Source organism: Eubalaena glacialis, chromosome 14, assembly GCF_028564815.1.
Source record: "Eubalaena glacialis isolate mEubGla1 chromosome 14, mEubGla1.1.hap2.+ XY, whole genome shotgun sequence".
In the NCBI taxonomy this organism is placed as follows: domain Eukaryota; kingdom Metazoa; phylum Chordata; class Mammalia; order Artiodactyla; family Balaenidae; genus Eubalaena; species Eubalaena glacialis.
In genome coordinates this window covers 8,362,504-8,506,391 of record NC_083729.1, presented here as the reverse complement: position 1 = coordinate 8,506,391, position 143,888 = coordinate 8,362,504, and the positions used below count along the sequence as shown (strand labels likewise).

General features: G+C 49.2%; 2 protein-coding genes and 1 pseudogene across 2 annotated transcripts; 2 read left to right on the top strand and 1 right to left on the bottom strand.

The window, feature by feature from the left end:
- The first annotated feature begins 24,869 nt into the window (after positions 1–24,869).
- On the top strand, positions 24,870–33,427 carry NTSR2 (neurotensin receptor 2). Its single transcript, XM_061210856.1, is given in 5 exon segments — positions 24,870–25,493; positions 30,165–30,414; positions 32,032–32,122; positions 33,108–33,282; positions 33,284–33,427. Coding segments are annotated over 5 exon segments (1,284 nt in total).
- Positions 25,640–26,917, top strand: LOC133074685 (cyclin-dependent kinase 8-like; annotated as a pseudogene).
- An 11,029-nt stretch (positions 33,428–44,456) lies between the features above and the next one.
- Positions 44,457–111,610, bottom strand: GREB1 (growth regulating estrogen receptor binding 1). The gene is made up of 32 exons (XM_061210768.1): positions 111,454–111,610; positions 106,619–106,738; positions 104,024–104,200; positions 98,474–98,656; positions 96,032–96,175; positions 94,539–94,667; positions 90,714–90,827; positions 90,092–90,235; positions 87,327–87,512; positions 84,365–84,715; positions 83,156–83,284; positions 82,317–82,445; positions 81,481–81,678; positions 80,576–80,756; positions 78,650–78,845; positions 77,061–77,197; positions 71,253–71,592; positions 69,857–69,972; positions 68,359–68,558; positions 66,792–66,881; positions 63,360–63,982; positions 60,459–60,561; positions 58,028–58,186; positions 56,538–56,680; positions 54,153–54,314; positions 51,847–52,051; positions 50,775–50,949; positions 48,933–49,151; positions 47,795–47,930; positions 46,387–46,587; positions 45,822–45,960; positions 44,457–44,671 (listed from the first exon to the last, which is right to left on the bottom strand). Exons 1-32 carry the CDS (start codon positions 111,608–111,610, stop codon positions 44,508–44,510), a joined length of 5,850 nt encoding a protein of 1,949 aa, XP_061066751.1. The 3' UTR covers positions 44,457–44,507.
- Between the last annotated feature and the right edge of the window lie 32,278 nt (positions 111,611–143,888).

Sequence of the window (143,888 nt, the reverse complement as noted above, 5' to 3'; positions counted from 1 at the left end):
AGGCTTTATTTTTTAGTTGTTTTGTTTTGCTTTTGGTCAGATTTGTTCACTGATGCGTCCCAAGTTTCTAGCACAGTTCTTGGCATATAACAGGCTCTCAATAATTATTCTTGAGTGATGGAATTGAATTAATTATAGTCTCATGACTGCCTTGGACCTTGGTTTTAAGATGCTTATTTGATGGGCAGCAAAATCAAACAAATAAACCATATGATGTCACAGATGATGGCCTGTCATGGAGATTCACAGATGGTGAGAACATGATTGGAGAGTGGTACACAGAGCACTTCAACTGTAATAATCTTTTTTTATTTTTTAAAGGAGTAGTAGGGATACAGATGTTCATTATATTATTCTCCATAACTTTTATTTGTATGAAAGATTTCATATTTTTTTTAAAATAACAGATATTCAGCAAGTTAGCCGTAACTACTACGTGCTCAGTCCTACGCTAGGTATTGGGCTGGGGAGCAGGTGGGGAGCACAAGGAACGCTGGTCCTGCCCTCCGAGAGCTTGATACGTACAGTGAGACAACACAGTAACTTCCAGAACATACGAGGAAGACAGTCCAGGATGCATGGGCAGACAAGTGGTACTGACACTCAGTGGCACAGAAGTTCAGAGGGCACAGAGACGGCTGTGGTCGGAGGGCCCAGGGGACCTTCACAAAGACCGGAAGCTGAGGTCAGCTCTGATGAGCCATGGGAAGGAGAAGACCTCGTGGAGAGCAGGAGGTGCCGCGGTGCACTCTCGCAGGAAGCTCGTGCGACAGTAACAGAGCATCTGACCCTAGAAACATCTGTCAACCTCACCAGAACTTTTGCATCCGTTCACGGGGTCGCTTGTTCTAGACAACCCACAGAGTCTTTTCTGTTTTGAGGATTCTATAATTCTGTGTGCCAAAATGACCAATTCACTCAATGCTAGGCACTGAGCGGGCAGAAATTTTTTAAGTGTATAGCCCTTGCCTCAAAGACTTCACAGTCTAATATGGGAGTCCGACATTAGTTGCCTTAACAACCTTGAGAAGAAGATACAATGAAGGTGCGGAAACTGAGGCTCAGAGACACGCCAAGGACAAAATACAAACCCGGCCTCCAGGAGCTCCCACTGCAGGGCTGGGTGCCCAGGTAAACAGGAAGCACCATTCTCGGTGACCTCTCCCACCCTGACACGCCTCTGAGCCAGCCAGAGGGCTCTTGTTATGATCCCACGGGCCTGGGATGGAGTCTGCGAGTCTGCACTTCTGATTAGCGCCCAGGTGATGCTGAGGCTGCCGCTGGTCTGAGGACCGACACAGGCCTCTCGGACTGCTGACCAGACCATTCAGCAGAGTGCCTGGACCACAGTTAGATCAGCCTAGAATCTCTAGATCAGTGCTTCCCAAACCTGTCAGCACATCAGAGTCACGTGGGCAACTTGTTAACGCCAACAATTTGATTCCATAGGGATGGCATTTGGAATTCCGTAGTCTTTTTTTTTAAAAAAAAAAAAAAGTTGCTCAGGGATTCTGGTGCGTAGTCTTTTCCAAAAACGACTGTCCCAACTCACCTTCCCAAGACCCCAAGGACCAGCTCTCCCTGCCTCTTCAATGTCTCTGACTCTCTAGCTCCACCTGCCGGATCCATGCCGTCTGTCACAATGACCTCAAAGCTTCCTTCCATTCACAGCTGGACTCGAGCCCGAGAAAGCCTCGGGGGTATGATCTGTATAAGGAAGCCTGGCCCGTGACCCAAAAGAAGATGTCTCCCCCACTTTAGCTGGTCTCGATGCCTTAAATTTCTCAGGCTGCAATATAATCCCAAGGTCTCAGGGCCAGGATCCTATTTACCTCTGTATCGTGGAGCTTACCCAAGGGTACAGAAGATAGACCTAGTAAGTGGGCAGTAAAATTTAAATGAAAACTTTGAACTAAACACTGCTCTTTCTTCTATTTTTATCAAAGGAAAACATCTGGAGAAGAGCAATTTAAATGAGTTTCCTCCTGTGGTTTTCCTCTGGGACACAAAGTGGACAACACCAGAGCCCTGGGTGTCTCGGAGGAAAGGAGAGGAGGGGATATGGGAGAAGGAAAGGCGATGGGGGCCTCTGCAGGGCACTGGCTGTTTGCTAAGCACTTTACAAACACTATGACTCGGGATCTCAACCTGCTTGCTCGTCAGAATCAACTGGAAAATTCACTAACAGTCCTTCTTCCAGGCCCACTCTAACCCGCTGAATCGAAATCTCTAGCGGGAGAACCCAGGACCTTCTCAAAGCTCCCAGGTCATTCTGGTATTTAGGAAGCATGCATTACATCGTTTAACCCTCACAGCAACCCATTTTACAGATGAAGCCACTCTAGCGCAGAGGGACGTTCTGAAGTCACATGGTCAGTAAGCGCCAGAGCCAAAGCAAGGAGAAGGAAGTGGGACCAACCTTTCTGGCGGCATTTTCACAGGAAGCCGAAACATTCAAAATCGTGGCAGGAGTAATAGGCTATGATTTTTTACTTTGAATATGTCGGTGTTTCCTTAGGATACATGGTGAGTCAATGTTCCCAGTTAAGGCATGTTCACCATGTAGACTTTACCCTGCATGCCCCCAAGTGAGTCATTCTCAGTGTTAAAAACCCAGGGACGTGGACAGCCTGGCAGCCACCAGAATCCACAAAAAATAAGCCTGGCAAAGAAAATACTTTTCTTTTTCATAGAATAGTTAGGTTGGCAGATCAGGAGAATATCATACATGCACGCGCGCGCGCACACACACACACACACACACACACACAAGGGTATTAAAGGTCTGACCAAGGCATTTGATAAAATCTTTCATGATGCCCCTAAGAGATAGGTTGGATAATTTGGGTTAGGTAATATAGTAATAAGTACAGCTAGTTAAACTAACATTCCTGAGGAACGTGGAAAGGAAAGCAAGTAAGTCAGATTTCCAGATGTAACAAAATCAGTACATTGGATAACAATTAAAGCACCAAAGGACTCTGACAGGTCTAAATCCGATGAAATGACGTTTAAGACAGATATACTAAGACTCAAGAAGTCAGTTGTGTAACTAGTAGATAGGGAAGGCTTAGCCATCAGCAGTTAACTCTGAATGCTTTGATCTTAGAAAACAGGAAGAGATATATAAGATCTAGAACAAGGAGACGGGGGCCATTGTACATTGCCCTGGTCAGATAAAACTTTAAGAAGGACACTAGCAAACTAGAGTCTTCCCAAAGAGTCCAAGTGGGTGTCGACAGAATCAGAAATCATGTCTCACAAGAAAGAGTCAGTGGAAGGAACTGAGCATATCTAGGCTGGAGAAGAAAAGACGAAGCAGGGTCGTGAACGCTGTCTACATACCTTGGAAAAAAGACATAGTCACTAAAAATATATATATATAATATAAATAATATATAAAAATATTATACATCATATATTTATCATAAAATTTATTATTTATTTTTTTATTTATCATAAAATGTATTATATTTATTAAGATATAATATATATAATAAATAAATATATTATTTATATATAATATAAATAATATATAAAATATTATACATCATATATTTATATTTAATATATACATATGTTTATATATTTATTATACTTAAACCTATATATTTAATGCACAAATACATCTTAAATATATTTATAATTAACTAAATATAGATATATTTAGTTAAATATATTTTTATTTATCTTTGTTAAATATATTTATTTTATTAATACAGCTGACCCTTGAACAATGCAGGGCTTAGGGGCACTGACCCCCGTGCAGTCGAAAACTCGCATAGAACTTTGCAGGTGGCCTTCTGCATCTGCGGTTCTGCATCGGCAGATTCAGCCAACCAAGGATCGCATTGTAGTATATATTTATTGAAAAAACCCTCACATAAGTGGACCCGCAGAGTTCAAACCTGTCTTGTTCAAGGGTTAACTATATATGGTTAATAATAAGATTCATTTTATTAAATATACATACAAGACTGATTCTGGGTAGCACAGGAGGGTCCGGCTGGAGGCAAGGGTTAACCTTACAAACAGGTGAACGTTGTTTCCTAAATGCTGGCCTGTAGTTAAGCCGCTCCACCTCCCACTTCCATTCGCGGAGCTGCTTCTCTCCCCCAGATCCTGTCAGGTGCCAGGAAACCAGAGAAACGCAGCAGAGTTTCAAGAAGTTCACCATCCAGTAGGGAAACAAGGCTGCAGAACTAATTGATACAATGAAGTCAGCTCTAGACTGATGGATACGACGTGCAACCAGCGCCAGAGGAAGGGGGAGTTCATTTGCTCTCCAAGAGTAGACAAGAAGTTTCACTAACAAAGTGACCCAAGAATTGGGTTTTGAAGGACAAGTAAGAGCTCGCTGGACAAAGAGGTAGGGAGGGAACTTCGCGAACAGGGGGCAAAGGCATGGAGGGGGTGGATTTGGGGAAAACTTGAGAGCTCAGCGTGACTAGAATTGTGTTTTCATGCCTGGATCACCAGGGGAGCTTCTAAGAAAACAGAGACACGGGGAGCTAAACCCCACAGATTCTGATTCTGTATTATTTGGAAACCCCGTGAGTCTGATGTCCAGGGCTGGGAGTGATGACAGGAGTCCCATGAGGCCAGCTGTGAGTTTAAGACTAGGTTAGGTGCCGGCCAGCAAGGCCCCTCCCTTCCCATCTAACATTTGAGAAGCCCATATACCAAGAAGTGTTCTTTCATCCAAAAAGTCTCCCAGGGCGGGACCCACGGAGAACAGTATCTCTCCTGCTAACCCACCTCCACCGCCGCGTCACCCCAGGAAGAGGCATCGAGCACCAGGGTCAGTTGAAAAATGACCGTCATTCAAGTGAGACGGTCCCTGCTGGAGAGTCAAATCTCTAACCCTAAGCAACAGGGCTGAGCAGAGACATGAAGCTGGGAGACTGGCTCCGTGAAAGTTAGAGCTCATTCCTGCGAAAGCTTCCAGAGAAAAATAGAAAGGCAGCATTTCCGGTAGAGAGAGCAGATCTTTGGAAGCAGACATAATGGTTTCACCGCTAGTTGTGAGACCTCAGCCCAGGTAAGTAATCTCTCTAAGCACCTCTGTGTATAAACTGAGGCTAATAATCCACTCACATGGTACTTAGGAAGACTGATATGACAAAAAGAAAAATGCTTCATCGGTGCCTGGCATACAGAAAGCACTCAGTAAACAGCAACAACAATAATGAACCTGGACATTTATCATTTTGAAAGCACTTTAAATTATCCATAAATTGCAAATAACTCATACGTTTGCAAAAATACTATTCTACCAGGTGGCCGCTCAGTGTTCAGCCTGTAAGACTTACTGTTCTTTCTCTTTCCATCTGGTGACCTCTTACCTGTCTGGCATTTCTAATTGGACAAAACCTAGAAACTTGAGCCCATCTTGCTTCACCTTTAAACGTGAAGTGTCTGCCAAATGTCTATTAATAAACTAAGTTTCTGCCTGGGTCAAATCAGGGGAAGTCACTGGCTAGCCCAAGTCCCCATTTCCTTTATCTTGAACTCCTTTGAAGTTCAAATCACCTTAGATAAAAATAATTCACTCAAGAATTTCAACAAAACTCTCTAATTGCTGGCCAAAATGTTTTGTATATTGATTCAGTTTTCATTTGTCCCGCACTTGTATGGAGCAGAGGGGACATGGTCCCTTCCCAGGTATGCCCTGTCCTGGGTCCCAGTGTCACAGCGCCCTCTAGAGGGCATTTGTGGGCCAGGACACCGAACCACAGCAGTTAGATGCTCCCTACGAAGGGCTGCACTTTTACCGAGTAAAGGAGGAACGTGCAGGGCCTGACGGATGTAACAGGACATGGAAACAGGGTCCCCCAGCCATGGCTCCACAGAAGGGCTCAGCGCACCCATCTGAAGTCCAGAGACTGTCACTCCATTTTGCTCCCCAAAGAATTCCAGGCTGTGAGTCCAAGATGGTCCACTTGGATGGACCACAGGAGGTTACCTCCCCCTCCAGGGGGTTCCGACTATGCTGCACGGAGCCCCGGGTGACAGTGAAGAGAGCAAGGGCGGGGACAAGGAGGTGGCTGATGTGGGCGCTTGAGAAGGGAGGGCACCAAACTCGCCATCTTGGCATTTCACAAGTTGCCCCATTTTTACTTCATTTACAGGGACGGGTCTGCAGATATGTTCATTGATAGCAAGGGTTCCATATCGGGGAATGCAAGCGCTGAAGATCGTGGTCAGGCCCAACTCCCCGGGCCACAGCTGGCACACAGGGCCCGTCTGGAGCGCAGAGTGCAGAAAGAGCACCCCTTTGGGTGAACAGATTTCAAAAAGGTGCCCCTTCCTCCCGACTGTCACAGCCACCCTCAGTCCCAGAGCCCAGCAGGCTTGGTGAGCGGAGCGCAGGTTGGCTTTCCGCCCCCGGTTGCCCTTGAGCCAGCACTCTGTGCGGACCGCAAACTCCAGGACCCTACGTGGCAGCCCTGCCGCACCCTCGTCCTACAAAGGCACCTGATGAGGCTTGAGGAATAGTGAGCTTAGCTCTGCAGAGTGGGCACTCCTCTGCCTGCAGCTGCACAGACAGAGTCTCCTGTGATCTGCAGACAGCCCTATGGGGGCGGAGGCACAGCTCCAAAGTGACAGCAGGCCTGCTCAAAGCCACACTGTGAGCTTAGAACCTAGACCTCCAGATGATTCAAATTCTTTGTGTTCCTCTCCCACTGAGAGAGACTCTCATTCTCTTCATCCTGGTGACAATAAACTCTTCAAAAGTTCAGAGGCGCCCCTCTTGCCCCCACTTGCTGTCCCTGCTGAAGGAGATGTCACATTCTTCAGCCCCTCCCCCCAGACAACAGACCAACCAACCAGGAGTGTCACGTTCCCATAACGTCCTGCTTTCCTGTCAATCCTGATAAATTCAAAAGACATTAGGTATTCCAAACTTTTGCTTATTGTTTGCTTATATCCTTTAACAAATCCAGAAAGGATCTAAGCAGCTTAGGGAAAAAACTCAAGTAATCAAACTGTTTAAGACTACGATCAAAAGCCACGCAATGGAGCAGGAATTAGAATTAGGGGAGGAAGTGGAGAGAATTATTCCTGAAATCTAGTCTCAGAGCAATCCTGCAATTGGGCACTTAGCAAAGCTCAGCCCCCAGGGCAGCCAGGGCAGAGGGGGAAGAAGAGAAACAGGGCTCTTGTCTGACAGAAGGACTCATGTCGATTCATCACCGTCAGACCGCATCCCAACCATACACCCTGCAAGGAGTGGATTTATGGCATCTCACACAGGACAGATAACAACAGAAGCTAGCGTCCGACCCACCGGAGCCTCAGGAGCAGGCATCTTCTAGATCACTCGCATGGGATGGGTATGATCTTTCTGGTGAGCACACGCTCTGCTCACAGCGCCCAGGTGGTGGCCATCCACCCCAGTCCTGTGCCTTTAAACCAGGCCAGCTCACGCCCCCCAAAACACACCACACAACCTCTGTCCAGCAGCCAATATCCACGAACTTCAGGCATTCCAGAACACCTCACCTGGGCGAGACCCTCCGGTACCACCCTTTCCTAAGAGCCGTCTCCTTTCCCAGAGTCTTTCCTTCCTGACATTCTGGTCTTTGCCTCCCATTTCACCCTTGGGCCTAACTACAGAGCCACCTCTGAGATTTCTTTTTTTTCTTTTTTTTTGGCTGTGCCGCGTGGCTCGCAGGGATCTTCGTTCCCCGACCAGGGATCGAACCCCCGCCCCCTGCAGTGGAAGCGCAGAGTCTGAACGGCTGGACCACCAGGGAAGTCCCTACAGAGCCATCTCTAAATTGCTTCTAGAGCCCACCTACTCTCTGGTTCCCCCTCTCCAAGTGCATCCCATCCACCCAGGGCAGGGCTGTGGATGACCACACAGTAAGTGCTAGGAGTGGGATCCGGGAGCCTCAGGACGTAAATGAAGACCAGACCAGGCAAACGCTCGCCATCGAGTGATAAAGATCTGGGGGCTCTCACTTTGTCATCTCATCCATTCACCTGTTCCTTCAACAAATGCCAAGCACTTGCTGTGTGCCAGGGACCAGTCTTGGAACAACTACAATGAAAGACCGTGTGTGCCAAGCTCCAAAAAGAGGATGGGGGTTGAGGATGGAGGCACCACTTGCAGCTGGGATTTCCAGGCAAAGGCTGCACTTGGACAAGGCCTTGAAGGATCAGTGGACGACTGACGGTGGCAACCCCTCCCCCGGGTTCTCTACTGATGGAGTACTCAACTGTCACCTCCTCAGGGAGACTGCCCTGACCTCTCCATCTAAAAGCTCATCATCCTCCCATCTTATGCTCCCTACTTTATTTTATAACCCCACTCTCCATCTGGCATATAGTTTACTTTTTATTTGCTCATTCTTTTCTCCTCCACCTAGAATGTAAGCTCTAGCGGGGCAGGGATATTCGGCCCTTTTATCTACTGCTTCATCTCCAGTGCCTAGAAAGATGTCTGCCACCTAATAGAAACTTAATGAGTATTTATTACTAGAATGAATAAAGGAATAAAGAGACAGTCATCATTTATTACTTTTGTTTGGAGGAACACGGGTGATTAGTGACATAGAATTGTCAACTCTTTATCTTAAGAAAGAAGGAAGGAAGGAAGGAAGGTGTCATCTACTATAATAATCATCTCATAAAGGAAAGATACTTTAACCTCCCCAAAGTGGGACATGCATTCTCTCAGGATAAATAGTAGTCTTTCCCAAGAAAAGGTCACATCAACACATACGTCACACAACATTGTCCTAGTCTGTATTTCCACTGTGAATCACTGAAGCCTTTGGCACCATCAGCCGTTCATCCCCAACACCTCCCAACCCTCCAGCTCTGGGTCACAGTGCTGCTTCCTTGAAAGAAAGACAAGATGGCCACGTGCCCCTGGCTGGCCCATGCTCCCCAGACGTGCCTGCTCACGTGGGGATCATTCTTGATGCTGAAAAAGGGTAGGGTTCCAGCTCCGGAAGCCAGCTCAGATCCAGGGCCACCCCCTGGATCAGAGAGAACCAGCATGACACCAGCCTGTGGTTCACGAACTTTACAGTTCACGTTGAATTTTCAGTGAAGTTATACTTTTTCCACAGCTCCTTCGACTGCATTTTTCATGCAGCTGCTAAGAGAAAAATCAAATAAGGCTCTACAAACCTCACCCCATTTACCTTCACAGTAAGCTAGCCAAGGCGGTTTATCAGCCCCGTTGTAAAGATGAACAGCCCAAGGATCAGAGAGGCTAAGAGCAAGTTGGCAGAGGTGGGAAAAGGGGAGGCACTGCAGGTGCAGGGGCGGCCCCGCCTCCACCTCCTCTCCTCTGAGGAGTCCGGGGGGTGAGGGTCAGGGGCCAGGAAGTGCGCACCTGCAGCTCTCCAAATCAAAAGCTGCTCCAGGCCTCTTTTCTCTCTTTCTCCCTTCTCAGCCCCCCTTCCCAGCCCTCAGGTTCAGCTCCAGGCCCACCTGCCACAAAAAGCCAACTTCCTGAGCTGCCTGACTCCAAGGGTTTCCATCTCTGAAGCTGGCCGTCCTCAGGCTCCAGACCTCACCGTTCAAAGCATAACTAGCCAGCTTTCTGCCACATAATCTGACATTTTAAAATACGAGAACACAAAATTAGACGTGTTGCGTGTTACATGATAGACATCATCTCACGTAGTTCTTGGCTCGCTGGCTATCGTTTCAATTCGAGAGCATGTGCCCTTCTTCTCCAGCCCCACAGGGCCTAGAGCAGGCAGAGCGGATACCCACGAGTTCCACTGCATCTCTAGGGAGCCCCACAGTTTGCGAAGTGCTTCAACTCACATAGCTCATCTGAGCCTCCCAGCACCAGGCAGAGAAACTGAGCCTCTCAGAGAAATGACCTTGTCCAAGGTCAGATAACTAGTCATTTGGAAAGCTGGGCCCTCAGCCCTGGTTCTGAGACCCTGGGTCCACAGCTCTAGGGCACCTCGGCATTTTGCTTCTCAATAGCACGTATACATGTGCAACAAAACTTATTGTTGGCAAAGAGTGGAGCCCTCATCATGTTCATACTTTTAATGTAAATGCATTCAATTAATTATACTTTTGGCAAAATAGAGAGGGGGAAAACAAAAAATAATATGTTCAACCGTGCATGGCAATTTCTCTTGCTGTTTTCCAGAGAGGAATGGGATAGAAGATGCAGATCTGCTGTTTCCTCACTGTCTCACTTCCCAGGAGGATCTTAGGGGGCGAACATCGCACATCACGTGAGTATAGCGTTCCAGGAGAGAGGTCACCTGGTGACAAAAAGGCCAATCATGCAAGGCTTAAGAGAGGCAATGGAAGTCTGCTTTAAGGCTGCGGGAAACAGGGCCTGTGTTGGACTTAATAAGAACCAGCACTCGTTATGTGCATACTAAGTGCTTTATGGCTTTTAACTCATTGAGTTCTCACAAAATCCTTTTTGCACACAAGGAAAGGCGTCTAAGAAAGGTCAGTCACCAGCTAGCAAGCCGGAGAGCTGGGCGTTGAGCCCCAACAGAGAAGCTATTTAATCTATTCCCTTAGTTTTTCTGCTAACATGGCAAGGCATGGTGTCTGCACGGGCCAGCATCGGCAGGGAACTGGACCACACACAATTTCTGCCCCTTGCACTAACGCTAGATCCTAGTCTTTGCATGAAACACAGCGCTACCGCACAAAGCCCTCCACCTGCTCTAGCCCTGACCGGAGGGGTGGGGGACGACTAGGACCCCTAAGTGGCAGTGAGAAAAGACCTTTGGGAACAAGATGTGGGTGAGGGGATGGCCCCAAAGCCAGGCACAGGTGTGGACTTACAGGTGTGGGCCAAGTAGAGTGATGACCCCATTCCAGAGCCAAAGGCTACAAGTAATTACATCAAGACAATATATGTAAATCCGACTGACCCAGGCAAAGGCAGCCGTGTTAGGAGGTGTGGCGATGCCAAGATGGAGACACCTCGCTTCCCTTGGAGCTCACCGCTCAATGGGAGAGAAGAGGCTGTAAATAAGTATGAGAACAGAACAGGCGGGGGTGGGGAGGGGTGCCAGCTGGCGTCCGAGTTTAAAGGCAGGGTCCCCTGCACTCCAATTCCATAAAGGGAGACAAAATCAGTTTCCATCAGAAACATACAGAACATGAAGCCGAGAAAACTGACGTGTTACTTAACACGAGGGAGGGGGCCCTCAACCTTAAACGCTAACTGAAACGTTACAGAGGTAGTGGCATGTGAACCGGGCCTTAAAGGAAGAGTAGGATTGGGATCATTTGAGAAGGAAGGAACAGCATCTCTCTCTGGGCAAGATGCAGAATGTATTCCAACAACAGTTTGCTGCTGGGAATTCCCTGGTGGTCCAGGGGTTAGGACTCCACGCTTTCACTGCCCGAGGGCCTGGGTTCAATCCCTGGCCGGGGAGCAAAATCCTGCAAACCACGCGGCACAGCCAAATAAATAAAGCAGTTTGACGCAAGGAGTTAAATCGCAAACAAAACGTAATGGCGAGGAATTCAAATTGGACCCAGTAATCACTGATTTTGCTGCATTGAGCTTCCGTGTTCATCCTAAGTTTCTGACCCTAGTTAAAGTTCCATCTGCCTCATGGTTGTGTTAGGAGGCCGTGGTGGTTCTCCTGTGTGTAGTGGCAGGGTACCGCCTCCAGGGGGCGCTCCAGGCCTCCCTGTGACTTCACTTGGAGGGGATCAGGTGGGCCCAGGTCACTGAGAGAAGGAGCAAAGAAGCCGAAAGCTCTGCTTCCCGGAGAGGGAGGGCGTGTGGGGACGGCTTCCTAGTTTTTCTCTCTCCGCCTCCCCATCCACACATACCCAGGGGGCTGGTGGTTTCAGGCTGATCCCAGACAGTAGCCTCTTGGGAGCCTCCCTGGACCAGGTGGGCAGACAGGTGTTTCAAGTCGGCTGGGGGTCTAGGGAGAGGCGGACCCTTTCCCTGAGTCTGTCTTTCCATGCCCTCACCACAGTCAGGAGTGCAGGCCCCAGAGGTCCCTGAAGAAAGGAGTCCAGGAGGGTATTATCTGGCTTCTCTCCAGGCTTCCGGTCAGCTTTGCCAAAGGAATTTAGGTAGCAAACATGTGCTCTGAGCAGTTGAGGCCCAAATTCCAGCCCCTGCCCAAGTCTCAGAGGCTGGAGGTGGCAGGATGGGTCTGGGGTCCTGACGGCCACCTCCTTGGAGACCCAGCTAACACGACTGGCTCAGCGCCTCTGAAGAAAGGCACTCGCTGTGCAGCACAAGGTCACGGTAGGAGAAACAGAGCCGAGAGCAGGAAGGTGAGGCCAGCTTTTGAGAGGCCTTGAATGCTGAGTCAAAATGTCTGGACAAAGACTCCCTCAGAATTCTCTGTATTAATGGACACAGGGGTCTGGATTTGTGCATTTCCTCCTTACAGCGCCAAGACCCATGGTCCAAATGTGAATGATTTGATTTCTCTTCACTGTGATATTTACAGCCCAACCTGTAACAAGCTATCTTTTTTTTGGGTTTAGGTGCTATTATGAATAATAGCTACCATTTACCCAATACCTGTGATTATTATATTATTAGGTATTGTAAGCCCCATTTTACAGATGAGAAAACTAAGGCTCCAGTTAATCAAAACTTGTAAGTGGCAAAACTAGCCCAAGTGGCAAAACTAGCGCCCGAGCCCCATGGCTCCCGCCTCCCCCACCCCCAGATTCACGCTGGGTCCCACATATTTGGCCCGTAACTGTGTGCTTTCTTTCACAGGCTGGGTGCCTGACCAAGATGAATGTCACCATGCACTCCCCAGCTAAGGAGAAATAAAATCCCAAATGGCCTGAGGAACAAAACCTTCAGACTTAGCTTTAGGGGAACGCCCGGTACTCGCAAAGCCCAGCCTTCACTCAGGCTGAACCCTTGGCTTAGAAGACTCCACCCACCGTGTGCTCTGTTTATTGAAATCCTACCCTTCGCCAAGGCCTCGTTCCAGTGTCAGCTTCTCAAAGACGCCTGCCTTCTCCAGCCCTGCCAGTAGGAATTCCTCCTGATCTGTCCCCATGAACTTGGCAGCTGGCTCGGTGCAGACCCACCCACTCACATTCCGCCTGGACCTCTGCGGGTAGAGACTAGGTCTCACCCATCTCTGTGCCCCATGGGGCTCTGCACACACTCAGGGCCTGGAGATCAAGCTCATAGTCTCTGGGAAGGGTTGCGGCCAATGTTCAGGTAGCTGGTGCCAACTTAACAGGTGCCTCCCAGGGCTCAGCTGCCAGCTGCCCTTTCCCAGCCCCAGGAATGAAGGTGCCCCATGGTGGCTGAGCCACTTTTACCCTTCCCACAAGCAGCCAGCCCAGCCCGGGCTCCTGGCCACAGCAGCTGTGGCTCCCGCCTCTCCCATCCTGCTTGGCCGGCTCTCTTGCAGCCACCTCCTAAGCTTTCCTGCATGGCAGTCTGTCCATCTGGGCATCTGCCTCAATTTCTTGCTTTGTGTTCCAGTTCTGCTTTGCTGAAGCCCGACTCTGGACCTGGCCCTCCTTTGTCCTCCCAGGGCTGGACCCAGCCCCCAGCAGTGGAAGGAGGCCAGCGCTCTCACTGGAGCCCAGTTAGGCTCCCAAGAGCCCCGCCCTGCAGCCACCCTTCAGCACAGCAGGTCAGAATCTCCCAGACGTGGGCATCAGCCCGAGCCAAGCCCAAGTTCCCAGGCCCATTTAGACCCCGCACCCAGGGGTGGACACCCCGCAGGAGCCAGCGGAGTCCAGCAACCCGCCCGCCCTTCACCCGCTCCTGCCATGGATGCCTGCCTCTCCCAGGGAGGACAGTCACAGGCGCCATGCAGCGGGGGATCCAGGCCACAGTGGTACAGCCAAGGGGCCTTTGAGGATTTTAGAATCAAGCACACAGGGCGGTGTAAGGGTTGAAATAAAAAGGGACTAGAGGCTTTGAAATCCTTGCTGTGGCTTAACTATAATGAGCCTTCAGGGAAAAGAAGCACGACCTCCGTTTACAAAGTTCCCAGACTACCTCCCGAGGGGTGGGATGACTGGCATTTTACTATCTTATTTACACTTTGCTGTAGATTCTAAATCGTCTGTAATAAACATACTTTTATAACCAGGAAAAATAACTGATAATCCAAAGACATAAGCAGAAAGCAGATATCGTCAGAGCTTCCTCGGATCACAGCGGCCGTAGGGTACCAGGGATGACAGACAGGCTGGGCTGCCATCCTGTCTCCGTCTTCCACCGGCCCCCAAGCTGCGGTGGGCAAGTCCCAACTTCAAAGCCTCAGTGTGCTCGGCTGTCAAATGGGAATGACAGTGTCGGCCTGGGCTGCACAAGAGAGATACCCACGATAATAAAACTTGCATCCCAGAGCCGGGGAGACTCGGTCCCAGAGTGGGCCTGGGAGAGGTTTCTGAGAGCGCTCCCCACGCGGGAGAAGTAGGGGCGCTTCTCAGACAGCACGGGGCTGCTCTGTCCAAGAGAGATATTCCAGGAATGGAAATGAGACACAGCCATCTTAATCCCCAACTAACCACAAAACCGTCCCTTTAGCCAGAGTGTGGGTGCCATTGATCTGCACAGCGCTGCTGGGGGAGGTCCCATTCCTGTCCTCAGCCTGCAGAGGGAGGCTCGTTGACCAGTCTCCTCTGCAAGCATCTGTCCACCCAGGAAACACCGGCCCAAAGGGCCAAGCGGCAAATGGTGGGAGCAGAATCCAGATGCTCTTCCTCTCTCGGCCCCCCGCCCCCGGCCCCCCGCATTTTGACCCGAGCACCAACAGCAAGGTCCCTCGCCCCTGCAGGGAAAGGAGCCGCCCTGCGGGGGGAACGTGCCCGAAGTGCAAGCGACAGGTGCTTTGGGGAGCCAGCAGCCAGGAGGCTCCTCTGCCCCGCACACGCCATGCCCTCACCCTCTTCCAGTGGGGAGCAGACAGCCCCAGGCTCTCTGCCTGCAGGGCGTGTGGAACCTTCCAGCACAGGCCCAGCCTCTGCAGCTGAGGAACATCACAGGTGTCCTAGATGCCATTCGGGGTGGGAGATTAACACATTGTCTTCACTGCAGCCAAACCTCCGGCCTTTGGAAGAAAGGACAAGGCCTGACTCTAGCCCAGGCTCCATCCTCGGTCCCCACTTCCACTTGGGGTTATCTGAACACCCTCTGCTCTTGCTTTGGGGCTTTAAATGAAAATAACTACCTTTGAACAAAGCCTCGGCATCTAGGATGAGATCCAGAAAAGGCAGGATGGTGCAGCCACTGGCTTTGGAGTCCAGTGGCACTCACAGCACACACGTCACACTCTCTGAGACAACCATGCTTAAATGACTGTGTCGGTCCAGTAACTTCAACACTCAGGGCCTCCCTCCTCTCCCGCATGCAGACACAGAAGACAACAAGACGTCCCAGCACTGTGCCTGGCGAGCGGGAGCCCTCAAATAACTGCCCGTCTTGAGGCTCAAAGCAATCACTATTTCTCTCCATCCAAGGCAAAGAAAAAAGCCTTCACTTCTTGATGAAGTTCTAAACCCTCTTCTATAAATGCAGCCTCCATAGCAGGGGCCCGTGGGCAGCAGCTGGTCCTGTCACTCATTTGAAGAAGTAGGAATGCACAAATCCTCAATGAGACCCGCAGGTCCCATCAGCGCTCCTCAGCTGGGGGAGGAGGGGGTGTGGTTTGCGAGTGGCGACGCCCTGGCCCTTACCCATGACCAAGGTGAGTCCGGGCGGCTCTTGCCCTGTGAGGGCTCCCAGGTGGAGTCGCAGGCACGGTCCTGTTCCTCCATGGCCGGGCCCGAGGGATGCCAGCTGCCTCCTCACCCAGTGCCCGGAGAGCAGTGTCTGCAGCGGCTAATTTCAGGAGCTGGGAGGCTGGGCTGGCGACACCGAGCCCAGAGCAGGCGGCTTCTCTTTACACCCAGGAGCCTGGCCAAGTCACAAGGCTGAGGAAAAGAGCAGGGTGCTGAATTGCAATTCCTCTCCCACCTGGGACTGGCTAACAAAACAACACCGGGACACCTCCCGTTCCCTGAAGGATGCAGAGATTTCCCACAGATGCCAGTTTCTCTAGACTTTTTGAGAAGGACACCCGGTGAGGGGGCGTGACCCCTGCTGGCCGGCGACTGGCCATTCTCTCCTCACCAGCTCTGAGGAATCAGGAGTAAGACTCAGAGATTGACTAACTTCCCCAAGGTCACAGCAACAGAGGACAGAACTGGGATCCAAACCCACGAGTGCCGCCTCCAGAGGGGATTTGAGGGGAGGAGGGGATTTAAGGGAGGGACCACCTCACGTGCTGCGTGCAGGGAACCTTGCAAAGAAAGCTGTGCAGATCGTTTCCTCACTTTCTTCCCTACCAGCGCGCCCCACAAAAGCTACGGGGAATCCTTTCTCTCCGTGCCTGGGCACCCCTCGGGGAGTCAGGAAGGCTGGGGTCCGTGGCCCCCCTTCCCCAGTGGGCCACCACCGTCACCTCCACCACGCTCAGCAGCAGCATCACGACCGTTCGCTGGAGTTGAACGCTCCCCACACACCAGGACGCTGCTTTCTGGTACGTATTTTGCATCTAAGGTTATGGAAGTCAAATAAGGAGCGTGAAGAGCTGGTCTTGGGTCACAAAGCGGGAAGTGACAAAGCAGGGTCAGCCTGATCCCACACGCGGTGCTTGAAATGTGGTTCTCATCCTGCCGGGAGTCATGGGTTTGTGCTGATGGGGTTGGGCTCCGAGGAGCGCAGGGCGGGAGGGAAGGTGTTTCTGGGTGGGGGGTGGGGGCGGGGGTGGGGGAGGGGAGGGGAGGGGAGAGGAGGGGGAGGGGAGGGGGAGGGGAGGGGAGGGGGAGGGGAGGGGGGAGGGGGAGGGGGGAGGGGAGGGGAGGGGGAGGGGAGGGGGAGGGGAGGGGGAGGGGAGGGGAGGGGGAGGGGAGGGGGAGGGGAGGGGAGGGGGAGGGGAGGGGAGGGGAGGGGAGGGGGAGGGGGAGGGGAGGGGAGGGGAGGGGAGGGGGAGGGGAGGGGAGGGGGAAGGGAGGGGAGGGGGAGGGGAGGGAGGGGAGGGGAGGGGAGGGGAGGGGAGGGGGAGGGGAGGGGGAGGGGGAGGGGAGGGGAGGGGAGGGGAGGGGGAGGGGGAGGGGAGGGGAGGGGAGGGGAGGGGGAGGGGAGGGGAGGGGGAGGGGAGGGGAGGGGGAGGGGAGGGAAGGGGGAGGGGAGGGGAGGGGAGGGGGAGGGGAGGGAAGGGGGAGGGGAGGGGAGGGGAGGGGAGAGGGAGGGGAGGGGGAGGGGGAGGGGAGGGGGAGGGGAGGGGAGGGGGAGGGGAGGGGGAGGGGAGGGGAGGGGGAGGGGAGGGGAGGGGAGGGGAGGGGGAGGGGAGGGGAGGGGAGGGGAGGGGGAGGGGAGGGGAGGGGGAGGGGAGGGGAGGGGAGGGGAGGGGGAGGGGAGGGGAGGGGAGGGGGAGGGGAGGGGAGGGGAGGGGAGGGGGAGGGGAGGGGAGGGGAGGGGAGGGGAGGGGGAGGGGGAGGGGAGGGGGAAGGGAGGGAAGGGGGAGGGGAGGGAGGGGAGGGGAGGGGAGGGGAGGGGAGGGGAGGGGAGGGGGAGGGGGGAGGGTTCCAGGGCACGCTGCAGGCATGCATGCAGAGGCTCCGATCCAGTTTGACAGGGACTGAGGGAGACAACTTCCCTGACTCCTAGCACAGAGGGACCCCTCGCCCCGCTTGTCTCCCAGAGCTGCTGTCCCTACAGCCTGTGACGCTAAGACCAACCACCTCCTGAAGTCTCTCAACTCTGCTCTGTGGGCCGAGAAGCACCTTTTCTGGTCCTCCACCTCCTCCCCAGCCAGGCCTTCTCCCATTCCACTCGCTTCACTCTTCTTCCTCCTTCCCTCCGGAGGAGACCCTGACCAGGAATCCATCCAGAGCTGTGCTGAGAGCGGCGTGGGCGAATACATGAAAGGTGCCTGGCGTGTCCTATCTAACACGATGGGTATAATGACCTCCCTTTATAGGCTGGGGCCGGTGGCTGCCCTGGCGCTGCATCTAGTAAGGAGCAGGGAGGTCCTCAGCCCCCGGCTTCCGCATTCCCAGGTCACCACGGTCCTGGCCACATTGTACCGCTGGCCTTCCTCCCACTGGGGAAGAGCAGAAAAGGTAGGGAGACCCCCCACCAGCCCAGCCCTGGAATGGCTCCCACATGTCCTCAACGGAAGGGAGAAGATAACACTTTAAGACATCTATACTGAGCTGGGTCCCCACCACTCCTACTAGTTTTAATTCATCCTGTCAGGGTATTTTGAGAACCTCATGACCGACGAGGGATAAGACTGTAATTATACCTGGTCACGGTGAACATTTAGCCTAGATGCACAGAGCCACACAGGAGCAGTCACTCTGCACACAGCACACCGGTGTCACTGCATCCATCCTGAGGCGCTATCACGTGGAGCCTCAGGATGAACAAGGCGGGAGAGGCGTGGTCCTCGGGGCTCTGGGCCCAGGCGGGTGTCTCAACCCGGCTGGCAGGGAGGTCAGGCTGATGCGTGTCCTGCTGCTACGTCAGGCCGCTGACAGCCAACACTGGCTTGGCTGGCGCGCCTAGAGGTGGGGACGTGAGTGTTGACGTGGCTCCCGGAAGCTCCATGTGATGACTGAGCCTCATCATCTGAGTCGCACAGACCCGGGCCCTGGGGCTGACTCGGCCCCTGGAAGCTGTTCTGACTCAGGCCTTTAAGAACCTTTGTTTCCTTATCCGGGAAACACAGGGATAAAAATAGTCTCTCCATCATAGGGCTGTTGTGGGGATACTGAGGCCAGGCACCGAGAGCCCTTGACACAATGCCTGGAGCGTATCAGACCCTCAAAAAGCCGTAACAACTATTAATCCTCACGGTAACTTTGAGGTGGATATTAATAGCTCCATTTTACAGGCAAAGAAGTGGAGGCTCTGTTTTATTTTGTACTTCTGTTGGCCACACTCTCCAACTTGTCCTCCACTGGAGCTTCTGAGGACTCCCTCGCTGCCCCAAGGGACCACGGCCAGGACCATGCTGGATTGCCCCTGAAACACTGCCCCTGCATGCTCCTGGCTGCAGGAATCCACAGGGCACTCCTTTCTCCCAGACTGCCAGGCCCAGGGTCTGGGAGTCTCCTGCGAGGCCCCACAAGAGCACCTTGGATGTTCCCATTTCTAAACCTTAGCTCATGCTATGACCCCTTCCTGGAATGCCTTTCCAAAAGTGTCCACTTTCTAGGCCCAGGTCAAACTGAATTCTTCCTCCATGGAGCCTTCCCTGATCTCTCCACTCCATAAGGACGTTTCCATGCTCTGACCTTCGAGATAAAGGATGCAAGGTTGGGACTGACATTTCTGAGCATCTTCCATGAGCCAAGTGCTTTTCTCACACATATCATCTCGAAGTCCCAAGGTTAGGTGTTGTCATTTCCCAGATGAAACAGACTCAGAGGGGCTCACCTGGCCAGGAAGAGGTGGGGCTCAGAATCCTCACCATACACTCCCCTTATCTGACACTTAGCGTGTGCTGGGGCAGGTGAGTTACCTGTGAGTTTATGTCTCATTATCTCAACCACTGTAGGCACAGGGTCCAGGCCTTACTCATCTTTAGCTCCAATAGTACCTCACACAGTAGGGTGACACAGCATGTGAAAAAGTCACATCCTCTTTTTTAAAATTAATAAACAATTTTTTAGAGCGGTTTAGGTTCACAGCAAAATTGAGCTGAAAATACAGTTTCCATATAGTCCCTGTTCCACACATGTACAACCTTCCCCACTATCAAAATCCCACACCAGGGGGGTACATTTTTTACAATCAGTGAACCTGTACTGACAGATCATTATCACTCAAAGTCCATAAGTTACATTAAGGTTCACTCCTGGTATTTCACATTCTATGGTTTTGACAAATGTCTAATGACATGTATCCACCACTGGAATCATACAGAGGAGTTTCACTGCCATGAATGTCCTCTGTCCTCAGCCTGTCATCTCTCCCTCCCTCCATGTCTTTTCATGACATGAGAGCTCTTTTTTTTTAGTGCTGCATAATATTCCAGCGTCTGGATGTACCACAGTTTATCCACTCACCTACTGAAGGTCATCTTGGTTGCTTCTAAGTTTTGCAACTATAAATAAAGCTTCTATAAACATTTCTGTGAGGGTTTTTGTGTGGACACAAATTTTCAGCTCCTTTGGATAAATGCCAAGGAGCACAATTTCTGGCTTGTATGGTAGGAGGATGTTTAGTTTTGTAAGAAACCACCAAACTGTCTTCCAAAGTGGCTGTAGCATTTTGCATTTCCCACCAGCAATGAATGAGCATTCCTGTTGCTCCACATCCTCACCAGCATTTGGTGTTGTCAGTGTCCCAGATTTTGGCCTTTCTAATAGGTGTCTGATGGTAGCTCATGTTTGTTTTCACTTGCATTTCCCTGATGACACATGATGTGGAGCAACTTTTTATGTTTACTTGCCATCTGTATATCTTCTTTGGTGAGGTGTCTGTTGAGGTCTTTGGCGCATTTTTAATCTAACTGAGCGTTAAGAATTCTGTGTATATTTTGGATAACAGTCTCTTTATTCAATTTATTTTATTTTTGGCTGTGTTGGGTCTTCATTGCTGTGCGCAGGCTTTCTCTAGTTGCGGTGAGTGGGGGCTGCTCTTTGTTTCAGCGTGCGGGCTTCTCATTGCGGTGGCTTCTCTTGTTGCGGAGCACGGGCTCTCTAGGTGCGTGGGCTTCAGTAGTGTGGCTCGCAGGCTCTAGAGTGCAGGCTCAGTAGTTGTGGTGCACAGGCTCAGTAGTTGCGGCTCTCCGGCTTTAGAGCGCAGGCTCAGTAGTTGTGGCACACAGGCTTAGTTGCTCCGCGGCACGTGGGATCTTCCCAGACCAGGGCTCGAACCTGTGTCCCCTGCATTGGCAGGCGGATTCTTAACCACTGTGCCACCAGGGAAGCCTCGGATAACAGTCTTTTATCATGCACATACACTAGATTGGTCAAGGTCGTAGCTGAGAACAGATGGGAGACTGGAGCTGGGTCAAGGCCTGACAAGGGAGCTGTTTACAAGGATATGGGGAGGGGTGAAGAAGACTGTCAGGGGGTGGCGGCGGGACCTAGGCCAGCCAGGGGAGGGGCTGAGGCCAGGCTTGGGTTGAGGGGAAAGGAGGGGAATCAGTGACCTGAGGTGTATGAGGCAGGATATCGGCCTCCAAAGTGTCCAGGTCCTAATCTCCCGAACCTGCGGATATGTCACACTACACAGGATATGTTACATCTTCTGCCTCCCTCTCTCTCTCTCTGTCTCTGTCTCTCTGTATCTCTCTGTCTCTCTGTGTCGCTCTCTCTCTCGTAGACACACACACACACACACACAATGACTCTCTGTTGTTCTCATGAAAGTAAACTCTGTTCCTCTGAGTCAGAAAACCCCACCATGACTCACTCCTGGAGTGAGGGAAACAGGGAATTAACTGTCTTTTTTTCACGGTTGAAGCAGCAAGTAATCTCTCCGGGTTGTCTGCCGGCATCAGTAACCATCAGGTCGTCTGTCGGCTGATCAGGGATCGGAAACTGTCTTAGTCTGCTCAAGCTACAGAACAGCGTACCATAGGCTGGGAGGCTTAAACAGCAGAAATTTATTTTCTCACAGTACTGGAGGCTGCAAGTCCAAGATTCAGGCGCCAACAGATTTGGCTCCTGGTGCGAGCTCTCTTCCTGGCTTGCAGAATATCTCCTCCTCCTGTGTCCTCATGTGGCAGAAAGACAGAAAGAGACAGAGAGAGAGGGAGGGAGGCAGCTCTCTGATGTCTCCTCTTATACGGACACTAATCACCCTTATGACCTCGTTTAACCCTAATTGCTTCCTCACTCCACATACAGTCACTAAGGCTTCAACAATTAGGGAGGGGGGGACACAGTTCAATCCATAGCAGAGGCCCCCGGGATGGGATCCGACAAGCAACAGGCAAGAAAGTCAGGAACCTGAGCACACAAAGCAAGCAGAAAACCCCGATTCCTGGCCTCAGAGACCCCCTTGCCTGGCCAGGAAGCCTTGTCAATACTTGACACTACTGCCCGGACAGCCCAAGGCAGAACAACATTCCACCTCTGGCATCCCTGGACTCAGGACTGCTGCCCTTCCATAACTGCCCACCCCTGGCAGCGCCCTCCAGCTCTGAGTGGTTCTGAATTATTTGCTGCACAATTAGAGACGGAGGAATTTAGCCTGGTCTGTGGCTAAACAGGAAAGCCAAGATTTTGATTCTTTTTTTTTTTTAAGTCAGCAGGCAGCTTTCTTTTATTTATTTTTATTTTTTATTTATTTATTTTTGGCTGTGTTGGGTCTTTGTTGCTGCACGCAGGCTTTCTCTGGTTGCGGCGAGCGGGGGCTGCTCTTGGTTGCGGTGCGCGGGCTTCTCATTGTGGTGGCTTCTCTTGTTGTGGATCACGGGCTCTAGGCGCGCAGGCTTCAGTAGTTGTAGCTCACGGGCTCAGTAGTTGTGGCTCTCGGGCTCAGTAGTTGTGGCTCACGGGCTCTAGAGCGCAGGCTCAATAGTTGTGGCACACAGGCTTAGTTGCTCCGCAGCATGTGGGATCTTCCCAGATCAGGGCTCGAACCCGTGTGCCCTGCATTGGCAGGCAGATTCTTAACCATTGCGCCATCAGGGGAGCCCCAAGATTTTGATTCTAACATAGACAGTGGGGGATATCAAGGATCAGAGTCTTCCAATACAGGCTGAAACCAATCTTGACACAAGTGATGTCTGTATTCAGAGGCAAAAGTAAGTTCTCGTGGGTACTGGAGAAGCAAGCGCTAGTCTCAGAGCATCTATGCACAGATACACTCTCTAGGAAGAGTTTCAGGTTAGCAGGACCATGCATGAGATTTACAACCAGAGGGCACATCCGTCATTCTCCTCTGTCCCCCTGGGTGAAGACAGAAACTCCAAGCCCTCTGCACACATCTGTAAGGGGAACCCACTGGGTGCGTCATTGGTGCTGAATCTTCCTCCTCGCTCATTAACTGCATTTCACCGTCCTCCTCTGACCTGGCTGGAGAGGCCCAACCACAAAAGGTATGAAGGAAATTCTCCTCTTTCTACATGACACAGGATGCTTGCCTAGAACTGTCCTTAAAAGGCAACAATACCTCTTCATGTCTTTGATGGTGTGTCCTGGAAAATGGACTCACCCCCAATAGCACCACAAATGAAAAACCAGAGACTGCCCCCTTTTTCTTGGAGCTTCTATACCTCAAAAGAGTTAAGAGTTTAACTCCTTGAAGTGACAGCCTGGGAACTCCAGCCCTGAAGACTCCTATCTGCTCTGTGCTCTAAACCAAAGAAATAAGAAAAACAGATCATAGTATTTTTCATTCCTCCTTTTCAGAGAGTAAACTAGGCTAAGAGAGACAGGTGGCCTGTCCAAGACACACAACCAGTGAACAGCGGAGATGAGACTTGGACCCACCTCTTCCGACTCCACCTCGGGGTCTCTCCACTCTTCCAGTCTAGACCTTGGGAGACTAAGTCCTTGGAGAATTCGTCCAAAGGGAAGCAGGAACTTGCCCTTTCCCAGGTCCTACAGGCCTGATTGAGCTATGTGAAACCCAGTAAAAAGTTAAAAATTTATTAATATTGGTTATTTGCTTTAAAGAAAATTTGTCTAAAACTCATATGTATGGAATCCTTGTGATGGACTGAATTGTGTCCACTCAAAACATATATGTTGGGACTTCCCTGGTGGCACAGTGGATAAGACTCGTGCTCCCAATGCAGGGGCCTGGGTTTGATCCCTGTTCAGGGAACTAGATCCCACATGCATGCCGTAACTAAGAGTTCTCATGCCGCAACTAAGGAGCCGCATGCTGCAATTAAGGAGCTGGTGAGCTGCAACTAAGGAGCCGTGGAGCTGCAACTAAGGAGCCCGCCTGCCACAACTAAGACCAAATAAATAAATATTTTAAAAATTTAAAATATATATATATATATGTTGAAGCCCTAGCCCCCAAAGTGACTGTAAGGTTATATATCCAAATGGAAGAATTAAATATCACTGGGCCATAACAACTTTGCTGAAGACAAAAAATCAGGAGACCTCGTTCTGGCCCTAAATGCCCGGGGATCTAAGGGTGAGATAAGAAAGCCTCCACAAGGGCCTTTCAGTTCTAAAGTGCTGGTGTTCTAGAAGGGCTTAGGAAAGAGGCCAATGGAAGGTTTTGAAACACGCTAAACACACTTCTTTTCCCTGGCACTGCTCCATGAGAATGACATTCTTGAAGGACCGGGGAAGTGTGATATCATGAGGAGGCATCTGACAGTGACAAAGGAGTCCTTGAGGTTATTAGTGTGGCACTGAAACAGCCTTTAACAAGAAGATGAAAGAGTGCTTTAGCAAGAAGAATGACAGCTGCAAAATGCTGAACTGCGGGCAAGTTCTTGATCAGTTGTCCTTGGGACTATACACACAGACAGTAGCACAGCACAGGGGCACGCAGTGCATGTGGGATGCCTACTTATGCTGCAGTGCAGAGTTTCACACAGATTCACCCACTTCATCTTCACAGAGATTCTGCAGTGTAGATAATATTTTTTAAATGCAGAAATGGGTTGAGAGAGGGTTAAAAAATAACCTGCCCAAGGTCACACAGCTAGTACGTGAAGGCGTCTGGCCCAACGCATGTCTCTCAGGTCCCAAAAGGAGCCCACCGTCCACCCAGCACGTGTTTCCCTGCGTGGAACTGAACTGAGAAACGTGAGCGCGGCTAACGGGCCTACCCTCGCGGTCCTGCGCTGGCGCAGGGGCGCCCTTCGCGGGGCGTGTCCTCCCGTTCTGGAGGTTCCCAGAGAGGAGGCGGCGCTGGCTCACGGGGCAGCTCGCCCAGTCTCCGGGCAGGGAGAGGGAGAGAGTGCGGCCGCGGGAGCGGGATGGAGACCAGCAGCCCGCGGCCCCCGGGGCCCAGCTCCGGCCCCGCGCCGGGCCTGGACGCCCGGCTGGGCGTGGACACGCGCCTCTGGGCCAAGGTGCTCTTCAGCGCGCTCTACTCGCTCATCTTCGCGCTGGGCACGGCGGGCAATGCGCTGTCCGTGCGCGTGGTGCTGAAGGCGCGGGCCGGGCCCCCCGGGCGCCTGCGCTGCCACGTGCTCAGCCTGGCGCTCTCCGCCCTGCTGCTGCTGCTGGTCGGCGTGCCCATGGAGCTCTACAACTTTGTGTGGTTCCACTACCCCTGGGTCTTCGGCGACCTGGGCTGCCGCGCCTACTATTTCGTGCGCGAGCTGTGCGCCTGCGCCATGGTGCTCAGCGTGGCCAGCCTGAGCGCCGAGCGCTGCCTGGCCGTCTGCCAGCCGCTGCGCGCCCGAAGCCTGTTGACGCCGCGCAGGACCCGACGCCTGCTGTCCCTCGTCTGGGCCGCCTCGCTCGGCCTGGCCCTGCCCATGGCAATCGTCATGGGGCAGAAGCACGAGCTGGAGACGGCCGGCGGGCAGCCGGAGCCCGCCTCGCGCGTGTGCACCGTGCTGGTGAGCCGCAGCTCGCTGCAGGTCTTCATCCAGGTAAGCGGGAGGGGCGACCCTACAGCCTGGGTTTTCATCTCTCATACTGGAGACCAGTCAAAAAGTTGGGTCTCATTGCCCCATTTTACAAAGGACTTGTGGAGAGACTTGGCTAAAGTGAAACACTAAGAGAAGTCCAAACAAGAATGCAGTATTGCCATTTGCAGCAACATGGCTGGACCTAGAGATTATCACACTAAATGAAGTAAGTCAGAGAAAGACAAATATTATATGGTATCGCTTATATGTGGAATCTAAAACATAATACAAATGAATATATATGCAAAACAGAAACAGACTCTCAGACATAGAAAACAAATTTATGGTTACCAAAGGGGAAAGGGAGGGGAGAGGGATAAATTAGGAGTATGCAATTAACAGATAAAAACTACTATATATAAAACAGGTAAGCAACAAGGATTTGCTGTATAGCACAGGGAACTATATTCAACATCTTGTAATAACCTATATGGAAAATAAAAAAATATATGTATGTATGTATAACTGAATCACTTTGCTGTATACCTCAAACTAACAAACACAGTATTGTAAATCAACTATACCTCAATAAAAAAAATAATAAAGAGAAGTCCACATTTGAATTCAAAATTAACTCTGAAGTCTTCCCACTCTTGCAGGAGTGGTGAGCAAATGTGACGGGGTATAAGAATTACCCTGAGAGCAGGTAAAAATATAGATTTCAGGACCCACCCTAGGCTTCTGCTTTTTTATTATCACCAAAACTAGTCATCTTTAGCCCCATGACAAGAACATGAAAGAACAACTAGTTTATTGGCACATTGTGCAGATATAAAAAGAGGCCTGAACATTCAACATTAATGAAGGGTTTCAAAACAAATACACATATCCACTGCAGCCTTACTGAGAATATGGAAAAATGTAAAGTTAAACCCAATAAGAAAACATTCCACTTGCTTTCAAAGTGGCTTACTATGGTCCCTATAAGGAGAATTACTCAAGGCTGGCTAGGCAGGATCCCTAATTTTAAAAAAATCCACTTCCTATATCAGACATTTTTGCAAGTTGTCAAATTCCTTACCCCAGTCTGGACCTGATGATAAAGGAGATCAAAACAACAAACACCAAAACCCACCAACAGTAACCATACTAATGGAACTGGTCCTGCAGGGAATCAAGGCAGCCGTCAGAATAAGGGAGCCCACTGACAACAGTGGGAGTGGCTCCTCCTAGCGCTGCATCAGGCGGACTAATTGTGACCTCAGACCTCAGCGGTCTGCCCACATGCTGCCTGCCCCAGCCCTGGCCCAAGCACATCCCGGCCACAGGGCAGCACGGGGCAGCACTCACCTACCGCCCAGCAGCCCAGCTGCCTCCGGATTGTGAGCTGCAGGGAATCGCTCAGCAGAACAGCCAGTGCACTGCTGCTCCTGCCTGAGGCCTGACCGCCTGGCTCCCGCTGCACACCGCTGTGGCCCCGCCAATGGACTAACAACCCCAGGCTCAAAAGACCTGGTTGTCAAGTTCCACCACGCAGTTCACAGACTGGGGTAGTGGCTTCCAGGCTGTACTTATTTTGGAGTTAGGCCTGAGAGAGGAAAAAGTGTCAAGCAATGTTTGTGCTGCAGATATGCTACTTTCAACGTTTACTTTACTGGTACGGACCAACCAATGTGATGAAAGCCATGAAGTGTTCGCGGGCCAAGCTTTTGACATTATATGTAGTGAATTCTTTCAGTGTACCAGTGTTGTTTGACAAATGGTATATGTCAAAAATGTTTCACTTGAGATGTACAGTCTGTGTTAACACAACGAAATAACCAGACTCAAATTATTTTGGCCCACCTTTCTTTTTAGTGTCTTATCAGTGAGTTGATTCATTATCCACATGAATCAATGCTTTTTTTTTTTTAACATCTTTATTGGAGTATAATTGCTTTACAATGGTGTGTTAGTTTCTGCTCTATTACAAAGTGAATCAGTTATACATATACATATGTTCCCATATCTCTTCCCTCTTGCATCTCCCTTCCTCCCACCCTCCCTATCCCACCCCTCTAGGTGGTCACAAAGCACCGAGCTGATCTCCCGGTGCTATGCGGCTGCTTCCCACTAGCTATCTATTTTACATTTGGTAGTTGACCAAGGAAACTGCTCAGAGTTTTTGAAAGTAGAAAAAGCTGCAAGGGCATACCTTGTTTTATTGCTCTTAGCTTTATTGTGTTTTTTACAAATTGAAGGGTTGTGGCAACCCTGAGTTGAGCAAGTCTATCAGCGCCATTCTTCCAGCAGCGTTTGCTCATTTCATGTCTGTGTCCTATTTTGGTAGTTCTCGCAATATTTCAAATAAAGATTATGACAGCAATAAAGATTATGACACACTGAAGGCTCAGGTGATGGTTAGCAATTTTTAGCAATAGTGTTTTTACATTAATGTATGTACACTGGTTTTTTTAGACATAATGCTATTCCACACTTAATAGACTACAGTATAGGGTAAACATAACTTTTATATGCACTAGGAAACAAACAAATTCGTGTGACTTGAATTTATTGCAATATTCACTTTATTGCAGTGGTCTGGAACCAAACCCGCAGTATCTCCAGGTATGCCTTGATAGTTCTTCTAGAAAGATCTCAAAGGTCCCAAAGATTAATTACTAACTTATGAATATATGTTTTACCTTCAATTTCTGTCTTGACTGGTACTAAAGTTACAGTTTGAGAGTAAGTATATTGTCAATAAAAACCTGTTTGGTTCCACAACAAACTTAAAATGATTGTCATGTACAGTGTTTTATTTTTCTCTAGGTGTTGCTGACTTGTGAGCACGCATTAAGATGAAAAAAGCCTGAATGATAACTCCTTAAAAAGGTGCAGCACCCAGTTGAGACATTCTGTGATGATTTTTTTTTTTTTCTTTTTTGTCCTGGCCGCACACTTGCGGGATCTTAGTTCCCTGATCGGGATGGAACCCATGCCCCCTGCGGTGGAAGCACAGAGTCCTAACCACTGGACTGCCAGGGAAGTCCCCATTTTTTTTTGCACTGATTTTAAAGTGCTATTAAAATGTTTCATTTTTTTTCAATGTTTGCGAAGGGAAAGAACTGAGGAGGAGAAAACCCTATAACACATGTATTTTGAATTTGAAAAATTAAACCTTTAAAACACAAGGTATATAAACTTGTTTTTCATAAATCAAAAAACATCAAATAATAACACAAGACCTATAATGTAAAGCAGCTGCTCCCTTCCTGCTCCTCCATGCTCCGACTTCTAGTCTCTGATCTGGAGGCAACCACCATCCACTCTTACGTAACTCCCGCTACACTTTGCCTACATTTTCCAAAGAATACGCCTGCTTTATCTGTCAGCCTTAAATGTATCCACTGACTTCTACCTGTAGAAAATGAATACGTCATTCTTTTACATTCCCATCCCTGCCCTCCACACCCCACATTCACACACACTTCCTCTCACCGTCCTTTCAGTATAATTATGTCATGGTATCTGGTTAGATTCATGGTCAATATTTATTTTATTGTGACTATGTAAAATTCTTCACTGATGAGCCAGGTTGTGTATGTTTGGTTTTTGTCCTTTCCAGTATTACAATATTATCTCCAGTATTTGTTTTCCTTGCAGTTAATAATGAATAGCCTTTTTTCCCTCTCATTTGCTTAGTTTCCTATCTATTTCTAACTCATTTTTCCTTCTCTACCAGAAGTATAAATACCATATCAATATGTTCAGACCCATGAGGTAATCTACCAGCTTCATCTTGTATTCTTCAGTCATCCCTGGAGCCCTATCTTCTGCTCCAGCCTCACTGGGTGCACAGCTGGCACCTTGCCAATGCCACCCCATCTCTCTGCTCCTCTGTGGGACACTGATTTGGGGATCCCAGGTCTCCCTCTGTATTTGTTCATAACCTTATTTTGATGGAACATATGCTCTTGTAACCTCCTGCGACCTGAGAGAAAGTTCGTAGAAGGTAAAAAAATTTTTAAGAATTTGCATGTCTGAAAATGTTTCATTTTATCCTTGCGTTTCTCATAATATGGCTGGGCAGAAAGTTATAAGATGGAAATCATTTTCCTCACAGATTGTGAAGCATCACTATTATTTTCTAGCTTCTTCCACTGTTGCTTTCAGTGAGTCTAATGCCATTCTGGTCCCCCATCCTTTGTATGTGCCGTTTCATCCCTTTGGAAGCTTTCAAGACTTTCTCTTTATCTCCAGGTGCTAAAATTCATAAGAACATGCCTTGACGTGGATTTATTTTCATTCATTGTTCTGAGTAGCCAAGCGCTTTTCAGTCTAGAAGCTCATATTCCTCCATTTTGGGAAATCTTTCTTAAACGTGGTTTTGGTTGTGTGTCTTTTTGTTGCTGTTATAATTTCCTCCCCTCTGTTTTCTCTATTCTTTTTCTTTCTAGAATGGCTATTATTTAGATGGTGAGCGTCCTAAACGTCCCAAATTTTCTTATCTTTTCTCTTCTATTTTCATTGCTCTCTCCTTACTTTGAGAATTTTCTCGACTTCCTCTTGTAAACCTGCTGTCACCACGCCCCTGCCACCCCCCCTCTCCTGCTGCTACAGATTCCTGGGCCCTTGGGCCCGGCCTGATGACCAGAGAGTATCACTGAGCCTTGGTGATACCTCCATAACCTTTGGAATTACCTTTTCCAGGTGAATGTGCTGGTGTCCTTTGTGCTCCCCTTGGCATTAACTGCTTTCCTCAGCGGGGTCACCGTGAGCCACCTGGAGGCCCTGTGCTCCCAGAGGCCATCCCCTTCTGCCCCCGGCAGCTCTGCCCCCAGCCACCTGAAGCTAATGAGCGAGGAGAGGAGGACACTGGCCCTGGGAGGCCAGGCCACCCTGGTGAGACACAAGGACTCCTGCCGGACCCGTGGCCTCCGGCGCAGCATCCAAGTTCTCAGTTAAGTGCCCGGTAACACCGCCCAGAGAGGGAGGGCCAGATCCAGGGCTGCCTCCACCAATACCTGGCCACGTGACCTTGAGCAAGTTACTGCCTCCCTCTAGCCCTCATTTTTCTCTTTGCCCTGGGGAGTTATATAGTCACCAATAGGCTTCTGTAAGGTGCAGCAGTAGAATTAAAGGAAAGAATGGGAATTGTGCACGTGAACCCCCCATCTGCTCTAGGGAGTGGTGCACAGAGACAAGTAGATGCCTGGCTGCTTTTCAGGGTGTCTGGCCATACAGACGGACGCGAGGAGCAAACGTAGTTAAGGACCCACAGACCAGCAACAGTGGACTCAGACCAGCTGGGTCTCCAAATCCAGTTCTCCACTAACTCTCTACTGTTCCTAATGTGACATCAATCAGTGTGTTTGCTTTTCTAAGTATCTGGGCAAACTTGGCTTTGTAAGGGCAACTTTAAAGGCACAGGAAAACAGAGGTCTTTCCAAGCACCTGCTGTGATCCAGGAACTCACAACGGTCTGGGAGGATGGAGTAAGGGAGAGGGTCTCCTCTGTCATCAATGCCACGGTCTTGTGGGCAGGACCAAAATATAAGAGCCAAGGGCAATGTGATGTGACAAGTAACAAGGGCAGCACATGAAGGGCCTGGATTTCCTTCCACAGACAACGGGCCGTCATGGAAAGAGCTGGTGTCCAGAACTGCTCTTGAGATATATGTGCTCAACAGTCTTAGAGGACAGGCTATCCAAGTTTGAGAAGTTTGCTTCTTAAACTTCTGTGTGCACAAGAATGATGTGAACAGTTGTAAGACGCAGACCACTGGCCCCCAACCCAGAGACTCTGATTCAGCCGGTCTGGGATGTGCCTGAGATTTTGTTTCTAACAAGTTCCCAGCTGAGGTGGACACTGCTGGTCCAGGGGCCACAGTGGAGTAGAGAGAGAATGGGTTTGCCACTCAGGGCAGGAGTAGAAGAAAGGAAGGGAAGAGGGAGAAGGTTGGGGCCACTGGGGCCACTTAGGAGACTGCTGTCAGAGTCCAGTGGAGGGAAGATACGGGCCCCTTAGGGTGGGCACAGGGGAAGTGAGGAGGAAGGAATGGAGAGGGAGATGCTAGGGAGAAGCTTTTTAATAGATTGGATCTTGGGGGTAATGGAAAAAGAAGAAGACTCTGTGGCTTATGACGTGAGTACCAGATGGATGGTGGTGCCATCAATCAATCAGAAAAAGGGATAGAAGAGGGAGAGGCCTTATAAGGCAGAAGGACATTTGAGTTCTGTTGTCCACGCAGTCAGACAACCAAGTGGGAACATCTAGCCCTGAGTTGGGAGTATTTTCTAGTGGCCAGGAGCTTATAGATATTGTAGCAGTTTCTAGAAGCATGTCAGTGGACAGGTCAGGATTAAAGTGGACATTCACTCAGAGGACAGGGTAACACCAGGTTTGGGGACAGATCCAGGTAAGGGTGTGTCAGATAACCTCAAAGTCCCCTTCCAACCCCTAGACTCCAGGAGCAAGTTCAAGGGAAATGCTCTCGTCACCTTGGGCAGCTTCCTCCCCAGAGATGGCGTAACTGTTATGTGTCTCCTGTCTGTCTGTCTCTCCCCGGTCCTGCAGGAGCCATCCTGGCTGTGTATGTCGTCTGCTGGATGCCGTACCATGCCCGCAGGCTCATGTACTGCTACGTCCCTGACAACGGGTGGACCGAGTGAGTGAGGGGAGGAGCCCCAGCACACAGCGAGGGGCCGCCGGGCGGGGCCAGGGCTGCCTCTGCTCTCCGGAGGGACCCCCAGTTGCTGGGTTCCCCAGAACTCTGGCCTCCATTCTATCTGGTCCTGCCCAGTCTGTTATCCCAAAGGCTCCCAGCTCAGGGTGGGGAACAGAGCATTATCCAGAAACCTCTCTGAACTGGTCAGGCCATGTGAGTGGTAGTTAGGGTTATGGGCATCCTGACTTCAGGACGGAGAGCGGCCTACAGGTAGGGAGCGGGGAAAAGGCCATGTTCTCACAAGGAGAGAGGGAAGAAGCCTCAGAGCTGTGATTCCATGAGCTAACAGAGGCCCCTTAGAGACCAGACCATGCACACCCTTTTTACGACACGACTGGAGAAAAGCAAAGCAGAGAATCCCTTATCTTCCTTTTGGAAATCACTATGCCTCGATCATAAGGGAAAGTCAAACATCTGAGAGGAGAGAGATCCCACGTGGCCTCCAAGGAGATAGCTGTGTCAACAGATGGCTCCTTCTCGAGAGCCGCTAGTGTCCCCCCCGACCCCCACGTGCACACACATGCACACACACAGCCGCTCCCACGGCGACAAGGGGCGCAGCTTCTCAGAAGGACTTTCTCCTCTTAGCGAAGCCACATCTCCTTGACCACACCCAGCAGCACGAGGCTCCCAGTGTCTCAGCGGGCTGGCCAGTGGCCCCCGTCCACCAGCAGGTGTGCCCTTCACTGTGCAGGTGACCAGGCCGGGCAGCCAGGCACAGGGACTCAAAGGCTGGGCGGAGCAGGTCAGCCAAGGGCAGCTGGTGTGATGGAACGTCTCCTGAATTCACACTGAGCTTCCCGATAGCAGGAAGCAGGCCTTCCTCACCCAGCCGTGTGGAAGGGGAGACACTCCCAGCAGGAAGGGGAGGATGCCACGGGCAGGCGGCAGGCCCTCTAACCTGCCTTCCGGGTTTCTCTTCCAGCAAGCTCTACGATTTCTATCACTACTTCTACCTGGTGACAAACACGCTTTTCTACGTCAGCTCGGCGGTGACCCCTGTGCTGTACAATGCTGTGTCGTCCTCCTTCAGAAAACTCTTCCTGGAAGCCCTCAGCTCCCTGTGTCGAGAGCACCAGCCCATGGAGCCATTCCCCCCGGGGGCCCCGGAGCCCCGCCCTAGTGGACACGGCATCCGGCTCTGGGGCTCCCCCAGCAACCCTGGCCTGGACGAAATCGAAGAATGAGCAGAGTAACACTGGCTGCACCGCCATCTCGCATTCAGATGAGCAATTCCAGCACTAATAACGCAAGCCCTGCAGTCAGGCGGACCTGCAGGGACCCCCAGCTCTGCCACTTACCAGCTGCGTACCTGCAGGCAAGTCACTTACACCTCTTAGCCTCAGTCTCCTCATCTGTATGATGGAGATGAACAGTACCCATCTTTCCTGTTGTCTGAAGATTAAACGCTTAGCACAGTGCCTGGTGCATAATAAAGAATATATTTTCGCTGGCATTATTTTTGTTGCTATTGTTATTACTATTATTATTATTGTTATTGCTGTTTTTCTGCTCTCCTGAATTTCCGCAAGTGACAAATCAACAGTGCCCAGAGCTGACTGCCTTGTTAGATCACATGAGCTGTCGTAAAATCGTCCAGTCGCTCCAAGTAAGGGAGCAGCCGTTCACCCCAGCAGGAGCGTTCTGTGGGCTCTAGAGAGCCTGGGGTCACCAGCTGCCCTCTCTGGCCTCGGGCCTGTGTGTCTGCCTGACGTGAGGCAGCCGGTGCAGCCGTGGGACGACGGCAGGGCTGCCTGCTCTGGAGAACAGCCCCACAGACGTGCTCTGGCCAGCAGTGTTCGGAAAGGTTGCATTTCCATTCTTTTTGTCAGAGCAGGCTCCCTCCATTTCCCCGCAGGCCGCAGCCCCTCTCCTGCCTGCACAGGGCCAAGTCCTGCTTGACGTGGCCAGCCTTGCTCCCGAAGGCTTGTGAGGCCCGAGCCCAGAGAGAAAGGGTGGTTTTCCTGTCTGTTGCCATTGAAGCCACAGATCTGCAAAGGGGCAGGAAGAGAAAAGTGAAGCGCAGAGCAGCAGGACCAAGAAAAGGTTTCAGGACTTCCCTGGTGGCGCAGTGGTTAAGGATCCGCCCGCCAACGCAGGGGACGCGGGTTCGAGCCCTGGTCCGGGAAGATCCCACACGCCGCGGAGCAACTAAGCGCATGCGCCACAACTACTGAGCCTGCGCTCTAGAGCCCGCGAGCCGCAACTACTGAAGCCCGTGAGCCACAACTACTGAAGCCCACGAGCCACAACTACTGAAGCCCGCGCGCCTAGAGCCCGTGCTCCACAACGAGAAGCCGCTGCAATGAGAAGCCCGTGCACCGCAATGAAGAGCAGCCCCCGCTCGCCGCAACTAGAGAAAGCCCGCGTGCAGCAACGAAAACCCAACGCAGCCAAAAATAAATAAATAAATAAAATTTAAAAAGAAAAAAAGGTTCTCTCTGATTAACTGTGCTGACGTTTCCCTGAACTCCGCCCATCACTCGCCCTGGTCCCCAGTCCTGGAACCAGCACCTGTGCACACACACCACGGGTACATATGTCTGTCACACAGACACATCCCCCACACATCACGCGCACACACATACACGCACACATATCACGCCACACACCTCACGCACGCTACACGCACACACGCCTGGGTGAGTACCCTGTTGGAGATGAGAAGCTAGAGCAGGCAAAGGAAGACAGGAAAGGTGGCCAGGAGGAAGGCCCAGCCCGGGCACACGGCCTGGGGTGCTGTGCGGTGGCCACTGCATGACTGGGAGGTGACCGTTCCGGCCCCCAGCCCCCAAGCCCTTGAGAAAAGGCTGGAGGCGATGACAACACACTTCAGAGAGAGCCTACACAGAGCCCACCACCCTCCTTGTCAGGGAGAGGAAGGGCCACCTGGAAAGAAGGAGCCACACGGTGCTGGTCTTGGGAACCTCTCGTCAGGCGGCTCCGAGGGTCGGGCGTGAGATCGCCCGGTGGATGGAAGAGGACGGACTCCAGACCGACACGTGGGGGGTGGGCGCCCCCTCTCTGCCCCATGTGCCTGGGCTCCACCGCACTGGCTGAGGATCCCTGTGGGCTGACCTTAAAGGCCCATCTCTGGAGCTCCTTAGTGAAGGCGAGGGAGGGCACCCTCCTTCATTCTAGCGAAAGCTCACAGAGCACCGTGAAGTAGGAAAGAGCAAGAAGCAGCTCAAAATACAAACTTTGGTGCAGCTCCATTAGGGGGTACAGAAGCAATTGAATCAGCGGGGTCCAGTCGGCCCAGGACTCGGGCCCCGGCCTGGGGCAGACCTGGTTTGGGGCCTGCCCTCATCACTTGGATGAGCCCACCCTGGGCAAAGGAATTTCCCTGAGCCTGTTTTTTCATCTATAAAACTGGTGGAGCAAAAGCCCTTAAATCCAGTTTTTAAAAATAATTTAGATCAGCAAAAACTGACTTGGATTTGAAGCAATGTACAGCCCTTAGTTATCCTTCTTCATAGAAGTATGTGTACATTTTGCTGCAGAAACGTGAATGTGTTTGATTATGGGATGCTCCAAGTTCCTGCGTGTCAGCTCGGGCTGCCATCACCAAACAACACAGACTGGGGGGCTTAAACAACAGACGTTTATTTTCTCCCAGCTTTGGAGGCTGCAAAGATCAAGGTGCTGACAAGTTTATATTTCATTCTGAGGCTTCTCCTGGCTAGTGGGCAGTGGCCATCTTGCTGTGTGTCCACATGACCTTTGTGCATGTGTCGGGGGAGAGAGAGAGCCCTCAGGCGTCTCTTCTTACAAGGACATTAATCCTGTTGGATCAGGGCCCCATCCTTATGACCTCATTATGATGAACTTACTTCATCAGTAATTAACCAGAATTACTTCCTTAGAGGCCCCATGTCCAGATACAGCCAAGGTGGGGGTTATGCCTTCAACATATGAATTTTGAGGGATGCCAACATTAAGTCCATAACACCCTGTTAGGGTTGCTGTGGTAAGTGGTATATGAACCATGTTACTTTTCAAAAAGTCAAATACTCTGAATTGCAAAATATTGATACATCTGATCCCAAGGGTTTCAGATCAGAGATTATGCATATATAGTACCTAATAATCAATGTGTAATGATGAAATGAGAAAGAATGAAAAGTTCCTATCACAGTGCCTGGCATACAGTAAATGCCCAATAAATACTAGTTGTCACTATTGTCATTGTCATCACTCTAGACCTCAAACTGGGTAAAACCTGGTAACTGGGTAAACCCTTACAGGAGGCCCTGTGAATAGCAAAGAACAGCAGGACCAAAATTTAAAGAAAAACATATCGAGAAAACAATTTAAGAAAACATGAACGATACATAAGGAGTGACTTTACATGTTATCCAAAGATCTCATGCAAATCATTAAGGAAAACACCAAGACCTCAAAGGCCAAGAAACAAACCAGAGGAAATACGTTCAGCCTCAAAAGTTCCTAAAGAAACAACGATCAAAACAATAGTGATGCAACATTTTATGGCAAATACATTAATTTCAAAATGTCAATGACAAGAGCCCATATTGCCACCAGAAACCAGGTGTGACCGATGTGCTCAGACAGTGGAGGGAGAGAAAATCAGAGTGCCCTCCTAGAAAGGAAACAGACGAGAAATTTTGGAAGCTAGAGAAATGTTCAAAAACTTAGAGCCTATGTTTCACCTGCTGGAATTTTCCTTTAAGGCAGCTTGCCAAGGAAGAAAAGCCTCTCTGTGGGCACACAGGTGTGTTGTCATGCTCTTCATGGGGCATTTACCAGCAGGCTCTGGACCAAGCAGGTTAATCACTCATGATGCCTGCCCCTTACATCCTGCCTGGAAACACTGTTACTACTTTTGTCATTTTACATGTGGGGAAATGGAAGCAAAGAGAGGTTAAGACAAGTCTTGTCCCATTACTTGGAAACTCAGACTCAGGAGCCAGGTACGCCCCGCTGCATCACACTGCTTCCCAAGAGTCTGATGACAAAAGACGATAAGAAACTAAAGGCTCAGCCTTAAGGAATCGAATGATTCATGATCATCTATTCAAACAAATCCTATGTGTTAGGCCACCATAAACAAATAATAAGACGTACTTAGCAGTATAAACATATTGTGGTTTTACTGTTAACTAAACAGGGAAACAGAATGCAAAATTATAGTATGCACAAGTCATTCCGATTCAGAGAAAAGGTCTAGAATGAGGTACTTAGAAGATGGTGAGTTTGCTATGGAGGCATGAGTGACCTAAGAATAAGGGTGGTTTCTGCCACCTTCATCCCAGGATCTGAGTTTAGTGCCTGGCACGCAGCAGACACTCAGAAATGTCTGGTGGAAAAAGGACTATGAAACCTATTTTTTTTTTTTCCTAATTTGTTGGCATAATGTTGTTTGTATAATATCTAAATAACAAATTTCAAATAGAAATCAAATTCCCCTTGCTGGGGCTTCCCTGGTGGCGCAGTGGTTGAGAATCTGCCTGCTAATGCAGGGGACACGGGTTCGAGCCCTGGTCTGGGAAGATCCCACATGCCGCGGAGCAACTAGGCCCGTGAGCCACAACTAGTGAGCCTGCGCGTCTGGAGCCTGTGCTCCGCAACAAGAGAGGCCGCGATAGTGAGAGGCCCGTGCACCGCGATGAAGAGTGGCCCCCGCTTGTCACAACTAGAGAAAGCCCTCGCACAGAAACGAAGACCCAACACAGCCAAAAATAAATAAATTAAAAAAAAAAAAAAATTCCCCTTGCTGGGGCCCCAGGTAGAAGCACTGGGCATTGACTAAAGCACCTGCAGTCCAGGCTCAGACAGGCCTGGAGATGGATCCTGCCTCTGTCACTTGTCAGCAAATTCCTTCACCTGCTTGGGCCTCCTGCCCACATCTGTGAAACAGACATGATAACAACTATCCTCTGGATGTGAAGAATTAAATGACATCAAACATATGAAAAAATGCTTGGAAAAGTGTGTATGTAGCACTTAAAGAGCTCAATGGGTAGTAGCCGTTATTAATATAAAGGGAAGCTCTTGGCTCCTGAATGCAGCCTATCTTTACAATTCTGTATTTTTTTAAATTTATTTATTTAATTTATTTATTTTTGGCTGCGTTGGGTCTTCGTTGCTGCACGCGGGCTTTCTCTAGTTGCGGTGAGGAGGGGCTACTCTTCGTTGCGGTGCGTGGGCTTCTCACTGCGGTGGCTTCTCTTGTTGTGGAGCGTGGGCTCTAGGCGCGTGGACTTCAGTAGTTGCAGCACGGAGGCTCAGTAGTTGTGGCTCGTGGGCTCTAGAGCGCAGGCTCAGTAGTTGTGGCGCATGGGCTTAGTTGCTCCGCGGCATGTGGGATCTTCCCAGACAAGGGATTGAACCCGTGTCCCCTGCATTGGCGGGCGGATTCTTAACCACCGCGCCCCCAACCAGGGAAGTCCTACAATTCTGTGTTTTAAAAAAATAAGCTATATCTATTTGTGTGGTTGTTTGGTCTACTTGTTTGCCTGCTTGGCCAAGATCAAGAGACCCCAAAAGTGTTCCTTTCCTAAGTCTTAGTCTTATAGCCACGACTACCTCATACCAGGATCCTAGGAAGCCTTTGTCAAAGTTTGCCAAACTTTGAAAGATGAAGTATGCATTGCCCACCTGTGTTGATTTCCTAGGGCTTGCATGTAACAAAGTGCCACAAGGTAGTGGGCTTAAAACAACAGAAATTTATCCTCTCACAGTTCTGGAAGCTACAAGCTCAAAATCAAGGTGTCAGCCGGCTATGCCCTCCTAAGGCTCTAGTGAAGAATCCTTCCTTGTCTCCCAGCTTCTGTTGGTTCCCAGCAATCCCTGGAATTCTTTAGTTTGTAGGTCGATCACTTCAGTCTCTGTCTCCACGGCCCCATGGCGTTCTCCCTCTGTTTCTCTTTATTGTCTTCTTATAAAGACACCAGTCACACTGGATTAGGGCCCCACTTCACTCCAGTATGACCTCATCTCAACTAATTACATCACAACAACCCTATTTCCAATTAAACTCACATTCTGAACGACTGGGGGTTACAACTTCAATATATCTTTTTGGGGGACACAATTCAACTCACAACACCACCCAAAGCCCACCCTTCTTGGTAGGGTGGATTGCCACCCCTAGGAAACACCCTTTCATAGAGCAAAAGATCCTAAGAGAGAAAAATTGGTGCTCGCCCGAGTTTTAGAAGAAAGGCAAAAGGAAACTGGGACAGTCTATTCGGTGAATGACAAATGCAGTCTTAGAACTTCTGTTTCTTCTCTAGACCTGAAGGGCTTGAAAACTCTGCACTGGCCTTCCCAACTGTTTTGCTAATTAAAATGCTAATTCCTTCTGAGCTGGAAGTCTGCCTAAGCAAGTAGACTGAAAAAGAAACAGCAGCCGTAGACACTGGACTTGCCCTTGGTTTATGGTTTTCCCTTAAAGAAGAGCTGTCTGCAGAATCTGAAGCCAGACGTGGGAAGTTTCATGCAAACTTCTTTATTGAAAGTGGTTTCTAAACCTTAATGCTGGGATTGCCTAGACTCTGGATGGCACATAATGTGGTGCATTTGGTACATGCTTGAATCCAGCACCACATTCAACGGGCAACCCAGTGAGAAAATTCTGGATCAGTATTTTTTATTGCACACAGAGTCTTAGGAGCCAACAGTGCCTTCTAATATACAGCATTTGGGGGAAGTAAATAACTCAAGATAGCACGCAGCTGTGATGTTAGTGAAACTATCCTTACACCTGCAGGCATGAATCTAGATTTGTTCTGTCACTTGAGAGGTGTGTGATCTCAGACAAGTCACTTAGCCTCTCTGAGCCCTAGTTTCTTATTCTGTAAAATGATACCAATGATATCTACTTCAAGTGTGATTGTGATGACTAAATGAAATAATGGACAATTAGCCATCTAGTAAAATGTCTAACCATAGTAGATGCTCAAGAAAAGTTTGCTACTCACTGTTGCTGATTTCATAGCTAACAGTCTCCAGGGAGCTGGGTGACTTGGCAAAGGAGCCAAGGCATGAACCCAAGTCTCCCGATTTCAGATTCCGTGCCCTCTGCACTGCCACATCCTGCGTCAAGAACTCAGACATCCATATAAATGTTGCTCTTGTAGCATGATTTCTCCTCCTTTACTGCAAGAGTCGTAAATTGCTGAAAGTTTTCAGGAAAAAAAGAATCAGTTTTTTGGTGTGTACTTACTATTCTTATCTGGTTTTGGGGTGACTTATATCTGGCCTTTCAGAAGTACAGGATTCCGCATTTCCCAATGTTCTGGGAGAGTTTTTATCTTATGGCGGTAAAATACACATACAATTGGCCATTAGTGACGTTTAGCACATTCACTATGTTATGCAACCCTCACTGCTATCTAGCTCCAGTCCATTTTCTGGAATTTTTATTACACAAGAATTCTCTCCTCTTTGAAGGTGAATTACTTTAGACCAAACATATTACTACTGTGTCAACCAACTCTCAATTCTGTGGGTCTTCTTTGTCTGCTTCTGCGACAGACATACTAGTCTCCATTTATGATTACACAGTTTACCCATCTTCTCGTGTTTCTCACAGTTCTTCATATTTCATAGCGATGTTGGCATGTCTACAACATGTCGGGACAGTCTCACCCCTCTGGGTAGAACTTTGAATTTTAACTTAAAATATCTTGTTGCCTATTTTTTTTTTTTTTTTTTTTAAACCTGGCTTAATAAAAGACAGGTAGTTTTTATTTATTTATTTATTTATTTATTTATTTATTTATTTTTGGCTGTGTTGGGTCTTCGTTGCTGTGCGAGGGCTTTCTCCAGTTGTGGCGAGCGGGGGCCACTCTTCATCGCGGTGCGCGGGCCTCTCACTATCGCAGCCTCTCCCGTTGCGGAGAACAGGCTCCAGACGCGCAGGCTCAGTAGTTGTGGCTCACGGGCCCAGTTGCTCCGCGGCATGTGGGATCCTCCCAGACCAGGGCTCGAACCCGTGTCCCCTGCATTGGCAGGCAGATTCTCAACCACTGCGCCACCAGGGAAGCCCCCACCTATTTAATTTTTAAACATGGAGTCCTAGTCTGATTAGCTTTCTTGACCCAATCTGAGAGCCTCAATCTGTTGTTAGGTGACTTTAATTCATTTATAATTATTTTGATTATTGATAGGTTTGGATGTGTTTCCTATTTACCAAGGTTTCTTGCTGTTTATCCCCTCCCCAGCCTGCTCTTACCTCATACACTGATTTTGTCAGTGCTACCTTTCCCTTTAATGTTTTAGATATTGGACATCCTGTTTTTTCCTTCTAGCAGCTTCTCTAAAAGTTTTTAACACATATATTTAAATATTCCTTTTCCATTAACATGTTAATCACTTCTGCCCCATTAAACCAGGAAGTTTTGCTCAATTTCACTCATTTTATCAGTTCCTCCATCACTGACCACTCCCACCCCCAGCTCCCATGTTGGGATCAGCTAAGATAGAAGAGATTCATTCGTTCATTCAATGGGCATCTCACGGTCCCTACAGTTTGCTGGGCATAATCAAGGCTCTGGGAACAGAGCAGTGGAAATGTCTCATAAAATTCCTGCTTTTGTGGGGAAAGACCAAAAAAACGAAAGACAACGAAACAAACTGTGTTCTGTTAGTAGGTACTCTCAATCAGGGATGACCTCATTGAGGAGGTGGCCTTTGAGTAATAAGGACCCAGTGGAAGTGAGGGAGGGACCCAAGCGGATGTGAGGGGGAGGAGCGCTCCGGGCAGAGGCGGATGCTGGCCTGGCAGTGGCCAAGGTGGTCCAGGAGGGCCAGGCAGCTGACATGCAGTAAGCAAAGGGATAAGTTAAGGGTCAGCAGAGATCAGGAACATCCCTTTGTACTGCCTTCTTAGAGACTTTCTCAACTGCACCTTCAGCTGTCTCTTTCACTCTTGAGCTGGTCTATTTCATCCACCTATTGAGGTTTGAATTTCCAAGATCTGTACCTGATCTTTTTTTGTTCTGGATGCAATATATTCTTTTTCCCTGAATTTAATTACACTTGGTTGATGGGATTCCGTCTGCTGTATCGACTCTTCATGGAGCTTATCACCTCTCCCTCTATAACATTTCCTGTATTTTTGTTATGAGTTTTAGTTGTGTGTTTATTTCCGTACTAGGGAGCTCCTGTTTGCTATTTACTGCCTCAAGTGACTGTGGGGACAGGACACTGCGGTGGCGACAGGGTGCCGACAGCTTGTCTTCACAGAGGCCTGGGGACCCGCCCCCTGCTTGGGGCTCCACACTCCGGGCCTGAGCCTCAACCAATCCGCTGCTCAGCCCAGGTTGGTTGGGGGGTGGGGAGCGCGGCAGGGAGGGCTGGGAGGGACCAAAGAGCCTGGCTGCTCCAGGCGACTTCCCCTGTGAACGACCCTGCCAAACGCCCAGGCCCGTTGCCTGCTTCTTTAGTCACTCGGAAGCTCAGGGCGCCCCTGAAAGCATCCTCCTGTGTGGCAGGCTTCTCTGCATGCTTTGGGCCACTGTTTCTTCCATTTCTGTCTGTCTTTTCTCTTTCAGGGATTCCTCCACATCTTAATATACCCTTATTTTTATGGATTTGTTCTTCTTTCCTTTCCAAAACTGTCCTTCTGTCATTCATTGAGATTTTAAGCAGGTATTAGCCCCCCAGGACCACTGGCCACACTACTTCCTCCCAAAACAATGCAACTCATTCCCAGCAAAGAAACAATACATGCATCACAAATTCTATTTATAAGGCTGGAGCAAATACGAATACTTGTTTGGTTTTCTTTCCCAAGTTTAAATTAACCAATAAAACGGGGAAAGCAGCCCAGAAGCCGCCAGAAGCCACCATTTATAAAAGACAAGTAGAACTAAAGAAGGTAAGTTTTTATTCCAAGATAGGAATAATGACATATACAAAGTGATCATTTAGAAACACTGATCTAAATCTCTTATACTCATGGGCTTTTTTTCTTAGGGAAGAAAAGATTGACATTAACTCTTTGGCATCATCTCTGAAAAGAATTTCTTCTCGGATTGCTATCCATTAGAGTGCTTTAAATGTCTAAGATGGATGGATGAGAGTGCATTCTGCTGATTCATTTCTGACGACCTTTAAACTCTTCCTTTGGTTACGGGCCACTCCATAAGCAGTGTGGTGGGGAGATGGACCCCCGAGTCTGCCTCTGCTTCTCTCCGGCTGTGTGATCTTGGTGAGATGCTCTCTCTACATCTCAACTGTCTCATCTTTGAAATGGGAAGAATAATTCCACACACATGGGCTGCTGGAAGGGTTAAGCAAGATCGTAACTGTGAAAGCACCTGGCCCAAGGCCCAGCCTCTAGGGGGCCCTCTAACACGCTGGTTTAAAAATCATCCCAGCACAAGCGAGAGTGTGGGCGCATCACAGAACATCGCTGCTGCCTTGTCTGTCCCCCGTCCTCTCCCGTCAGGGACCAAACATTCGTAAGAGAAGACAAGCGATTCAAGGAACTAAAAACTGAGCTTCAATAAATTAGAGTCAGAAGTCTAGTTCTTATCAACTATTTTCTACATCGCTTTAGTTGTTCTCATTGTTTGTTTCAAGTAAGCCGTTTGGTCCTCTTTCCTTTGTAAGGCAAACTCTATTTCTCAAGGTCAATCTCTGTAACCCTAATTTCCTTCCTGAAACCCCTGTAGTTTTTAAAAGTTTCTTTTCACTTTTGCCCTTTCTAAGAGGTAGGGTATTTACCCTATACTATTTTAATAGAATCGTATCTGCTCTGAAGTGAAACTATTTGTTTTACTTTATTAAAGTTGATGCCTTTGGGCTAGCTTCTAAAAGAGTAAACTTACATAATTCTTATGAAGTGAACCTACTTCATTTTTTCTTGTCTCCAGCCTTTACAGTTAAAAGGTTCTTTTGGAATATTGCTCTGTAGTAGGTTATAGAGAAACCTACAGAGCCAACACCATATCCATCATCTGAAATGCTGGCACCTGTACAAGATAAGCCAAGGGGGATCCTTCAGAGCTAAGAGAAAAGTCAAGTCTGTCCATGGAAGCATACGGATGATGTGACAGCAGGCAAAACTTTGTTCTTCACATGATGGACTTCGGCACAGGCCAGGGCAATGGGGTCTGCGCCGGAACCTAGGGGCCTTTGGTTTGAGTTCCTGCTCACCGCCCACTCATCCCCGTCGGTCTCAGTAAGTCTCGGTCCATCTCTGGGCCTCGGTTCCCTGGCACCTACCATGAGGGGGTGGCCAACAGACACCTCTGGGCCCCGTCCCAGTCCAGACACTCCGTGGTTCCTATTCTTCCTTTAGCCTCAGCAGCCTGAGGTTCTGAAGGCCCCACCCTCAGATGTGTCTCCCTCAGATGTGTCGTCCGGTCAGAAAGAAGAGGGGTCGGTCCTCCTTGGCATTGGCGGTCTGGAATTCATCTCGCAGCCGGAACTGCCACTCATCTTCCAGCTCCAGGCGGACAACCGTCTGGCGGAGTGAGCTGCGGTCCTGACAGATCACACACAAGGTGGCACCTGTGTGGACAACAGCAGAGGTATGTGAAGAAAACAGGGGAGTTTCTCCAAAGGAAAGGTACCGCCTGGCTGCTCTTTGCAAGAACAAAATACGCTGCTGCTTGGAAGGGAAGGACCGGATGTCCGCGTGAGCTCTTGTTTCCTTGGGGATGCTTCTTAATCTTAGCAAGACAATGAGATTGTGATTTGGCAGGTCTGGCAGATGAGACAACATGGAACCAAGAAACACTGGCAAAGAAGTGAGCAGAGGGGGAGAAGGAGACAGACTCGCAGGATCACAAACCAACATCCTCGGCTCCAGCCCCTCCGGGGAAGCGCCCCACCCTGCCCCTCCAGCCCAACCCTCCCTCTCCACCCATCCCAGCCGGCCACCCGCCCAGGCTCCACGCACCTCCTGACTCTTCCTCTGCTGGGGCAACGTGGATCCTCCCGCCTCTCGACGCCTAGCGTTCATCAGTAATCATGGGTGTTCGTTCTCGCTACCTACCTCCCTACCTACACGTCCTATCCTCCTATTAGACGAAATGTTTCCCAAGAGCAGAGAATGTTGTGGAAACCTCTGACTATTTCCCCAAAGCTTATGCAACATTGGTGCTCACTAAACACCTGGTAGAGAGGAAGGTCAGAGTCAAGGCCAACCAAGGAAAAGTGAAGCTCGATTAGGGATCCCAGCTGGATTGGAAAGAATGTGTTTAAGTCATACAGAATGAACGTTTCTCACTCGCAACCACTCTAGCACGAAAACACCTACAGAGGGAGAAAGATTAGAAGAAAAGTAAAGATGCATGTGGCACCCCAAGACAAGGAAGAAGAACTCATCCACCAAGAAGGAAAAATGTCTGAGGGGATCTGCATGCTTAGGCTAAGAGCCTGGCTTGAAAAGCAACAGAAAAGTTGAAAATATCTGCTAGTCACCGAAAAGAAAGGGACTGTGTCTTGTCTCTACGCAAACAGGTAGAGGGGGAAAGAGCTGCCCTGGGATCCCATCCCAGCCTTCTTGTGCTTTCCTGGATGGTCGGGGAAATCACGCGCCCTGAGCCTCAGTTTACCCATTGGCAAGAAGGACTAGGGCCAGAGGTCACCTCCGCAGAGGTGCCAGGTGACGACAACCATTCAAGTCAAGGTCCATGGTAAGAGTACGGGAAGTTACCTTTCAGAAAATGAAACTTTTTCAAAAAGCCAGCTCCCACAAAAGAGTCACAGAGGTACAGCAGGAGTCCACTAAACAGGAAGTCGGAGCAGCTGATGTTTAAAGAGTGGGGCCTGGAGCTCACATAACACACAGAGATCTGAAAAGAAAGGAACCCAAGAGAAAACGTCATTTTCCATGAAATACTCCACGACATTGTGTTAGGGCTTTGCATCTAGCAAATACTAACTGCCAGGTCAAGCTCAGACTTGGAGGAACAGAAACAATATTTAATGTTATTTCCAAACCTATATCCTAAAACTCCAAGACTTATCCAGATTTATCTATTCATTAATTCATTTGAGAATCAGAAATGTTTAGCATCAGAAGTGGGTTTGATTCTTAACTTCTTATATCGGGGCCAAACCACTTCAGTCCTCTCAGCCTTTATCTTATCAGCTGTAAAGTGGGGTCATACCGGAGCCGAAGTAGTGGAGTGGTTCTAATTCCAAGTCCTGGGTTCTGGCGCACGTGTTTAGGAATTTCCCAGATTTATGGACTCGACAGCGCCCCCTCTGACAGTTACCTGAGACCCCAGGTTAAGGTAGCAGTCGACGGACAGCACGGGGTGGCTGTGATTCTTCAGGGACAGGGGGAAGAAGCGGTGGCTGTGGTGCTGCAGGAACTTCTCCAGCAGGAGCTGCGCGGGGGCCGCGAGGAATGTGTGCTTGCTGTCGGGGGCGCAGATGTACTGGGCCGGCACGATGGCCATGGGGCTGTCAGACACCTGTGCGGGGAAGGGCGGGTGTCAGCCACTCCCAGCCACCCTGAGCAGGGACCTGGGGTGGGTGGCCCTGTCGTGGAAGGCTGTGCCGTGGAGCAGCGATGTGAGAACACATAACTTCCACGGTGAAGTTCTCCATTAAGAAAAATTAGGTTTAACCGAAGTGGGACGTGTGAAAACTGATCACGTGATCGATCAGAATCGTAGACAATGACCATTCCACGCCGAAAATTGGCTGTCTGGTCTAGAAAAAAATAAGGGAATCCATGGACCTTGGGAACGTTCCCCCAAATCCAGGGATGCAAACCTCTGGGAATGGCCAATCTCCCCTTGACCCCCAGACCCTATCTGCCTCCTGTCCAGCCACGTGGCCCCTGCTCTCCACAGCCCGGCCATCTGGGCCCGCCATCTCTCGTTCCATCACCAACAGACTTCCCATGCTACAGCCAGAGAGACTGTGGATGTAAATCATGCTAATCAAACCCTCTGCTGGACACCCTTCAATGGGTTCTTGTTACTCCTACAGAAAAGTCTAGAACCTTCCCACAGCGGATAAGGTCCTGCCTACTTCTCCAGCTCATCTCTGACACTCTGCCCCATGGGTCGGAGGGACCTTCAAGGCAGGGGTGTGCCAGCTCCGTATGGGTTCCTGGAAGACACAGATCTCCGAAGGCTTGCTGTGACTTCGCATCTGAAATGCCCAGGTCTGCCCGGCCAGGACCGACACAATCAGATCACGTCTCTGCCCATCTGGAGGCCGGCTCCGGGACAGACAGCACAGCCATCAAGCTAGCCCGTCAGTGCCATTCAGACAGTGTTTGGCAGGCACTGTCCCAGGGGCTCCGAGAAGAGCACGGCACCACACCTGCCCCCCAAGGGGCTCTGTCGGGCAGAAAAGCCGGACAAGTGAACAGCAAAGACGGTGACAGAGATGAGCTCAGGAAACCAATGGGGAGGGAGAGTGCGGGCAGGCAAGGGCGCACAGGAGGGCTGGTGGCGCCGGGGGGACACACAGGAAACCAGTTAGAGTCGGAGATCAGAAGGGAAACCTCACGGAGTCTTTCCCTTCCCAGGGCTCCCAGCCGGAAACCTTTCCTAATACTTCCCAGCAGTCAAGCACACCCCACTGACTCAAAGGCGCCCGGGTGGCCTCCCTGCCAGCTTTCCCACCACGGACAGCAGCCCCCTCTAGGCACACGGCCACACCCACCTTGGACGTGATGTGGAAGGACCTGTGCCCGCCCACTGCAATCTGCTTCTTCATCACACTGAAGCGGTTGAACCGGCAGAGCAGGAGGCCGGCGCTGTGCACCCGCAGGTTGAAGTCCACATCATCACACATGAACCTGCCCAGAACCAGAGGAGGGGGCGGGTCGGACTGGAGGCAGCTCACACACCCCCAGTCACGCCCCTACCAGACACGTGGAGTGTGCACCCCTGTATTGGGGGCTGGGAAGGCGGAGCAGGCTATTGGGGGCTGGGAAGGCGGAGCAGGCTCGCTCCTGCCCCAAAGACCTTCCTCTGGGAGGCACAGAAGGCAAACCGAGAAGGAATACAGGACAAGCTGTGATGCGCCTGCACCAGGAAAGCAGGGTGCACCCCAGGCTTACACTACAGAAGCACTGCCACTTGTGGACCAGGCACGACATGCCAGGCACCGTGAGGGGGACTTGACAAACACCACTTCATCTATTTGCTGAAAAGAAAACAACCGACCTCCCAAAGTAAAAATATTAGCCACTTTTTACAGCTGAAGAAAACAAGACTCAGAGATGGCAAGTCATCTGCCTAAACTGCAAAGCTGACAAGCGGCAGAACCCAAATTCCTAGCAGGTCGGTCTGGCTCCAAAATGGACACTCCTGCCTGGGCCCTCTCGGGGGTGTGCCCACTGCCTGGCACGTAGAGGGCTCAATAGACATTAGTGATTAGATTTTTCTCGTGATGTGAGCATTTCTGCATAGATCTGTAGAGAGTGACACAGGGAAATTACAGTTTCCTTCAGTGCTAACGCTCCTAAAAAGTGATGTGTTCAGAGAAGGAGCCAAAAAAGCAAGAGAAACAACACCCAGTAGCATTTAAGTCATTAAATAAGGTACCACGTGAATTGAGGAAGGAAGTTGAATGGTCTTAGGCAAATCTGCCCTAAAATTATACAACAAAAATACCAAAAAAACCCATGAGGGCTGAAAGCAAGGGACCAGGCCAAGGCTATGGGTGAAAAGGCTCTGGTTTCGTTGGCCCTGAAGGGCAAGGATGGAGCAGCCACCCGCCAGGAGTAAGGCTGCCCCTCACGGAGGGCCCTGGGACCGTGGGCTGAGCTGACAGCCAAGGTGGCGCAGGAGCTCACCGATTCTGGTTGTACTGCACGTTCTGGGTCAAGTCCACGTTCAGGATGATGAAGTCGTGCACGTGGCAGCGGGAGAAGGGCTCGCGCACCTCGCGGCTCCCAGGCTTGCTGGACCACTTGCGCATGCCGATCAGGGCGTAGTGAGTGATGTTGGGGGAAGCCTCAATGTGCTGCATGATGTGCTTCAAGGAAACATTTCTTTCCGACCAGGAAAATTCCCTGTTCGAAGGAAGGAGATGGACATCCCTCGGTTGGCATGCAGACAACAGCAAGGCCCTCTGGACCAGGCTGGCCAGGATGCTGCTTTCCCCTGAACATGCCGGGCGGGGTGGTGCAGAAGGAACCCATCACAACCACCAGGCACCGTGCTCAGCACTTCAGATTCACTGTCATTGATCCTCGCAGCAATCCTATGACATAGGCATATCATCCCCATTTTACAGATGAGGAAAAAGAGGCTCTGGATAACTTGCCCAGTGTCACGTGACAGAGCTTGGCTTGAACGGTGTTGTCTGTCTCCGGAGCCCACAATCTCTGCGTCTGCCAAACCACCTCGCGTTTCCAGTGTCAATTCCAAGTGAGGTGGGGGGAGGGAAGGAGGCAGCGTGTAAACACCTCCCACCCCACCCTGCCGGTGACTGAAGTCCGTGAAGACAGTGAGGGCCACCCGACGACCAGGGAGGGCTGCTGAAGGGAATAACCCCAGGGCTGGGAGCTGGGGTGACAAGAGCTCTGTCTGTGAGACCCAGGGAAGTGGCTCAACTTCTCTGCATCTCAGCTTCCTTTTCCCCAACTGAGGGGCTTCAACTAAACTCTCTAAGGCCCCAGCCAGCTCTGACATGCCAGGACTTGAACGGCTGCTACAGAATGAAATTCAGAAAGGCAGAGGGAAAAGCTCGGTTCTCTTCCTCATCGCTGCCCTAGCCGAGCTCTTGCCCTCGGAAGCGTGTCAGTGAGAATACTGAAAGCCCGGTGACTGCCGTCCTCATGCACGTGCAGCTCTATCAGACAGAAAACATTTTTTTCTAGAAGAGCAGTGGTGTTAATGGTAATTGCTACATTAGGACTCACTAACACAGAAGAGGTGGACCAACCTCAAAAGCTGCCTCTCAAAAAAACAAGCCAAAAAATCAAGTTGTTTCTCAAAAAAAAAAAAAAAAAAAAAAAAAAAAAAATCAAGCCAAAAATAAAGGCTAAGTTGAAACACTCATGGTAAAACCACACAGAAATATTTTACCAATGATGTTCAGATGCAGCTGTATCTCCTGAGCCTTTCCTACACTGTGTTACTCCATTGCCCACGACCGGGCACACAATTCATGGTTTAATTAATCCTTGTAACAAACTTTTAGCACAAGTTTAAGTGCCCCTTTGAAAGACGAGGAATCTAGAACCCAAAAAAGAGTCATTTCCCTAATGTCACACAGCAAATAAAAATAGAGCTTCACGTTAGGAGGAGGCTGGGGGGAGGGAGGAGGGACGGGAAGGTTCTGGGGTACCAGTGCTGGTCTGTTTCTTCATCAGGGAGTTTGTCAAGTGTGTGTGTTCTGTTTGTGAAAATACCTGGGTATGTATTATTCTTTCCTTTTCGCATATATTTGATGTTGAATATATATTGCATTATTTTCTGTATGTATTACACCTCAATAACATTTTTTAAATTAAGAACTCAAAGTAAAGCTTGGAACGTGAGCCCACCACACGCAGGGCTCTGTCCACTGCACACCACACCTTCCAGCACGAGGCGCCCTCTGGGGTCCTCGAAGGGCGGACGAGAATCCCCCACCGAGAAGAGAGCGCGTGCACTTGTCTTAGTGGTGGGGTGAGAGTGTGGGTTCTCACCTGCTTCTCTCCCCAGCACCGTCGACGTCCACCACGTTCCACATCACGCAGGAGTCATCAGAAATCACGATGAAAGGCCAGATGTCCTGCGGCTTGATCCCCAGCTCCTCCTGCCGGTTCCGTTCCAGCTCCAGGTTGTGGTAAGACAGCTCCTTGATCAGGAAATGGGCGGCGCCTGCAATGGGCAAACGACCCCGACTCAGGTCAGTCCCAGGCCGACGACCACCCAGGACAAAGCCGCAGTGAGGAGAGAACGTGATGAAAGCCCATCGAGGCCCCCACCCCGCCAGCTCCTGGGGGTCCTGATCTGCAGCCCTCATCCACCCACTATAGGCTGTTGACTTGGTAGAATTCTAGGGCAGAAAACACTCCTCTCCAGTTTGCACACACATCGATTTCTCCTTGCTTTTCTAACAGCTGAGAACATGAATAAATCAATAACCAAGCATCGAAGAAAAAAAGAATAGTCAAATCAAAATAGCTTTAAACGCCAAAAAGCTTAATGAGAAAGGTCTTTCATCTCTACGCGGACAAAAACTGTCTCTCGCCATCTGCCTGTACAAGGATGCGGTCAGTAGCCACGGCAGTCGCTGACCTTCAGCACACCCTGAAAGTTCAGGGTGGCGATCAGGAAGGAGGCAGTCTGTGCTCTGGGAAAAACTGGCAGAACAGGCCTTCAGAGAGTTAGATATTTTTCAGGAGGCAATTTTATGAGCCCAATTTCTTGCCTCGTCTCCTATCTAGAAAAGCACTAAAATCATTAACAGAGACATCTGCTCCCAGTGACCAGCAGCAGCCTTCTTGTGACCAGTAGCATCCCTCTGCCAACATGTGTGCTTGATTGCATGCATCTCCCTTCATCAAAATCCCATATACACTGACCTCCCCCCTTATCTCATTGGAGCAGTTCCTCAGAGCTATCTGAGAGGCCGTCTCCCATGCTCTAGTCCTCATTTTGCCCCAAATAAAACTTAACTCACAACTCTCCCATTGTGCGTCGACATCTAGAACATGCTCTCAAGTCTCCATTCACAGAAACTTTACAGAGTAGGGCACGTTTAAAAAGGCCTACCAACTCCAGCGCTGTTGAAGATACTCGGAAGCACCAGCATGATGTGGTTGGGCCAGTATTTCTTATAAATCGCCATTTCATACTCCTTGACAACTAGCACATGCAAATGGCTGGCACCATCCATCGCGTGGTACAGGTTAAAGAGCCCGTGTTCGTGACGGCCAGTTGTGGGAGTGAACGTCGGACTTTTTATGTATTCGTGACTCTGGAGAGTACGGGCATAAAGAAGCAAGTGTTTGTCAGCATGGCCACAATTATTCCCCTCCCTTTAAAATGTGACTTTGCAGCCTCTTCCATCAAAAGATGGCATCTATTTCCACACTCCTTGCATCTGGCTTAGCCTTGGGACTTGCTTTTATGGATAAAATGCAGTAAAAATGACAGCACGCCAGTTCCAAGCCTGGCCTCCAGAGGCCTGACACATTCTGCCTTCTCTCGGAACCCTCCCAGGAAGAAGCCCGGGCTCGCCTGCTGGAGAAGGAGAGGCCGCAGGGAACAGACATGGGCATCCCTAGCCCAGCCGGCCCCCCGCCAACCTGGTAACTAACCTCGGACACAAGTGAGAGCAAGCCACCCCAGGATAACCACCCAGCAGAACCGAGTCCAAACTGCTGGCCCACAGAATCAGAAGCTAAGTACATGCTTGTTCGGAAATGGTTTGTTAGGTGAGCAAAACTAACAGGCATATATCGATTACCCAAATTCATTAACCTCTCCTATTAGCACCCAACATCGTGCTCTGAGTACATGTTATTCCTGTATGACTTAAATCCCTCTATCATAGCCATACAGCCTAGCTACTCATACACTCAGGCTATGAATCTTTTATATAAATAACTGTGTTTTCTTTCACTCTTTTCTCAACAATAGGTTCCGCTGGCCAAGCTTCCAGCTAGGTCTTCCGTTCCTTCTCGATTCCTCAAAGTACTTGCTACAAAGCTGTGCATACAGCTGGTGCTCATAACCAGTTCTTTTTTTTTTTATAAAGTTATTTATTTATTTATTTATTTTTGGCTGTGTTGGGTCTTCGTTGCTGTGCACAGGCTTTCTCTAGTTGCGGTGAGTGGGGGCTGCTCTTCATTGCAGTGCGCGGGCTTCTCATTGCGGTGGCTCGTCTTGTTGCGGAGCACGGGCTCTAGGCGTGCGGGCTTCAGTAGTTGTGGCATGCGGGCGCAGTAGTTGTGGCATGCGGGCTCAGTAGTTGTGGCTCGCAGGCTCTAGAGCGCAGGCTCAGTAGTTGTGGCTCATGGGCTTAGTTGCTCTGCGGCATGTGGGATCTTCCCTGACCAGGGCTCAAACCTGTGTCCCCTGCATTGGCAGGCGGATTCTTAACTACTGCGCCACCAGGGAAGTCCCTCATAACCAGTTCTGATGGGAACCACCTGGAAAAGCTAGTGGAGTAACTGATAAAGGCTCAAGCACCTTATAGTAAAGGCCTCACTGCCACTTTACAAATGTTTTCATTCTTGATAATAGACTGCTGGGTCTGCAAGGCTGGGTTCAGCTCTGGGCATGCCTGGCCCTCTGGAGAAGGAACAGCAGAGCTGTACACAAGGTCCATGGGGCTAGGGCTGGGGAAGGGGCAGCAGGCTGACTCTGAGGTTGTCAGGCTGGAACTGACAAACCAAGCGCCCCTAAGAATGGCGGCCAGAGAGACGATGGATTATTAGGAACAATCTCCTCGGAAGAGAGAAGATTTCTCCTTTAGAGATATACGTTGAAATATTTACAAATGAAATGATGCAATGTCTGAGATTCGCTTCCAAGTAACACAGGAAGGCAGATGAAGAGAGATGGCTTGATGAAGCAAGACTGACCTTGAATGAATAACCGCTGAGGTTGGGTAATCAGCCCTGGGGGAGTCATTATACTATTCTGCCGTCTTAGCCTGTTTCAAATGTTCCACAAGAAACAGCATGAAAGAAAAGGTAGTGGAAGGGACGAACATTTACTGGCCCTTGTTATCTTCCAGGTACTGTGCTGGTGCCTGACGTTGGTTATTCCATACAATTCTCACCACAAGCTTTTGCAAGAGTTATTATTGCCCAAAGCTTACAGATGAGGAAACTGAGGCTGAGAGACATCAAGTGACAGTATGACGTCAAACGTGACTCAAATTTGACTCTGAGTGACCACAAAGCCCATGTGCTCCCCAGCCTCCTCCAAGTTCAGTCACCATGTTCGTCTCTCCCCGCCACACCCCACCCCATGTGCCCGACTCATCAAGAACTACAGTCTCTGGGTCTCCAGCTCAGCGGTCCCTTGCAGCCACTTTGATCTGACCCACGGGGACTCGAAGCCAGTACCTTGTCTGTGACGAGGGGCAGCCGCATGCTCTCCAGCTGGCCTCCGGGTTGGCTGAAGACAAAGTGGTGCTCCTTGGACTTGGGGATGATGAAGTGGAGCTGGATCTCCTCTCCTAGCATGGAGTAAGAGAAGGCAAAGGCGTGCAGGGTGGACTCATAGAGCTGAGGTGCGAGGGGGAAAGGACAGAGCTTGTCATCAGAGTCCGGCCTGACTTCCCAGAAGAACCCAGGCCCACCATGGCCATGACTACACAGAGGTCACTGCCACCTCTGCCCCAGGCTGACGCCAGGACACAGTGTGGACGCCCAGGTCTCACTAGGGGACAAACACACCTGAGGCCACACCCACTCGGCCAGCGGCTGCTCCCGTCCTGGTGCTGACCGTGCTTCACCCAGCAACGCCACCTCAGCCGCTCAGCCCTTCCCGACGCTGGATTCGACCCAGAGGTGCGCTGGGTTACCAACTAAAGCATTCACGTGCCAGATCACATTTTAAATTGTAACAAAGGTTATTTTCCCACCATAGGTAATATGTGTAACAGCATATTAATAAGACAGTAACTGCGAACTTGTGCGCTTCTATCTCACGCACCACGTCCAGGCCCCCTCCCATCCCCTTGGCGTTAAAATTAACAATCTATGAAGCAATTAACAACCCTATGTCCTCACCCCCACTTGGTGGACGTGGAAACTGACACCCACGGGTCTTGGGCTCACTCCGATCCCCAGTCTAGCCTCACCTCTAGTCACTTTGCCCAAGGAGCCCTCCCCTCACCCAGTCACCGTGCCCGCACTGCTCTCTGGTGCGACCTCCCAGCCCAGCTTTGCCCAGGTCATGCTTATGCCTCCTTCAGTTCTCAGCTCAGGCGTCCACAGAGGGGTCTTCCCTGACCCTCACCCTCCATCTGACAGCCCCTCCTGCAGACGTGCAGCTAGCCTGTGCTGTGCCCTCCCGGGAACCACGGGGGCCAGGGGAGGGCCGAAGCAGGCCGGGACACACCGGCTGTGAAGTCCTATTGTGGCTCTACTTTGAGAGCAGAGATGAGGGAGAAACAGATTCTGACTTGGGGAGGGAACACAGAGGGTCGTAACTGAGGAATCTCCTAAGACTTCCTCTCAGGGAGCCTTGAGCGATGAAGGAAGAACAGAACAAGCAGAGGCAGGGAAATGCCAGCAGGGGGCCAGCGTGTGCCCCTCAGTGCTCCTCACAGGGCCTGGTTTCACGTCCCCTGCAAGTGTGGCCCCCCCAGACCCGAGCCGCCTGCACACAGACCTGGCCCGCCGGCCAGAGCTCAAACCCGCCCTCCTCCTTCTCCCCCATGCTTCATTCATTCCTTCACTGCAGACCCTGAAGTGACCAGGGACTGAACCCTTTGAGTCTCTCCAGGTCTTTAAATTTCAAAATCAAGACAATGTTTTCACTTATATGTTTCTCTGCCTTGAAAGAAAAGCTTCACCTCCGAGGGAAAAAATGTTAGGAGAATTATTCTGCAGCAAATAGGATTTCTGATTATTTTAATCCTTTGAAAAACCGCTCATATGTATTTTCTAATTTCGTCTACAGTAAAATTACATCGTTTAAAAAAATCTGTGCTAAAAGAAGACAGGTGCTACTTCAGTGGAAGCTGAGCTCAAGGCCAAGCAGATTCGGGAAAATTAAAGCTACTGTCTGCTGTTTCCCTCTGTAAAGGGGACGGACAGAGCAAGCCAGTGCTCTTGCCACCTTTGGGCCTTTCTGGGGCATCCACTCATGTATACATGAGTATGTAAGTCGTACAGAGAAGTATAAATTAACTCATGCTGTAATAGCTATCAGTGTAGGTAAAACAATGTTGTTATTTTTTTGTTATTTCTTGGATGATTATTCATTTGGGTATAAATCCTGACAGCAGTGGAAGGCCTCCTACTGATAGGATAATAGTGAGAATAAGGGTTGTGATGATGGGTATTTTATTTCATGCGTGTGATAGTGATAATATGGTGGTGGCTCAACTGTAAATAAATCATTATGATATGCATATTGACTGGAATTGATTTGACTTAATGAGCTAGGTACAATTAATAAATGTATGTACTATGTAATACCAATGATTTAATGTAAATGCTTATAAGCATGGGGTAAATAAAGCACGATTATACATATTATATATTGTGTACAACAGGATGTATATGTACTTGTATACGTGAATATACATATAATGCACGAAGTACATAACAATTTATGGGGGAAAAGTATGTAAAAAAAAAAGTTTGCCGTACAGGTGTCTGACTGGCTCCCGTCAGCTCCGGCTGCCCCCTCCTCCTCTTTCCCCGTTTGGGTCTGAGATGAAAAGAAATACTAAGTGTAGAATGGGAGGTGCCGCTGGAGCGGGGGCTCCATCCTACCTGGTAGCGGGGGTGGAAGCCCATGTATTGGTGGCACTGTTCGCAGTGGTGGTACGTGTTGTATGCCGCGTACTTGGAGAGCCTCATCCGCGCCGTCTGGCGCCGCACGTAGAGGTCCTCCGGCTTCCGGTGTGTCCCTCTGTCTGCACGAAATCCCCAGCATTAAAGAACAGCAGGAGGCACAGCCCACGTTCTCTCCCCTGCCTACTCACAGGGAACCACGGTAACAGGACTTTGTGCGATCACCTCTCACCTGTCTGCCCCAAGGTGACTCAGCTGGTCAGAAAGGACAGAGTCTCAGTGGGATAAACTGAAGGCTACGTTCACATGGCATCTTACGCATGCACCTATGCATGGTTCATAGACATATTCAAGGATTCGCTACATGACAATGTAAATCGATCGCCAACATAATATGCAAATACTGTAAAGCACATGCATCACCTCCAGGTTTTCAAATGACTTAGCAAAATTAAGATTTTAACAGTCAACCTCCATTCGAGAAGGTCTGCTATGTGAAGAAACCTTCAGTAAAAGTGATCTGCTTGGGCTTCCCTGGTGGCGCAGTGGTTAAGAACCCGCCTGCCAATGCAGGGGACATAGGTTCGAGCCCTGGTCCGGGAGGATCCCACATGCCAGGGAGCAACTAAGCCCGCGTGCCATAACTACTGAGCCTGCACTCTTGAGCCCGTGAGCCACAATTACTGAAGCCCGTGTGCCACAACTACTGAAGCCTGCGTGCCTAGAGCCTGTGCTCCACAACAAGAGAAGCCACTGCAATGAAAAGCCCTCACACCACAACGAAGAGTAGCCCCCGCTCGCTGCAAGTAGAGAAAGCCAGCGCACAGCAACGGAAGACCCAACGCAGCCAATAAAATAAATAAATAAATAAATAAATTAAATCTTAAAAAAAAAAGTGATCTGCTCTGAGAACAACGAAGATAAAATGATTGGTTTGACAAGGAGACCGATGAGTATTTTCCTCTCACGCTGCATTCACCAAACTTCCCTAGTCAGTGCTTATAATCACACCGGCCACTCACGTCCGATGTTTGCTGCCAGTGACCCTGAAACCCAGCAGGGTCATAATACTGTGGAAGTTAGCGGACCCTGAAGAAGGAGCGAGAAAATGAGAGACCAAGGGCAGAAAGGGAAATAGGTGCATTTTGTTACAATCCAAATTCATAGAGAAACATACATGTCTTTTTCCTCTATTGACCAGAACCTTCAGAATACTCCGATCATGATAAACCACCAAGAGGGTCCTCACCGTTATTCAGCACCGACCGAGCCGTGAGTCTCCCCTCTTGAGGTCCATGAAGAGCCCTTCCTGTCAGGTGAGGTGGCGACCTCAGCTCTCCACCAGGCACTGTCGGTTCACTCACCACCACCAGATAAGTTCATCACTAACAAAATTCAGCTCATCCCTTTAAGAGGCTATTCCCACGTGCTCTGGAAGAAGGTGGCAGCAAGAGATTTAAAAATCTGACCTTCGTTCTTTATGCTCTGGTGGTGTGAACAGATCAGACTGGCATCCTCATACTTCGGGTCGTGAATAATGTAGTCAAAAGGCAACTTCTTGAACAGCTCCAGGTCCGGCCAGGGGTCACTGAGCTGGAGGTAATGCCAATCTGATTCTTCTCTGAGGTCTACAGGATCAGTAGAAACACAGATATATGACAAAACAGGAAGTGAGAAGGATTTATGTCAAATGTGCACAAGGATGATGGTAGGAGTGGAATTGATACTGAGTCTACAGGTTACCAGGGGAACTCCACTGGATCTCAAATACTCTGGCACCCGTCCCATTTTCAGGATTGTTCTAATTCAGCAAGAAGGTGCATTCAGATCTATCTCTATCCAGACAAACAGTCTTATGCTGTGTTTCCTATGGGATGGGGTTGCTCTTCTAACTTACACTGACTTCCACTCCTGGCAGTTTACCTACCCCTGGGCTGTGGGCTTCTCCCCAGCACCATCCCCCAAATATACCACACTGGTCCCCACCACTGGCAGAACTTAATGTAGTTCTCTCTCTTGCTCTTATATCTAAATGCTACCCAGCCAGTAAGGCCCAACTCCTATCACTTCACCTCTAGAAAGCCTCTTCTGAATGCTCAGGTACACTGGTCTCTCCCTTCTGAATGCCACCACTACTCATGGCCCAATCCACATTTTCACATTTGCAGTGTATCGCCCTACATTATAATTGGTGTAGTCTACAGTGCTCACTAAATGCTTGTTGGCTAAAAGGTAAAAAAATCTAGTTGGTCCAACTCAAACTTATGTAACATATTGATTTTACATCAATTGATCAACATCATTTTACATCATATTGATTTTACATATTTGATATGACATATATATAGTATAGACGATACTGATATGTATCTATATATCTATATCAATGTATCCTACTATATATATATATATGGGCAGAGTATATGTCCATAAGAAACAGAAAAAATAAGGAAAGAAGAGGGAGAGGAACATTTATTCTGTATTTAATAGGTGTTCAGTGCTTCATATGTGTAACATCCGTTAATCTTCACAACATCCTGTAAAACAGGAATTACACACATTTTGCCAAGGAGAAACCCAAGGCAATAAGAGAGTATTTAAGAAAATGAGGCTTTGAAGTTTAACAAACTGGATTCAAATCCTATCTTTATCATTGGTATAGCCAACAAAATGAGGAGACAGAAATGCAGCAGACCTGTTGACTTTCATTTGTAAAATGGTTTCAAACTGTGGGGAAACGGTGGAAAGCTCAGAGTTTCGATGAACAGCCTCTTTCCCTTCTCCTTCAAAGGAAAGACCAAGGACTGGATGGGTTTCCTTGGTTCTAAATTTTCTCCAAGTCAAAACTCAAACACAGCAAGAGCATCTAAAAAAGCTCTGTGTATCCAAATGACAGGATTTCCTTCTTTGTCAAGGCTGAATACATTGCCAGTATATACTCCATCGTTATCCACTCAACTGCTGATGGACGTCTGTCCATTAATGGACAACATATGGTTGTTTCTGTATCTTGGCTGTTGTGAATAATGCTGCTGAACATGGTAACTATGTGAGGTGATGAATACGTGCATTAGCGTGATTGCGGTGATTACTTCACAATGTATACGTGTATCAAATCATCCAGCTGTACAGCTTAAACGTACATAATACAAGTGCTGTTACAAGCTTACTGGGGCCCCTTCTCTACAACACACGACTCCTTAACACAAATCTTCGTTCCCAAAGCAATGGATTCCTTTACCAGACCAAGTTTCTGAGCCACTGGAGGGGCATTGGAAGAGGAAATGGAGGAGGTATTCTACAATAAGCATGAAACAGCTGTTCAAAGAGTCTTACCTTAATCAGGGTAAATTCTGTTCTGTGAATGAGAAGAAAAGGCTATTCCCCTGCATAGCATATGTTTCCATTTTGCCCCAAGATGTTGACCTATGTGCTCAGCAGCCTGAGAGGGAAACCCTCCCCTGATGGACAACCCCGCTTTCTAGAAGGCAGCAATGAAATCTAGTTTGGTTCCAGCTCTGCCACCTCCCAGCTGGACCCCTGAACATGTTATTCCGGAACCGAATAAGAGTATCCATCTCTTGGTGTGGCATAGGAAACGAAATGTGGTGATTTACGTAAACCATCTAGCACAGTGGTTGACGTTTGGAAGGTGCGCAGTAAACAGCAGGTATTTTTAGTATCATAATTTTATCTCCCACCAAGGCCTCCCAGGCACTATTCTAGGACCGAGCGAAATGGCTACAAGGGCAAAGATAAAAGCAGCCCTACAAGGCCCTTGGGAGGAGTCCGATCATTAATCTGAGAATTCCATCTTCAAAGTAAAAGATACAGCGGAGGTCACTTGAGAAACCGACTAAAGATGATTCCACGCCCCAGCGTCCTCAGCAGATAACTCACTGATATTGATCTCTTCTTCATCGTAAACATCCACTTCCGTCAGCCGAATGAGCATTCTGGACAAAATGCTGAGGAATTGCAGGTAGGCGCCTGTCTTCCCGATCTGTAGAGACAGCAAAACAGGAGCCAGCCTCAGTACGCCCTGCCTACGTGCAGGCACTGACTGAGCACCTGACACGCCTCCACTCCTCCACCTCTTTCAACCACCTCACCTAATTGAAAGGAGGGCTGGGCGGATGCAAAGACATTTGAGGGAAAATGTGGCCTGAAGAAGCATGGCAGGCAGACAGATGAACTCCGGTGGGCAGGAGACCCACCTGCTTAGAAATCATTGCAAATGTCTTTCCAGATTTTAACTGGCCACGTTGTTTAAGCTGTTAGAAGTAGGACTCCATCAGGAGCTGAACAAAGGTTGCTTCAAAAAAAAAATGAACTGACATTTCAATAATGTCTTAAAAGAGTCTTGCGTAATTGCAAATTGCTATCTTATATTAACTGATATAGCTGTAGTAAGACAACAAAATTCACTGTGCGGGACATAAAAAGGCTGGCATCACACTTCTCTCCTCCTAAGGCCAGGAGAAGAAACAAAATGATTTTTCTCTTCTTCCTTCTCTTTCTTCTTGTTTTAGACAGTCCCCTGCCCCCTCAAGCCCAGCACCAGGCCAGTATACTATTGGTCTTAGTTCACTGAGGTCACAACTGGTTACATGGGTACCTGTGGGCTATCCTCGCCTCCCTCCACCCTGGTGCGCTACGAATGTGCTCTCCAAGTTCTTAGCTCAACGCCGGGCTCACAGCAAGTATTCGACAAATGCTGATGAATGGAAATAACTAACTTTTTATTTTTATTTTTTTGGCGGTGCCGCACGGCATGTGGGATCTTAGCTCCCCGACCAGGGACGGAACCCACACCCCCAGCAGTGGAAGCGCAGAGTCTTAACCACTGGACTGCTAGGGAAGTCCCGGAAATAACTGACCCGTTTAAAAAGAAAATATGAAACACAACTGGGGGAGCTTTAGAGAAAATATATGCAATACACATAACTGACAAAGGATTAAAATTTATAATCTAAAGAACAAAGCGAAAGAATAAAAGTCAAATGGACTAAAGGAAAAATAAGAGAAACAAAACCAGAAAGTCACTGTAAAAGAAGTACCAGTGGGGGCTTCCCTGGTGGCGCAGTGGTTGAGAATCTGCCTGCCAATGCAGGGGACACAGGTTCGAGCCCTGGTCTGGGAGGATCCCACAAGCCGCGGAGCAACTAGACCCGTGAGCCACAACTACTGAGCCTGCGCGTCTGGAGCCTGTGCTCCGCAACAAGAGAGGCCGCGACAGTGAGAGGCCCGCGCACCGCGATGAAGAGTGGCCCCCGCTCGCCGCAACTAGAGAAAGCCCTCGCACAGAAACAAAGACCCAACACAGCCAAAAAAAATAATAAATAAATATTTTTAAAAAAAAAAGTACCAATGACCAATAAATATATTAAAATATATTCACCCTTACTATTATACTAGAAATATACTACTTCTCCCCTATCAAAAAGGCAACAAGTTTTAAAGATTGATAACATTCGGTAATGTGAGGGGTATGGAGAAACCAGGAATCCTTTTTAAAAAACATTTTATTTTTTCCTATTTTTTTAAATTACGAAAAGTACTATATACTCATTTAAAAGTTCAAGAAGTACAGATCAATAATCAAGTAGAATGGTCACAAATTCCAGTCCCCCCCGCCCCCAAGCTCTCCTGTCAGGGATTTTTTAGATATTTTCACACACGCAGACACATACACACACTGATTGTTTTCATAATTGATATGACACCATGTATATATTATTCTGCAACTTGATCTTTAAAATGTAAATATCTTAGAGAAATTTCAGTGTCAGTATATAAAGATCTATTGAGTAGTTCAAACTTTCTGTGGCTGAACTGTACGATATTGTTGTGCTCAAATATATTCAACCAAACTTGACCAATGCAACTTAAGTTGTTTCCAGTCTGTTTTTTAACTACTGTAAACAATACAAAAATGAGCATTCTTATACATATTTTTGTGGGTTTGTGTTTCTTGGGGTAGGTACCTGGCAGGGGAATGAACATTCGGTGTGAAAAGGAAACATGTCTTGAATTGGGGCAGTGATGATGGTGGTGACAGTAACAATGCTTTCCAGGGGTCAGGCCACGTTCCAGGTGCCCTACAATTATCCTCTTGTTTAACACTCCTGTTTTTGTGACAGAGGGGCTATTATCTTCCTCTTTCTCAGATGAGGACAGTCAGGCAGAGAGAAGGCTGGAACCGGCCCAGGGCTCCGGTGATGTTTTAGTCCGAATCCAAGCCCAGGCAGTTCACTGTAGGGCCCACCCTCCAGCCCTGCCCTGTCTGGCCGAGCCCCCTCCCAAGACCCCAAACCAACCTCGTGCGTCCTCCTTACATGCTCACGACACCTGACATTCACACCGCCCAGGTTCCTGCCATGTTGACAGGTGAAACGGTCTTTTGTTGTCAGAAAAACACAAAGAGCTGGGAGATGGAGACAGGTTTCTCACCTCCCTGTTCAGTTTCACCAAAATCTTGCAGGGCAGAAACAGGGGTTGGCCTCCATTGTCAGAGTGGGAGGGAACCGCAGACTGGCCATGAGGACCGAATGCAATCACGTGGGAAATGCAGAATCGTTGTCTGAAGGAGCAAGAAGCACCCGCAGAGAACTCCTCCACCCACACATCACACAGAGGAGGAAACTGGGGTCAGAGGATGGAGGTCACCCAGCCGTCCACCTGCCCACTTAGGGCCATCCGAGATTCCACCGCGGGAAGGCAGGTGTGAATAAGCCCCAAACCTGCCTCCGGGCGCGAACACAAGCCCCGCGGAGCCCGGGCGCACGGGGCGGCACCCACCTGGGGGGGCCCGCTGAGCAGCAGCCGGCGCGGGTGGAAGCCGTCCACGCGGCCCTCGGCGCGGCTGCCGTAGTCCATGTGGCTGGGCCGGGGCACCGTCCACTGCCGGTAGTACAGTGACTGCTCTGTGGACGTCATGGTCTTGCTGAGCAGGGGCCGGAACGAGCTGGCCCACATGACCGAGTGCGAGGGCAGGAGCGAGGCGGCCTTGGGCAGGCCGCTGCCGTCGGTGGACGTGACCATGTCATACACCAGCTTGGGCAGGAAGACCACAGGCGGCCGCCGGCAGGCCTTGGTCACGGAGCACTGGGCGGCCTGCAGGACGAGCGGGCCGGCGGCGGGCATCGCGGACGAGGAGGGCGAGCCCGAGGAGGACGATGAGGGCACTGACACCTGGATGCTCCACTGGCCGGTCTTGAGGCCGGGGTCCGGCTGGGGGGCCGGCCCGGGGCTGCGCCTGCTGATGACCACCGGCGGCCCCCGCCCGGCCCGGAGCCACTGTCTCTCTCCCGGGGCCCTGCCCTCCTCCGCGGGGCCGCAGGGCTGAGGCGATCGGGCCCGGTCCCCCCGCGAGGGCCCCGCCGGCTGAGCCTGAGCCGGGGACTCGCCGCACCGCGCTGAGCCTGGGGAGAGAGGGTCCCGTCAGTCAGGGCCCCGGACCCGCCGCTCCTGCTTCTGCAGCACTGACTCCCCTTACCTGCAACGACTGGGAATTTCCGTCGATGCCATCCCACCTCTGGTTAAATACAGACTCTGGCCTGACAAAGCCAAGAGGCACCGCGGGGAGACAGCCAGCACGGCTCCCTGGCCCCGTACACGTCGCAAAGGCCTCTCCTCTGCACCCCCCGCCCGCTCTGCTCCAGAACCCTCACCTGCAGCGCCCAGCCTACACTCCCGCTTCTGTGCAGGTGGGTCCTGGAGCTCCGCTCTCCCCTCTGCACAGCGTGGTGGTGCTTCTGGTTCAAAGCAGCAAAACTCACAGGACTGAAAAGGCTTGACTCCAATGCTACAACCACTTAGCTTCTAGAAGAACTCAAGACGGAAAATGCAGCACGCACAGCAGCTACCCAAACACGGGGTTTCTTTTGCCCTTTTCCCCACGTGGACCATGTTGAAAGGCAAGATGAGTGTGGGTCCCCGGACACCGAGGAGCAGCGTTGTCTTTCATATCAATCCAGCCACATCTGCCCGGGGCATGCGTGCCAGCTCTGAGCAACCCCGAGGACCTCAGGCTCCACGGGAACCACATCTCTGTCTTCGCTCTGTTTTCCCGGAGACGAGGGAAGCTGCTTCCCAGGCCACCCTCCCCAGACCCCGCCCCATGACACTTGGTTCAGCCTGCGTGCTACGCACCACACCGCTCAGCCAACCTCCCCACTGGATCCCAGCTCCCCAGCAAGGCTGTGACTCAACCCCACAGCCTGCGTCTTGCTTGGTTACAGGCTGCTCGTGGACAGAGGAAATGCAGCAGTGGCCTGTCCCCCTAGGCTAAAGGCCTGACGCCTGCTAAAATGCCTCTTCCCCGGGCAAGCCACCCGAGGTGATCAGCTCAGAGGCAGCGGACGAGCTAAGGACCAGGGTCGGGGAGGCTATGAGGACCTGGGCATCTGGCCCGGGGGAGGGACAGGTGGACACAAAGGACATGAAAGGGGCATGAGGTTCCAAAAGTAGACCACGGGGACCCAAATGTCTTCACCCACGTGCTAGGTTGTGAGGCCCAGACTGGGAGGACCCGGAGGACGGAGATCCACACTGATGCTTCTCTCCGTCCACCCGCCCTGACCTCAGTCATTCTGCCCCGGTTGAATCCAGGGGGACTGTCAGTCTATAAAAGAGCGACCCAGCCCCTCCCAGGCTGACTCGTGTGACCCCGCCCCCCGCTCTTGACTCCTGTGGCCAAGGCTCCCCTCCCTGCACCTCCTGAAATGTGGGAGTTACACCGAAGGCCACGGGAAGCATCTCATCAGAGACATGGGAAGCATCTCATCAGAGACCCCTAAGATCCCAGGACCCTCTGAGGAATTTTAACAAGTCACCTCACCGGAAGGGGGGGCTGGCTGGCAGCCTGGGCAATCTACTCCACCTGAAGACGCTGCACAGCCCTGCGTGTCCCAGAACCTTCTAGAAAGCTGCCAGCCCAGGATCAGGGAAAAACAAAGCACCACACCTCTCTATTCTAACGGCACAGATCATCCACTCCTCAGGTGCCCCCCCGGTACCCTGGGCTCCCTCTATTGCTTGGGGCAGAAGGGTAACAAGCTGCAGCATTTGGCTTTTCTGACCGACTCTAGCCTATAAATCAGGCCTTTCTTCTATCACAGAGACCAGGCTCATGTTAAGGAGGCCTCGTCTGACTCCCTCTGTGCACACCTGTGAGGGAGAGCCCCACCACTGGCCCACTGTTATCTGTGGGCAGGTGGGGAGGGGGAACGAGAAAGGAAACCAAAGAAGGCCCCAAGCCAAACCCCCTGATGTGCTCTGACCTTTGCAGCCACGCCCTGACCCTGAGCTGTAACCCTGGGACCACTCACTGCACCCAAGCACCACACACACCTTCAGGCCCCAAGCCTCCTCTACCTGTGAAGTCTCCTCCACCTGGAATACCTTCTCCTGCACTGGAAAGCCTTCTCCTGCAAGGCCCAAAGGCCAGCTGCTCTCTGAAACCTGCAGGGGTCACACCCTACCCCTAAATCTGCCCCACCTGAGACAAAATAATTACTTCCTCATATGCATAACCGTAACACCTCACGGGTGTTAATATGTGTGCAGAAAAAATACAGCAGCCCCTATTGCAACATAACCTGGTCCAAAGGAACAGTGGTTTCCTTGAGAGCAGGTCCGTATCTAATTGGTCTCTCAATGCCCTGAGCCAGGTAGAGAGTAGGCTCTCCGTAAATGCTTGTGGTGGGAAGACATGCGATATGTCTCACGTGTGCCCGTCCTGACTGCTCCTGAGGCCGAGGCATCCCTCAGAGCAGAGACCTGGAGCGCTTCATCCACATTCCCCACTCCCTCCACCAAAGTGTGGTCCAGGTCCAGGGGTCAGTGACACTTGCTAACTTTTGTTATTTCTCCCCCAGTGAAGTCTTCCGTGTCCACTTCTCTCCGCCCTCAGACTCGACAAGAACACTCACCCAGCTCCCCTCCCCTGATTCCCCAAACCAACAGCTGCCTGTAGAGCACAGAGGGAGGGCCCTCTGACACCACCCGGCACAGGCCCTGCAGGGGCAGAGGCCACGACCTCCTCCCGGGAAGGACCCCCCCACTCCCCGCCCAAGTCCAGAAAGACGCGTACTCTCTAGAAAGGCCAGTTCTTCGTAGATCCCTTCTCTTTCCAGTTCTAGTTGAAAATAAAGGATCTCTTTTCATTCTTTGAAATCTCAAAAAACAAAAACGGTCCAATTGTGGGATCTTTATCCCTTGGAAACTTACTGGATGCCTTAGAGGAGAGGGATGAAGACGCGGAGTCATGGGAGCGGGATCGTTCTCTCTTCACGGGGCTCCTCTTCTCTGATGTGGAGCCTGTTTCAAAACACACACACTGAAGAGGCCTCATAATCATGGTCCCGTACGTTCCCCCAGCACTTCACAGTTTACAAAGTGCGTTCACACATATCATCTCTCATCTGTCCACCCACCCACCCAACCACCCATCCATCCCTCCATCCGTCCATCCGTCCATCCGTCCATCCATCCCTCCATCCACCCATCCCTCCATCCATCCCTCCATCCACCCATCCCTCCATCCATCCCTCCATCCACCCATCCCTCCATCCATCCATCCCTCCTTCCATCCAAACATCCATCCCTCCTTCCCTCCATCCATCCATCCCTCCATCCATCCACGTTCCCAGGCATCCTCCTCTGAGGGAGTGCTGAGGAGACAGGTGTAAAACACAGAGCAGGCCAGTGAGGCACTGGTGGGTCAGTGAGGCTCCTGCCCAGGGGTCACAGCTACAGGACAGAGTAAGGAGAGCAAAGAGGGAGGAGCCCAGGGGCCAGGTGCCCACCCAGCAGGGAGAAGCAAGAGCAGGGAAACATCCTGGGAAAGGTGGCCCTGATCCCAGTTCTGAAGGGCCGGCGGGGATTTCCAGGTGGAGCACGGAGCGGAGGGAACTCGAGTGGCCGGGAGAACGCCTGTGTGGCCCAGAGGTGACAGAGCAGGGCACATTCATGAGATGAGTGTGGCCAAGAGCCCGGGGTGCGGCGTAGGGGCCGGAAGCCAAGAGGAACGAATGGGGAAAGGACGGAGGTGGGTCGGGAGATTCCAGGAGTGTGGATTCACTCCACGGGCAATTTCATGTCAGGGTCCCATTCACGTCTGTGAAAGGTTCCTACAGCACCAGGTGGGTCTTTCCACCCCACTTTACAGATGAGTCATCTGAGGCTTGGAGAGGTGACGTGACCTGTCCAAAGCCACACAGCCAGAGATGGAGGGGAAGAGCGTCCTCATCTTCCAGCTCTCCTTCCATCTCTCTCTCTGCTACACCAAACCCCACGAGTGCCTTGCATATTTGTAGTAGCAGCTTTTTATTTTCTCGCTATCCTGTTGACTACAGCCAAACGCCTTGCATTGCTCCAATTTATGTGTCCCATTAAAATACATGGCGTTGAACTTTGATGTCTGCAAACGAAACTAGCCTGTTTTCATAAATCTCAATAAGGGACAGATCCTGTTAATTCACATAGAGGAAACAAGCGAGTGAACCTTAAACCAGGCAGTAATTCCACCAGCAATTCAAACAAGGCATGAACTTAAAGCCTAGGAAATCTCCATTTTTCTTCCTACTCTTTTAAGAATTCTAGAGCTACGAAGAACCTGTTGGGATTTCCATTTTCTCACATCACCAAAAATGAGGGGGAGAAAGCAAAATCTGAAATCGTTGAGGGATTTCCCCCAAAGACGTGTCCAGATGGCTCTCATTGGGAGCTGCTGACCAGCAGACGGGCCCAGGGCCGCGCTGCGTGCGGGACAGGTGTCTAGACCGGCCCTCCCCACCTTCCGTCACCAGCTCCTCATCCTCGTTGTCTGTGCTGCTCAGCTTTTCAGCATCACTCTCCAAGGCCTCACTCCAGGCCCCCTTCTCCAGGGGAGCCTCGCTGCTCACAAAGTAAGCAGCCAGGCCCAGCTCCTGCTCCAATGCCGTCCTCACCAGGCAGGAGGAGTTTATGAGCCGCAGGTCACAGTACCGCAGAGACCTGGGAGGAAACGGAAGAAGGGCTCTATCGACTGCCTTCTACAGAGGAGGTACCGCTTGTGCTGGGGACCAGCACCCTGCCTTCCTCATTAGGCCCCTAGGACTCGTGCAAACGGAGAAGCAAACAGCATCACTGGGACCCCTGAGCAACAAAGTCTGTTTGACTGCAAGTCTCTGGGGGCCCCTGCCGTGGATCTAGCCCCGTGTTGCTTGGAATCAAAGGAACACTGACTTTCAGGTCAGACAAAAATGAGGCTTGAACCCCTGCCCTGCCACTTCCTGGTGACAGACCCTCGACAAGCTGGGCAACTTCTTGGAGGCTCAGATTTTTTTCAAATGAAAGATGGCCATGAATATTAATAACCATCTCCGTGCACTGCTGGGAGAAATATATGTAATAAGTGGATATTTGATTATTCCATCAACATTTAAAATGTGCCCAAGGTTATGCTTCATGCAAGGGAGAGGATGGTGATCAAGTCATCACCATACTGGAAACGAGAGTCTGCCTGGGAAGACACGCCAATGAGTCACGACATACGTGGAGGTGTGGGCACAGAGGGCATGCGGGGGCAGGGCTCGGAGCTGTGTGGGGGAAACAGCAAAGGGCTTGGAGACAGGCAGATGGGGGGTGCAGTTAGGCTTTTACTAAAGCAAATGACCTTTCATTTGCTCATCTATAAAACAGGGGAGTAATACTATGGTCGTAAGGTGCAAATGCTAGATTAAAAGTCTAGCCCAGTGCCTGATACAAAAAGTAAACGCTTGTTCAACGTTAAGCTAGACTAAGACATTGTCTTAGTCCTTATGGAGCTGAGGAATAGAAGACTTGATCCGTGACACGGCAACAACTGAGGTTGAACCCTGTGCGGACACTTCTACCCGGCCCGTGAGTACGCGGCACGAGGTGGCCCTCGCGTGTCGTGTGGCCAAGCGGCAAGAAGCCGGGCGGCCCTGGAGTCCGCCATGCGGTGCACTGGCTTAATCTCTGTAAGCCTCAGCTTCCTCATCAGCTACAGGGCCTCCACCCACGGAGCCCGGCAAGAGTCCCCACATCCCCCACCACGAGCCTGGGGGGTGCCTGTCTGAGAATTAGGGAAAGCTGCCCAGGCCTCAGACGCATTTCACTGACATTTGCTGGAAAACGGTCACCATAAAGATACACATCTATGATGACTTTGATGTGAAGGCACTCCCAAGAGTCGGGCAGGGGAAGCTTGACCTGGCAAAGCCCCCAGCGGCGAGCCCAGGCAACTGGCTCCTCAGAGACCCCCAGGCGCACAGTCCCTCCCCACTCACCTCGGTAAGGACTCCCCATGTGGGTCCATCCCACTGAAGATCAGGATGCAAGGCAGGCCCTCCAACTCCAAGTATGTCTGAGGCCTCCACTCCGCATCCTCAATTTTCTGCCACATCTGCAGGTGATTAAAAAGAAAGCTGTAAGACTTCTTACTTTCCAACCAGCCCAGCTCTAAGGGAACCTTGATGTCCTTCTGTTGATTTAAAGCTCTTGCAATGCCTCGCTGGATTTTTATCAAATTTAAACCGCAAACAAGCATACCATTGGCTTCACCACGGGACTCCCAGCCACACAGAACACTGCCTGGCACTTATCAACTGTTCAAGAAATATCTGCCAACTGACTGCCTGATTCTTTGCGAGACAGTGTATATCCTCAACTGTCTAACATTTGGTACTATGTTCTCTCCATTGTGGGGCTGTGCCTTCACAGTTCCTTCCCAATTATTCTCTCAGTATTCTTACCCTAACCCTTTTGCATCCTCCGTCACCTGTACGTTTAGTGAAAGGCGATTATGGTCCAGGCACTGTGCTAGTTTGGGGGGCTGAGATGTGTGGGGCTGTCCTTGCCCTTCTCTGCTGGGGGAGGAGCCAGATGACAGGCAGGTAAAGCAGAACCTGCCCCAGGTTGGGGGGGACAGGGGGACAAGTAAGGGGAAGGGCAGCTTCCTGAAAGAAGAAAAGACGCTGGGGACTTCCCTGGGGGCGCAGTGGTTAAGAATCCGCCTGCCAAGGCAGGGGACACAGGTTTGAGCCCTGGTCCGGGAAGATCCCACATGCCGCGGAGCAACTAAGCCTGTGTGCCACAACTACTGAGCCTGTGCTCTAGAGCCCGGGAGCCACAACTACTGAAGCCTGCGTGCCTAGAGCCCATGCTCCGCAACAAGAGAAGCCACCGCAATGAGAAGCCCACGCACCGCAACGAAGAGTAGCCCGTGCTCACCGCAACTAGAGAAAGCCCGCGCGCAGCAACGAAGACCCAACGCAGCCAAAAATAAATACATTTAAAAAAAATTTTTTTTAAAAAGACACTGAGTTGAATTCTGCAGATTGATAGGCATCAGCTAAATAAACAAGAAGAAGAAATGAATCCCCAGAAAGAAATAAAATCAAGCTACAACCCAGAAGTTTGAAAGAGCAAGAGAGTGTGTTTTGGGGGGGGGGGTGCAGCTTTTATAAGTAATGTGGTACAGCTGGACTGAAAGCTGCAGGTAGGGACGTGGCAAGAGAGGCAGCTGGAGGGGTGGCCCGGTATGCAGAGGCCACGATGGACCGATGGACCGGGATGGGACCTTAAGGAGTTTGTCGCCACCCCACTCCCTCTCCTCCCCTCCCCCTCCCCCTGGTGGTCCCGCCCCACCGCCCTCCCAGGAGTCTATCCCCACTCCTGTCCCACCTTGAGCTGCTTCAAGAAGTGCTTCCCGATGGTGATGCCAGAGCTGGGGTTGCCCAGGATGATCTCAAAGTGCTCCTCCAGGGCCAGCCGCGCCCGCACGTGGGCCAGCCGTTCGTAGGCCACGGCCGCCAGCGGGGAGCAGGGCACCCGCAGCAGGACCATGAGCCCGTGGCCGCAGGGGCACTGCTTCGGGGAGTTGATGAGGTTCTGCGTGATCTCCAGCGTCTCCACCGATGTGTAGTTCTTCATCTGAGAGAGGCCGCTCACGGCCATCATCGCGGCCGTGTAGTGCTGCACGAGAACAAAGGTCCTGATCACCGCGCTGTGCAGGCGGGGGAACCTGCAAGGAACAGAGAGACCACGTCGTGACCGAGGGCTGCAACCCCCAAGGATGCCCGGAGAGCTCCGAGAGAGAAAGGCCTTTCCGGGGCAAACAAGTAACCCAGACACCTGCCATCTCGGGCACAGGCAACTCCTGGATCACAAACAAGTGTGTTGCCTTTTGAAGCTGGTTGTTTACAACCTGAAATTGAAGTCTTCCTTATAAGTCAAGTCAAAAACTGCTTTATCATTTCCAGCTGAGAAACAGAAGCAAAGTTTTGCTGTTTCTGCTGGCGCATACTAGCTGCTCAATAAAGATCTGTTCAATGACTAGATGAATGAGTAAAATAAATGCCCATCATCAGCTTAATTTATGGTTCCATGAGTTAGGTAATTTGCCCCACGTTCCCACTGGCAATAGGAGAACCATCAGTAATCAGTATGTAAGTGCAGCTACCACTTACCCCAGATTTGGGGGGGGACCATCCTAAAGGCATATCATTCATTTCATGTACAGTGAGTTATTAGAAATGTAACTAATGTGATTTTAATTTGACAGATGAATTACAAATCCAAACACAGCCAGTCAAACCAAGAATCCTAGTTTTTGTTTCAGAAGCTGTGGTCACACACGAAGGGGGAGACCCCTCCCACAATTACGTGCACTGCCAGAGCAGCTCTGACCCTTGTGCCAGAGACAGACCCCAGAACACCACCAGAAAAACCCAAGTCACTGTATGTCACTCTGTGTTTCTCAGTAGGAATAGACAAATTGATGTTCCGTTTATAGGCAATGCTCCTGGGAGTTTATTTAGATGGAATGAGTGCCCTGACTCAGTGGCTTTTTGGAGCAAAGATAAAGTAGTTTCTTGACCTACAAAGATAGGAACCTTCCCATGGCCATGTCACCCTGTGAGTTCTATCAGGGCAGCCAGCTCACCTTCCAACAGCATCTCTGATATCTTCTCCTGCCCATCGTTATACTTTTGTTCATTCTTTCTCCTTAGCACTCAACTACTTTATGGCTTCTATGAACTGAAGAGTTGGCCTGGCAAACTTGCCAATACCAGTGCTGTCTTGGGAAGGCATTAAGGGTCTGCAGGTTCTGGCACAAAGGGGACCAGTGGCCCAAGCACTGGTCCAGTGGACCAGTTCCCAGGATTGCTCAGGAAGGAGGAACCCAGGCAAGCCCCAAGCACTGCTTTACCCTGCCCCTGGTGCACTGGCCAAGTAGTGCCCAGGAAGAAAGAGAGCAGAGTGGAAAATGCATCGTCTCCACTCTCTACAGCACTGCCCCAGCTGTGGTGGCCCCCTGTCACCTTGAGCAAGGTAAGAAGAGCAAGATGTCACTTAGGGAGAAGCCCACTCTTCTCCCCATCTCCAACATCTGCTTTCAACTCTGCTCAAAGGACAAGCAGAGACTTCTGCTTCTGGCCAAGACAGAGTAACAGGGACCAGATTTATTTTTCCATCAGAAATAACTAAAAATCTGGATGAATATATGAAACAACAGTGTTTCAAGACACTGAGCAACGAAAGACAGTGATCCTTCGAAACGGGAAAGAAATTAGGTGAGCCTCCGGTTTCTACCTGGAAAGAGTTCCCAGGATTGCTCAGGAAGGAGGAACCCAGGCAAGCCCCAGTGTCTCCCTGAGTTGAGGAAAGATCTGGAGTCCAGGGAAACCAAGGCAGCCAGAGCTCATGGGGGAAATTACCAAAGAGGAGAGAACTGCACAGATAGAGAACTCAGGAGAGCCGCAGAGGGTCCCACTCAAGTCCTCAGCTAAGTAGTGATCAGTGCATATATGTGAGAAAACTACCCAAAGCCAAGAAAAGGACCATCCAAAAGGATTAGAGGGAACAATACTTCAAACTCACATAGGGCTTGGAATAGTTCCTGTTCCCATCACCAGTGTGGAAGACATCAAAACTCATGAAATATTGTAGAGTACTTAGAGGGTTTCACTTCAGTAGTGAACAAAATTAGCCCTAGACTAAAAACTGCTCTGGTCCTGCCTAACAAAGTTGAAAAGCAAGACCTGAAAGAATTAAACTGTTTCCAAGTAACTTAACTGTACCTCAGAACAAAGCTTAAGAAGATTTATAGGAATACAAATATATCCAGCACCCAACGAGGTAAAATTCACAATGTCTGGCATCCTCTCAAAAATTACCAGATATGTAAAGAAGCAGAAAAATACAACCCATAATAAGGAGGGGGGAAAATCAACCAATAGAAACTGACCCAGAAACAACACAGATGACAGTATTAGTAGAGAAGAACATTAAAACAGTTATTATAACTATATTCCATATGTTTAAGAAGATACAGGAAAAATTGAGCATTTTAAATGGAAACATAAAAAAGACTCAGATTCTAGAGATGAAAACTAAAATGTCTGAGACAGAAAAAAAACTGGATCCTGAATTCTCATGGGAGCTACCATCTTGGTATTTGGCCCGGCCCTGCCAGCTACAATGGATCAGTTCAGGAATGGCTACCTGACCCAGGATGGGTCATCAGTCTTTTCTTGGGATTTTTCAAACTATTTATAAGAATCAGTACCCTTCTAGAAGCTGGAGAATATGAAGTTCAGCAGCAGCTAGGGATGATGCTGTCAGCACATGGAAGAAACCAGTGTGTGATGAGATACAATAAAGCTAACACAGAGAAAAATACCAAAGACAAGACAACACAGTCTTGGCAGTGTTTAATACCTAACTTAAGTTGTTCCTGAAACCAGCTGCATCTGGTTCTGTGGTTTATTTATTCAACCTCTCCTTTTATTTCATGAGTCAGTGCATTCCTCTCCCTTTCCTAAAGTAGTTCAAGTTGGGTTTCAGTCACTTGCAAGGAACAGTCCTGATTAATAAACAAACACAAGTAATAATTTATTATCAACTTGTCAGTGTGTACATTCATGTATGTGCTACCTGAAATTGCCTTTCTTCTTCTCTTAGGAACCTTGTTATATGACTATTTTGCTTTTGTGAAAAATAAAAATATAAATATAAATAAACTGGATGTGACCGACAGCAGGAAAAAAAACACTAGTAAACTTGAAAACATAACAATAGAAATGATCTAAAATGAAACAGAGGGAAACAGAAAATAATGACTATAGCACCGGAGAGCTATGGAACAACTTCAAGTAGGCTAATATATGTACAATTGGATTACTCTAAAAGGGGAAAGGAGAGATGTAGAAAAAATTTTTTGAGGAAATAATGACTAAAATTTTTTCATATTTGATGAAAATTCAATTAACTCAAGAAACATGAAGAAAACCACACCAAGGCCTATCTTTATCAAATTGCTTAAAATCAGTGATAAATTTAAAACATTTTGAAGTAGCTGGGGTTGGGAGGGAGTGGTGGGGAAGAGAGGTCATTACACAGAGAGAAACAAAGGTGATGATGACAGCAGACTTCTGGTTTGAAACAATGTATGTCAGAAGACAGTAGAGCAACATCTTTAATACTTTGAAAGAAAAAAGTCAACCTAAATTTTACACCCAGGGAAAATACCTTTCAAAAATGAGGCAAAATAAAGACTTTTAAAGACACATAAAAGCTGAAAGAATTCATCACCAGCAAACCTTCCCTCCAAGAAATGTTAAAGAAAGTCCTTTGGACAGAAGGAAAATGATGCCGGATAAAAATCTGGATCTACACAAAGGAATGAAGAGCACTGGAAGTATTAACTATGTGCATAAATAAAAAAGGTTTTAAAAAATATTCTTATTTAAATATCTTTAAAAGATGATCGACTGCCTAAAGCAAATGTGATTTATTGGGGAGTTTATAACATATATAAGTAAAATGTATGATAACAAAAGCACAAAGCCTAGGAGGAGAGAAATGGAAACATACTATTGTAAGAATCTTATACAGGAAGTGGTACAATATCACTTGAAAGTAGACTGTTCAGGCAGGTTCCATGATTTGCCTAAAGTTAAAACTAATAAAGAGTAGAGCCAGGATGTATGGTGCCATGATCACTCTGGCCTTCTACCAGCTGTGAGAGCTCGCTCCGTACAGTTTAGTAGGTCTACTGTTTGGACTTAAGTGACCAGGATTTGGTCTGGCTTCACTACAAACCCCCCACATGACTTTGGGCAAGTGACCTAACCCAAGTCTTTGTTTCTTTCTCTGTCAAATGGGGGAATAACAGCGTCTCCTATCTCACTGTGCCATTGTGAGGATTATTTTAGGCAATAAATGGAAAATACTGGCCCAACGTCTACAGATCACTAAGCACTCAGCACATGTTTGCTGCACGAGGAGAAGCTGGGGAGCCGGGCAGAGAAGCAGAGGCAGGACAAAGGTCAGTTCTCACAGCCTTAGTGTAAAATCTTGGAGGGTGTCTTCCCTCAGCAAGGTTATGAGAGCTCGGCTGACAATCCACGAGTTGGAGAAGTGGCCTGATTAAACCCATCAGCATCAGAGCTGAAAGGGATTTAGTTCCCCAAAGGGTGCTCTGGGGAACACTAATCCCATGAGTCAATGGAGATGCTGCACGCTCTAGCCGTCTCTTAGAGATTTATAGCACACGTGGCACATTGAAGGCTTTGAGAACTCTCATTGGGAGAAGAATCCTTTGTTAAATGTAAGGTTTATCAAACACACATGACCATGGAACCCCTCGTGACATAACAACTATTAGCATCCAGCAGTATAGCTTGGGAAGTACATGTCTAATTCAATCCCTTTGTCAGCAAGTGAGACAAATGAGGGGAGATGGCAGAGCTCAGTTCAACACCCACAACTGGCAGCAGAGCCATTCATTTTGTTTTGTATTAGACAGTCTGTAAAGCTTGGCCTGGCTTTTCCACGTATAAACTGTGTGGATGTCGGCACTTAACCTCCCTGGGCCTCAGTTCCCTCATCTGTAAAATGGCAGCACTGATATCCACCTCAGGGGTCTGCTGTGACAGGGTTGAAAAGGTAGCACTGACTCTGGGTTCACACCCAGTTCTGTCACTTGCTAGACGTGTGGCCTGAGAAAGTCATGGGGTCTCCCTGAGTCTCAGTTTATTTGCAAAATGAGAATAATAATAGCAACTGGCTCAGAGAGGTCGGGAGGACTAAATAACATGATGAAAGTAAGAAGAGTGACTGGCACAAAATAAGCACACCGTAGATGACATGCAAAGGAAATAAAGACAAAGACAACTGACCACCACTCTCTCTTCCTTTACACCTTTTGCTATCTTACCTCCCATTTTCTTGCCCTCCCTTGAGTCTCAGACATGCAATCCCATATTCTAGCATATTTCTGCCCATTCTCATCTCTCAAATTTTCTGGAACAACATCACCGGCCCAAAAAGGCAAGACGAGAAATAAACCAGGATCCCTTTAACGGAGGGACTGAGTCACCCAGGAAGGGAGAGAGGTGGCCCCCTCCCTGGAATTCCCTGGCTGCACATTCCTCACCTTGCCCTTGACTACGGAGCATTTTTAGTAACTTCAAGAGAGACGGGTACCTTTTTCCCAATGCGGTGACCATGGCCTCAAAGGAGCTGTCGTATCTCAGCAAGGGGAGGCTGTGTCCTGAGAGGGTGGACTCGATGAACTCGGACAGCCCGAAGTACTTCTTATTCTCAGGATACAAGTCCACTCCCTAAAACAGAAGCGCATCGGTCACGCAAACATTGCCTTTGTGCGGACTGAAAGGGTCACACGCCGGGCGCACAGATGACCTGGACGGGCATCTTGATCTGAACCGTGCTGACTCTGCAATCCCCTGGATGACGCTTTATAACTGTCTTTCCTCTGCAGCCCCAGAGCACAGCGCACTCCACGCGTAAGGGCCGGCGCCTCCCCATCGGTCAAGACTTTTCCATTCAGTTCACCCCAGTGCCTTTGCCAAGAAGAAAATCAGCCTCTTTTTTTTTTAAAACACCCAACTTCCCTTTGTTAAAATTGCTTCTTTCCAACAATTTTAGCTGGTTTTAGGAATAGACAAATCAACTGTTTTGCATTCAGCTGCTATTAAATCAGCAGAAAGAAACGCATTCATCCAACCAATTTTACCCACACTGATATAAAATTCCTCCCAAACTAACATCAGAGCTTATCAAACTTCAGAGCACAGCAAAGTTGGTGGGGGGAGGATGCTAAAATTACAAAGGCATGAATTTCATCCTTAAGTAGCACAGTGGTTAAACATGAGGGCCGTGGATTTCGCTGGACTGGGTCATATCCCGGCTCCAGAACCTTCTAGCTGCATGGCTTTAGGCAAGCGGCTTAACCCCTCCCCTCTGCCTCATTTTCCCCATTTGTAAATCGGAAATCATCCTAGCACCTGTGTCTTATCTGAGTTCATACGATAAAGCACTTAGAACAGTGCCTGCCTGGCTCACGGGAAGCGCTACATAAAAACAAATGCCGTTGCTACCTCTGATTCTGAATCGGCGGGAAGGAAGCCAAGCATCAGCATCTTTAGAAGTTCCTCGGCTGATTCCGAGACACTCCGAAAAAGTCCGCAACTTGATGTCTACTTATTGCTTGTGTAATTAGGTGGAATCCAACCACCAGATTTCTCAAATTACCAGAATGACTGCTGTCTTCTATTTTGATGAGAAAATGGCAGGTGATAGGCTGAAATAAAACTCACCAGGGTTTGTGGACGTGTGTTCAGTTTGAGGAAGGAGATTTTGAACCTCGCTGCTGAAGGATGCAGGGGTAGGAAAGACAGGAACATTTCCAGGGCTTCTAGACAAACTTAGAGTCACCCCATGTGGAGTCCAAATCCCCACAGCCCTAGAGGGCTGTACGTCCAACACCAGGAGAGCAGGTGTTCAGAACGCTGCTCAGAGAGCTTCAGTCGCCAGAGAAACAGTAAACCAACTGTGTTGCATTACATGCTCTAAGACAGGGAGCCAACAAATGCACCCAGGAAGGTTTCTAAAGACCAAGAAGGGTTTAAACCTAACCCTGGGTAGAATCAAAGATCCAAGGAGCTGGAACCCACTGACCCTCAGCTGGGCTAGTCAGTCAAGTCTTTAGTGAACGGGATCTCTCCCAATGCAAGGTCATTGCTACAGTGGGCCCAGCAGCCTGGGACACTCACATTACTGTAGGAGGCCGGCCAGTGTATCTCGTTGTAAGGACTGATGAGGGTGTGCTGCGTCTGCAGTGCGTACGGGAAGGAGGTCACGTGGAGCGTCACGATGTTGGGGGCCTCCTTCACCTCCTTGCAGTTGAGCAATCTGTCCACCAACCCCACGGACGGGTCACTCTGGGAGTAGAGGTCGTGAACAGCGCTACTGAGGGAGCAAAAGGGGGAGAAGAAATGATAAGCGGAACGGCAAGCTCTGTCCTGTCATTTGACGACAATCAAGCAGCTGGATCAATTGACAGCGAGCCTCCCAACGCTGGCAACAATCGAAGCTTAGGGCTCTGCCCATGACTAGGAAAATGAAATTTTTAAATATGACTGCGCTTCAGGTACCCGCCAGGGACTCCCCTGAATACTCATGACTTATTAAAAGCTTGGCTGGGGGAACAGTGTCTACAGAGGATTGCTGGCAAGATACACAATCCACCCGCTTCTCTAGCACAGGGATGCTCTCAGCCAGGAGTTGTCAATGAGTCGCCTTTTCTCCCTTGGCCCCATCTGATTGTACACCTGCCTCCTTAAATTCTTTTCTCCAACAGTCCTACTGATCTTGAAATGACCCAAAGAGGACATAACATGGTAAATTCTATACTATATTTTTAAGTATAGGATCAGGAATGGGAAGCATTTTGGACAAGGGGCCGAGGAGACAAGTACGTCTCAGCCTTTCTCAGTGGGTCAGTGGTCTCAGCATTCTTGTCTATAAATCTAGGGGGACAGGAAAAAAATCAGTGCTTCACCCTTTGGGTGGCAGGTAGCCACTCTGAGAAACCTACCCACCAAATGAATATGTACAATTTAGCTTTTTATATACTTCAGAATGTTCAAATTCCCCCACGCCCATACATGGATGCGAGAATGTAAACCCTTTAACTGGGTGAACTTTTTTTTTTTTTTAATTTATTTTATTTATTTATTTTTGGCTGCATTGGGTCTTCATTGCTTTGCGTGGGCTTTCTCTAGTTGCGGCGAGCAGGGCCTACTACTCTTGGTTGCAGTGTGCAGGCTTCTCACTGCGGTGGCTTCTCTCGTTGCGGAGCACGGGCTCTAGGTGCGTGGGCTTCAGTAGTTGTGGCACGTGGGCTCTAGAGCACAGGCTCAGTAGTTGTGGCGCACAGGCTTAGTTGCTCCGCGGCATGTGGGATCTTCCCGGACCAGGGCTCGAACCCATGTTCCCTGCGTTGGCGGGCAGGTTCTTAACCACTGCGCCACCAGGGAAGCCCTAACTGGGTGAACTTTAAGGCTCTGGCCAGCCCTGAGCTTCTGCCCCTGCGCTAAATCAAAGCCTTCCTCCGATGCCCGACCCACAGTCTTCTTTCCCACCTCATCCATGTCAGGAGCAGTGTCTAAACACACAACCCCAAGGCCCGTCTCATGGAGATGACCAATCCTGGTAAACACCCAGGAATTCTGCCAGACTCCAGGCTTGACACCACCTGAAATTCATCTAGATTTATGTTCATTTGAGTTGAGAAAGTAACATCTCCCCTGGGAAGGGCACCAGCTGTGACCCATGGTGTCCAGAGCCAATGGGGCTCCATCAGGAAGGGGCCTGGGCAGAGCTACTCCCAACAGGATCCCTTCCCGGCACCTGTCGCTCTGCCACTGATACCCTCCCTCCCCCACCCCAGCCTGCGACATTGAGCGAGATGCTTCCCTTCTCTAGTTTCCATAATGGTACCTTTCAGAGGCTGCACTAGATGATCCCTCAGGTAACTTCCGGCCCTAAGGTCGGAAATACACCCACAGCATCTGCCTACAAATGCCAAGCCCCCAACACCATTCATCTTTTTAACACTTATACCCACAGTATTATCCATACATATTCATTCAAAGAAGGGAAATGCCAGCCCTGCCATGTGCCAAAGCCAGGCTAACCTCACGAGATCCCAGTGGGCGTGGTCGTGGATGAGGACGAAGAGCGTGTGTGGATTCTGAAAGGAGTTTTGCAGAAAGGACTTGAATTTTGTCTGCGCCTCGGCATCTAGCTTCAAAACATACTGCTCGACCCTCTGCTTGGTCATGTGCTCCTTTTCCAAGCCAAGCTCCAGCAAAACCCCTGCAACACAGTGAAAATGCATCAGTAACTCCAAAGATGGTCATGAGTTTTTCACTCAGCAACAGACACTTGAGGAGCATCTCCCATGTGGCAGGCTCCTTGCTGGGACCGGAGGCTGCGGGGATGCAGGAGGTACGTGTGAGTCAGGGAGGCCGATCACCGTGCAAGCGACTGTCGTGTCACTGCCCGCAGGAGCAGGGCCTGGAGGTGGGCCTGCTCCCCAGCGTGGTATGTACACAGCCCACCCAGGGGCACAGCAGAGCTGCCTCCGTGAAGCAGCTGAGCCCAGCATGGGTGACTGAAAGAAAGGGAAAGGTCCCCTCTCACCCACCAAAATCATCTGCAGCCTGAATGCCACCAGGCCTTAGGTTAGAGCACTCAGAGTGAACCCTCCGAGTGAAGACACTGACTCTCTGTGTGGTTCATGTTTAATCCCCTTGAAAGCACAGGGAAAATACATTAAGTTGAAGCCAGATATCGGGACATACTTCACTGACTTGAGAGGGACAGAGGGAACATTCAAGTCATGTTCTACCTTTAACAGATTATAAAACAGTGGACAAGTCGCTTCCTCTGGGCATCAGTTGCGTGAGCTATGAAACCGGGGTGTTAACACGGCACCCTCTACTTTAGAAGTAAAGATGGTGTTCGAATCCAAATCTGAATGCAAACAGATCAAAGCTTCTCCACACAGACCTCACACTTGCCCCTGAAAGGCCCGTACCTGAATGCCAGACGTGGAACAGGGTCTGCTGGTAGGTCACTTCTGAGGGTGGAATACAGATCAGAAAGTCCACCTTCTCAAAGGATCCTAAGTCCAGATTTTGGGTGCTGGAATCTGCGATTGAACACACGTGGGAGAGGAGCTTCTGGGCCACGGCCAGCTGGAAGGGCCAGATGCGGTGAGGCTCCAGATGGTAACCTGGAACCAGAGCCCCCATGAAGGTGAGGTGCACGCCAGCAGATGGCTACAGCCCTGGACCTCTGCTAGGGAATCAAGCAGGGGGGCCCCGTCTAGTACACAAAGTGATGAGGGAATGGGGAAAACACCAATATTCATTGAGCGCCTGCTCCGGGCTACCACCGTGATGGTCATTTCACACCCTTTTCCTAATTTGAAAATAAAAGGATGAATAGCACTCGGGGAGCACAGAGGCTGTGACCTGCTCCACCTGGAGGGGACAAGGACGGCATCCCAGGGAAGCTGATGCTGAGATTGGATTTTGGAAGAGGCTACAGGTTCTCTGGAAGAGGAGGAGACCATCACAGCCCTTCAGGAACTTAGAATGAATAAAGTATTTCAACAATGCATCGATAAACTGGAAATCAACAGAGAAATGTGCCATCTCAGGAAAACTGTACAGATGTACGTTTCAGGGTAAAATGAGACTGTTACCATCAAAGACTAAAATTAAAATTAGACATTAGGTCTACTTGATTCTAAGGAGATGCCCTGCCCGCTGGAGGTGCCTCTACCTTTGCTTCCTTGCAGCCCCTGGGGGCCCTGGATGCTGCCTCACCAGCCCAGAGCTTGGCCACCAGCGCCCCGGCGTCACTCACTTGTGCATACCGGTGTCCCGCCGACATCTAGGGATGCTGATTTGGTGACAGAGGAGGCAGTAAGTGAGGAAGAAATCTGGCCTTGATTTTCCTGATGAAATTTGTCCAGCAGAATATCAATGTCGCCCTCTGCCCAAAACAGAGAGAATAACAGAAATGGGTTTTCCGTCTCAGTGAAACTCGGCAAGCATCTATGGAACACCCCCTATGTATCAGGCACTGTCCTGGGCCTGGGGCACCAGAGATAGGGTGGCCCATCCTGTCAAGGAGCCCACAGCCCAGGAAGGCAGATGTGCTAAAGAAAATTACATTATGACCCAGAAGGTGCCAGGACAGAAAGAAAGAAGAGCGAGATGCCGAAGATCAGGAGGTAGGGGTCTGAGCACATCTTGGAGAAGGAGGGGCCAGCAAGAGTTTCTGGGAGGAAATGGGGTGAGTCTTGTAGGGTGAGTGGCCAGGAAAAGAAGGGAGATGGGCACTCAAGGCACAGGACACACAGAATGAGGCACAGAGAATACACTTCTCCAGTGAGAAGCTTTAAGCAACACAGAGGGGGAGGCAGGAGGGTGATGGACAGAGCCGGAGAGGTACGGAGAACCAGGCTCAAGGCCCTTGTGTGCCCCCAAAGGACGAAACCACAAAGCCGCCACCTAGAGAACCCACAGCCAGAGCAGGAAACAGCCAGCCAGAGACGCCACAGATGGAAGGGCCGCCCACACATGCAAACCCAGGCCAGCCTCAGCAGGTCACGGGGGATGGGCTCCATCCCCGAGACAACCTTGCCCTTTGTGTCTTTCTCATCAATTTATGAATTTGCACCTGTCTCACTACAAGCCTACCTGGACAGAGGGTGCTAAAAAAGGCTCCCAGAGAGTCCACTTTCCCCGTAACCAGCTCATAATTGACTTCTTTCTGGTACTCGGCTGGGGTGAGAAGGCTCTCAGAAAGAATCCGGGCTTGGTATTTTCCTGGAAGACAAACAACAATTTGGACTGGGCCCTCCGCTTAGAATTAGCACGTGAGCTCCTCGATGGCAGGGTCTGTGCCTGAATCTCTTTCTCCCTCCACCCCGCAAGCCCAGCACCACGCCTGGCTAAGAGCAGGGCTTCCTGCTGGTGAAATGAATAAAGGGTACACACCCCCCGGGCCCAGTTTAGTAGTTGGGATAATAAGAGGGAAATCCCCCGAGTATGGTCTTTGGAACCTGACTCTCTCCCCACTTAACTAGCTGTGTAACCTAGGCTGACCCAGTTTCCTCATCTGGAATTCGTGGCTAAAAGTACCATCTACTTCACAGGACTATTGTGAGGATAAAACAAGACAATGTTTATAAAATATTCAGCCCAATGCCTGACACAGCAGGGGCTCGAGGTTTATTACTAAAGATATTACTGAAATCAATGTAAAGAATTTATTAAAAACACAGGTGTTTAAGATGAAGGAATGCCAAGAGATCACTGGGACCCTGCAGTTACTGCAATCCTCCATCCCTCCCCCCTCCCCCCGGGACATTCTGCGCTGTTTGGTGTCTGCCTCCCCACCAGAACGCACGCTCCAGGAAAGCAGGGACATCACTCCTGTGTCCCCAGCCCCCAGAACAGTGACTGCACATAGTAGGGCTTCAATACACGTTTTGATAATTAATTAGCTAATTGGCTCATTGACCCACACAACACAAGAAGGCCATTATTTTTTTTTTTTCATCTCCATTAGGTAGTTGAAGAAGCTGAGGGCCAGAGTCATTCAACCACAGACCAGCAGGTGCACGGGGGACCCAGGTTTTCCCTGTATCTATCCAGATCCAAACCTGCTCCCAGTCTCTCAAGAGAAAGGGGAATGGCTCACCTTCTATGCCAGGAGGGATGGAATTTTTCCCGAAGCGCACTATTCCGGGCACACCAGGGGCTACTGTGCGCTAACAGCTGTTACTAACCAGCGCAGCTGCAAACCCGGGGCCACGAGAGGCAAAAGAGGGCAACGGCAAAGGAGGGCTTCTGGGCATCACCAGACTGCTCTCCCGGCAGCCCAGCGGCGGGGCCCAGCCTCACCGGTGACGGCGATGCAGGAGTCGATGGCGGCGCTCCGGCAGGCGCAGATGATGACCACGTAGTTGGTCTTGGCCAGCCTGCCCTCGATGAGTAGGCGGAACATCTCAGAGAGGCCCTCGGCCAGGGAGGAGGTGCACTCGATGATGTGCACGCTGTCGTTGCAGGAGCTGGCGGCCAGGCCGGCCAGCCAGGGCAGCTGCGCCGAGGTGACGGGCGCCACGGCCCCAGGCGCCGGCGGGACGGGCTGCGGTGGCACCTGCTGGTACTGCCGGATCTCCGTCAGGTGCGACTCCCGCCAGGAGCGCAGGAAGATCTGCTCCAGGTCCTCCATCAGGGGCACCTGGTCCGCCGCTGGCAATGACAAGGCGGGCGGAAGGGGCCTCAGCACCTGCCCCATGCGGCAGCTTCACACTAATATAACCGGGGCCGTGCTGGGGAAATGCGTGTAAACGAACTCTCAAACAACACAACCTAAATGATTAACGTTACATGGTATGCGAGACAGCTGGGAAATAGAGGGAGGTGATAAAAGCAGCCCTCATCTCACCATCCTAACAGGACCACTACTATTTTTGTACGTTTCTCCATCTTTTTTTTTCCACGTGCAGGTTTTACATCGTTATAATGATTGCGGGCCTATGACTTCAAGGCGTGTCTGCTTTCCTCACCATCACGCCACAGTCATGCTTGCATGATGTTTACGGCCCTCATAAACAACACTGTTAACGGGCACTGTTAACGTGGAGGCACCATCACGGACTGAGCCATGCTGATCTACTGTTGACCCCTGTACTGCTTCCAAATAAGCACATTTATAAATACTTCTGCAATACGCAGCTTTATGTATAGGACATTCCTTAGCCTAAATGCTCTAAATTGGGCCTACAGAGCCAACTAATACATATCATCAGACTGTCTCCAGATGGTTTAAATGTCTCAACGTACCATGACACTAATGACACACGGTAACACTGGTTCTACTGCACCCTTAGCGCCACTGGATAGCATCGTTTGGGTTGTTATCATCAGTTTAGTTGAGAAAAGCACCACTTGTTTAATGTGTTAATTTTGTATCTCTTTGATGACTAGTGAGATTGAGTACCTTCAGTGTTTTCTTCCCTACGGGTATTTTCTGGTTGATGTGTCAAAATTTCATATTTGGGTGAGCTGGAGGAAAGAGCACCACGCTTCAATTTAGAAGACGTGTCCCCATCCAGCTCCACCCGGCACCAGCTGTGCAGCCTTGAGCTGTCTTAGCTTGAGCAAGAGTGGTACCCTGGGCAAGGGAGGTGGTGATGGAGAAGGTGGGCAAGGTTGGATTCAGGATGAAGCCGGGCTTACTGATGGATTGGATGTGGATTGTAAGAGTGAGAAAGAGAAACACATCCACATTTTCCCAGATTCCGGACAGTCCTAAGCAGCACCCTCGAGGGTTCCTCCCTACCTGCTCCATCTCCGTCTCCTCCAGGTCCCTGAATGCTGAGTGTCCCAGGGCTCAAACCTTGGCACTCTCCTCCATCCACCACCCCTCCCAGTCTCTCATCCAGCCTCACAGCTTTAATATAGATCATCACTGAGCCCGTGTTTCCTAAATTTATACCTATAGCTGCAACCTCTCCCTGGGGCTCAAGACCTGCACATCCAAATCCTTGACTTGGCCCACCTGGCTGCCCCATCAGCAGCTCAAACTTGAAATTGCCGAGACAGGACTTTCGCTCATCCTCCAGCGCCATGGCTCACCAGGTTGCTCAGGCCAAAATGCAAGTGCCGTCTTTCCCTCATGTCCCTCAGACAGACAGCCCACCATCCTGACCTTCAGAATCTCTCCCCTGTGGCCGTTAGTGGTCCAAGCCACCACCTGCCTTCACTGGGACGACTGCACCATCTGGCCACACATGGCAGCCCATGTGGTCTTCTTGAAATGAAAGTCAGATCATATCTGTCCCCTGCCTAAAACATTGCAGTGGTGCTATGGACTGAATTGTGTCCCCCCAAAATTCGTATGTTGAAGTATTAGCCCCCAGTACGACTTATTTAGCGATAGGGCCTTTAAAGAAGTAGCTAAGTGAGGTCGGAAGGGTGGGGCCCTAAGCCAGTAGGACTGGTGGCCCTATAAGAAGAGGAGGCGACACCAGAGCTCACCCTCTGTCCCCACACACATGCACAGAGGAGGATACAGTGAGAAGACAGCCGTCTGCAAGCCAGGAAGAGAGGCCTCACCAGAACCCAACCCTGCTGCCACCCTCATCTTGGATTTCCAGCCTCCAGAACTGTGAGAAGATAAATTTCTGAGGTTTAAGCACGCAGTCTGTAGCATTTTGTTACGGCAGCCTGAGCAGACAAATACAAATTGTTTCTCAGTGTGTCTAAAATATGAACTCTTGACCTTAGCCTGAGGCCCTACCCCCTCTCTGACAGCACCCTCACTGTCATGCTCTCACTCTGCAGCCGCCCTGGCTCCCACTGACCTGGGGCTCCATGCTCCAGCCCCGCCTGCGGCCCACCCATCCTCCCCCCTCTGCCTCCCTCAGATCTTCATAAGGCTGGATCCTTCTCACCACTCGGGTCTCGACCCAAACGCCATCTCCTCACAGAGGCCTTTTCTGACAACCTGAAACAACCCCACAATCACATACCCCACCTCCCTCTGCTTACTTTCCACTTGTTTACTGTTTCTCTCTCCCACTAGGATACAATCTCCTTGAGGGCAAAGCCATTGTTTTATTCCTGCTGTATCTCTGCGCCTAGAAGGGCAGGGAAATCATTTTTGAATTCTCACTGTAGATTTTGACCTACTTTAAGGCCTTCCCAGCCCCTCGGGGTGGAGACCACTGCAGTGACCTGATAGCAGAGGCGGTTTTCACAAGGGTTCCAAGGGAGGGTCAGCGATCAAGGCTTGTGCGGTTCCTGCCTTTAGCGATTATTCCACCAGTGGTTCCCACGAAATGGGAGGGAGACTCACCCAGCTGAACGAGATAGTAGACGGTCAGCAGGAGCTGCATCTCCTCTGAGATGGGCTGTATCGTGGAGGCCCCATACTGTCCATACGCTCTGGAGATAGACTGGGAGTTCTGGTAGCACGTGTACAGGAGAGGGCTCACGACGACATCATTCAGGTTCCCACAGAGGTAAGGGAAGTGCCCGTGGCCTGGGGGAGGAGAAACAGCACCCGCTTGGCCCCTGGCCTCGGGCACAAGGCGTGGTCCCCACATGTGGGCGGTCTCTGAATGCGAGGGAGTGAAAACAGGCAGGCCAGGTGCACCTGGGGTAACTCAAGTGCTCCTTTCCAGGAAATCTTGAACCCCCAGCCCTTGCTGATTTGTGCACCTGCTCTGAGAACAGACAGGGGCTGTAGCATTTGCTTGTTCATTGACTCCAATCCCCTATTTTACAGCCAAGCAAGCCCAGGCCCAGAGGGAACTGCCAAAGCTGAACAGCCATCGCCTGTGCTGCTCCTTTGGCTCTGACTCTAGAAATTTCACATGGGCAACACCTACCAGATCTTTGCCAGGCCTGCGCCAGCCCGAGCCTCCCCAACTCCCCGTGTTGGATTCTGCCTCCCAGTCTCCCAGAACTCTCTGACAAGCTGAGTTAGGAAAATAAATCACTGTACAGACCAGAGACTCCGAATACTGACAGAACTTTACAAATGCTTTAGCGAACGTTACAAGATTAATTCGGATGGCAACTCCCAGAGGCGGGACAGCCCAGGCCAGTTCCGAATCGCCTCTGCACCATTTATTAACTATGTGAGCCTCAGCAAGAAGCTTAACTTCCCTAAGCCTCAGTCTCCACCTTTGTAGAATGGGGTGGAGAAAATCGAGCCCTCGTGTGGTTGCTGAGATGATCAAGTGTGGTTAAGCGTGCGTGTGGCATCTTGTGCTCAGAAGGTCTCCATTTATTCACCAAACACACACTTAGTGGACGCCTGCCGTGTGCTATGTACGGGCCTCACACTCGGCTCTGGGGGAAGACCTGGTGACTGGGACACAGTTCATGTCCTCAAGGAAATTGATTCCCAGACCTGAGGGTACATGAGTGTCCCCTGAAAGGCTTCCTAAAACACAGGTTGCTGGGCCCTACCACAGAGCTTCTGATTCAGATTCCGGGATGGGCCTGGGAATTCACACCTCTACTGAGGTCCCAAGTGATGCTGGCTTTGCTGGTCCAGGGACCACAATTTGGGCAGCATTGTTCACAAACATTATGGTTTGTAAGAGGCAACGTAAAGAATTACTATTAAAAGAAGGATGTGAAATTTGTCATGAAAGAGGCACAGAGAAGCTACAACGGGGCCCAGATAAAAGGGAATCGGAGGGGCTTCCCTGGTGGTGCAGTGGTTAAGAATCCACCTGCCAATGCAGGGGACACGGGTTCAAGCCCTGGGCCAGGAAGATCCCACATGCCGTGGAGCAACTAAGCCCGTGCGCCACAACTACTGAGCCTGTGCTCTAGAGCCCGTGAGCCACAACTACTGAGCCTGTGTGCCACAACTACTGAAGCCCACACGCCTAGAGCCCGTGCTCTGCAACAAGAGGAGCCATCACAATGAGAAGGCTGCGCACCGCAATGAAGAGTAGCCCCCACTCGCTGCAACTAGCCTCACGCCCAGTTCAAAACCCAGACCTGCACCCTTCTTCCTGAATACCCTGTCCATTTTTTTTTTTAGGATAAAGAAAGGAGTACCCTCTCCTGTTTCGTAATTAAGAGTAAGATACCTCCCCACTTTCCTACCACCCTCTCTCCTCTAGTCCTACAAACATGATACCAAATAGTGTTCACTCTACTCAATACTCTGTAATGGCCTATATGAGAAAAGAATCTTAAAAAGAGTGGATATATGTATATGTACAACTGATTCACTTTGCTGTACACCTAAAACTAACACAACATTGTAAATCAACTATACTCCTATAAACATTTTTTTTAAAGTTTATGCCATCTAACAGAAAAAATAAAAAAATAAAAATAAAAAAACGAAAAAAACCCCACAGTGTGCACTTATTTAAGAAGGACCTGAATGTATGAGTGTGTGTGTGTGTGTGTGTGTGTGTGTGTGTGTGTGAGAGACTCCGTGCCAGCCCACGGTACTGGCCAGCACCATCATCAGACAAGCCCTGCCGAATCCTCACGTTACAAGGGCTCCCGCTTCATTAGGAAGGAATTTCCTTAGTTGAGCCACAAATTGACCTCCAACCACGTACATAAGCCCACAAAACAGAGGTCAAATCTGGTCTTGCTTCATGCTTCTGCCTGGTGACCATGGCTATCTTTGCCCAAAGTCAGATTTCATGGCCCAAAAACACTAGTGGTCACGGGACAACCCGCCAGACCAGGGGCCTGACAAATCAGCAAGGGGCTGATGACCCATCTCTCACCCACGGTGCTCAGCCCTGGGCCTGGTACCATGGCAGGAGCCGAGTGAGGCTGAGAGAGGGACTGATTGAAGGAACAAATGAACAAGCAAACAGTCGTCACGGAACAGGATCGCCTCACTTGGGCTCATCATAGAAAACCGTGACAAGCTCTGAAACTCTGGCGCCTGATCAGGGGCTACCCCAAGGACCGGTCTGCTTGGTTCTCTCATTGCCCCGGAAAGGATTTGAGAGTTTTCCCAGGAGGACCCCTTGGTGTGGAGCCAGACTGGGAGGACGTGTCATGTTGCCTGTTTCTCGTGCGTTCCCTGGGCTCCCCGACTTCCACCACTCGTCACACTGCTGTACTTGCCTTTAAAGATCACTGGCTTGGCCTTGCATATTTTCAGCAAGTTGTCGGGAACGGACACTGGTTCTCCGGAGGCCACAACGGGAAAGGTGACTGAAGCCGGTCCCACCAAGCCAACCCGGGGCATGCAGGTCACGCCTGTGCTCTCTAGGAACACGCCGAGAGCATTAGGAAGACACGTCAGACAAAGCATCCACCTCCGGCAGACCTGCCGTCAGGCTGGCCAACACATCTGCTACAGCTTGACCAGTTCCCTGCTTATGGGAGCATCCAAGTCCGGGAATCACAGATTCCTGAGGTCGAAAGCATCTTAAAGGTCACTGGGTCCCCCTTCCCCACCAAACAACCCAGTCTCCTCCTCTCAATATCCCTGCCAAGTGACAGGCAAGCCTTTTAAAAAATTCCTCTAGGATCAGAGAACTCAGTACTGTACATGGATCCTGGGCTTTGTTAAGCAAGTCTAATGTACGAGAAAGAGAATCTTTTGTTATACCCAAGTCTGCCTCCCTAGAACTTTCTCACCAATACACACAAAAGCACATGTAAACGCACACACACACCACCAGCAGCACCACCACCGCTAGTACCCAAGCCTTGGACTTGGGGCAAGGATTTCGTCACTTACCATACTTAGCTCTGTTCCCACCACCCTGGGGGTAGCCACCATCCGCAGCTGATGGAGATTCTGGAGACCATCCTTTGTGGCGTTTTTTGGGTGGCCCGGAGTTTGATAAGATACCTAGACAACATTCAGAGCATGGATTAGGCTGTCACTAGGGATGAGCTTCAATACAACGTTCCCCTGAACCGGAGCACACTTATTTGTAATTTTTTAAATCACAGTTTCACAATGGGTTTTAGCACCTAGTGAAGTATCTAGGCTTAAGGAAATATCTCAACGACCTTCGTAAATGTTTTATTCCAAAGCTGTACAAGTGTCTAAGCTTTAGCTCTCCGGGCATTACCCCCTTCATCTTTACAGTGGGACAATAAAACCTACTCTGAAAGGTGGTTTGATCAGGACTAAAGAGAATATATGTAAAGCACAGAGTTTGGGTCCAATAAATGATAGCCACCAAGACCCACATCACCATCATCATCTACACATTCCAGTAAATTAATATGTGTTTCTGTAGACAAGCGGCAGCCACATTCAACTTACCGCCACAGTTTCACCACTTGGGGGCAGTACCGATCCACCTGTGCACCTCTCCCCACCCCCGGCCTCGAAAGCTAATTTCAGACTAACAAAATGATGGGGAACAGAAGCTGGTACCCACTGCTGTTAATGAGTCATCCCGGCCCACGGCAGGGAACAGCATGAGCATGACTCATGCTCTGTTCTTGGATTATTCAAAATATCAAGAATTGGTTACCATATTTTTGGGGACCCATCCAACACAAAATTTCCCCTACATTTAAGAGCTCCGCGTTCAACCATGACACATTAAAGTTTAAATTTTAAAACTCTCTATTCCCAGATGCAACCCCATCCCAAGGAAACCAGAACCCCAGCATGTCCAGATGCCTTCTGATGACCCACGAGCTCCTGGTGATTCTAAACCACAACCAGGGTTGAGAACCACCGGTTTAGAGCAATGTTGCTCCAAGTCTGGCCTGAGACAAAGCTGGACAGAACCAGTGGGAGCTTGTTCAAAGTGTCTGCTCCTGGACACCCCTCAACCTACAGAAGCAGACCTCTGGAAGTGAAAGAAAACACTTCGTTCACAAGCACCCTGGTTATGCTGAGGCGCACTGCAGTTTGAGAACCATTGCTTTAGAGTCTTTTAAAAGTAATCCAAGGTTATTTTCACCTCTTCTTTAGACCGACTGAAAATGAATGAAATGAAGTGAATAAAATGTTAAAAACGTGAAGTTCTTTCTTTGCAAAGAGCTTTCCAGCAGGTGGTCTCCTCTGATCCCCGCAACCTCTGAGGCAGCTTCTGCTATGTTTGTTCCATTTAGAATCATATCTTCACCTCCCCGAACATCTCTCCTCAAGAAGAGCTCCCACAAAGACTGAGATGCCAGCTCCTCTAAAAACCACGTTAAACTACCAAAGCAGGGAGGGCAATGGGATTGGGCCTCGGTACTAAGGATGGAAGATCTGCAGGTATTTTCTCCCTTTGGCATGCTAACACTAACTGTCTCTACGTAGACTGTAAGCTCATGACCTCTGCCAAAATGATGTCACCAGGAGCTGCCCCTGTGGACCAGCTATTTCTGGCCATGTGTCCTGGTAGTGGGGAGGGGGACCCTATTTGGCACTTTGGGGGACACAAGCCTTCATCATATAGCCCACTTCCTGCAGGCACTGCACATCCGGACCCTGAGCTGGGACAACCAAAAAAAGGATCCTGCACATTTCCTAACTCCCTCCCCCACCCTACCCCCTCCCAATCCCGCAGGGGCAGCACTTCCGCTGTGAACCACAGAGCGACAGCCCCCAAGCCCTGGTTAAACACTCCTTGTAGCTTCAGAAGCAGCTTCTTAAAACTGATTCCAGCTCTCCCCAGAGCAGGCGTGAGGCACAGGACCTCCGATGCTCCAGCTGTGCCCTTAATGGTGCAACCACCCTCCGCCAGCATCCATCGCGCCCTCTGGGCCAGGCTCTGCGGAGTATCTGGGCTCCCGGAAAACATGATGACGGATACTCCCGGAAAACATGATGACGGCCCTGCTCCCAGGAACTTCATAGGCTCGACAGACACAAATGGCCGCGGAACAGAGCCTGACACCTGAGGGTCACAAGGAGGGAGCCCTCCTACGAGGAGGAGGTGACCCCTGAGCTAAGCTCTGAAGGGCCAGTATAGAAGGTGGGTGGTGAGAGCCCTTCAAGGGCACGGATGTGTGACCACGGCATAGAGACAGGATGGGGAGGCCACTGAGCTGTACCCAATGCAGCCAGGGTACGAGTTCTTAAGTAGAAAGGGTGGGGAATGAGCAAGTTCAAAAGGTTGGTTGGGGCCAGATTCCGGAAGTTTCCAGCATCACGCTAGGGAACTGGGGCTCCATTTCCCATGCCCCTCCGAGGAAACACATTCATTCACCACAGAATGAGCCTCGGGTTGGGTCGCCGGAGCCCACCTCGTGGGGCCCAGGCCGAAGGATGTCCTCTGTCCCTGCTGCCCGCGGTGGATGCACCCAGGCCTCAGTGCAGGGCGGTGAGGTACCAGCAGCACGGTCTCCCGTCACCGTCCCCAGAGGCCCAGTCCTCAGCCACTGGCCGCCCTAAATTTAGCACCTAACCGAGAAGAAACAGTCTTGGGAGGAAAAGTGGGTGCTTGCCTGGGGTTCCTCACACTGGGGAAGTTACGGGGATTTGACTCCAGAATGGACACTCTGGTCAGGACTGGGAAGGCTCAGATCCAAGTCAGAAAAGATATCGTTCCTTCAACTAAGAGGGAGACAATTCCCCCACCAGGGGAGTCCTCCGCCAGCCGTGTCATGGAAGCGGGGAAGCCTGGCAAGCAGGCTGGTGTCTCTCTGGGCCACACTTTCCTTCTCTGTAAGGCAGGTCGGACTAGACGGTTTCTGGGCCCTCTTCCAGCGACGCCCTCGGGTCCTAATATTCCATTTAGCTGTGTGCTCGCAGGAGGGAGGAGAGAGGTAAGACTGGCCTATCAAATGGCTCCAGGTAAGCACGGAGGGAGAGCGCCGAACGTGGGGTCCCCGGACTGCTCCGACTCTTCCTCAACCCACAGCCTCTACCCCAGCAGGAGGCCTGCTTCACCCCTTCACTCGCTTTTCTCACTCGGACCCTCACCTCCTCATCTCTCTTCCTCATTTCCTCCCATACCGTCTCTAATTAATGCTTCCCCAACTGGCAGCTCAACTGAGCTGGCAGCTCAGCTGTCACCTCCGCCAGGAAGCCCTCCCTGAAAAGACCAGCTCAGTGCTGGTGTTGATGCAGGTGGCAATAATGGCGCCCCTTAGTGAGCTTCCAGTTGTGTCCTGAATTTCCATACAGCGCCTCATCTAACCTCCTCAACTGCTCTCAGGGCAGAATTCTCATCTCCTGATGAGAGAATGTTTAGCCAGGAGACTTGATCCCCTGACAGAGCTGGGTTTTGAATTCTTGTTCATCTGATCCTGGAGCCCCTGTCTTCCCATGACACCGCGTGGCCCCATTTCTCCAGAACTCTCCAGCCCTCACGGTGGGCGGCCCGCAATGCGACAGGTCACCCGCCCATACGGGGCTCCCACTGTGTCTTGGCAGACACACCCACCAGCCAAGTCGGGGGCCGAAGCCAGGGCCCCCCCAGCGCCAGGGCCTGAGCACAGCGTCATGGACTCAGGAGGTCCTGCCGGCCTGGCCTGACTCTCCTCCCAAGCCCCCCAATTCCAGGAGGCTCGCGGGCCTCGGCACAGGGGCTCCCCCATCCTCCCTCCCCGCCACCGTCTCGACCCAGAGCAGAGTAAGGCCCCTGAACAGGACGGGCAAGGCTACCTAAGGCCGAGGGACGCGGCACGGCGGACAGGCTGTGCTTCGCCAGCGGCTGGCGCTTCGGGGAATCTTTGCCGTTGAAAACAGCCGGACCCACGGCTGCGGTGAGAGAGGCATGATCGGAGGCTGGTCCTGACAGCGGAGAGAAAGAGGGGAGAGGGCAGGGCACTCTGTGAGCCCAGCAAGCAGGAAATGACTCTTCCTCCATTTTACAAATTAGCTTTTCACTGATGCGGCCCATCGGGGGTCAGAACTCTTGCCAGAGTGATTCTGCCCCCCGGAGAAAGCACAGACACACACGGACAGGCACACACGCATATGTGCACACACAGGCACACACACTCCTGCGCGTGCTTTACTGAGCACGCCTGGTGAGAGAAGGGCCAGCGGGGCCCCTGGATTCCGGGAGCACCCCTGCACCTGCTCCACCCTCCTTCCACCTTCTCGCTCACCCTCCTGAGTTCAGGGTCATGTCAAACATGCTCAGGAAAGCAGTCAGGTTTGCCATCGCCCAGATCCAGGCTGCCCACAGGGCCTGGGGCTCCCCGGGCCCGAGGAGAATTCTGGGGGCAACTGGGGGCTGTGGCCTTCTAAGTCACCCACATCAGCCAGAATGATCTGGAAGGTACTCCAGACTCAGGAGTAGCACGAAACGTCTCCTGTGTTGAGGCGGCATGGTGAGGGGGTTACGGGTGGGTTCCGAAGCCAGACGACCTGTGTCTGAGCCCCAGCTCTGCTGCGCACTTACTGTGCAACCTTCCTTAACTTACCGCACCTCCCATTGTTCTCATCTAGACAATGGAGGTAATAATAGAGCCACTGTGAGGACGACATGAGTTAACGGAAGGTCATAAGCACAAAGTACTTGCTATTACTATCACCATACTCAATTCTTACAATCACCCGGCAAATTAGACAGAAAAGATTTTCTCCATATGTACGGATGAGGAAACGGAGAATCAAAGAGTTAAAATGAGTGGCCCCAAATCACTTGGCTAGCAGGCAGCAGCGCTGGAACTCACACCAAGGTGTTCTGACGACAAAAACAGTGATCCCTCCAGCTGCCAAGGTGTGACAGGCCCCAGGTGGCCCGGGCACAGTGAGGACAACAGCAGACACCACGTGGAAGGGGGGACACGGTGCCTCTGGAGGAGAGCACGTTCCCAGCCCAGGTGCAGCCTCTTCGCTACGGATTGTGAGTCACATGGGGCAAGGGCCCGGGTCCCCTCGACAGAGCCGCTGGGCAGGAGGAATAACAACCACCAACCCACCAGAGGCCTTGGGAAGGAGGCTGCTATCTCCTTGATAACAGCTGTCGTGCTTATCAGGTCTGTTCAGCATGGCAAATGCCGAGTTCAGGAACCAGAAATGCCTGTATCGAATCCTACTGCCCGTGAGATCCTATGCGAGCATCTTCGTGCCTCAATTTCCAAGTCAGAACATTGGGGAAACTAAAGCCCACTCCTGGCACCTCCGGCACTGCTCCATCACCTCACCTGCCTGCGGTGCTCCCAGCGGGATGCTCGGGGTCGTCCCAGGACCAGGCTCCCTGGGGAAGGGAGCTGGCAGCCCAGAGCTCTCCAGCGGTGGGAACAGCGAGCTGGAACACGCACTGGCGGAGGCCTGCCGGCTTCTGAACTCTGCGGGGAAGATGCACACGTGAAAACCAACCCACTGCTCCTCCCCAACAGTGTGAGATGACTTCCTAGACCGGAATCTGTCCTGTAGGAGAGCCAGGTACAGAGACGACCACAATGGTGCCAAGGCCATCCTAGTCTCTTCTTCGCTGTAGCCGGGGAAGGAGGGGGTGTGACGTGCCCCAGGCTCAGTGCCAAAGGCAGGGGATCCATCTGAGGGACAGCTCTTCTGCCAGGAGCAGGAGCGATAGTGACCATTTGGGAAAAAGACAGAAACACATGATACAAACAAGACCTTCCATCGCCGCCCTTCAAGTCCAAGGGAAGAACAGAGCTTTACTCAAAGGTAAAGGAACAGCTAATACCGTCCTCCAGCCCCTAAATCACTCGCTGTCCGGAAGATTAACTCCCAGGAGTACTTGGCCACAGCAAGTGATCAAAGACTCTTATCTGGTCCCACAAGGGGAAGAACCACTGCCTCCCCAGGATGTAGAAAATGACAGGCATGTACGCAGTAGGGGCTCAAGAAATATTTACTGAGCCATGCAAGAACAGGAGAGGGGCGGGGAGAGGAGCGATGGGAGGGGACAGGGGAAGAACGTCCAGAGCCAGCCCCTCCTGAAGCCCTGTGCTCTACTTGCAGAAGCTGGCTGGGAGATTCCAGGTGACCAGAGTGAACCTACGCAGACAAGTGAGGGACAACAGTCTGGCTCTCCCGGGCACCTTGCGGAGACCACTCCTAGGACACGTCCCTCCCCAGCTGTTTGTGGGGGAGTGGGGGGGATCTCAGAGAGTACCTGGCCCTGGGAAATCCAGCCCCTCCCTCTGCCCCTATAGCTGACTGCAGCCATGAGAATACAGGGAGACAGAGAAGGGCGGAGTGTGGCCCTTTCCTAAAGCGGGAGCCCACTCACTTCTGCAAGGACCAGCACCGGGAAGCTGGTCTTTCTCTTCACAGTCAACAGGCTGTGGGGCGGGAAGGGGGCCTATTTGAGCTGAGTTTTCTCTAAGTCAGGGTTTCTCAACTTTGGCGCCATTGACTCTGGGTTGCACACTTCTTTGGAGGGGTGCTGCCCCGGGCACTGCACGATTTAGCAGCATCCCTGGCCCCACCCACGAGATGCCAGCGGCTCTCAGCGCTCATGACGATCAACAGTGTCTCCAGACATTGCCAAATATCCCCTGGGGGACAAAACCACCCCCCGCTGAGAACCTTGCCCCAAATACTTGCCACAAGAAGGCACAGCACAGTGTGGCCCTGTGTCAGCTTTGAAAGCTCCCATACAATTAGGCTGATACTATAAACTAGATGCTACAGTCCTGGGAAATTACCACGCGACTTTGCACTACGGGCATCTAGTTTATAGTGTCAGCCTAATTGTATGGGAGCTTTCAAAGCTGACACAGGGCCACACTGTGCTGTGCCTTCTTGTGGCAAGTATTTGGGGCAAGGTTCTCAGCGGGGGGTGGTTTTGTCCCCCAGGGGATATTTGGCAATGTCTGGAGACACTGTTGATCGTCATGAGCGCTGAGAGCCGCTGGCATCTCGTGGGTGGGGCCAGGGATGCTGCTAAATCGTGCAGTGCCCTATGGAGAACAGTATGGAGGGTCCTTAAAAAACTAAAAGTAGAATTACCATATGACCCAGCAATCCCACTACTGGGCATATACCCAGAGAAAGCCATAACTCAAAAAGACACTTGCACCCCAATGTTCATTGCAGCACTATTTGCAATAGACAGGTCATGGAAACAACCTAGATGCCCACTGACAGACGAATGGATAAAGAAGATGTGGTACGTATATACAATGGAATATTACTCAGCCATAAAGAGGAATGAAATTGGGGCATTTGTAGAGACGTGGATGGACCTAGAGACTGTCATACAGAGTGAAGTAAGTCAGAAAGAGAAAAACAAATATCGTATATTAACACATATGTGGAATCTAGAAAAATGGTACAGATGAACCGTTTTGCAGGGCAGAAATAGAGACACAGATGTAGAGAACAAACGTATGGACACCAAGGGGGGAAAGCAGGCGGAGGGGGGATGGGATGAATTGGGAGACTGGGATTGACATATATACACTAATAGGTATAAAATAGATAACTAATAAGAACGTGCTGTATAAAAAAGTAAAATAAAATAAAATTCAAAACAAAAAAAATTTCACAGGGCTGATGTGTTGCCCGAAACCACGCCCACTGCAGAGCAGTCTCGGCCCAGAGTCCTGCCGACAGGCCCCTGGCTCGCTTGGAGGCGCCCCCTTCTCATGCCCCACCCCCTTAGAGATGCTCACCTGAGCCTTTCCAGCAAATGAGAGGCCCTTTGGTCAGAGCCCCTTGTGCGTTGCGGATCAGGTAATATTTCAAGTGTTTCTGCTTCTTGGGCTGGGTGGTCACCTTCAGGTTCATGTGACTGGAGAACTCTGTGAAGTAACAGAAGCCTTTCTTCCCACAGCCAACGCAATTCCCAGAGAAACCTGGGGAGGAAAAAACCACGACCATCCCCATCTTACACCAAAGTCCCTCCAAGTGGTACATCGTCCACTAGGCATTCACATCCTATACCACACCAGCAGGGAAGTCCACGGGGCAAAGGTCCCTGTCAGCTGCTGCTGGCCCAGGAGTCAAGATGACCTTGATGCAAACAGGAGGACCCAGTGGACTTGGTCGTAGAGCTGAGCCCAGGCAAGCTTGGAAGACTGAACTCGCTTAGGGGCCTATTTAAAGCCTCTGTGTCCTATGGCACAGGACAAGAACTGTCCCATTCAACTGTCTACACTGCCCGAGCACCTGCAATAATTTGCTGTGTCCGCATCTCCTTCAGGGCTGGCCAGTCACAGAGTCTCAAAGCAATCAGACCCCTGAGACTGGATGCATTGGGAGTCCTCTTCAGAGTCCAAAGTTCCCTCCAGGAATCAAGTAAGTTGATCCCACGAGTTGCAGAGAAGAAATCAAGAGCTCCACCATGCAAGGCCAGGGCGGTGGTGAGTGAAATCTATGGCCCCAGCAGCCGCAGAGTGGAGACACTCGGCTAAAACGTGGTGGTCTATGTCAGCGTCCTGCTGCCTGCGGCCAGAGGGGGCCTTTCTGGGAGATGGCAGAGTTCAGCTCTGAGGCTCTGGGAAGGCTGGCTTTATAGAGGCAATGACAAAACCACCTCCCATGAACTATTAAAATCCAGAGAACGTGCTTGAAAGACCTTTACATACTGTAAAGTCTATTCAAACTGGACTCAACAGAACTGTTGGTTAATACCAGAGAAACGTGATGATTTAGGTTTTCTATCTGGTGACCCTTCTGGTTTAAGTTCACTATCTCACAAAGGCCTTCCCTATGACCTTGCCTCGCCCACTGGTACGTCTGGTTTCTAAGGAGCAAGGTCCTTCGGCAGGAGAGACCCTGAAGCTGAGACTAACTTATTTTATCGTATGCTCTGGCTGACAAGTTTACAAAGGGCATTTCAACTTAGGCCAGGAGGACCATGGGGTTCTGTGCATAAGCTCTGCTTTTAAAGGGGATAATCCTGAGGCCTCTGGCTACTGTCCAAAATAACATCAGTTTGTGAAGGTTCTAAACATCTCTCCACAGAGAAAGAAGACGTCTATATTACAGAAACCTTCTGGATTCTCTGACTGATTTTAAGCAAATTTAATATTCCTTAAAAGGCATTAGAAACAAAGACAAATCTCTTGGTCTAAGAAGGCAGGCACAGGTTAGTTTATCCTTCCAAACTCTTATCCCCTCTGTACCAGAGAAACAGATAAGGTACCGAAGAAATGCCAACACCATGCTCTATGTTTACTTGTTGTTAAAGGGACAGGGAGGAAACTGCCATGCAGAGAAAACCAACAGCCTTCTTGCCATTTACTGTCACCCAAACAGGGCACTCAGCTTAACTGACACAACCACCAGTCAGTCAGGACAGCAAAACCTTCTTTTGGGAAATGAGAACCAGAGAGGCTAAGTAGTTGTCCAGTGCAGATCCAGAAAGTGATGCATGGGTTCTAGCATGAGAATGGAGTGTAGACCCAGAAGCATGGCCTTCAAGGCTGCCCCCAATGCCCCCCATCCTCGCCTCCTGCTTTACCTCCCGTTCCTCCTACTACTATGCCGAATTCCCAACTGGACTTTATATTGCTGGCAGTTCTTATAACTTCTGCCTTAGAGTTACTGAAATTTGTGTATTTTCCCCCATAAATATCCCCATGCTTCCAAAGGACCAGAAGCATGGTATGTCTGTGGGGAGGCATGGGTCATGTCTGTGTGTGTAAGTGTGTGTATACAAACTAGTGCCTGACACAGGAGAGGCAGCAAATATCGGGAGGGAAGGAGGAGGGGGAAACAAGATAACTATCAAAGTGAACACTTAGCATCTCCGCATACATTTTGATAGGCTTTTGTTTTCTAATGTTTTAATGTTTCTAATGTTTTCTAACTTTATAATCTAATGTTTTTATTTATTCTTTGGTCTCCAACCTGGGCACCTTGAGATAAACAGCTCAACTGCCATCTAAGAATGAGGCCCTGAGAAAACTTCCACGCTCCCTGGAAGGGATTCTGACCCTGAGGGTTGAAAAGATGATGAACAAGAAACAGAACTGCAAAACCAAGGATGCTCAGAGCACTTCACCAAGGCCAGCACTGCCATCCCTTTCCAGAAATAGCTAAATAGCTTACAGGCCTTTTGTCCTATGAGAACTGTGGACTGTGGGACCATGGCTCCATTCCAGAAGCAGGGAGGGGAGCCACAGATGAGAAGGGGCTCCTCCTTGTGGTTCAGAAATAAAAGTGGAAACCCTGGCCCTTCCAGGACAGTAAGGACAGGCACACCTCGTTCTACTGCCCGTGCCTCTGTTTCTTCATATCTAAATGCTAGGTAGTAACACCTCACTCACCTACCTCATTTTAACTAGGACAGTTTCTCGCACGTGAGAAGTGCTCAGTAAAGTAGCCGCTGTCAGGTTCATTTGTTGCGGCTGCTGCTGTCTTTCTCCAACTGGCAGTCCACCCATTTTTCATGACCCAACTCCATCACCACATACTCTGAGATACTCTCCCATCCCTGGGAGTCGGTACGTCCTTCGGGATCCTCTAGCGCCTTAAGCCCTAGGCTGGGACCTGCTGCACAGAGATTTCTGTGGCCATGGGTGCGGATCTCCGAGCTGAGTCCTGGTTGGCCTGTGTCCTCCCACAGGCCCTGAGCTCCCAGGAAGGACCAGGTCCCACTTGGCTTTGGGGCCCTGGGCTGAATTTAAAGTCCACCTTCAGTTTGGGGTTATACATTCCATAAATGCTTAATTATTTGCGTTCTGGATGCACAAAGAGCTTGTTTACTCCCATCTCAGAAATGAACAATCTAGCTAGATGTTTTCTTCTCCTATGTCTTAGCTATCAGCCAATTTCGATGAACTACTATCAAAAAACTGAAACACCCATCTAGGTTTTCATCTTTTCACTTTCTCAGAACAAATCCCTCAGTTGATTCCAACGCACTAAAACAACGCTCCCTTCACTATAAATTACGGGGGGGAGAGGCACCGAAAGCTGTTGCTTCCCCCAAGATATTCCACAGCCTCCACTTTATAGGTCACTAAACAGCGCTGAGCCCCGGCCCCCAGAGGGCTGCAGGCCACATTGTCCTGTGCAGCCATCAGGGTTAATTGCAGGAAACCTAAACAGCGCTAAGTGTGCAAGCTGAGAGCATAAAGTTATTTTAAGAGACGAAAGTGTTGGTTATTACCAGCCGGCCCTTGTTACCCACCTCCGATGGCTTTTTGGCAAGCAATTAACAAAGACCCCACTTCCTCTAAGCTCCCCGCCTGAGGGGCTGAAGCTGTTCCTGGGCTGGTGGTGAATGAACTGAAAGATTCTTGTCTCCACATTTCGAGACCCAGAGCCTCCTTGATTTACTACCCTCGCAATTCCTTTACAGTCACAAAGGGGAGGAATTCAGGCAAACCCCCAGCCACGGCCAGATCAAACACGAACCAAGGCACCAGGCCATCTTCCCCACTCACTTTGTCCTAAGCGGCCTTGATAAGCAAATTAAATCTGAGACGCAATGACTCTGTGGGCTTCCTTGGTAGAGTGAATTTTCTGGATTATTCTTGCTTTCAAAAACTAGTTACGATATCTATTTTACACATGGTAGGGTAGATAGCTAGTGGGAACCTGCTGTATAGCACAGGGAGATCAGCTCGGTGCTCTGTGGTGACCTAGATGGGTGGGATGGGCGGGGGGGAGGGAGGTCCCAGAGGGAGGGGATATATATATATATATATACATAGAGCTGATTCACTTCATTGTACAGCAGGAACTAACACAACATTGTAAAGCAATTATACTCCAATTTAAAAAAAAAACAAACCAGTTGCGATACAGGCCATTACACAGTACTGAGTAGAGTTCCCTGTGCTATACAGCAGGTCCTTATTAGTTATCTATTTTATATATGTTAGTGTGTATATGTCAGTCCCAATCTCCCAATTTATCCCTCCCCCACCTTAAGAATCTAAAAAACAAAAAAAAGAGTGGATATATGTACATGTATCACTGATTCACTCTGCTGTACACCTGAAACTAACACAACATTGTAAATCAACTATACTCCAATGAAAATTTAAAAAAAACAAAAACCAGTTACGATAAGCCCATGGAGCTGCCTTAAGAGAGTACTGGCCACAACTTTTTCTCCCCCTGGTCGTTGCCCCAGAGCCATGTCCGTCCCTCCAGTGAGCGTTCGTCTGCCGTGTTTCAGAGTCTACGCACCACTGTGTCCCCGCGGCCCTCGTGGCAGGAACCACTTCTGTTTCTTCTCTGGGTCAATCCTCGCTCTCCCCTCCCCACCTCCACCCTTCAGTCCTTCGCACAGAGCTTCAGACATAATACCTCCTCAATAAATATCCACTGCGGTACGTTTACCTACCCAGCTTCGGGGGCCGTATCAAGCACAAAAGTGAGGTTTAAATGTCTGTACACGTGGAAAGTGCAGAAGGAACTGGGGAACAGGGGGAGCCAGCTTGCTGGGCTCTCGGTCCAAACCTCACGTCTCCCCTGATTCTGCTCCACTAATGGGGGAGTGAGCTGAGCACAGGGCCAGGCACACAGAAAGCGCTCAATAAACGTCTGAGCAAAGGGGAGCCGGGCTTAATAAGGCTTGGTCTCAGCTCTGCACTGCAGCTGGGGCCCCCTGGGCCAGCGGTGGCTCCAAAGATCAAAGCCACAGCTTCCCTAGGCTGACCTCGACCAGGTACGGGACCGTGGGGTGTGGTAGTTAGAGGGTACAATCTGGAACCAGGAAGACCTGAGTTTGCATCCTGACGCTGTTCCTTTACTTGTGCGCCCTTGGGCAAGTGCATTAACAGGTCCAAGCACACCTATTAAGCCAGGATAAGAATGACGGGCTGGTGAAGGGTAAAGCGAAGGAGAGAACGGTAGAGGGTGTCCGGCCGTTCCCCAGGACGTGACTGTCCAGGAGGCAGGGCCACATGCTCGGCCTTCTCCTCCTCCTGCCTCGTGTCTGCTGGCTTCCGAGAGCATCTAGGACAGGGTTTGGATCGCATTCCTGACACAGTAGGCACTTAGGAAAGGTCTGACGAATACGTGTACAAGAAGAATTAGTACTGATGGGCTTTCTACAGGAAGGTAGTCAGGTTTTAAAAATAACTCTCATTTGCCTTCCATTCCACAAAGAAATAGCCCACGGAATGATGAATAAACAGGGTTGTGTGCCATGCTCATGAAGAGACTCAAAGGTGGCCTGTCCCCCAAGGGGACCAACGGCCCTCCTTGTGCCCACCCGCCATGCGGCCAGAGCCGCAGAGAGGAGCAGAGGAGAAACTCACCAAGAAGGGCATTGTGTCCATCGTCATCCGGCAGGAACCTCTTGTCAACGGCACACACCAGGAGATGGTCCGGCAGGCTGGGGGACTTGGCGCCCACCAGGAGGAAGCCCGCGGGGACATCGATGGGCTCGCTGGAGATGGAGACGAGACGCAGGTCCTTCCCTGCCTGGCAGAACCCTAGGAGGGACGGACAGGCTCACACGCTGCCCAGCGAGGGGCTCCCACGGAACCAGGATCCACGCGGGCAAAGGGGTGACAAGAGTCTGGTCTCGTAAGCAGCCACCCTGCCGCTGGGCCTGGCTGACTTTCAGATTAATTCTGAGAGCACTCTGAAGTACATTACCCTTACATGCTTTTCACTTGCCAATTACAACCATTCACAACAATCAAGTGATTGGGAAGAATAAAAAATTTTAAAAATTAATTCATTACTCATGACACTTAACCACATGCTGTTTTTATGACTCTCGGTGTCACCGTATAATACACATTAATGTAAAATGAAGCTCAGCAGGAAAGAAGGGTAGACGAGTGATGGTAAATTAAAATGTAGACAAGATAAATCCATAAGGGACTGTAAGTTGATGTCTTCTCCACCCTATATTTTATGTGTATGAGGCAGGGGCACATGGCAGGGATACGGGCTGAGGACCAGGCGATGCTGGTGGCCTCAGAGGGGCCTCATCAGCAGAGGCAGACTTTCACTCTATACACATGAACTTTTTGTATTTCAGAGCTTTTAAATATATTTCCTACTTAAAAATTAAGTGTCCAAAAATATTTAGGAAAAAAATGAAGAAGAGGGAAACAGCTGTGATTTATTTGGATGGGCCCTTTCTGGGAATCTCTCTCCCTGAAGGCACATTGAGCCGGATGCCCTGTGGTTTTCCATCTTTTGTTATCGATAGGGACGATGAGAGTTAACGTGAACCCTGATGATCCCAAGGCCTTCCCTGCAAAACTCTATGGTACTTTTAAGAAGACTCCCCTCCGGTGTATCTGCTTTACCATTTACAAGGCACTAGCTCCGACTCGCGTCTGCCCCTGAGCGAAGCAGGAAGAGGCACCCACTGTTTACAGCACCAGGTGGGAGAAGCCCTGGAAAGTTCTCATTTGAGAGGTCAAGTCATTTGCTCAAAGCTGCTGGGAGGGGGGTCAGGATGGAGCTTGGGGTGGTTCCCCTGCGTCATCTTGGGGAAGTTAAACCAATTCCCACAGGTGAGGTCAAGGGCCCAGCAGGTCTTTACCTCCATGACCCAGGCCCCTCCCAGTCTGCACAGCAGCCCCTTCCTTCTGAAGAGCTGGAGGAAAAAAGGCCGTGGACAGTCAATGTTCACTGTGTTCACCTGGAAATTCTTTGAAAGTCACGGTAGTGACCACCGGAGAGTTTGCCATTCTCTTATTTAATTAGGCGGCCTTTTAGCTCTTGGACACCAGAAGCCCTACATCATGAAGAGCTACTGTATCTGTTTCCCTTTTCCTGGAAGAGCAGCCCCAGGGAGGGCTGACTCCCTCCCCTGCCGGCCATCGTGCACAAGGTCAAGTCCAGGCCCCCAGGCAGGGTGCATGGGGCCTCCACGGGCCGTCTCATCACTTATCCAAGCCCTGCCTGGCCACCCCTCAGGCCCCTACCTACATAAACCAGTAGCAGTTCCCCAGACGGGCCGCGTTCCCACTCCTCTAAGCCTTTGCACCTGCTGTTCCTCTGTCGGGAATATCCCACTCCCCCCAGCCCTTTCTCAAGTCTCCTGGCTAACTCCTACCGATCCTCCAAAACCCATATAAAGGGCCAGCTCCTCCAGGAGGCCTTTCCCCAAACCCTCCACCAGCATTCGGAGCATCTCCCGTGCTCCCACGGACCCCTGCTGGCCCAGACCACCCCAACCTCCCAGGACTTTCTACACTGTGTGCCGAGGGTCTGCTCACATAGCTTGGCTACACTGGGAGCTCTTGGACCTTTTATCTCCATATTTTCAGAGCAGGGGCTCAATAATTATTTTAATCAATTAACTGACTAACTAAGTAGTGACACCTCTTGACTGGTATGGTGACGGGACAGGTGAACTTCCAACCAGCCAGTGAGTTTGCCAGGCGGGGGGGGAGCAGAACCAGAAGTGCCCTCCAAGACCCTCAAGCGCAGAGCACAGGCTCCCATCGCTGAACAAAGGTGGCACCGCACCCGGCATCTCCAAGCCTCGGGTCCTCAACGGCAAAATGAGGGTAACCTTACTGACTGTACAGCGTTCCTGAGACAACGTACTGATACATCTGCTTTTTCCACAGTAAAGTAGCCACAGATGTGAAAGATTATTCCTACTCATCAATGCTGATATAAATACACGGTGGAAGCCGACCTCAGCTGGGATATTCTAGTTTTTAAATGGCCGATGGAGAAAAAATTAACTTCTGGATCTGAATGCATTTGCAACGGTGAGGCTGTCCAAAGAGTGACTGAGGACTGTCAGCCTGACGGGGCCCCACGCGGCGTAGCCAGTGCTGCTGGGACGGGAGGGCCCGCCTGGCCACGACCTGCTGGCGACGCGGCACGGCTCACACCTCGGGGCCCCTCGGCACGCAGCCTGGCGGGCATCTCACCGTCTGTGGTGCAACATCCTTCGGGCGGGGGGTGCATCTGGTAGGGGTTTGGGGGGCAGCTCTGTTCCAGCCCCCCTTCCCCCTCCTCTTCTTCTTCCTCATTGCCCACTCGGCTTCCACCTAGACGCGGGAAAGGAGAGCAATGAGCAAGGCGGAAGTGAGTACACAGCGAGTCTCGGCTCGCTGGTAACTAACCAGTCCTCACAGACACGTTATTTAAGGAAGGCGTTACCACCCTTCTTTACTCTCGGTGAAGGCCAAGGCTCACTCAGGCTGGAAGTCCTTCCCAAGGTCACAGACTGGGGCTCCAAGCCTGGCCTTGTGACTTCAAATGCAGGTCCATGTTACCTCCCAGCCCCCAGAGCCACACACGTCTGCACAAGCAGCAGGGCTCAGTACAGACATCGCTGTCGACAAGGACTGAGCATGAAGCCTGCACACGGTAGGCGCTCCAAAACCATCTGTGCGGGAGGAACCACGGTGTAACATAGGGACCATTTTGCAGCTAAGGAAACTGAGGTTCAGAGAGACCCAGTGATTCAACAAACCATTAAGCAGCACAGCCGGTATGTTCCCAGTTATACCCAATGCCCAAGCTGCTGTTCTTGCCACCAACTGCATCGCTTGGTTTAGAACCCAAAGTCCAGTGTGAACAACCTTTACACTGAATAAGAGAGGAGTGAAGCTACATGCGGTTATTTATCCCCAAGGGAAAACTGGATGTATACAAACCAGAAATGCGAACACCCGAATGTACCACACTCAGCAAAAAAAGCCATCCCAGAACAGGCCAAGTGACTTTAAGACTTTAGGAAACTTTTTTTAAGTGAAATAGTATTTTAGGAGTAATGGCAAATGTGGAAACGGCCAGGAGAGCCAGGAATTGGCCAGGAAAATCCCACTCCCCCTGTGTGTGAGCTTCATCGCAGCAATAAAAGAGTTGGTCTTCCCCACAGGCTCTCAGCTCCTGGAGAGTGCGGGCCCTGCCCTTATTCTGTAACCCCGGCACCCAGCAGAATGCCTCGCACAGGAAACTCCTTCCCAACTGGTCTGAGCACACACAGTCATACCTTACTTACCCAGCCTGCTAGAGAGAGAGGGTTTCACGTCAATGAATATACAAACTCCTTCTAGCTTCGTTTAACTTCTTTGGGTAAAAAAAATCCTTCTATCTTTAAATGTCATTTAATAAATAGAATCCAGATTTCCTCATGGAATAGGGTCGTTACAAGCATCCTTAGATACACTAGGCCAGGAGACGGTTGCCTCTTCCTTTTTTGTTTCTCTGTATCCTCCTCTAGTGCTGACCCCTTTGCTGCCATTCCTTCTACTCTCATCTTAGTTGGCTCTCACACTCTCCATCCATCCAGTGGGTTACGTGGCTTTAGGTTAATGACGAAATTGTGTGCAGCAGAAAAAGATCGACTAGGAATCTGGGAACTCGAGTTTTAGTCCTTGGGTCTGCCATTGTCTGTGTGGCCACAGAAAAGTTACTTAACCTCTCTGTGTGTCAGATCCTGCATCTTTAAAATGAGGTGGTCATAGAAGGTCACTTTGAGCTGTGACAGTCTATGTGGGGATATATGGCTCTCAGAGTTGCACAGAACATTCCAGGTGTGATTTAATCAGTACACGGTGCTGGGAGCATAACCTCAGGGTGGTCACCATTTTAAAGGTGCCGGAAGGACAAGAGGCAGAAGAAACTAACATCTTAGGCCAGCCCAGGCCCATGACCTTGGGAAGGTCACGGCAGGAAGTGAGCAAGAATTCCTAGTGTCTCCATCCCTCCAGGACCAGAGGACACAGAGGTGACGGGGAGGCTGTAAAAAGATTACCCAGGAAAAACACAAAGGGCTTGGAGGGATAAACTCCAGAGCCTCCTTCAGACGTTTCCTTCCTGCCATTAAATGCAGGCAGGGATGGTTTTAGCAGAAGGTAGAGTCACGCCCAGACCCCAGGTGCCAGCCATGCAGCTCGGGTCCCCACAGGGGCTCAAACCATCCTTTGGCCGTCTATGGAGTACGTAGCTTAGAAGGCTGCCTGCCAAATCAAGACTAGTCTGTAAGCCAGAGACTCGGCTCCAGGGGCTCAGGGCGGGGGAACAGCAAAGCACCAACAATTAGAGTGAAAAGGGGAGAGAAAGCTGGGGACTTCGGAGCTCTGAGGGCACACACAGGAATGTCTGCACGTTACTCCGTTCAACCAGAAAGAACAGGAATCCAGACTCTCTGAAAGAATGAAAGGAGAGGGTCTTAAGCCTCTGAAAGTCAAAGAAAGGGCTCAAAATCCAGTCGCTGCTAAGAAAGCAGGATTAAAGGTCAAAGGTCTACATCAGACATTCCAGAGTCTTTGATGGAATCCTTCAGCCAGCAACAAGCCCAAGGAGCCTTCCTAACCAGGGCCAGACTAAACCAGACTGTTTACCAAGGTCTCCTGGCAGGATGAGAGCTTTAAAATGGCCTGAGACAAAACCAACTGGATTGGGAGCTCAGGACCTTAAAACTCAACCACAGGAATCCAGAGGTTCCACAGCTGCACTGCACCCCATAGAGTATGAGGGTATTTGTTTTAATGTTTAGAGTAAATTTTGTTTTCTTTCCATGAGAAGAAACCGTATGACATTCTGAGTGGGTGGGATTACAGGAATTTACCTGCATCTTGTTTAATAAATACTTATCCCCAAATACTGGGGTTGTATTTGTTTAGTTTGGTTGGCCTTCCTTTAAAAAAAAAATAACACGTAAAAGATTTCTCCCCTAGAAGGAGGGGGTAATACCCCTAATTCGTAGAACAAAGTAACAAGGGCCCTCTGAATCGCCCTCACAAATACAGAAAATGTTAACAGATCAAGGGGTGTTCGGGGTACCAGCACCCTGGTCATTAAAAGCATCCTTAATGTTACTGTCTGAGGAAGGACAGCAGTAAGATAAGAGACCTGATAGAGAGACAGACTGACAGAACAAGCCCTCTGCACCACGCTCTGTGATGCAGAAACCAGGGGCTCAAGCCTAGTGCTTGGTTGATGGTGACATTTAGCAAATCGACAAGAGTCTCCCCCTTTTCACCAACCCCCTCCTCCATCCTCCCAGTACTAGAGAAACAAAATCTCGGAGGATTCCTCTATGCTGTTTGCCAGACATATGGGAAAATCATGGGAAAATCATAGAGAGGGCCTGCTCTGGTTTTCATACCAACATTAGGGGCTGACCAAGCCGGCTGACAGCTGGCAGGGAGGCTTCGGCACTCAACATGGGGGGCCCGGGCCACGCTAGCCTCCAAGCTGTCCCTGGAAAGCGCCACATGATGAGGACAGATGAGGGCATCCCAAGGAGTCAATGTTCGGGATGCAGCCTCCCGTTTAGAGGCCAGCAAAGGTTGTCTATGGAGAGCTTCGACCCCAGGAAAAGCTGACTGGGAAACTCCAGGGCTTTCTCCCCACCTGTCCCCAGGTGAACATCCTTCAAAACGTCAAATCCGTCTTCCATCTTCCCAAATCACGGGATTTAATTACTGGTGGAGGTAAAAGCACTTTGTTGATTTTAAGGTGCCATTTGAATGTACTAAATTATTTATCATTATATTGTTCACTTATCATTAGCAACAAAGCCTTTCAATACTATAAGAAGTTAAGGATGACCATTTAATACGTATTTCACAAGTCTTTCAGCTAGCTGAAAACACAGTCTACAAGAGATCCCCCAGTTATTTCTCAAATGCCCCCAATGTCACAGTAATGCTTCCTGTGCTGGAAAACCTTGGTACCTTCGACGTGAATACCAGAGAATTCTTGGGCTTCCTAATTCGTGCTTTTGATCACAATCTACTTTCTCCCAGACCCAGATCCAGTTCCTTTAGGTCCTCTGCGATTGCTATTTGCAAGGTTAACTTGGTAAGGACGTTTTAAATAGTGACACAAGGAATGCCTCCCTGCTAGAAAAAGGGACTATCAGACATCACACGAGGCCCTCTGAGCCTCATTTTCCCTTATGTGCAACCGTCCCCAGCCCACCATCCCCGCCCTGCACGCACACACATATCATGATCACCCCAAGACAGGACCCGGCATACTGCATGCTTCGTTAATTAGTTAACTTTTGTTTTAAACCACAGCCCTCTTTCACTTCAAAAGCTAAGAGAAGCGTGCAGGTAACTTCACGTGAAAGACAAAGTGACAAAAAGAACTTCCTTTAGCAATAACTCTCATACTTTGGATTGCTGTGGGTTACTTTTGACATGAAAATACATGACTACAAAAAATACAAAGGAAAGATTGAAAAATACAACCAGTTTATTCTCTGGATAATTAAGTAAACCCTAAATTTAACCCCATGCCTGAAGATAATTTATTCCCGGCACATGTTAAATCTATAAGGGTTTGTTCTTGGTTTTTAACAGTTTCTAGAGGGCTGTTGTAACTGCTATGACAAAGAAAAACTACCTGCACTCCTTTGCAAAGATATGGCCACAAATCACAAAGAGAAAAAATATATAACGGAGGGTCAAAAGCATGTTAAAATGTCTTACTTATCCAAGTGAGACCATCAAACCTTGTAATACGAGTATAAGTAACAACCAATTCAGAACAGGCTAACACAGCTCTTTCTTTCTCCTACTAGTCCAATGAATCATTTTATTCCTTGCAACTTTATGGCTGAAACTTATTTTCGTTTTAGCCAAGTAAGGATGGGATGCATGTGCAACGTTCTCTTTTCTAATAACTCTGTTCTTCCAGACCCAACAGTTTCTACAGTTTCCTCAGAAGAGGAAAGAGTTTTCCAGTGCCACTGCTAACATTCTCACACACGGTAAGAGAAAGGCAAGAACGCATCTCCTACCTTCTAGAGCGGAAAGCTGCTGCTCTGCTTCCAAGTACAACTGGGAGAAGACGGGCCTGGGTACCAGGCTGTTGGAACGCAGTGAGGCCTCGATGGAGTGGTGCAGGACCTCCTCAAACCGCGTGGTCTTCAGCTGTCCAGCGTAAGAGTTTCCCATCTCCAAGAGAGACGAAGCAGTCTTCTGTTTAAAATGGCATTTCAGTTTCAGTTAAAAAGACTGACCCCGAGCATGAAGCCCAAAGGTAGAAAGGATCCCCGCTGCAAGGAGGGGAGAGGGCCGCGTATCCCCCGCTCAGCCAAGACGAGGAGCAGGCAGCTCTCAGCTACAGCTACTGCCGGGCAATTACAGGAAGTTATATAAGTAACAGCTTTCTCTAATTTAGCACTCAGAGAGCAGAGCCTGACACCTCTTAGGAGATTTTACTAGAAATTGGCTCTTAGTCATCTGCAGGTTTCACAGACCCCCAGCTTTTCCCTGAGTGGTGATCCTGCTTTTTGAGAGACCCCAGACAAATGACGCTGTCTTTTCCTTGACTTGAAGAAGAATAGCCCTGCGCCACTTTATGTGTGTGACGGCGGCTGACAATGCAGCGACCCATGACAACCAGTCCCCAGTTTCAGGATTACGGGACTCGGTCTCCTCTCACCTTCTCAGGAGGAAGGCTAGCAAGCAGATTTCCCCTCATTGCCTCCTCTGCTAAAAGGCCAATTGTGAACACTTCCTCTAAAATGTTTTTAGTTTATTATGTTTCCATTAGACAAGTGATGCAGAATTACATCTGGAAATCTGGAAATTACAGAGAGGGTGGAAAAGCAGGAGGAAAATCAGTATGTCCATCCCCCAAGATAACCACTGTGATTTTTTTTTTTTTTTTTTTTTGGTAGCAGCTTAAGATCTAATTCACATAACACCCCATTCATCCACTATATGTAAAAGAGATAAACAACAAGGTCCTACTGTATAGCATAGGGAACTATATCCTATATCTTGTAATAACCTATAATGGAAAAGAATACAAAAAAGAAGATATATATGTATAACTGAATCACTTTGCTGTACACCAGAAACTAATACATGGTAAATCAACTATGCCTCAATTTTTTAAAAAAAGGTACAACTCAGTGGTTTTTAGTATATTCCCATGTGACACAACCGTCACACAATTGATTTTAGAACATCTGTCATCACCCCCGAAAGAAATCTCATACCCTTTGGCCGTCACCCCTAAGTCCCCAATCCTCCAGCCATAGGCAGCCACTGATTTACTTTACGTCTATAGACATATTAACAGAATCATACAGTATGGGTCCTTCCTTCCGTTAGCGCAACTTCTTTACCATTCCTCTGTGTTAAGCACGCGTCAGTACTCCATTCTCTCTGACACTTTGATGCATTCTTTCCAGACTTAATTCTCTGGGGGGCAGGAGGGAGCTGGGAGACTGTATCCACATGGTTCTAATCCCTTTGTGATACAATTTTTGATTCTGCTCTTTTCATCTGACATAAACATTTCACCCAAACCTCTTACAAATGCTGTTAGAACCATTTTAATGGCTGCATCGCATTCCGCTGAGTGAAGGTTCAGGTATTTGCTAAGACATTTCTCTGGGATCAGACATACGGTTAAATCCCTATATTTAGTGCTTCCTAAGAACTGGCATTTAAATGTATATTCCTTCCTAACGTTTGCTGTTTATTTTCTATTTCATTTCGTTTTTTGTTTAGATCTCCCTTTTTCTATTTCCTTTTGGTTTAATTTGTTGTACTTTTACCAAACTTCTTAAAATGACTACTTTATCATCATCTTTACTTTCCATCTTACTGCTTTGATAACGAAGATGTTTAGGGCTATACATTTTCCTCTGGGTACCTCTTGTGCTGTGGCCCCTAGGTTTAGTGTGAAGTGTTCCCCTTTCCATCTCTTTTTAGACAGTTTATGATCTCCCTTTTGAGTCCCTTTTTGATCCTATAATTATCCAGGAATGTAGGTTTAATTTCTAAACAGTCAGAATTTGGGAGGAAGAAGGATTAGCCTTATATTATTTATTTCTAATGTTTATTGGATAATCACGACTGTGGCCTTTAAAAACTCTACTTTTAAAATTTGTTAAGGGTTTCTTTTTGACAGGTGCCAGATGGATTTTTACAAATATGCTGTCATATGAGAAAAGATTAAACTCTCTTCAAGGTATGAAAGTAGACTATTCAACTTTTCTACATCCTCATATATTTCACGCCTCCTCTACTATTAATGTCCAAAGTGGCATTTGACTTCAAAATAGCACAAGGTGGGGAATTCCCTGGTGGTCCAGAGGTTAGGACTCCACGCTTCCACTGCAGGGGGCCCAGGTTCAATCCCTGGTTGGGGAACTAAGATCCCGCAAGTTGCATGGTGCAGCCAAAAAAAAAAAAAAAAAAAAAAAAAGCACAAATGCCATCCTCGACATGACCACAGGACACCGGCTTCCTGCTTCATTACAGTGACACACACACTCGGTCGCCCAAGTTGTGAGACTGGCTTCACATCCCAGGCACCTCCTTACACATCACTTTGACTTAAGATGTATATAAGAAATTCCCCTTGTCCTTGTTCTGTAGGTGGCTAAGCAATTTCAAGATGGGACCGTTGGTGCCCTAAGGAGCTCTGGTTTCCCTCCTGAGGGTAAAATGGGCCGGTGTCATCAGGTTGATTTTCTGCCTTCTGTTGTAAGAAAGGTTCAGAAGGTTCAGGCTTCCTTCTTCCAACTAAAAGTAAATGGAAACCATTAAACACTTCCTGCTTGGGGCAATAACTCCTGAGCACAGGGCCTCCCCTCCGTCAGCCCCTGCTTACAGCCTAGGGAAATGAGCTGGTGGGAGGATTGCTTCAGGAATTAGCCCGAACAAAAAGAAAGCGCTCCTGAAAGAGAGAGGGGAGCGGCTGGAGCCACCTAATAGCCTGAGTCAGAAGAGGCTCCCGGGCCCTCTGCCTTTTCTCTTGACCCGCAGCCTCCTTCAGTACATAAATGAGGGATTACGGGCCACATGTGGGGACGCCTGTGTCCGTTTCCATTCAGGGTGGTCCATGGAAAGCTGCCGCCAATTAATAACATCACGAATGCCTCCTGTTTCTATAGATCTTTGTCTGAAGAGCTTAACGCACACAGAAAGCAGCTTTACTTCTGGCCCATTTTACCTGGAGCCCCTGCAGAATGATGCTCAATGGTTGAAAGAAATGCTCAGGGCATCCAGACCCTCCCTTCCCAAGGTCCTGGGCCGCTCACCTGGCAGCTGATTGGCACCCTGAGCCCAGAGGACTCCAGCGGTTAAGGCAGAGCAATGCCTGGTGTGGACAGAGCAGTAAAGAGGAAGAAAGAAAACTAATATTGTCCGGCTCCCGTGTGCCAGGCACCTTGCTCAATACACTTGGTAGCCGCGTGAGGGATATTATGAAGCCCATCATAAAGATGGCCAATCCAAGTCTCAGAGATGATAAGTAACCTGAAAGAACTCTTGTTGAAAGAAAATATAATTGGGGGTGGGGGGAAGGAGAAGGGGAAGGGGAGGGAAAGAGGGAAGGAGGGAAGGAGAAACACAGAAGGGACAAGGGCATAGATAGAAGAATGCTCACACTCAAAAAAATGGAAATTGTATTTTACAACCCTAAGCAAACATCAAAGCTTTAATGCCTAGAAGCAAATAGTGAGAGAGACAATGACCCCACTCCCGATCTAATGAGGCATTTGAAATCCTAAGTAAATGCTGGTAACTGAGGATGGGGAAGGAAACTGAGAATCGTACGACAATGCTCTGGCCCTTGTTGTTAGTCCTACTGGACCACAATCGAATGGTGTGGAAAATTCCTACCTACACCTGGCAGTGCACCAGCTCACAGACAAGACCACCTGCCAGTGAGGAGTTAGGGCTCAGAGGGCAGACAGAGCAGGCTGAGATGGAGGCCCAGCTGGGGCTCGCTGGCGTGCTAGGATCCCACAACTGTCACACGGGGAACTAAAGAGCCAGAGAGAGGACGGCCTCGCTCAGGGTCAAACACCAAAGCCAAACTCCTCCCCAAAGCCTCGTGGATCCAGGGCGACACCTGTGACCTCCCGGGACTGGGTTCTACCACTCGCTCCCTGGGAACGGCCTCTTTGCTCGTCTCCTGTTGCAGTTACTCAAGTCTGCAAACTGCGGGGATTCCTTTCCCACCCTGACACGTCACACTCTGCTGCCTGCCTTCCAAGGCCTGGCCCAGCCCCTCCCAATGCTGGTGTGTGATGCTCTTCAACCACAGAATCTGAAGCAGTGCCCATCACCGCAGCGACGACGGTCAAACCACGGGCTTCACCTTAATGCACAGGAGCCTGGTATAGTAGACGAAGAGAGCATGTGTGGCTCACCGGGCCTCGGTATTCTCATCTGTAAAATGGGCTCTTTGAAGGACTCACTGGTCATCACAGAGAGCAGAAGACACAGAGTGTGAAAGTGCCTAGCAGAGCACCTGGTAGTCAGTGCATGACCATTCATTTCTAGCTAAATCTGAACAGGCATGTGAAAAGATAAGAACTTCAAATCATAAGTGACAAGGGACAAAGAGTGCTATAGTCCATAATTCCTACAACGTTAAGGTGGGGGCAGGGGTCTTGGGGAGAATCAGTGAGAACTCAGGCAGTCCAAAGGGGCTGGTACCCAAAGTGGGCCAAAAAGGAAGAGTAGGATATTTTTGGCCAAAAATTGGGACTAGCATTTGGGAAAGAAACAGGAGGGTACACAGGCAGGAAAGCTCCACGAATACACACGTGCTCTAGAAAAAGAAAATAAGTGCATTTGATGAGTAGTAAAGGTGGCACCATGATAGGAAAAAAACCAAAGCTGAGGGTAAAAATTAGACATTGTTTTAGTAGGCAACAGCACTGAAGCTTCAGAACTAGGGATTTATGTTGATAAAAGTGATGTTTTAAGCAGGTCAGCTGGACAGGGATGTTTGGAAGAAAATTGGAGGGAAGACCCGGAGGCAGGAGGCCTGGTGGAGATAAATTAGGAGCTTGGGATTAACATACACACACTACTGTATATAAAAGAGACAAATAACAAGGACCTACTGCAAAGCACAGGGAACTCTAGTCAGTATCTCGTAATAACCTATGATGGAAAAGAATCTGAAAAGAATAGATATATATAAATATGTATAACTGAATCACTTTGCTGTACACTTGAAACAACATTGTACATTAACTATACTTCAATAAAGAAATAAAAATAAAAACAGCCTTTGCTCACTTCCTGTCTCTGTGTCACATGTTGGTAATTCTCACTATATTTCCAACCCTCCGCCAGCAAAAAGATTATGACTCACTGAAGGCTCAGATGACGGTTTGCATTTTTTAGCAATAAAGTACTTTTTAATTGGGGTACATACATTGTTTTAGACACAATGCTATTGCACACTTAATAGACTACAGTATAAACATAACTTTTATATGCACTAAGAAACCAAAAAATTCATGTGATTCATTTTACTGCAGTGGCCTGGAACTGAACCTGCAGTATCTCCAAGGTGTGCCTATAACTATTTTGGAAGATGGGGAAAGGAAAAAGGTGGGTGCACACATGTGTTTGGCGGGGAGGAGGAAAGAGGTGTGAGAACCCTCAATTCTCATTCCATGGTAAGAATGAAAAGATGGTCCAGGAATAATCAAGAAAGTGCAACATCAGTTATTATTTGTAAATAAAGAGGTAAATTCCAGAAAATTAAAGAAAAAGAAAGAATTAAGAGATGGTTGCCTCTGCGTAGCAGGAATTGGAGTGGAAGTAGGTGAGAAGGAGATCACTGGTTTTCAGTTTAAAGTTTATAACATTTAACTTTTTAGACTGTGTGCATTTTTACGTTTATTAAAAGCTGAAGGTTACATTTTTAAAAATTAATGAAATGCAGGCTTTATGCATATCCATTTTTATAATGGATGATGGACATCACACAGCACCTCAGTAGGAGAGCAACTGAAGATCTTGGTGAACTCCAGACCTACAGCAAAGGCAGGCCACCCTGCTAAGCATCTCCACAAGCATCACTGAATTTAATCCTAGCAACAATCCTTTCTGGTCATTATTTCTCTCCCTACTTGTATCCCTATTTTACAGATGAAGAAACTAAGGCTCAGGGAGGTTGGGAGACCTGTCTAATGACACACAGCTAGTGCCTGGTCTGGAATTAAAAGCCCACCTCCAAGAATCTCTTCCATGAAAAGCAGTATTTAAGAAGTTTAAACTAGCAGAATTGAAAAATCTCAGACATCCTCAGTTTAAAGGTTATAAACTTGCATTACCATTACCTTCTAGTGTTTTTTTCCAGTCGTGTCAAGACATTTCCCAGTTTTACAGAATGCTACGGCACTCCTCAAAACTTCTAGAGGATAAATAGCACTGGAGAGTCGGCCTCACGACACTAAGCACATGCACACACATCCAAAACTGGACATCCTTCCAGGCTGTGTTCTCGTTGGTACTCTGGGAGCCCACAAAACCCTGCAATTATTCATAGGAGAAGGTTCTACCTATACTCACTGAACCACATGACCGACCTTATAAAGTCCCGATTATAGTACTTACATACATAGTACAGCATTACATCCAAAGTGAACAAAAAAAGAAAATATAAAAACCTCTGTTCATATCTATTTTACCTAATCATTATATTATTTTTCAGTGTATGTTTTATAATGTAAATAACATACAGGATATACTGCAGTCCATGTATGCAATTTATAAATCAACAGACAGATATATACATACATATGAGGGGCAACCCGAGTTTGAATGAAAGAATGAGAAAACCAATATTTGTTTAGTATCTCTTTTGCGCCAGCAGTTCTGTGACAAAAGTACTATTGTCTTCATTTTGCAGGTGAAGAGACTGTGTCTGGGATTTAAAAGCATTTATTGTCTTCACATCTTCCTTATTTCCTTTAGCAACAGAAACCCCAAGAACATTTTAAGTAATAATCAAAATAACAGTCATCACTTACTAGGGCACTTTGTGCAGACACCTTTCTTAGTTTACATTTACCATTTATTTCATCTTCACCATGGCCCTAAAATGCACATAGCATGGTTCTCATTTTATATATTAGGAAACTGAGGCAGGTTGAGATTAAGTGACTTGTGCAAGGTCTCACATTTGGGACAATTTTAGAATGTCGAATGATGGCCCAAAGCAAGGGAATCTTTGCTTTCAATGACGTCGGTGACTTCAGAAAAGGGAGCATTTTTTAAAGTTCTTGTTTTTGTTTTTGTTTTTTTAATGGTGTCCACTTGTCCAGCCATGCCAAAACTTTTGATTAGAAGAGGACTGCCTTAGGTTCTTCCTTAGTGGTACTTTACCAAGAGGGGGGCTGCCATGACAAGAAAACACAGCATCAGCAGCTGAAAAGCCCCATTTAAAAAGACACATTTCTAGCCAGACAAAGAAAACCAAGATTATTCTAAGAATGCTACCTGAAGACAGGTCTCCCGGAGGGAGAAGGGCGAGCAGGCTCAGTGCTGCTTCAAGACACAGGCAGAACAAACAAGTAATCAGCGGGCCGGCCAGCCAGGGCCTGGACAGTGTCGGCCTCTCCGACAGCCCGGCTGGCCCTTTCCTGGAGATTAAAGCAGGGATTAAACTAGACTCCAGCCCTTTCAAAGAAAAACATTCTCGTTCCGGCCTCTCCTTGAAGTGACCTTTTTCCTTTTTCTTTCTTTTTTTTAAAGAATAGACTATCAAAAGTTTGGGGGAATACCCTGGCAGTCCAGTGGTCAGGACTCCGTGCTTCCACTGCAGGGGGCACAGGTTCCATCCCTGGTCAGGGAACTAAGACCCCACAAGCCGCGCAGTGTGGCAAAAAAAAAAGAATATCAAAAGTGTTGCCCAAGAGACAGAAAATCCATTTCACTTAAAAAGCTCACTGACACTTACTGGGAACCCTGAAGAGCTCTGTGTCCAGCTAAACTCTGGGTCCACAAAGATTTTCCTGTTCCTTTCTGAGCACCTTTCAACTTTGCCTTTTGTCAGTCAAGTAACGAGGCACCTCTGCTTAAGGCCAGAGCTCGCACCTGTCAACAACAGTTATTGGTTCCTGGAATGGCTGGAACTCACTTCCTAAGGATGACACCCAGCTCTGTGTATCCCTGGCTGCTGCACACTGGTCATTCTGCTCATAAAAATAAAGCTACCACCTCCCCCTGCTGCTCGCCCATCAGAGCTGGCTCTCCCCCTTCCCCAGAGGGATCCTCACCCTCATCCCGTTTCCTCCAGACGTCCAGAGGCGCACATCGTTCGTTGGCTGGGTCCCTCTGTGTGTGGAGACTGAGGCCAGCAATGTGCTGGGGGAAAGCTCTTGGGTTCTCAGCCATGGTGTCAACTTAGATCAAAACCAGCAGGACTCTCAGAGAGGGCCCTGCAGGTCCCTTTGGGTTATAAGATAATAAACCCCTCAGTAAAGTTGGACTTTACCAACTTCAAACAAGTTTTCAAACGCAAAAGCGTTCATAATCTGCCTGCTGGGTAGTAAAAAGCATGTACTTTGGAATAAGGCCACCAGGGGCTTCATTTATGACTATGCTTCTTTTGAGCTGTGTGGCCTTGGGCAAGTTACCTAACCTCTCTGAACCTCCATTTCTTCATTTGTAAAATGAGGATAATACAAACCACCTCCCAGAGTTGTAATGAGGGCTAAATGAACTAACATATATAGAGTTGTTGGCACATAGTAGATGTTAATAAATTCTAGTTTTCTCTCTTAAATTGGAATTAACTGCACCTAATTCTAATTTCTAGATGCTAACCAGAGATCTTAACTTGATTCACTGTACTTCGATAGCAGTAATTAAACTGGCTTCCTTTAGGGGTACACCAATTGCAATGTGCCTATGCAAGTAGATGGCATTTCCACACTGCTTATCCCCCTTTCTCTCAAAACTTAAAGCCGCTTGACAACAGAAACTATTCTAGTCACTTCTTTATTTCCCAGAAATACTGCAGGTCCCGGATAATAACTCCTAAAAGGAGGCAGAGGGAGACGGAAAGGGAGAGGGAGACCACCTGTTCAAGGTTATAGTGAGGACGGCAAAGAAACGGAGCGTGGTCCTGTGTGAAAGCATCACATGGAGACTCAGAAGCCCCAGGTGTACCAAGCAGACGCATCTGAGGTTTTCATTTCAGACCCCAGGATGCCATCGCTGTTACAGTTCCAGAAAGTGTATTAGCTAATGCCTCCCTGCCCCAGGTATTACCTGAACTCACCTGATTGTTTTCCATCCCAAGCAGGGTCAGAGGGGAGCCCTTCCCGTGAGCATCGAAGTTCAAGATGTGCACTTCTGTTCTTTCCTCATGAACACTCTGCTACCCCGTGGGCCCTGTTTGTGCCTGTTCTTCCCTGGGATCACACTGAGGCCAGCATTCATGGCTTCCTCTCCTGCACCCCCAGCACTCTGCACACACCTCACTGGGCTCCGGGTTTCTCCCCCTAAAGCCACACAGAGTGTGTCTGCGTTCCCCCCCCCCTCCCCGGGGGCTTGAACTGCTGGATGGAGCAACCAAGCTCACTCATTCCCCATGGAGCCCAGAACAGTTTCTTTGGAGCAGATCTGGCAAAGGATCAGCCATTGACTCTGCTCATTACCCCAGGCGGCCAGAGACCCCGCTTGCCCTCCACCCGGGCCACCCCAGGCTCAAAGAGAAGACACAGCTGGAGGCCTTCAAGGTCTCAGAACCAAGTTCAGACAGCCAGGTCTGTCCTAAGCCACAAATCGACAACTCCGGGCCTGTTCTCTGCTTCATGAGAAAGAGTGAACCTTCCTCTTAGATTCATGGTTTTGCCCTAAAGTTAAATGCTTAAATAGTCTAATTTGGATACATGGCAGTCATATTTCATTCCTACTTGGAGCTAAGGGTGAAAGTGAAAGACACAGAGTCCCTGACCTGGAGAAACTCACGGGTAGGGAGGAAGTACAGGTAAACAAGGCAGTGTGACCGTTGCCTTAGCAGGGATTTAGGCAAGAGGGCAGCTCGAAAGGAAACAGAGATGGGCATGGAAGGTTCTATCTCAAGTCAATCTCAGGGTAACTCCCAGAAGAGCTGAATCTGGGGGATAAGCACAAGTTTGCCAGCTGAATATAAGAAAGGGCATTCGGGCAGGAGGTGGGCAACACACCCAGACTTGACCCGGGGGTGACACCCACGTGTGACTGGGGATCACAGGTCCTTCCAGATGCTGCAGCATGGTAGGGGGCGGGGGGGCGGGTATAGGAGGGTGATGAGGGCCAGTCTAGACTAAGCCCTGTGAACACACATTCAGATTTAACCCTGTAGGGTCAGGCAAGGACTTTAAGCTGGCTGGATCAGACTGTGAGAGAGATTACCTAGGCTTCCTAAGGAGGAATATAGAAGAATATTGCAATACACTGAGACTCAAGGAGGACACAAAGACTGGCTCATGTGGAAGCTGAGGAAGAGGGGAGACTGGGCTTTAGAAAGAGGAGGAAGCCAGTGGTGTCACCATCGCAATGCAGAAGGACAGGGGCCGCGGGAGGTCTGAGGAGCCCAGCGCGCCAGGTGTTCAGGACCCTCCAGCCATCCCCTTGCTTGCGATCTGTTCCCTCACAAGCATCCGCTGAGCTATGTGCAAAATGGGGCTGGTACCCACCTGTCTTTGTCCTCTGTCTCCTCTCAGCCTCGCCTGGAGAGGTGACCAAGGGCAGAGAAGAAAGCGGCCGTGCCCTGGAGTCAAAGCCGGAGTTCAAGTCCATGAAAGAGAAGACCCATCCACAGCCCCCGCCAGGCCTCTCTTCCCCTCCCTTTGCCATCTGCCTCCATTCTGAATCACATCCAAAACACACCTGTGGTCCTCAGACCCTCTCACCTGTCCCTCTCCGGAGACAGCCCTCCCCCGGAATCCCTGCTGACCTCAGGGCCTCCCAGAAGGTAACCATCAATGCCCCAAATTCCAGCTCAGATCTGAGCTGCCACTAACCCCTGTTCCTTCTTTCTCCCACATCCCTACAGCAAAAGTTAAGAATCCTTCAGCCGGGGCTTCCCTGGTAGCGCAGTGGTTGAGAATCTGCCTGCCAATGCAGGGGACACGGGTTCGAGCCCTGGTTTGGGAAGATCCCACATGCCGCGGAGCAACTAGGCCCGTGAGCCACAACTACTGAGCCTGTGCGTCTGGAGCCTGTGCTCCGCAACAAGAGAGGCCGCGATAGTGAGAGGCCCATGCACAGCGACGAAGAGTGGCCCCCGCTCGCCGCAACTAGAGAAAGCCCTCGCACAGAAACGAAGACCCAACACAGCCATAAATAAATAAATAAATAATTTAAAAAAAAAAAAAAAGAATCCTTCAGCCGACACACAAGTATGGTGATTTATTTCTTATGAGACCAAAGTTTCGGAAAACAAAACAAAAGCAAAGCCCTCTCAAGACTGCGTTTCCAACCTCCTCCTGTACCTCCCACGGCACGGTGGGCCCTCGCATATGAGGAATGGCTGTGATGCTCTAGGAGAGGAGGAAGAGTCAGCCCCGAATATATGATGTGGCCATAAACGCATCCAGACGGCAGGATGGTCTCCTACAAACTCTTTGAGGTCCTCCTGGCAGGAAACAGCATTCTAATGTAGATTTTTGCGATTTTCCCTGGAGGAACTCATAAACTCCACAGGTGCTGTTTGATGATGAAAAGCCGGGCTAAGGGCTTGACTTCTATCTAATCTGCTTGTCTCTCTCACCGGGACTGTCCTGTCTCAGCCGCCAGAGCACCACGCCACCCAGACATCTGTCCACACAAGGTCAGATGGCGCCTTCCTCTGGGACCGTCCTTAAGCTCTCTGGAATGGAACGACAAAGCAAGCGCGATGTCCCCACCCCCAGGTGCAGGGAGAACTGAATGGGAGAGAAGCAGCTTCTGAATAAAGCCAGGGAAGATTTTCAGGGAAGAAGAAACCATGGAAAAACTTCTCTCCAGAACCCACCAGGCAGGATCCAGACAGTATTTCCTTAGCACATCATTTATAGCTAGACTCGCCGCTGCTTGGTGTCTACCTTGTGCAAAACTAATTAGTTCTAACCCCTTCAGATACCATTTTCAACAGCAACATCAGGAAATGAGTTCATTAAGTGGATTCACTCGGCTTACTGAAAAGGCAAACGCTTTGCCATTATTCCGCTTGACACGGGCCAGTGCCGTCTCCATCATCAGCCAAAACGCCAACGCCAACCTCTCCAACCCCCCAAAGCGGGTGCTCCGCTCCCCACGTCGAACACACCGTACCTTACAAGAAGCTGGTCATTTCAGGCAGCCAGAAACCAACCAGCCAGGAGCAGGCTGAGCCCAGTGAAGGGCGAGCGCTTGCTGAGCCCCTGCTTCCCGGGCTGTGCCTTTGATCGTGCGGGGAGCCCTTAATGCCCCCAAGAACAGTGCCAAGTGCTCGGTCAGCCTGACACCCTGGCTCCCTGGCCCCTGCCCTGGGAGGCAGAGGCAGTCAAGCCAGCCAGGGGAAAGGTTTCAAAGGCAGTATCTGCTCCCGAGGCTACAACAACAACCAGGAGGGGAAAAAAAAAAAAAAAAAAACACAAGCCAGCAGCAGCCTTTCCAAGCTGCGCTCCCCCTGCCCCAGGCTCCTGCTGGGTCACGTGGCAAATGCCATGGTTTTCCATCTTCTTAGCGCTCAAGTGTTTTACTGGGTCAAAGTGCTCACCACGCAGATACATACCAATCTGTCGGTCTAACCACCAGCAGTTAAACCGAGTCTTTTCAAACATGAAAGTTCTGTACTTGGCCTGGAACCGCGTCCTCTTGAGCAGAGAACAAAGGGTCAGGGAAGAGCACGGGCTTTGCCATGGGAATCGGGCAGTCCGCTTGGCCACGGGAGGACCGCAGGTGTGGCACTGACCCCGAGAAGCACGTGCCCCTCCAAACAACTGCCTCCGTGAATAGCGAGGGACACAACCCGGCCAGGAGAAGTCCCCTGAGGGTCACAGTGGCTCGTTCTTAAACTTATTGTATTTAAGTCATTTCCACCACGCTGGAAATCATGAAAACACCAGCTCTTGTCCGGACCTTCCTACACATTCCTGTGGCCACTAACATTTGGAAATCCAGGAATCCTGCTCAAATCCCAACTGAAAAAGGGAAGACAAGAAATCATGGGAGCCCCCTTCTTTTGTGCTAAATCCCTTTAACTTTGATTTTTATCTTCTTTCCACGGTCTTTTATTTGCCCGCCAAGAGGACATGGATAGGACCCAGGAGGATCCATGTCATCTGCCTTTTGTGCCAAAGCCCAAAGGACTGGATTATTCTTGTTGGTGCCCCAGTCAGCACAGAGAGTTCTCAGCTGTTTCGAGGCCCCGTCCTCAAAACCACCATGCGGTGGAAGGAAGAGCCCCATGTCTCGGACTTACTCCTCCCCAGGCTGAGCCCCATCTCCCTAGCAAGGCAAGTGGAGACCCCACCTGCCCCCAGGCCTTCACAGACGGGCAGGGCCGCGGCCCCTGGTGGCTCTGCTTGAATGAGGCTGCAGAAGTGGAAGCAAAGCCTGGCGTGGCTTCACTCACGGCGGGGCGGGGGCAGCTCAGGTCTGAGGACGCTTGGCGACTGGAGAGGGGGTGACCCTGCATGGAGTGCCTATCACCGTCCACCGCTCAGAGCACTGTCTGTAATGGTGGGAAACTGGACACCACAGACATGTCCAACAGGAAAGAGAGGTTTAATGCAGCCTCTGATAGCCACATGCATGTGGCTTTGTGCATGAAGTTTTTAAACGATATGGATATCCTTAGGGTACAACATGCAGCAAGAAAAAGATCTTAACTTGTTATAGAAATATAAAGAGAGGAATACATGTATACACATACATGTAATACAATGTATTGATATATGATATCTTATTATATAGAGATCCATCAAGAGAGATATATCTTGGGTCTGGCCCAGGCTTGGGTTTGAATCCTGACTTACTGGACATTTTACCCTGAGCAACTTACCTAACCTTTATGTGCCTCAGTTTCCCCGATCTGATAAAAGGGATAAAAGTACCTGTTTCTTAGTGTTGTTGTGTAGATTCCATGAATGAAGATGCAGAGGGTACTTAGAACAGTGAATGGCACATATATAATACTTACTATATAGGCCATGATAATAGTAACAACTATTATCATTGCTAAGCTTTCGGCCTGTAAATAAATAACTAAAATGCTTAAAAGAGATTGAAAAAAAAATGTCTACAGTGGTTGCCTCTAAGTGAAAGAATTCAAGATTTTTTAATGCTTCTTTAATCTTTTCCATAGTTTGCTAATTTTAAATTGACATAAATTATCATCATCACGAGGAGAAAATTAGCAAAGAAGGAACTGCCTTCATCAGGACTGTATTACAATACCTTTGAACTGACCGTGCTTTCCCATTGCTGTCAAAATAGGCTTCGGATGTGAAAATAACATTGGGGTGCCTGCACAGGAGAGAGAGCTCGCCCCAGTGGCAGCTCTGATGGTGTTTCTGGTGTGAGTCTTCCTGCTGAATTTACATCTGCAAATCTATGCTCAATGCCAATATATCTCCTTGACATATATATCTATCTCCCTCTCTTCTGTTCCATATCAGATGCTGTTCTCCCCCCCCACCCCCACCCCTCGGCCAAGTCCCTTCCACCTTACATGATGTGACAAGCATGGACAGATTCACTGTACCAGCAGCCAACTGTGTTGGCTTTTTCTCTGTGACCACAAAGGCTTGAAGTGATGACCTTCAAAAAGCAAAAAGTCTCTACCTGTCCAACAAAGTGTCCTGGAGACTGTGATAACCACCATTAACAAACAAATAGGCCTTGGCTTTTACAAAATGTTTCCCTGAGAGTTTTTCAGATCAGTTTAGGTCTGCTTTACTTGTACAAACTGTGAGGGGCTGGTACTGCCCGATGCAGATTGCTCATGCCTCCGGTGCTTTGTGCATGCTCTGTGTTCTGTCTGCCTGGGAAGCCCTTACCCCTCATTCATGATATGAACTCCTATTCATCCTTCAAAACCTAGTTCAAACATCTCTTCTGTTGTGTGATGGACCTGACCTCCCTAAACAGACCTGAGCACTTCTGTCTTTGTTCAGGTTTAACGAAACTCCAGAAGCCAGACTAAAGAGAGGACTTGTGGCTAATACAAGGCAAGTAACTAGAGGAAGCCAGCTGGCCCTACAGAAACCCAGACTCGGGCCTCTGGTATGCGTTAGTTGAAAACAGGGGACTTCTTTGAAATACTGTGTACAGAGCACTTGACCCCTCCACCTCCCACCCGACAGCCACATGCAGCATTCCGGGACTCAGGTATGCACCACTGGCAAAACACATGAAATCAATTAAATTGAATCAACAGAGAAGAACTAGAGCCACTAACATAGACACAGTCTGGCATTTAGAGGGCTCCAAAATACGAGCTGATGCTGTCCTGAGCACCCAAAAAGCAACACCTGCCGGTCCACAAGCTCCACCTATGGACACAAAACTCCCAGCCGACTGTCTCTTTCTTAAACCCACATGAAAATCCAAGGGTCACCTGGCATCTGAAGAAGGACTGAAGCATGACAAGAACATCCAGGAGAAGGAAAGATACTAAAGCAACGTGAGGAAAAAACAAGGATACATAAAGAATTTTTTTAAAAACTCTAATTATTATCCTCTGAGAGACTGGGGGGGAGACACACTGTGTCACCGAGTCCATTCACTGAGAGACCCAAAAATCACAGAGGAAGAGCTCTTAGAGATGCCCCCGTCCGTCCTCTGGTTTAGAGCTGAAGGACAGTCTCAGTCCACTCAGGCTGCTGTAACAAAAATACCACAGACGGCGTGGCTCAGACAGCAAACATTTATTTCTCCAGTTCTGGAGGCTGGGAAGTCCAAGACCAAGGTGCCAGCAGATCTGGTATCTGGTGAGAGCCCATTTCTTGGTTCACAGATGGACCATCTTCTCCCTGTGGCAGAAGGGACAAGAGAGCTCTCTGGGGTCTCATTTAAAAGGGCACTAATCCAGACTTCCCTGGTGGTGCAGTGGTTAAGAATCCACCTGCCAATGCTGGGTACACGGGTTCGATCCCTGGTCTGGGAAGATCCCACATGCCGCAGAGCAACTAAGCCCGTGCGCCGCAACTACTGAGCCCGCATGCCACAACTACTGAAGGCCGCGTGCTCTAGGGCCCATGTGCCGCAACTACTGAGCCTGCATGCTGCAACTACTGAAGCCCACACACCTAGAGCCCGTGCTCCGCAACAGGAGAAGCCACCGCAATGAGAAGCCCGCACACCGCAACAAAGAGTAGTGCCCGCTCGCCACAACTGGAGAAAGCCTGCGCAGCAAGGAAGACCCAATGCAGCCAAAAATAAAAACAAATAAATAAAAGGGCACTAATCTCATTCCTGAGGGCTCCACCCTCATGACCTAATCACCTCCCAAAGGCCCCACCTCCCAATACCATCACATTGGAGGATAGGTTTCAACATATGAATTTGGGAGGGACACATACATTTAGTCTCTAGTAGGGACCCTAACTAGAGAGCTGAGTGGAAAAGCTACAGGTATGGAAGCCACACACATTTTGATATGTAAGAGTTTGCATATTCTGCTATGTTGTCCTACATACAGTCAGTTCTGCTATGACACTTGTTTTTAAACCACAAATCTGTACCAATGGATTAATATTTTGTGAATTTTGTGTGCCCTTAGGTGTGATTTCCTCTGCAAGAAACACTAAGGTGAATGCAGAAAAAAGGTGCCCAGCTGAAGTGAGCTGCTTAGGAATACACAAAACCACACACCTCAAACACCTACCAGCCACCTCCAATCTCTGCATGTATTATGAGCCACGCCCATCCACAGCTGGTGTTAGAACTTTCCATATGATTCCACATCTCCCTCCTTCCTCTACTTCACAGTAACTCACAGCTGCAACCCTTCCAATGCCCATTTCCACACAAAACTCCATTTATCTTGCACTTCTAGGTAAAGTTCCATATTTATTGCACCACTTGTGTATTTCTTAACCATTTCTCATATGTAAAACTGTGCTTCCCTTTTCTATTAGGCGTTTACCTTTTTTTTTTCCAATATGTCATTGATGAAATTTTTTTGAGTCCTGTGCCTGTAATCCCATCTTTCCCACAAATCCTGTGGTTTTTATTGTGCAATTTTTCATGATTCAGTGATTTTTAGAAACATATGTCTCATTATATCAGAACTGACCATATGACTGTATTTCCGCATTCCAACTACATTTTCAGGAGTTCCTCTGATACTTGGGGTGGGGCGGGGTTGGGGGGAAAAACAAAGAGCATGGCATGCCGATTCTGGTTTGGAAAATTTGGTCACCACCACTGAAATGCACACCAGTCACAGCAAGCTCATTCTTTCTGGCAACCCCAAAACTTTCATCAGCTGCTTGGCCTTTTCCCTGCACTGACCGAACTGGAGTCTCTCCCTGGGGTAGAGCCAGTTGCTGGGTTTTGTCAGTATAAAAGAAATGTGTATATCATACGGGTTTTTTCTCTCCATCAAATACAAAACAAAATTCAAGCATAATTAATGAAATCTCCATCCCTGGCTTTTGTTTATGGGGAAGCAGCTATGGAGCTGGTGCCTGGGTTCCCATCCCGGCCCCTCACTGGCCTGTTGCTGTGTGACCTCAGGCAGCTCCTGAACTCTCTGAGTTCGTTTCCTCCCCCATAAATGGAGATTAACAAGGCTTACTTCAAAGGGGTTTTGTGAGTTTCAAATAAGATAATGTAGTGAAGTATTTAGCACAGTGGCTGACACTTCAGTGCTTTTCCTCCTCTTTTTTTTTTTTTTTTTTTTTTGTCCCGGTCAAGCTGATCTTTTTGCTGATCACAAACTTATTCCCTCATCCATATCTTATGTTATTTGCCTACATTGAAATCCTCTCGCCTCCCTCACTGCTACTCAAATTTGGAGCTTAAAAATTGCAAACATGAATAACTGGGTGGTACACAGTCTCAAGTTTTGGGCTCATACTGGCCATGTTCTCGCCTCTGCTTTTCCCCTCCATTAGCTTGGAGTAATCATGCATTCACTCACACAACATTGCCAGATGCCTACCTTACATACACTGGGTATTTGAGTGACTTAATTTTCCAGAGCCTATTTTCTCAGCAAAATGAGGATAATAATACCTATATCATAAGATTGTTGGAAGGCTTAAATGACACAAGGACCATAAAGCACGTTTTACACTGTCTAGCACACAATCGGTGCTCAAAAATGGTAGCTTTTATTGGTATCACCATGATGAAAATGACTAAGCCACAGCCCTGCTCTGAGGGAGCTTAAACCCTGATAACGTGAAGACCCCTCCCTGCTGTACTAGTGCAGCCGAGTAGATCCTACGCTGGGAAGATCCGCAAACTTCTCTCCTCCTACAGACCCAAACAAGCTGGAGCAAATGTTCCACTGGCGACGAAACAATGAGTCTGATTATGAGTGCATATGACTGAAAAGGCAGCAAGCTAGCTTAGGTATGATTCATCATTGTCTGCCGCAGTAATTAGAAGTATTTTGGTTGGTTCTAGGTCAGAATGACCCAGTTACTGCACTTTTTTTTTTTTCACTGCTGAAGTTTGTGGTGAACCTTAAAACAAAAACTAAAGACTTAGGAAAAGATAGCTCCTTTGTGGCTTTTGCTCGGAGTCAGGACATTATCAGCTCTGTCTTTCAGAAGCAAGCCCCCATCGAGGAAGCCATTAACGCTCCATCTTTAATTTTACTAGACACAAGAATAATTTTCTTGGATGCTCCAGACTGGAGCTCCTGGAAACCTATCCCGCCCATCTGTTTCCCAAGCTCTTAGCACAAAATAACAACCATGAGAGTATTTAGTGATGAGGTGCTCCTATAGGCAGTAAGAAAAAAGAGAATTAATGACCCTAAATATCTGATGGTTGCTAAACTCTCCAGGAGTCAATGAACCTTTCCCACTTTATTCTGGCTAATGTTGACTCACTAGCAAGAGAGCTCCTTACATACTTAATATGAGACATTTAAATGACAAAAAGCATGAAAAAATGATAGAAAGCAGAGAAAGTATATTACATCCTTAGTACCTACTACAGTTGCGGGTTTTAAAACGCATAGAAAAAAAGACTGGAAGGAAATACACTGAAATGTTAACAGTGGATGTTTTCCCTGGTGGGGGTAAGGGAACTCTTCCATCTTCACAGGTTTAATACAGATTTGGCAATTTCATTCTTTTTGAGAGTTTCTTCCCTTTATTTTCAAATGAAAAAGATCCTCTGAATCTTGGCCAATGGGAATTTTCAAAGTCATTGTGCAAAACAAACATATAAATTAGGAGAAAATAAAAATATTTAGAGTCTTCTGATTATTTTTGAAGGTAATAACTATACTGCAAGACAATTCTGTACTTCTAGTGACCAAAGTCACATTTGAGTAATGTTGAGAATTGTCCAAGCCAGTTGAAAAAAATTGCCAAGGGCTAATTCTTCATCCAATCGAATTACTGAATCTAATTACTTCCAATCTAAAAGAAGCTATCTCGTCATTCTTTTAGAATAAATATCTATAGCTAGCAAAGAAAAAAGTGAAATTTGACAAACGCATATAATTTCATATGAGTATTGGTGTTAAGGATTTCTCCCCAAAATACAGACTTAGTAGCACTTAATGCTTGCAGACAGAGCATTGCTTGGCAAAGAACTATATAAAATATTCTATGATCACAGGTTTTACAGTTGGAGGGTACTTAAAACTATCACCCAGTCCAACCTTCTGCCTTATAATAAGAAACTTGTATCATTTTAAAAGCAAGGAATAGAACATTTAATCCAAACAAATAATTCTGCTACGTTCAACTAGGGTGCTTGCATTTTATAAATTCTTGCCTTTTATGGATGGATTTGAAAGAGATTTCTGCCACTCATTAACTTTGATGTAAATGTGAATTTGAAGTAGATGTAAAGCGGCAGGTCTGCAACCTTGAAAAGTGATCATTCTTCTGTTCTACCAGAGTAGTGACCCCTGGACTTTTGTGATCCATTCCTCAGACACAGCAGCACGCTCATGAATTCAGGGCCCTTTCCCAGTGTGGACAGCTGCAACAGGCGTGTCCAACCCCATCTCTGCTGCACTGTTTCCCTGAGCAAGTTTTGGATTGGATGAAGGTTGACTTTATAGCCTGAGAAAGACTGATTCTGAAATCTTGTGGGTTTACTCTACTCAATAGCTGTTTGCGTGTCAACGCAGAAAAGAGATAAGCCTTCAAAAAAGTTAAAGGAAAGGGAAACTAAGAGATCTGGGGAATCCTTATCAGCAGAACTATCAAGCTGGCAGACTTTGGTCAACTATTGATGGAATTGGGATTAGGTGACACATCCTGCCTTTTTCTTTCACAACACTCATGACACCAACAATGCACGTTGCGGTATCTGTCTTCCCACAAGACCGTGAACTCCATGAGAGCAAAGACCACATCTGTTTTGTTGATTACAGACTCTCCAGAGCCCAGCCCATGTCTGGCTGTCTAACTGAATGAATGAGTGCAGTCCTGCTATTTAGAGAGGCTGACCAGCAGAAAAGATAGGTCAGGAGACATGCCGTCCATTCAACCCACCAGGTGCCCGAGCTTACTCTTGGATCAAGTTTCACCACAAGACATTTTCAACCCAATTAACTTGGTCCCTCATGGAGTCATCCTCCCAGAGTTGCACTGTGACATTGTAACTTTGGCTTTTTTTCAACACCATCGTGGAAAACAGCCATATGGAACTGGCTTTGGCATTTGCTATCAAATTAAGTCCACTGTGTCACAATATCATTTACATGAGGTCCCACGGTAGAAACTGATTTAAGAATTTAATGGGGGAGGGGAGACCTTTCCCCTGAAAAAGTGGCATGTCTCTTCTTTTCTCATAATATGCCTACTACCATTTATCACTTCCCCATTTTACGCTGATCACCAGATAAACAGTGATAAATGCATACAAAAAAAATAAGCAATGGCTAATTTTAGGGAAAACAAAAGCTATGCAGGAAAAAGATAAAACTAATAGTACTACATACCTGGCTCAGCCGTCAAACTGTTTACATGGCCATATTCATGCATACATTGAATTGAGCTATCAAACACTATAAATAACTATATTGGAAGGCAAGAGGGCAAGATGTGTGTATCTGTATGGGAAGAATGGGGCATATATGCAAGAGGGCAAAATCCTTATCTTCCACATTGGGAAGTTAATAAATATTATTTAAAATTCAAGAATCAAGAAGTAGCAAAGTACGTTCTTTAGAAATGGCAAGAGAATTACTAAAAGAATCATTTAAAAGGATTGAAAGTTATTGCCTCCCAAGAATAAGATAAGGAGGAAGGAGCGGGCAGCTGCGGAGAATAAGACTGCCATTAGTATTCGACGTACAATATCTTATTTAATCTCCACTAAAATTCTTACCTTACTAATGAGAAAACTAAGGCTTGTAGACATTAACCAAGATCGCATAGCTAGTAAGTACATCTCAGATTTTAATGCAGGTTTCCTGATATCCAAAACTCATGATCTCTCCACTACATTATGTTCTCTTATTCTCCTATTAAAGGAACTTGTGACATAAAGGAAGAAAGCTTAGAGTCATGTGGTGTCATAAAATGCCATATGATGCAAAGAAAGAAAACAAGGTGGCAAAGATGAGGAAGAGTGAAGGACAATGTTTAAAACCATTCATAAAACTAGTTACGGGCTTCCCTGGTGGCACAGTGGTTAAGAATCCGCCTGCCAATGCAGGGGACACGGGTTCGAGCCCTGGTCCGGGAAGATCCCACATGCTGCGGAGCAACCAAGCCCGTGCACCACAACTACTGAGCCCATGTGCCACAACTACTGAGCCTGCGCTCTAGAGCCCGTGGGCCACAACTACTGAGCCCGCGTGCCTAGAGCCCGTGCTCCACAACAAGAGAAGCCACCGCAATGAGAAGCCCACGCACTGCAACGAAGAGTAGCCCCCGCTCTCTGCAACTAGAGAAAGCCCGTGTGCAGCAACGAAGACCCAACACAGCCAAAAATAAATAAATTAAATAAATAAATTAAAAAAAAAAAAAACTAGTTACATTAGTAATTAATCCACATGAACTCAAGCCCTCAATGGATCTTTTCTTCACTAGAACAAACTAAGTTGGCATTGATAAAAGTGAGTCTTTGAGAAAACCCTGGCAAGTGTCTGACCCCTCTATGTGACTTGGTGCCAGGCCTCCATCTCATGCCACATCCTATGGGGCTGGTCTGTGCCTGGCTGGGCAGTCCTGGCCTGAGGAGAGGTGGCTGTACCCCAGCAGGTGCTTCCTCTCAGCACTAGAGACAGGATTTCTGTATGAACACAGCCTCCTGTGTCTTTGCCAAATGGCTAATGAAAGAAGCCCGAGTAGACCTATAGGGTATGTCATTCCAGAAGGAAATAGTCACAAGAAAGAGAATGTGACCAAGACAACTTTAAAAAAGGTCACATGAAACACATTTACATGGACAGAGTCATGTCACTGTGAACTCAGGGAAGCACCTCACATACCCATCATGATATTTCATTGCCTGTTACAGAAACCCAACCACAGTGGCTCAACCCAAGAGGAGCTCACTCTTCCCATGTAACTAGAAGCCCGCAGGGAGCTAGTCCAGAGCCGGGGTGGCCTTCTGACAATGACATTCAATACCAGAGCTCCTTCTGCCTTGGAAGGCAGCCACTGAAGTTCACAATCCAGACTGGAAGAAGGGAGAAAAGCAAAAGATAAAAGGAACAGGGCTTCTTCACCAGGAAAACAACTGTTTTCCCAGAAGTCCCACCCAATAGATTTCTGCTTATAAAACACTGGCTGGAACTTGGCCTTAGGGCCACCTACACTGCAATGGAGCCTGAGAAATTGGGTTTTTAGCCAGGCGCTTTGCTGTCCTGAACAAAATCCGGGTTCCATTAGTCAGGAATAAGGAAAGGGATGGACAGAACCGTCTGCCACGGGCTGCAATGAGTCCAGCGTCTGTTCAGCCAGTGACAAGAAGATGTGTGATGTGTTTTGGAAAGCACAGCATGAAAAGTAGTGATAAGACCAAAACAGAGCAAGGCCAAATCTGTCCCAGACAATGAGGTCATGCTGACCCTCCGGGGAGAAGAAGATGTTCAGACAGGACATGGTACTGCAAGGCAAATGCAAAAATATCAAAGTGCTATTTTACAAGCCTGCAGAGGTGGCTATTTTAAGTATTGATTCTCCACCTGATAAGGCGGGCACACAAACTGCCCCCAGAGGGTCCTTCTGCTGGGCATCTGACACATCACTTCACTTCATCCTCATGCAGGCCTATGAGACCAACAGGAGGGCCAGAGAGACGGATGTCTTGCTCAAGGACACACACCAGTAAGAGGCAGAGGTGGGATCTGAAAGCAGATCGATCACGCTCCCGAGCCTGTGGTCTCTCCACCTTTCCTCTGGTCCAGTTTAACCTCTGGATACTGGACACCAGCCTGAGGAGCTGGGCGAGATTCTGCCCCTGTTCTGCTCCACCCAGACGTCTGGGTACCAAGCCAGACAGAGCTTCAGATCACCTGTGAGTCTAAGGTGAGTTGTTTCTGTCGGTTTTAGCCTTGGTGAAATAAAGGACACCGGCCAAAGGGCGGACCGGATAGATGACCCGCATTAATCAACACCCCTGCCACTTCCCAGCTGCAGCGTGGACAAACCTCATCTTGTCCGATGCCCTAACCCTGGGCTTCTGAAACTCTCAACTCAATGTCTGAGGCACATATGAGGAGCCCCAGAAAGAAGAGAGACTTCACCCTACTGAAAAGAAAGGAAAGCACCGCCACTTACCCGGACAATCCAAATTTACCTTTAAATGAGCATGACTTTCTCCTCTCCTGAATTTATTTTTAAGTGTTCATTTTCAACTCTCAATGACTGTAAAGTCATAAACTCCCACCTAACCGGACTCTCCGGTTCCTGATGACCTTGACATGAGACACCTATCTGGAAAGAGGCCCCCTTGCTTCCTGGGCAGGTCATCTACCCCCGTTTGCAGGAGATAAAAGAGCGCCATGGCCAGTGATTAAATATGCACGTACCATTTTGTTAGAGTGACTGGTTCCTTTTTTTCCTTTGCTCTTGAAGAAAAAGCACTAAATCACTTTCTCTAGTAAAATGCCCACAGGCAAGGAAAAGAAAAACAACCACTCCTAGGGAAACTCTCTGGGTCCTGTGAAGTTCCCAGCAGCTTTTAATTACTCCTCAATATTTTGCTACCAGTTGTTAAATGTAACAGAAACAAGAATTACATTAGCACATTAAAACAAGAGGATCTAGGCCTGCACTAGGGTGAGACTAACATATAAAACAAGATGAGTATGTGGGAAGATCCCTTTGAACAATGACTATAAAGGCAGGAAGCCAACTTATACTGGGTGATAATAAACTACCAAGAACTTTCATTTTTTTTTTTTTAATGGTGCTGTTTTATCATTCTGACTTTATTTATTTATTTATTAAATATTTATTTGTTTATTTATTTATTTGGTTGTGCCGGGTCTTAGTTGCGGCAGGCGGGCTCCTTAGTTGCGGCACATGGGCTCCTTAGTTGCGGCATGCATGTGGGATCTAGTTCTCTGACCAGGGATCGAACCTGGGCCCCCTGCATTGGGAGCTCGGAGTCTTAACCGCTGCGCCACCAGCGAAGTCCCCACCAAGCACTTTAATTTAGTCTTCAATAACTGAGTGGGGAAGGGGAAAAAGTCACCCTTTTTCACAGATAGAGAAGCTGAGTCTGGCCACAACAGGAACACACAGGAAATGATAGTAGAACCAAGGCTGTAACTGACTCCATACTCTGGCACACCTGCTCCACCGTCGGTTTAAAAAAAATTCACAAAATGGACATGTCCGGGACCGTTCATTTACAATAGCATATTTTCCAAATGCCTGAAAGTTTCCAATAAAATACTCTCTTATAGGTATTTTATAAGAGTTTTCAGGGAGCCATGACCTTTTGGGGACTTCCAAAAGGAGAAGCAAGTGGAAAAGTGTTTGCAAACACAAGAAGGACGTGTTGGAAAAGTCACTCACCCACTGAACGACGTCAGTCGTAAGCCAGAAAAGAAAAACATCGTACATGCATAGATTTTTGTTCATCTGATAATTTCTTGAAGAACAGACTTTTAAAAATGGACGAGCGAATATGCTATAATTCCTTATACTGCCTTAGTAAAGGGCTCCATGCTGTTCCAAAACACATGTTGCCTTGGTGATGCCTGTGACAGTAGCCTGGGGCCCCCAGGAGGACAGAGGGAGCCCTGCCGGGACAGGTAGAGGGACCACCTGAGGAAAGTGCCACAATGGGGATTATTCTACAGGTGAGGAGCTAAAACTCAGAAATGTACCAGGGACTCCCGAGTGGTGGACTGTCTGAGCCCCACATCAAGCCCAGTTTCCAGGGAAAACTGCCATGAGGACGCGCCAGTGAAAGGGGTGAAAGATGGGTGTGTGCTCACCAGGCTGACAAGAGCAGGAAAAATGGGGCAAAGTGACTGAGATGTCACAGACCCGGGGTCCTGGGAGAAAAGTGCGAAGCCGTGGCCACAGGAGCCCAGGAGGCTGGGAAGAGAACATAGTAGGCACACAGGGCCGTGCCCAGAGCCACATGCATCCTCTCTGAGGGCGAGGGGCAGGGTGCGGCCCACCATGTCTGTCCACAACCCACAACGCATGAACAGCTCCACTGACCAGCTCACTCTCCATTCAGGCAAATGATCTCAACTATGCCGGCATCACTCCTAAAAAATTCTGCTCCCAGTAGCATGGGCATTTGATTATATCCTCTTGGTTTGATCAACAGAGACGGTCAATTCAGAATGTGGAGCCAACACAAAATCCAAGTTGAAGCCAAGCATCTCCTACCAGTGAATGGGTGGGTCATTCAATTACCATGTTTCCAACCCCATTTACGCTGCCCACATGCAATTTGGGGAGGTCCTTAGGTCCAGCTGAGGAGGCAGGGCGAAGACCCATAAATCTGAAGTAATATATGTAATTATGATGCCCAAGTTTATCCCAGGGACAAGCTTCTCAGCAGGATGAAGTGAACCGCAGATCAAGTACAAGGTGGTTGACTGCCTTGGGAGAAAGAGAAGAAGCGCCCCTCCCACCTCTGTGCTTTTGCCCCTGATGTCCACGCCCCACCCCAGGAAGGCCCTTCTTCCATGTCACTGCCTATTAAAGTCCTAAGCACCTTTCAAGTCAAGAAGGTAACTGTCATGAGATGAATTGTGTCTTCTAAAATCCATAACCCTCAGCACCTCAGAATGTGACCTTATTAGGAAATAGGGTTATTGCAGATGTAACTCGTTAAGATGAGGTCATCCTGGAGGAGGGGAGCCCCTAGTGTAATCTGACTGGTGTCCTTATAAAAGGGGAAATTTGGACACAGACATGCACACACGGAGAATACCGTGTTAAGACTGGAGTTATGCCGTCACAAGCCAAGGAATTACCAGAAGCTAGAAGTGGGGCCTGGAACAGATCCTTCCCTAGTGCTCCAGAGGGAACTCAGGTGCCACCCTGAAACTGGACTTCCAGAGATACTGCATTTTTGTGTTTCAAGCCACTCAGTTGTGCTACCCTGTTACGGGAGCCCAGGGAAGCTAGTACAGTGACTGTGTTAGTCCACTCAGGCTCCTATAACAAAAAAGCCACAGATCGGGTGGCTTGTAAACAATAAATTTACTTCTGTCAGTTCTGGAGGCTGGGAGTCCAAGATCAGGGTGCCAGCAGGGTTGGGCTCTGGTGAGAGCTCTCGTCTAGGCTGCAGACTATCGTCTTCTCACTGTGTCCTCATACAGCAGAAGGGACAAGGGAGCTCTCTGGGGTCTCCTTTATAAGGGCACTAATCCCCTTCATGAAAGCTCCACCCTCACGTCCAAATTTCCCCCCAAAGTTCCCGCCACAATACCATCACGTTGGGGTTAGGTTTCAACATACGAATTTCGGGGAACACAGAAATTCAGTCCATAGCAATGGCTTAAACCTTATCTTCACCAAGAGGACTTTTCAGATTCTACTGACCAAGCTCCCAAAAGAAGGGGGTCTCCTGCCCTGCCTTTGTTGTAGGATTCCCATTTCAAATAAGAGACTCCACCTCCCCTGCAGAGTGGGGAGAAGGAACTTGCACAGAATGACTCAAAAGCAGTAATTGGGCCAAATCCCTTTCTTGTGAGTTTGAACCGAGAGATGCAGAGGGACAGCAGAACCGGAAGGAGGAGGCACGTGGTCTGCTGCCGAGACACAGCTTCCTAGACACCCCCAGTGTGAAGCTCCCTTTACACAGGGCCACCCACTCCAAGGTCTAGCCAGGGGCGGGGCGGGCCGGGAGAATCAGCCAGGCCTTCGGCTCACACCGTAACCAGACAGGCCAACAGCCCCGGCAGAAACGAAGGTGAGACTCTGGTCTCCGTCTGCCTGATTCTCCATCCACTGCAGCTGGAAGCTGGGTAAGGAGAAGAAGGTGGCTTCAGCCCCTGAGTCCCGACGGGAAAGCACAGCAGGGCTTGAAGCCCACGAGTGATGAGACTGGACTCGTGTTTTGGATGCACTGGGGATGCAGTGGTGTGAATATGACCCACCACGGAGACCTGACCAGAGAAGAGAAACCGAGGACCTGCCCCAGAGCAGTCACAGGGAGAGAGAGAACAGGTCCCTCCCCAAAAGACATGCACAGAGGATTACAGGGAAACCTACAGCACGCCGTACCCACCAGTGGTGGAGGTAAGGAAAGACGCCCAAGTTCTGGGGATGGAATCAGCGCATTCAGGAGAAGCAGGACAGGGAGACCATGAGGAGTTCGTTGTGGACGGCACGCATCCGGGGACACCAGCAGGGAGTGGGACACCCAAGTCTGAAAACAGCCAGCACTGGTCGTGCTGTTGTCAGGAAACCCACCAGGTCCTGCAAGATAGGTCACCCCGCTTTTCCACCTAAAACGCCCAGGTGACGGATTTGCCAGGATAGTTTGAAAATAATACACCACTGAGCTCTGACTAGGCTTCTCTGGGGCTGTGTTCCAAAGCGTACCCGATGCATGGTCCTGCGAAGCTAACTAAGCATCTCCACGTGGCCTCGCAATCACAAAGGCTGGAGAAGATGAGAAAACGTCCTCTGCCCCTCAGGAGTCTGAAGTGTTTCACAAAACGCTAGTAGGATGGATGAATCAAGAATAATGTCAGAGGATTTCGCCTCTGCTCTCAGATAAATGTGTTGTCACCCCCTGTTCCCAGAGGAGGGGCTGATGAATGATCACTCTGCCCAGAGAACATCTGCTCTGTCCGTTTAGGCAGCATTCCTCTCGGGGAGACACAGGAGGGGACGGCGATATGGCCACCTTGAAACCGCCAGATCAGTGCCCCCTGCCCTGCCCTCTGCACGGAGCTCCTATGGAGATCCTCACGTCTCAAAGGGCTTCCAGCAGAGCAAGGGCCGAGATGGTGCCAGAGAAAACCTCACAGGGGCTGAGATACAAGGGAAAAGGGATAGAGAGGGAGAGGTTGCCTCGTTCATATCTATGTCATTTAAGATAAAGAAGCAACCTATTATCTTCTTGGAAAGTCCCAGGCTTGGAGATAATATGGTCTTCATTCAGTCATTTTTTTCCCTACTTGCCACATTTTCTTCTCATTATCCTTAGACTCTTGAGCTCTTTGAGAGCATGGTCTGTATCTGACTCAATCTCTTGTTACCTCAGCACTGGCCATAATACCAGGCACATTGTACTCTTCAGAGAACACCTAATGGAGGACTGAGTGAGCGAGTGGATTGGTGTATGGGTCAGTGAATGGAAGGATAAATAAGTGGATGGATGGATGGATGGATGGATGGATGGGCAGTTGAATGGATGGCTGTGTGGGTAGGTAGATGGGTACATGGATGGATGGGTGGATGGGCAGATGGATGGATGTGTGGATAGGTCAGTGAACGGATGGATAAATAAGTGGATGGGTGGATGGATGGATGGATGTGTGGGTGGGTGGATGGATGGGTGGATAAATGGTTGAATGACTGGATGGATAATGGAGAGGCAGATGTGTGAACGGGTAAGTGAGTGGGTGGGTAGATAGGTGGCTGGCTGGATGGATGGATGGGATGAATGGATCGATGGATGAGTGGGTAGATAGATGGATGGATGAATGGATGGATGGCTGGATGGATTGGTAGATGTATGGATGATGAACAAATGGATGGATGGCTGGATGGCTGGATAGATGGTTGAGTGGGTAGAGGGATAGATTCAACAAGCAGCTCTTAAGTACCTACTCTGTGCCAAGCACAGTGCTAGGCACTGGACACATAGAGATGGATGGCACCTGCTCTCAACTTCAAAGGAACTCACAACCCAATAGGGCAAAATGCCATATTACTAAATCAATACATGATAAGTGCTATGACAAAGGCAAGGAGTAATGGTCTCAGCATAGAGAGTGGTTGTACAGATTGAGTTCTGAAAGATACACAAGTGTCTCTTGGTCACTGTATTCAGCACCTGATTTCCCAAAACTTCAGTGGCACTCCTTCGGCCCAACTGAAATCTCCAAAGAGTTCACTCCAGTTCTTCCCCTCTAACGAGCTCCCTGCAATCAATCAATACCCCTTCCCTTTTCCTTGACAAGCATTTCTGTGGGCCAACCCCCTCCTGGAAAAAGCAGTTAAACAGCACATACATCTGAAGACACAACACTGACATTTGATAATAGAAATATGGCCGTGGTATGTGAGCAAAGAGGTGGACACCCACTGGACGGGCGTAAGATTTGGAGTCAGAGTCTCCAGCTGGTGAATTATAAGCTCAACAAAGCAATAGATAACTTGGGGAAATAACTTATTTTCTCTAATTCTCAGGTTTCCCCAATTCAAAATATGTTAACATGGTAACAGCTACACAATAGGATTGATGAAAGGATTACATGAGAACTGTAGTAAACAAGCCTAGCCCGGAAGGCAGCACATACACATTTGGCCCTCAATGTCCACTGCTTATCATCTGTGTCCTGGGATTTGGAGACACCATTCATCTCCCGTCGTCTTTGGTCGTATAGATCCAACTCTACACCATCTGGCCCAGGCTCCCAATCAGAAACATTCTTTCCTCCACCCATCCCCACTGATCCAACTGAACCTTCCAGAGTTATTCTCACTCCTGTTCTGTCAGAGTTAGAAGGAGATCTGTCTTCCCCGCTCTAGTCTATGAGCTCCTAAGGGCAGAGACCAGAACCCATTCGGCTCTTCAGCTCCTGAGCACGGTTCAGTACCCGGCACAGGCTGCTATTCAGAAAATACTGGCTGAATGAAACCACAAACGTGCCGTTGCCACCAGTCCTGCTATAGCCCACGTGAGGGCAGCGGGACATACCAAGCCAGAATGCCTGCCAACACGTCACACTCAGTACCAAGAAGAGCCAGGCCTGGGAAGTTACTTCACAAACACTGGTTTATTTCATAAAAGCTAAGTAAGTGTGAAGTACTACAAAGAAGCCACTGTTCCTATTTTTGTAAAGCAAGACCAAGAGCCCTCAATGAATTGGAATTCTTGGGAAATAGGATGTTCCTATTAATTTAGGTTTCTGGTGGATCCGAACAAAACTCCAACGCAGGGCTACAGAAGTTCAGAAAAGGGAGAAAATTCTATCAGCTAAGGGGACCAGGCAAGGCATCCTGAAGGAAGTGGGCCTTAAAGGGTGACTAAGAGGTTCCCTAGGAGCCCGGGTCTGTGCTGGGGACTCAGAGAGTCCAATTTGTGGCAGAGATCTTGAATGTTGCTCCTGGAAAAATTAGTCCCAATGGCCGAGCTACTTAAAACTTCCTTCCCTGAGAAGGCCATCCTTCAATTCTGGGACCGAAATCCCTCAAGGGTGACATAGAGGCCCTTACTCTTCCCACACTGGGACCAAGTTAAACAGACCCAGCACTCTGTCAGGGAGATTAGCTGTGGGTCCCTAATCGACCCCCAGGATGGGTGAAAAAATAGCCTTCCTTGGGAAATTAAACAGAAAAGATATACCTGAAACCAACACAACACTGTAAATCAATAAAAAATTTTAATCCTATATATGAACCTGTAAATTGCAACCATATAACTTAGCAAAACTTTAGGATATAAGAAACCAAATAAAAATGACATAAGTATATTTTAAAAAAAAAGATTTGATGAATCTGCAGAGCTTTCTGGAACCACACCCTGCCTACCTACGCAGTCTCGTTTATGAAAAACAAACAGGAAAACGATCAGGTCCAATTAAGCCTATTATTTTTAAACTTTTCCTTTCCGCTCAAGAACAGAGAAGCCCTGACTTTATCAAAAAGTCCGTTCCCAGGCAGATGGAGTGATGAAAGAACCCACAGCCATCTTCCCACAGCCCCTGGGTTCCTTTACCCAAGCTGCTCCAGCAACTGAAGGAGGGTCATTGTGACCCGATTATCTTTGTGTATAAAACTTAAATCATATTCACTCAAGTAAAGCATAAAACTAGCTAAACTGTGCAAAATGTCTGGGGAGTTGTTCGGAAGAGGCATTTCTTTCATTCTGTTCTCGAGAGGACCCTTCAGATCCAACGTCAGGTCATTAATCACATAGGGAAAGAGGTTCAGGGGTAGATACATTGCTCCTATGACAGCTGATGGGACAAACAACCCGATCCAGGTTATCGACTCTCACCGCACTGCGCCTCCCATCAAAACTAGGGGCTCTTCTACTGGGTTGCCCAAAAAGTTCATTCCGGTTTTTCCTCTACTTTCCCCAGTATTTATTTTGGGAAAGAACAAAGAATCGTTTTTTCCATATGCCTATTTACATATGCCCCCACCATGATCTCCATGGAGAGGAAAAAGAAAGATAAATATCTCCCTCCAGGAACACAAATAAGCATGTCCTGGATAAAGAAGATGCAACGCCTCCCTCCCACCCACCTCACCTCCCCACCCTCCACCCCCCTCCCCCCTCCCCCCAGCACACAATGGAATACTGCTCACCACCGCCCCCCAAGAAAAAAGGAGGATTATGCTAAAAGAAATAAGTCTGACAAAAAGATAGACCCCATATGATATCACTTCTATGTGGAATCTAAAAAATGACAGCAACGTAGTGAATATATTCACAACAGAGGACAAGCTAGTGGGTTGCCAGTGGGCAGCATCTTGCAGAAAAACCTGAACGAACTTTTTGGCCAACCCAATACAATCCTGGGGCCTAGAAGCTCAAGACTAATTTTGTTCTAAAGCCTTAGGAAACCAGCAAATCTCTCCGTGCCCTGGTGTCGCCAACAAAATCCTGGCAGGAGTCACATCTGTTTAATGCATCACTAAATGCCCAGGGCTTAGCCCATAGTAAGCACTCAATAAATATTTGT

What these genes read in the sequence shown, in the direction of transcription:
- GREB1 (XM_061210768.1), bottom strand. Translation starts at nt 111,610, where the DNA reads ATGGGAAACTCTTACGCTGGACAGCTGAAGACCACGCGGTTTGAGGAG. An exon ending in TGAAGAAGAGATCAATATCA is followed by an intron (nt 58,187 to 60,458) that starts GTGAGTTATCTG and finishes CTGATCCTGTAG; the next exon opens with ACCTCAGAGAAGAATCAGAT. An exon ending in CCAGAGCATAAAGAACGAAG is followed by an intron (nt 56,681 to 58,027) that starts GTCAGATTTTTA and finishes GATTTCGTGCAG; the next exon opens with ACAGAGGGACACACCGGAAG.